Below are 144,179 nucleotides of genomic sequence, written 5' to 3' on the forward strand. Positions count from 1 at the left end.
GCTGTCATTCACATGCATTTCATTCATCATTTCCACCCCTACATGTCCCTTTAATCATTCAAACATGCAGCCACACCTTCACCCACATGCACCATTCAAACATACATCCAAACACCACCAGAAATCATCATTGTCGTGGGTACCTATCCCATTTCAGATTGTCATTCCACTTCATTGCACATGCATCTTCATAATTCAACACATGCATTCATTATTTATTTATTTTGCATCCTTTAATTTAATCACATGCACATTCAAACAAACACAATCATTCCAGCCATACCTTGCATTTTCAGATTGTTCCTCCATCATTGCACCACAATGCAGCCACATGCACTTGTTCCTCTAACATTTCAGCCACTTGCACTCCCATTCTCTCCCAAAACCGTGCACATGCATTCTCCTTGCATTTCCAGCCATTCCACATGCTATTTCAGCCACATGCACTCATAATCATTCAACCAACTTTGCACATGCATTCATCATCATAACCTAGCTGTCATGTTCCCCCCATTTCACCTATAAATAAGCATCCATTGCATTCATTCTCATTCATACATTCATTCACAACAGAAATTGGTCCCTTGGGGCCGTGCCCTTCACAAAGTCCATCCATTCCATTCATACACTCATCCATTGCAGAAATGTAGACCATCAAACCATCCTTGTGCCGTGCTCTCCCTTACAATCCAAACACCATCCTTCCATTTCCACCACTCCCCAAACCATTCACACCATCAAACTATCCCTAGACCTTGTGCTACAACGAAGAGGAAGAAAAGAGTGCCTAAACGTTCATACAATTCAAGTTTGAGTTGTTGGAATGTTTAGGTGTTTCTTTGATTTCAAGGTTTAATGTCAATACTCTTTGTTTGTACGTATGAGGAATGGAAGATAAGAGGGCCTAAACGTTCATACAATTCAAGTTTGAGTTGTTGGAATGTTTAGGTGTTTCTTTGATTCTCTTTGTTTTGTACCATGAGGAACTAAACCCCCCTTGGTTAGGGGGTGATTCGAATATATGTTTATGCTTGCATTTTGATTTGAATACTTCTAATTGCGTTTCATAAGTTGTGGATTCAATTCGTTTAACTGTTTGATTGATAACTTATTTATGTATGTTCATTGAGAGTGCACACTTAATTTTCATGCATGAATATGACGCTAGAATATAAGTGAGTTTCACCTAATCGTTATGAACTTATATTCACAAGTAGTGGAGGTTGCTTATAAACAATCGCGTTAAACGAATTCTTGGCATAAGTTTCATGCAATCCATAGTAACGAATGCCTCGTCAACACTTATAATTTTCATAAAGCGTAATGATTCTTGCTTGTATCTCTTCTATGCATTCATGTTGAGGACTTGTGGGGAATGTTTTGAATTGTTGTATGCGCTAACCCATCCAATTCAATAACGTTAGGAAGATTTGAAGGTTAATTAGTGCATCACGGTTAACCCGGGGTGTTGAGTTTCATGGTTTATTGAAATGCAATTGGAAATCATTTTATTATGCAAGTATAACATGTATGGAGATGAACCCCTTAGCCATTCTATCATCCATTCATTCCATTCCATCAAATTCGTTTTACAATCTGTTTAGTTTATTAACTTGTTTTGTTATTTCAATTTTCGTATAAATCTAAATCCCCCTTTACTTTAATGTCCAATTGAGTTAGAAATCAATTTAGTTTGTGTTTATGAGTGTTTTGATTCATTTTATTTCCCAATTTCGTCCAAATTCACCAAAGTGCTCAAAACTGCCCAGAAAGTGATTTTAAGGCAGTTTTGAGTGTTTTGGGTGATGTTTGAGTCTTTTGGTTTGTTTTAATGTTTTAAAGTTTAGTTTTGCATTCTTTGAGTCTAGTATAGTGTTTCATATTGTTATTTTACGTTTTTGAGTCAAATCCAAGTGATTAACAATCCCTCCTAATCCCCGGTCCAGAACGATCCCTACTTATATCTATACTACAATTGTCAAAAAGAGGGTTTAATTTATGCGTGTATAATTCTCGCATCATCCCGCAAATCCGGCTTTTTGAAATAGCAGGCGCCTCTTCGATTTCTGAGCAGGCGCCCCTTTTGCTTTCTGAACGACACGTAGTAGTGCGGATGCGGCTCCTTTTGACAAAGCTGCACGCGTTTTCTGAAAAGCAGAGAAAGCGTCGCCGGACTTTGCGCCTGTCGGCTAAAGATGTGTAGTTGCGATGATGGCCTCCACGTGTTTTCTGAAAAGAAAAAATCTTTTGACAAAGTTGAACACGTCTTCTGAAAAGCCGAGAAAACGTCGCCAAAATTACGCCGGAAATTCCGGTTTTTTGAATCGGTGGACGCGTCGCCTTGGCTTTTTATGGAGGTATCGATCACCGCCAACAAACACACACTGAAGATTTCTCATTCTTGAAAATCGACTCCGGCCCTTTGAAATTTAACTCCATCCCTTCTCTTTGAACATTTTTGAAAAATGGCAAACCCATCGAACCTTAGCTTGGAATTGAGCCTTAGCAGTGATACGGGCGCGCCGCATCAAAGTAACGTATGGCGCCCTTCTTTCTTATCTTCTAACGGTCTTCTTACAGGTGAAGACTCTGTGATGCAGGACGCCACAACAACTACAATAGTAGCTAGGAACCTCCTCACTCCAAAAGATAGGAGGCTGCTGTCAGGACGGTCCGATGAGTTGGCCGTTCAAGAGTCCCTCGCACTTAGTGTTCAGTGTGCGAGTTCTGTGTCCAACATGGGCCAACGCCTGCTTGCCCGCTCCCGTCAGGTGGAATCATTGATGGCAGAGGTGGAAAGTCTTAAGCAAGAGATCCAGCAGCTTAAGTACGAAAATAGAAGTTTGCATGTGCTTGCAAATAACTATTCGTCGGGCATGAAGAGGAAGCTTGATGAACTGCAAGAATCTGAGGGTCGAATTCACAATGACCGTCAAAGGCTTGCGGCTTATCTCCAGAGGCACCTTTTTCCTGGGTCATCCAGCGCTTGGCCAAGTATTGAGGCCTGGAATGCTCTAGCTCCGATAGCTTCCGCTCCGATGCCTCCCGCTTCTATGCCTCCCGCTCCGATGGCTTCCGCTCCGATGCCTCCCGCTTCTATGCCTCCCGCTCCGACGCCTCGTAGTGGGGCTTCACGTAAACAACCTTTGTGAAGCTCCATCTTTCTCCATGTTTAGTATCTTTTCTTTTTTTTTTTTTTTTTCTTTTTTTTTTTTTTTTTTTTTTTTTTTTTTTTTTTAAATCAAATCAAACGGCATGGAATTGATCTTTGACTGGAGGGTGATACTTGAAATGATCCGGTAATGGTTTAAATTCTAGAGTGGATGCCTGAATCATTAACAACATATTAGTATAAAAGAAAATTGAAATTCGGGGAGGCGGCTTACCTTTGTGCTCCGACATGAACTTACAAATAAACACCCCGTGTCATAAAACCCTTTTTCATAGCAACCTAATAGTTTGTCTACAAACATAGCCCTCATATACATTCGTATTAGTAAGCAAAAACACACTTAACCACAACTAACACAAGGCAAGTAGGCAAAAAATATGGAATGGTGACAACATAAACACAAAATGAGGAAAGAACACAAACCACACTAGGTTGCCTCCTAGTAAGCGCTTTATTTAATGTCTAGGCAAGACATGGTAGCTTGTTCACGGTGTTGTAAACTCAAGAAAATCTACAACTTGATAAACTTGCTCTTCCTCCACTTTCTCCAAATATGGTTTCAATCGCTGCCCATTGACTTTAAAAGAGGTACCATTCTTCATGTTCTCTATCTCCACAGCTCCGTGGGGAAATGTTTGCAGCACCTTAAATGGTCCCACCCACCTAGACTTCAATTTACCTGGAAAAAGTCTCAAACATGAGTCATACAACAGTACTTTCATACCTTGGTGAAACTCCTTCCGTAGGATGGCCTTGTCATGATAGAGCTTAGTCCGTTCCTTGTAGATTTTGGCATTCTCATATGCTTCATTTCTGAGTTCTTCCAACTCATTAAGTTGGAGCTTCCTTGCAATTCCCGCATCCTTGTAATCAAAGTTGAACTTCTTGATGGCCCAATATGCACGGTGTTCAAGCTCCATTGGCAAATGACAAGCTTTCCCAAACACAAGGCGATAAGGACTCATGCCAATGGGGGTCTTATATGCTGTTCTATATGCCCATAGTGCATCATTCAACCTCAGTGACCAATCCTTCCTTGTAGGGTTTACGGTCTTCATCAAAATGTTCTTGATCTCCCTATTGCTAATCTCCACTTGTCCTGAGGTTTGAGGATGGTACGGGGTTGCCACTTTGTGGTTGATGTTGTACTTCTTCATCAAGGATTCAAAGGGTTTGTTGCAGAAATGGCTGCCACCATCACTAATAATAGCTCTTGGGGTTCCAAACCTACAAAAAATCACATCTTTAAGAAAATTCAAAACAACCTTATGATCATTAGTTATTGTAGCAATGGCTTCAACCCATTTGGATACATAATCTACTGCCACTAATATGTATAAGTAACCAAAAGAGGATGGAAATGGTCCCATGAAATCGATTCCCCAAACATCAAAGAGCTCCACCACCAAAATGTTGGTCAATGGCATCTCATTTCTTCGGCTAATGTTCCCCATTTTCTGGCACCTATCACACTTAGAACAAAAATCAAAAGCATCTTTGAATAAAGTAGGCCAAAAGAAACCGGATTGTAAAACCTTTAGAGATGTCTTTTTGGCACCAAAATGTCCTCCACATGCCAATGTATGGCTGAACGTTAGAATGCTTTGTTGCTCACTCTCTGGGACACACCTCCTAATGATTTGGTCAGGGTAATATTTAAACAAATATGGTTCGTCCCAAACGTAGTGCTTGCCGTGGGCATGCTTGCAGCCTCCTCTTCATGTTGCAACGTCTTTTCTTCATTAGGACTTGTTTCGGGTGGTGTGGATGTAGTGCCAACTTCTTTTCCACTCCTCAAAGTGATTGCTTTGGCAGATTCAAATCCTCCCTTTGGATTGACAACGGTTGAGCTTGGGAGCTTGCCTTGGTCTCGGAATTGCCCTACAACCTCCACAATCTGCCCCATTTGCTTCTCTAATTGGTCCACCCTTTTGTTTTGATGTTCTTGCCCCTGAGATAAATTGGTAAGTAACTTAAGAATTGCAGCATTTTCTAAAGACGTACCTTGATGGTTTTGGGCATAAATATGCTCCTATAACAAAGCACTTGTAACTATGACATCATGATACTCATGCTAGGAATTTACTTAACATGATTGTGATAACAACCTTAACTACTTGTGAATATAAGTTTGTAACGATTATGTGAAACTCCCTTATATTCTAGCACCAAATTCAAGCATGCAAATTAAATGTGCACCCTTAATCAACAAACAAGAATAAGTTATCCATCAAACGGTTCAGTAAATTGCATTCACAATTTACGAAATCACAACTGAAATTAATCAATTCATATTGCAGATATAATCATGGTTTCAAAGTCTCCTCTAGCCAAAACAAAATTAGTTCTTCATGTTTACAACAAAACAAAGAGAATATAAATTAAACATTGAAAACAAAGATTGAATACACCTAGAAACGCTCAAACAATCCAAGTTTGAATGGCCAAAACGTCCAAGGCTTCTCCTCTCTTGTTTCTCCTTCTTTGTTGCGGCACAAGGGTGTTTAGGTATGAATTATGGTGATGGATGGATAGGTTGGATGGTGGTAGGGGGTGGATGATGGCTGAATGAATGTAGAGAATGAGAGAGAATTCGTATGGATGTGTATGGCTGTCTCGAATCTCCCATAAGTGCGGCAGATTATTGATAGGAGCATATTCATGCATCTTAATTAGCTTGTTCTCGTGCATTTATGTTGTGTTTATTTAGTCATTTTAGTGTTTAAGGCCACTTTTGTGTATTTTCAGATTATAAGGCCAAAGTGCGCAAGAAGATGCAAATTGGAGTCTTTTGGAGCGAAAGAGGAATGAATGACTTGAAGACTTGAAGAAACGACGAATTCCTACTCCAACGATGAATTCTTACCAAAACGAGGAATCCTACTCAAACAAGGTTTCCTATTTGAAGTAGGAAAGTTAACCCTAGGTTTCCCGTTTTGGTAACCTTTCCTAAACTTAAATGTCCGTATTTTCTAGCCACTTTGAAGGCCTTGTAGGCACTTTAGGACACAAAACGAAGGCCCTAGGCCCCTTAAACACCCTTGCCGTGCCCTTGTATCTTCTCCCCTTCCCTTGCCGTGCAAGGGAGGGCAATTTTGTCCTAGGTTAGCATTTAAACACATGCTTCTAAACCCTAGCCGCACCATGCCCTTTTATTTCTGAATTAAACCTATTTCTCTCCCAAATTCAATCCTAGCCGCACCTTTAAATTTCTGATTTTAATTCCCTAATTTTGAGAGCCTTTGATTTAATAAGCTAGGGTTTTATTTTCTATAACCCTATATAAACTAACTTCCAGCCGCACCCTAGCTCTATTATTCATTCCATCTCAGATTTTCACCCTTTATTTCACCCTAGCCGACCTAATTCATGCCATCCATTCATTCATCAAACCATCTCAGCCATTCACTCATAAACCCTAAGCTTAAGCCGTCACTCATCAACCATTCACCCGATTCTTCTCAACATTCACATATCACCCCTTAGGCCAAGCACCCTAATTCCCTATCAGCCGCACCTCTTCCCCTTCCATTCCAGCCATCTTCCACACACTTCCCACCATTGCCGCAGCCTTTCCACCATTCTCCCCTCCATTCCACACCTCCACAAACCTTGCCGCACCACCATATCACCATACATCCATCCCTAAACCAGAAAATCATCCAAAAACACCATTTAACCTCACTGCCGCAACAAGGAGAAGAGGAAAGAGGAGCTTAGACGCGCAGAAATTCAAGTGGATTCGTTGTGCATTCTAGGTGTAATCAATCCTTGGTGCTTTATGTTTAAATTCAATTGTATTTCTCTTTTTGTGAACATGAGAGGCTTAACCCCTATTTAGCTAGGGGGTGATTCGAAACCATGTTTATGCTTGCAATATGATTTGATTACCTTTGGTTGGAATTTCATGTATTGTGGATTCAATTTGTTTAACTGCTTGATTGATAACTTATTTGTGTATGTTTATTGAGAGTGCACGCTTAATTTTCATGCATGAATATGACGCTAGAATATAAGTGAATTTCACCTAATAGTTATGAACTTATATTCACAAGTAGTGGAGGTTGCTTATAAACAATCGCGTTAAATGAATTCTTGGCACTAGTTTCATGCTTATCATAGTAACGAATGCCTCGTCAACACTTATGATTTCCAAAGAACGTAATGATTCTAACTTGTATCTTTATCATGCTGTTCATATAGAGAACTTGTTAGGAATAATTTGTTTGCTATGCATATTCATCCAATTCAATGATTCTAGGGAAATCTGAAGGTTAATTTAAGCGGACCTAATTAACCCGGAGTGTTGAGTTTCATAATTCATCGAAAGACCAACCGAAAATCATCTTGTATGCAAGTGTGACATGTGTGGAGAAGAACCTTCTAGCTAGCATTCCATCCATATTTTCATCCAATTCATCTTTACAATCTGCCCTTAATTACAATCTGTGCATTTTATTTAATTTCGTCAAAAACTCAATCCCCCTTTACTTTAGTGTCTAATTTAGTTAGAAAGTATCTTTGTTTGTGTTTCTAAGTGTTTTGAATCAATTTATTTCCCAAATTCGTCCAAAGTAGTCAAAGTGCTCAAAACTGCCCAGAAAGTGTTTTTAAGGCAGTTTTGAGTGTTTTGGTGCTGTTTTGAGTCTTTTGATTTGTTTTAGTGTTTTAAGTGTTTAGTTTTGCATTCTTTGAGTCTAGTTTAGTGTTTTAACCTTTGTTTTAAGTTTTTGAGTCAGTTTCCAAGTGATTTAGTAATCCCTCCTAATCCCCGGTTTAGAACGATCCCTACTTATACATATACTACAATTGTCACAAGAGGGTTTTAATTTGTGTGCTTAATTAGTTCGCATCAATTATGTATATATAGAGGGAGAAAGGTTAAGGCAATAAGTAATTAATTTGGGAAGGTTTTTAGCTCCAAATCCTCAAGGAAAAAGGGTAACAAATCAGAATTCTAAGAGGAAAAGGAAAGGAAAGTTGCGGCATTGACTACAATAAAAGGGGAAAGAAGATATGTGGCAGATTTTGGAAGAAAAGGGTAAGAAAGGTGCGGCTCCATATTGGACTGGGATTAGAGCTTTTAGGACATATATTTAAGTGTCCCAAATTGATTAGGAACCCCTTTTGATAGCTGGAAATTAAGTAGGAAAGATTAGGATTAGGAAAGGTTAAACAAAAATAGGAAACCTTGGCTTAACTTTCCTACTTCAAGTAGGAAACCTTCTTTGACTAGGAATACTTCTTTGATTAGGAATCCTTCTTTGATTAGGAATCCTAACACCTTTAGGTCTTCAATTTCGTCCATTCCTTTTGCTCCAAGCATATGCTATCCATTCCAAGCCCAATATTGCTCCAAAATGCACTTTCTTGCCACTTTAACCATTTGGACCTACAACCATACGAAAATAGCTTAAAATACTTAAATAACTATGAACTAACAACATAAATATGAGGAATTAAACTAACAAAGTCGCATAAATATGCTCCTATCAAGGTTATTGGCTTCCATGGGAGTTTTATCCACCAACGCACCTCCCGCCGAGGCATCAAGCATTTGCCTTTCAATGGGAAGAAGACCTTCATAGAAGTATTGAAGTAGAAGCTCCTCCTTCATTTGATGTTGAGGACATGATGCAACAAGGGATTTAAAACGCTCATAGTACGTAGGAAAAGACCCCCCTTGACTTTGTTGGATTCCGCTAATCTTCTTTCTCAAGAGAATGACTCTTGAAGTAGGAAATAACTTCTCAAGAAACGCCCTCTTCATGCTCTCCCAAGAAGTGACCGTTCCGGGTGCTAACTCGTATAACCAATCCTTGGCCTTCTCCAATAGTGAGAACGGGAAAGCCTTCATCTTCAAAATACTACTATCAACGTTGATTGGAGTCATACTTGAACACACCACCTCGAATTCCTTCAAATGCTTGTTGGGATCCTCCATGGACAGTCCATGGAACTTCGGAATGTGGTGCAACAAACTTGACTTCAATTCAAATTCGTCGGTTTTGTCTTGAGCCGCCCTTGGGTATTGGATGCATAAGGATGCTGCATTGTCCATTCCCGAAGCGGAAAGCTCCTTGATTGTACGGTTGTCCGCTGCCATGGTTTGGACCTCTTCTTCCTCCCTTGCCGTGGGCTCCTCTTCCTCCTCAAGATTAGAAGCCGAACTAGAACTTGATGGGTGAAGTTCTGGGTTCTTCTTCTTCTTTCTCAAAGTGCGCTCAAAATCGTCGTCAAAATCCAAGATGTTTGCACTAATAGGTTGAGAACTACGAGTCATAAACTAGTACCTACAAACATGAAAAGAAATAAGGTCAGTAACTAAAACAAAAAGATATGGAAAAGAAACAAAAAGAAACAACGGGGGATTAGCAAAGTTGCTAATCCCCGGCAACGGTGCCAAAAATTTGATGTGATATATAATAGCACACAAATTAAACCCTCTTTTTGACAATTGTAGTATAGATATAAGTAGGGATCGTTCTAGGCCGGGGATTAGGAGGGATTGCTAATCTAATGAAAATCGACTCAAAGATGTGAAAATATGCTTTAAAACACTTAAATAAACTCAAAAGACTCTTAACTAACTCTTATGACTCAAAACAACTCAAAACAACCAAAAAGACACAATTTGGACGAAATAATTAGTTTTGACTCAAAAGACTCTAAAACACATTTTTGGACAGATTTGGAACAAGTAAGAAAAGGCGGTTTGATTTTGGACGAATTTAAGAGAAAAACAAGTAACTTAAAACTTTAAAACAGATTTTGGACGAATTTAAGAAAAACCAATGGATGATAGGATAGCGAAGGGATACTTCTCCACACATGATACATTCAAACATAAATTGATTTCCAGTTGCTTTTCCGATAAACCATGAACCTCAACACCCCAGATTAACCGTGACATCACTAATTAACCCTTAGATTTCCCTTAAGTTATTGGATTGGATGACATCATACGACAACCCAAAGCATTCTTCAAAAGTCCCCTACATGACATCATAATAGAGATACAATCAAAGATCATTACGTTCAATGGAAATCATAAGTATTGACAAAGCACTTGTAACTATGGCATCATGATACTCATGCTAGGAATTTACTTAACATGATTGTGAAAACAACCGTAACTACTTGTGAATATAAGTTTGTAACGATTATGTGAAACACCCTTATATTCTAGCACCAAATTCAAGCATGCAAATTAAGTAGGCCTCCCTAATCAACATACAAGAATAAGTTATCCATCAAACGGTTAAGTAAATTGCATTCACAATTTATGAAATCACAACTGGAATTTATCAACTCATATTATAAACGTAATCATGGTTTCAAAGCATCCCTAGGCTAAAACGAGTTTAGCCTCTCATGTTCATAACAAAACAAAGAAGAATAGAATTAAACATTGAAAATAAAAGATAAATTACACCTAAAAACGTTCCAACACTCCAACTTGAATGCATAAACGTCAAAGGCTTCGTCTTCCTTCTCCTCTTCCTTGCTAAGTCACGGCACAAGAGTCTAGGGTGGTTTTGTGGATGATTTTCTGGGTTTTGAATGGATTTAGGAAGGTAAGGTGGTGCGGCAAGGGTTATGGGTGATGTATGGAGGATTGGATGAAGGTTTGGAAGTAGGGGAATGGTGGGAAGTTGAGTGGAAGGCTGCGGCAAAGGTTAGATTTCTGAATGAATGAAGACAGGTTGTATGGAAGGGTGATTAGGCTCAATAAGGGTGCGGCAAAGGGGTTTTTATAAGGAAGAAAGAATCCTAAGGCTTTATTACTTAGTTTAGGAAAGGAATTAACTCCAAATCCTTAAAGAAAAGGAAACACAAAGTCAGAAATTGAAGGAAAAGGGAAGGGAACCTGCGGCATTCAATTGTGAGAAGGGGAATGTCATTTATTTATGAAATTAGACAAGGACTTTGGAATAGAAAAGGGTATGTGAGTTATGGCTAAGTTTGGAATGAAAAAGGAATGTGTTTGAATGCTTTAGAATAGGAAAGAAGGCCCTCCCTTGCACGGCAAGGAAGGGAAATACTAAGGGGATACACGGCAAGGATTTTGGGTTGCAAGGGAACATTGCTTTGTGTCCTAGAATAGGTAGAAGTCCTTGATATTGCTGAAACATGGAGTCTTTAAGGATTAGGAAAGATTAAACCAAAATAGGAAACCTTGGCTTAACTTTCCTACTTCAAGTAGGAAACCTTCTTTGACTAGGATTCCTCATTTGATTAGGAATCCTCTTGTGATTAGGAATCCTAACTCTTTTAGGTCTTCAATTTCGTCCATTCCTTTTGCTGCAAGCATAAGCTATCCATTCCAAGTCCAATTTTGCTCCAAGATGCTCCAAAATGCACCTTTTTGCTTCCTTAGCCATATGAACCTAAAAGCACTCGAAAATGGCTTAAACTACTAAAACAACTATGAATTAACAACATAAATGCACGAAAACAAGCTAAGTAAGTCGCCTAAATATGCTCCTAGCAGTTTTCTAAAGTCGTTGCATGATCTCATTATTCTTTGCTTGGTTGCTACTTAGAATGCGTTTCATCACTATAGTTCCAAATACTAGAACTCATACCCGTTTTATTCAAAGCATGAAATTGATTAGCATAACAAATAACAAGATGAAGTTGTGTAGTAGTCACCACCATAGACAAAAAGCCGAATCCACCCTTGTCATTTGTATTGTAGGATTAGCCCCTTTGAGCCTTATTTAGCCTATTTTCTTTGTTAACCACATCCCCCTTACCTAGCCTAGAATAGGACTTTCCATACCCTTGTTCTTGAAGTATAGTGGAGCATGACTTAGAAGGAATTCTTTTTGAGTGACATTATTGCAAAAAACAAGTGTGGGGGAAGGGATGTTTGTGTGTATGTGTGTGCCAAAGTCTTAAAGGACGCACGGGAAAAAGAAAAAAAAAAGGAAAGAAAAAAAAATGTGAAAAAGAAGAAAAAGAAGAAGAAAAGAAAGAAAAGGGAGTTGAAAATAAGTGAGAATGAACTCACAAGTGTTGGTTGTGTAGAAAGGGTCCAAAATGTTGAATATGGCCCTAAGTTTTGTGGGACTTCCCCTTGGGTGTTCAAAGTTGATTTTTGCATTCTAAAGGTAATTCTAAGTGCCTAATTCAGTACTTTGCTCACTATTGCTTTAAGAACGTTTGTTTCCTCTACCTTTCGTTGTTAGCCAACACCTTAGCCCCGTTACAACCCTTTGACTTCTATCTTGATTTTTATGTGTTTCAATATGTGGAGTTCAAAATTGGTTGGAGCATATGGTATCCCTGGTTCTCGTGTCTACGTAGTGGCATTCCATTCTTGAGATCATATATATACATGTTAATCATTCCAGAAAGTGCCTTCCTTGATTGTACATATGTGAGTGCTAGTCTATATGTTTACATCAATCTTCTCACATATACCTAGTGTAGGGAGTGTAGACAGAAAATCTGTGTGAAAATAGAGAGTATATCCAGTAAGGAAGTGAGGGAATTCCCTAAGGCATGTTACTACATTCAAAATCATGTTTTAAATTGATTAAATGCGAGCTAGTGAGTGGTAACTATGATTAAGTATGTGCTTAAAGGGTAGGGATAACTAAAATCTATGTGAGTAGTGATCTTTAATATGTCATGTTGCATTGGAAATCCCTGAGGCAATTGTTGGAAGGTCTAGATTGTGTTTTGTTTAGTTTGTTTATTTCGTTTTGCTCGAGGACTAGCAAAAGCTAAGTGTGGGGGAATTTGATAGGAGCATATTTATGCTACTTAGTTATGTTGTTTTCTTGCATTTACTACTTATTATAGTATTTTAAGCTATTTTCGTATGTTTGTAGGTCCTCATGGCAAAAGGAGCAAGAAAGTGCATTTTGAAGCTATTTGGAGCAGTTTTGGGCATGGATTGGATAGTTTAACCGTTGAGCAAAGTGGATGGACGAAATTGAAGTCAAGAGAGGCTAGGAAAGGCTACAAATCTTGAGAAAGAAGTTCAAATGCAAAGAAGATAAGGAAAGAGCAAGTGATGCGAAATATATAAGCACACAAATTAAAACCCTCTTTTGACAATTGTAGTATATGTATAAGTAGGGATCGTTCTAAACCGGGGATTAGGAGGGTTTGCTAAATCACTTGAAAATTGACTCAAAAACGTAAAACAAAGGTTAAAACACTAAACTAGACTCAAAGAATGCAAAACTAAACACTAAAACACTAAAACAAACCAAAAGACTCAAAACAGCAACAAAACACTCAAAACTGCCTTAAAAACACAATCTGGGCAGTTTTGAACACCTAACCTAATTTGGACGAATTTGGGTTATAACTTGAATCAAAACACTTAGAAACACAAACTAAGACACTTTCTAACTAAATTGGAACACTAAAGTAAAGGGGGATTTAGTTTTGACGAAATTAAAACAAAGAACACAGATTGTAATAAAAACAGATTGTAAAAACGAATTTGATGAAAATGTGGATGGAATGCTAGCTAGAAGGTTCTTCTCCACACATGTCACACTTGCACACAAGATGATTTTCAGTTGGTCTTTCGATGAATCATGAAACTCAACACCCCGGGTTAATTAGGTTCGCTTAAATTAACCTTCAAGTTCTCCTTAAGTTAATGAATTGGATGGGAAAGCACATACAACAATTCAAAACATTCTCCAAAAGTCCTTTACGTGAAAAGCACAATAAAGAAAACAATGAAAGATCATTAAGCAACATGAAAACTATAAGTGTTGACGAGGCATTCGTTACTATGATGAGCATGAAACTAGTGCCAAGAATTCATTTAACGCGATCGTTTATAAGCGACCTCCACTACTTGTGAATATAAGTTTGTAACTATTAGGTGAAACTCCCTTATATTCTAGCATCATATTCATGCATGAAAACTAAGCGTGCACTCTCAATAAACATACACGAATAAGTTATCAATCAAGCAGTTAAACAAATTGAATCCACAACTCATGAAATTCCAATCGAAGGTAATCAATTTATATTGCAAGCATAAACATGGTTTCGAATCACCCCCAGCTAACTAGGGGTTTAGCCTCTCATGTTCACAGAAAGAGAAACAAAATTGAAATTAAACATAGAGAACAAAAGATTGATTACACCTAAAACGCCCAACGATTCCACTTTGAATTTCTACACGTTCAAGCTCTTCTTTCTTCTTCTCCTTGCTGCGGCAGAGAGTTCTTAGGATGATTTTGGATGTTATTTTGGTTTAGGAAGGGATTTAGGGTGGTAAAGGGTTGCGGCAAGGCTTAGTGGTGGTGTAGGGAGGTGTAGAATGGTGGCTGGAATGGATGGAAGGCTGCGGCAGAGATGGAGAAGGTTGCTGGAATGGATGGGAGTTGCGGATTGAAGGTATTAGGGTGATGGTGGCTGCGGCAGAGAATGGAAAGTGGCTGAATGATTCAAGAATAAAGCTATGGTGCGGCTAGGCTGAGAATATATAGGGTTTCAGAAATTAAAACCCTAGCTTATTTTGGTTAACTAAAATTAAGTCAAAGGCTTCTAGAATTAGGAAATCAAATCAGAAATTAAAAGGAAATAGGCTAAAACATGCGGCTAGGGCTTTATTAAGAAAGGGGAATGTGTTTAAGTGCATAAAATAGGACCTAAATACCCCCCCTTGCAGGGCAAGGGTTGGAAGGGGGTCTAGGGCCTTTGTTTTGTGTCCTAAAGTGCATACAAGGCCTTCAAAGTGGCAGGAAAATAAGGACTTTTAAGATTAGGAAAGGTTAACAAAATGGGAAACCTAGGCTTAACTTTCCTACTTCAAGTAGGAATCCTTGTTGGAGTAGGAATCCATCTTCGATTAGGAATTCATATTTCTTCAAGTCTTCAACTCATTCATTCCTCTTTTGCTCCAAAAGACTCCAATTTGCATCTTCTTGCACACTTTGGCTTTATAATCTGAAAACACACAAAAGTGACTTTAAACACTAAAACAACTAAAGAAACACAACATAAATGCACGAGAACAAGCCAAAAGCTAAGTGTGGGGGAATTTGATAGGAGCATATTTATGCTACTTAGTTATGTTGTTTTCTTGCATTTAGTTAGTTAATTACTACTTATTATAGTCTTTTAAGCTATTTTCGTATGTTTGTAGGTCCTCATGGCAAAAGGAGCAAGAAAGTGCATTTTGAAGCTATTTGGAGCAGTTTTGGGCATGGATTGGATAGCTTAACCGTTGAGCAAAGTGGATGGACGAAATTGAAATCAAGAGAGGCTAGGAAAGGCTACAAATCTTGAGAAAGAAGTTCAAATGCAAAGAAGATAAGGAAAGAGCAAGAAATAAGGAACCTTATGCAACCTTATCTTATCCTATCCTAACCAACCCTATCCTTTCCTAAATCTAACATTATCCTATCTTATCCTATCCAAATCAGGTTAGGACTTAAATCTAGCTAATGAGAGTGATAGGAACATATTTAGGCGACTTAGCTAGCTTATTCTTGTGCATTTGTGCTATTATTTCTTAGTTAATGTCGTATTTCAACTCATTTTCGTGTGTTTGTAGGTCCAAAGGGTTAAAGTACCAAGAAAGTGCATTTTGGTGCATTTTGGAGCAGTTTTGGGCACTATGTGGATAGCTTGTATATGGGCTAACATGGATGGACGAATTTGGAGTTCAAGAGGCTAGAAATATGCTGAGAAGAGGAAGGAACTAAGCTGAAGACAACGTGGATAAGGAAGTAGCTCAAAAGAGGAAACCTTATCCAAAACCTTATCCAACATTATTGATGCGAAAATTAACTTAACGCAAAAATTAACCCTCTTTTGACAATTGTAGCATATAAGTGATAGGAGCATATTTAGGCGACTTACTTAGCTTGGTTTCGTGCATTTATAATGTTAATTCATAGTTGTTTTAGTAGTTTAAGCCATTTTCGTGTGTTTTTAGGTTCATATGGCTAAGGAAGCAAAAAGGTGTATTTTGGAGCATTTTGGAGCAAAATTGGACTTGGAATGGATAGCTTATGTTTGGAGCAAAAGGAATGGACGAAATTGAAGACCTAATTGAGTTAGGATTCCTAATCACAAGAGGATTCCTAATCACAAGAGGATTCCCAATCACATGAGGAATCCTAGTCAAAGAAGGTTTCCTACTTGAAGTAGGAAAGTTAAGCCAAGGTTTCCTATTTTGGTTTAATCTTTCCTAATCCTTAAGGACTCCATATTTCAGCAATATCAAAGGCTCCTACCTATTCTAGGTCACAAAACAATGTCCCTTGCAACCTAAAGTCATTGCCGTCATTGCCGTGTGTCCCCTTTGTGTTTCCCTTCCTTGCCGTGCAAGGAAGGGCCTTGTTTCCTGTTTTAAACCATTTAAACACATTCCTTTTTCATACCAAGCTCAGCCATAACTCACATACCCTTTTCTATTCCAAAATTCTTACCTAATTTCAGAAATAAAGAGCATTCCTTTTCTTACAAACCCTTGCCGCAAATCACTTCCCCTTTCCTTCAATTTCTGAGTTTGTGTTCCCTATTCTTGAAGGATTTAGAGTTAATTTCTTTCCTAAACTAAGTAATAAAGACTTAGGATTTTTTCTCCCTTATATAAACCCCTATGCCGCACCTTTAGAAAGGCTAATCCCTCTTCCATACAACCTGCCTTCATTCAAAAACACATTCATCCTTTGCCGCAGCTTCCCATCCAAATTTCCACCATTCCCCTACTTCCAAACCTTCATCCCAACCTCCATACAACCCCATCAACCCTTGCCGCACCACCATACCTTCCTAAATCTATCCAAACCCAGAAAATCATCCATAAAATCACCCTAGACCTTGTGCCGTGACTTAGCAAGGAGAAGGAGAAGGAAGACAAAGCCTTGGACGTTTATGCATTCAAGTTGGAGTGTTGGAATGTTTTAGGTGTAATCTATCTTTTGTTTTCAATGTTTAATTCTAATTTCCTTTGTTTTGTTATGAACATGAGAGGCTAAACTCGTTTTAGCCTAGGGATGCTTTAAAGCCATGATTACGTTTATAATATGAGTTGATAAATTCCAGTTGTGATTTCATAAATTGTGAATGCAATTTACTTAACCGTTTGATGGATAACTTATTCTTGTATGTTGATTAGGGAGGCCTACTTAATTTGCATGCTTGAATTTGGTGCTAGAATATAAGGGTGTTTCACATAATCGTTACAAACTTATATTCACAAGTAGTTACGGTTGTTTTCACAATCATGTTAAGTAAATTCCTAGCATGAGTATCATGATGTCATAGTTACAAGTGCTTTGTCAATACTTATGATTTCCATTGAACGTAATGATCTTTGATTGTATCTCTATTATGATGTCATGTAGGGGACTTTTGAAGAATGCTTTGGGTTGTCGTATGATGTCATCCAATCCAATAACTTAAGGGAAATCTGAGGGTTAATTAGTGATGTCACGGTTAATCTGGGGTATTGAGGTTCATGGTTTATCGGAAAAGCAACTGGAAATCAACTTATGTTTGAATGTATCATGTGTGGAGAAGTATCCCTTGGCTAGTTCATCATCCATTGGTTTTTCTTAAATTCGTCCAAAATCTGTTTTCAAATTTTAAGTTACTTGTTTTCTTTTAAATTCGTCCAAACTCAAACCCCCCTTTCTTAGTTGTTCTAAATCTGTCCAAAAGTGTCTTTGTAAGTCTTTTGAGTCAAAACTAAGTGTATTTTCGTCCAAATTGAGTCTTAGAGTCTAAATTGAGTCTTTTTTATTGTTTTGAGTCTTTAAAGATTGTTTTGAGTCATACAAGTTTAGTTAGAGTCTTTTGAGTGTGTTTAAGTGTTCTAAAGCATATTTTTACATCTGTGAGTCGATTTTCATTAGATTAGCAATCCCTCCTAATCCCTGGCCTAGAACGATCCCTACTTATATCTATACTACAATTGTTTAAAAAGAGGGTTTAATTTGAGTGCTATCTTTTATCACATCAATAAGTTTGTAGGGATCGTTCTTAAACCGGGGATTAGGAGGGATTGCTAAACACTTTAAACTGACTCAAACAAATAAAACAAAGCTTTTAAACGCTTAACTCAACTCAAAAGACTCAAAACAAGTTCACAAGACTCACAATGGGTTGAAAACACTCAAAACTGCCTAAAAAACACAAACTGGGCAGATTTGACTCTAAACACAAAATTGGACGAAATTTGGTTCTAACTTGACTCAAAACTCTTGAAAACACAATCTAAAACATATTCTAACTAGTTAGACACTCTAGAATAAATGGGGATTTGGTTTTGGACGAAAATAAAACAAACAAAGCAAGAAATTTAACTAGGCAGATTTGCACGAAATTGGTAGAATTAAGTGGATGGTAGGCTAGCTAGGAGGTCTTTCTCCACACATGGCATACTTGCATACAAAACAATCTCCAGTTGTTTATTCAAAGAATCATGAACCTCAACACCCCAAGTTAATTAGGTACGCTTAAATTAACTCTCAGATTTTCCTTAGGTCATTGAATTGAATGGAATTAGCGCATTGCAATCAAATTATTCCTCAAAAGTTCTCTACATGAAAGCGCATAATAGAGAAACAATCAAAGATCATTAAATTCTATGAAAATCATAAGTGTTGACGAGGCATTCGTAACTATGAAAGCGCATGATACTTATGCCAAGAATTTACTTAACATGATTGTTGATAGGGGCATATTTATGCACCTTAGTTTAGCTTGTTCTTGTGCATTTATAGTGTTTTTCCTTAGTAAAGTAGTCTTTTAAGCTAGTTTTATGTATTTTCAGGATTTAAGGGCAAAGTATGCAAAAGGATGCATTTTGGAGCCTTTTGGAGCAAATTAGAGCTTGGAATGGATATCATATGCCTGGAGCCAAGAGGATGGACGGAATTGAAGACTTGAAGATGATGATTCCTACTTGAGCAAGGTTTCCTAGTTGAATTAGGATTCCTAGGAGAACAAAGTTTCCTACTCAAACAAGGTTTCCAACTTGAAGTAGGAAAGTTAAATCCCAATGGCCTCAAGTTGCAGCAACAAAGAAGTTTTCCAAGTCCAAGAAGGAGAAGAATTCCAAGATGAAGAAGGATTAGCTTTCCTAATCCTAATGCACAAGGTTTGCAGCCACAAAGAGGAGTCCTAAACACTTTAGGACACCTTATCCTAATCCTATAGGGATGCCATGCACTTTACCTTATCTTGGAGGGTTTCTAGAAGCCTTAGATGCCCTATCCTATCTTTGCCGTGGGTTTTATCCAACTCCCCTTAGTTTTTAGGCTTTCTAGAAGCCCTAACATTATCCCTAAGAAGGTGCCGTGATAGGAGCATATTCATGCGACTTAAATGGCTTGTTCTCGTGCATTTACGTTATGTTTCTTTAGTTATTTTAGTACTTTAAGCTATTTTCGTGTGTTTGTAGGTCCAAAGGGCTAAAGGAGCAAAAAGATGCATTTTGGAGCACTTTTGGGCTAAGGATGGATAGCTTATGCTTGGAGCCAAAGTGTTGGACGAAATTGAAGACCTAATTGACAAAGTGTTGGAACCTTGTTCCCTTTAGTTTTAGGACATTTAAACCTTTCCTAATCCCATTCATCAACACATGCATCCACATGCATTCACCCTTTAAACCATTAAATCCACATGCTTTCCTATTCAATTAAATCAGCCACATGCATTCATCATCATAACCTAGCTGTCATTCCACTTCATTGCACATGCATCTTCAAATAAATCAGCCATTCCACATGCATATTCAACCTAGCTGTCATTGCACATGCATTCACTCTTTAATTCACATGCATTTACTCTTTAATTCACATGCAAAACATCCCATTCCATCTCCCATTTCAGATTGCATTCCATAATCATTCACTCACCTTTAATCACATGCATAAATCAGCACATGCATCTCCCATTCCCATCAGATTTCCATCATATTCACATGCATTCCATCCTTTAAAACATTGCACATGCACTCCCTTTAATTAATTAAGCCACATGCACTCCCATCCATTTCATCATTGCAGCCAACACATGCTTTCACATGCATTTTCAGATTGTCCCCTTGCACATGCAGCCACATATTCATTGCACATGCAATTCCAACCCACATGCATCCTTTAATCATTCAAACATGCAGCCACATTCCCTCCTAGCTGTCATGTTGCCCCCCATTTCACCTATAAATAAGCATCTATTGCATTCATTCTCATTCATTCTCATACACACTTCCATTTCAGAAATTCATCCATTGCAGAAATGTAGACATCAAACTCCCTTGTGCCGTGCTCTCCCTTACAATCCAAACACCATCCTTCCATTTCCACCACTCCCCAAACCATTCACACCATCAAACTATCCCTAGACCTTGTGCTACAACGAAGAGGAAGAGAAGAGTGCCTAAACGTTCATACAATTCAAGTTTGAGTTGTTGGAATGTTTAGGTGTTTCTTTGATTTCAAGGTTTAATGTCAATACTCTTTGTTTTGTACGAATGAGGAATGGAAGATAAGAGGGCCTAAACGTTCATACAATTCAAGTTTGAGTTGTTGGAATGTTTAGGTGTTTCTTTGATTCTCTTTGTTTTGTACCATGAGGAACTAAACCCCCCTTGGTTAGGGGGTGATTCGAATATATGTTTATGCTTGCATTTTGATTTGATTACTTCTAATTGCGTTTCATAAGTTGTGATTCAATTTGTTTAACCGTTTGATTGATAACTTATTTATGTATGTTTATTGAGAGTGCACGCTTAATTTTCATGCATGAATATGACGCTAGAATATAAGTGAGTTTCACCTAATAGTTACGAACCTATATTCACAAGTAGTGGAGGTTGCTTATAAACAATCGCGTTAAACGAATTCTTGGCATAAGTTTCATGCGTATTCCATAGTAACGAATGCCTCGTCAACACTTATAATTTTCATAGAGCGTAATGATTCTTGCTTGTATCTCTATTATGCAATCATGTAGGGGACTTGTGGGGAATGTTTTGAATTGTTGTATGCGCTAACCCATCCAATTCAATAACGTAGGAAGATTTGAAGGTTAACACATGCTTTCACATGCATTTTCAGATTGTCCCCTTGCACATGCAGCCACATATTCATTCCACATGCAATTCCAACCCACATGCATCCTTTAATCATTCAAACATGCAGCCACATTCCCTCCTAGCTGTCATGTTCCCCCCATTTCACCTATAAATAAGCATCCATTGCATTCATTCTCATTCACTCTTCCATATTCCAGAAATTCGTCAAAACCTCTCCACACCCTTGCAGCAGCCACCAAAACACTTTTCTCCTCCATTGCAGCCACTCCAACCACTCCCCAAACCATTCACACCATCAAATTATCCTTAGACCTTGTGCTACAACGAAGAGGAAGATAAGAGGGCCTAAACGTTCATACAATTCAAGTTTGAGTTGTTGGAATGTTTAGGTGTTTCTTTGATTTCAAATGTTTAATTTCAATACTCTTTGTTTTGTACGAATGAGGAATGGAAGAGAAGAGGGCCTAAACGTTCATACAATTCAAGTTTGAGTTGTTGGAATGTTTAGGTGTTTCTTTGATTCCAATGTTTAAATTCAACTAAACCCCCCTTGGCTAGGGGGGAATTCGAAATATATATTTATGCTTGCATTTTGATTTGATTACTTCTAATTGCGTTTCATAAGTTGTGGATTCAATTCGTTTAACTGTTTGATTGATAACTTATTTATGTATGTTTATTGAGAGTGCACACTTAATTTTCATGCATGAATATGACGCTAGAATATAAGTGAGTTTCACCTAATAGTTACGAACTTATATTCACAAGTAGTGGAGGTTGCTTATAAACAATCGCGTTAAACGAATTCTTGGCATAAGTTTCATGCGTATTCCATAGTAACGAATGCCTCGTCAACACTTATAATTTTCATAGAGCGTAATGATTCTTGCTTGTATCTCTATTATGCAATCATGTAGGGGACTTGTGGGGAATGTTTTGAATTGTTGTATGCGCTAACCCATCCAATGCAATAACGTTAGGAAAATTTGAAGGTTAATTAGTGCATCACGGTTAACTTGGGGTGTTGAGAATTCATGGTTTATTGAAATGCAATTGGAAATCATTTTATTATGCAAGTATAACATGTATGGAAATGAACCCCTTAGCTAGGTTCCCATCCATTCAATTTCATCACATTCATCTTTACATTCTGTTTTAGAATCTGTGCATTTAGTTTAATTTCATCAAAAACCAAATCCCCCTTTACTTTATTGTCCAATTTAGTTAGAAAGTATCTTAGTTTGTGTTTCTAAGTGTTTTGATTCAATTTGTTACACAAATTCGTCCAAATTCACCAAAGTGCTCAAAACTGCCCAGAAAGTGATTTTAAGGCAGTTTTGAGTGTTTTGGGTGATGTTTGAGTCTTTTGGTTTGTTTTAGTGTTTTAAGTGTTTAGTTTTACATTCTTTGAGTCTAGTTTAGTGTTTTAAACTTTATTTTACGTTTTTGAGTCAAAATCCAAGTGATTAACAATCGCTCCTAATCCCCGGTCCAGAACGATCCCTACTTATATCTATACTACAATTGTCAAAAAGAGGGTTTAATTTGTGTGCGTATAATTCTCGCACCAAATTTTGGCGCCGTTGCCGGGGATTAGCAACTTTGCTAATCCTTTGGATTGTTATTTTCGTTTTCTTATTAGTTTTAGTTTTAGTTTCTGTTATGTATTTCAGTTTTAGTTTTTTATTTGTATTTTGTTTGTCGATTTTAAGTACTAGAGAAGCACAACATGGCACTAGATAATGCTTCTCTTTTGTCACAGCTCATGGAAAGGTCCCAAATGCAAAGCGTTGGTACATTTTCAAGGAATGAGGGGTTTTCCAATACTTACAATTCGGATTGGAGTGATCATTCAAACTCTATGTGGTGGGAACCTCAACATGTTCAATAAGAAGGATATTGGCAGCCATATGAGGAGTTCTATTCAAGACCTATGCAGCCACCACAACCTCATATTCAATATGCCCAACCAAACTCAAGTTCGTCAATAGATTATAATCAAAAGCTTAATGAATTAATTTGTTTGGTGCAGGGCTCACAAAATCAAGACAATGAGGCTCAACAAGGAGGATATTGGCTGCCATATGAGGAGTTCTATTCAACGCCTATGCAGCCACCACAACCTGCCCAAAGCGATGTAGGTAATTCAAGTGATAATGATAAGATTTTTCAATTACTTACTACTTTGACGCAGGGAGTCCAACTTCAAAACAAAGAGAGGGAAAATCAAGACAAAAGGTTGGACTACTTGGAAAAGCAAATTGGGCAGATAGCGGAGTTTGTAGAACAAATTTGCGACCAAGGCGAACTCCCTAGTTCAACCATTGCAAATCCGAAGGGAGAATTTGAAACCACCAAGGCTATCATGTTGAAAAGTGACAAGGAGGTTGGAACGGACCCTCAACCATCAAAATCAAATCACAAGGAAGAGGAATACACCCAACCCACGGCAAGAGTGGAAACACCTTTGCCGGAGGCACCTATTGCTCCTACGTCATCTAATTCAAGTAAGGTTGTTCCAAATTTAATTAGTTCTAACCCCATTCCACCTAATATCCCTATTCCTTGCAGGTTCATGAATTCCAAGGAAGAAGAAAGTGAGAAAGACATCTTGGAAGCACTTCCAAAGGTGCAAAGTAGGGAATATCATGAATTCATCAAAGAGGACGTTCTTGAGGCAAACAACCCCAAAGAAGTTGAATTTTATGACACAAGACAAGGACCAATCCTCACATCAAATCTGTCCAAGGGCAACGTTCCTGAAATGTTCAAAGAAGATGTGTTTATCCTTGAGTTCATGTCGGAGCACATAAGTAAGCCACCTCCTCCAATTTCAATTTTCTTTTATACTAACATGTTGTTAATGATTCAGGCATCCAATCTTGAATTTAAACCATTACCGGATCATTTCAAGTATCACCGCCCATTCAAAGATAAATTCCATGCCGATTGATTCAGAAAAAAAAAAAAAAAAAAAAGGAAAAAAAAAAAATAAATAAATAAATAAAATAAAGCAGATGTAGCCTTCACAGAGGTTGTTTGCTTGAGGCCCCACTACGTGGCTTTACTCTTGAAGCGGAAGGCGTAGGAACAGAAGGCATCGGAGCGGAAGGCATCGGAGCTAGAGCATTCCAGGCCTCAATACTTGGCCAAACGCTGGATGACCCAGGAAAAAGGTGCCTCTGGAGATAAGCCGAAAACCTCTGACGGTCGCTTTGAATCCGACCTTCAGACTCTTGCAGCTCATCAAGCTTCCTCTTCATGCCCGTCGAATAGTTGTTTGCAAGCACGTGCAAACTTCTATTCTCATACTTCAGCTGCTGGACCTCCTGCTTGAGACTTTCCACCTCTGCCATCAATGATTCCACCTGACGGGAGCGGGCAAGCAGGCGTTGGCCCATGTTGGACACAGAACTCGCACACTGAACACTAAGTGCGAGGGACTCTTGAACGGCCAACTCATCGGACCGTCCTGACAGCAGCCTACTATCTTTTGGAGTGAGGAGGTTCCTAGCTACTATTGTAGATGTTGTGGCGTCCTGCATCACGGAGTCTTCACCTGTGAGAGGACCGTTAGAAGATAAGAAAGAAGGGCGCCATACGTTACCTTGACGCGGCGCAACCGGATCGCTGCTGAGACTCAAATCTAAGCTAAGGTTCGATGAGTTAGTCATTTTTCAAGGGTGTTCAGAGAAAAGGGGTGGATGGAGTTAATTCTCAAAGGGCCGGAGTCGATTTTCAAGAATGGGAAATCTTCAGAGTGTGTTTGTTGTGGTGATCGATAGCTCTATAAAAAGCCAAGGCGACGCGTCCACCGATTCAAAAAGCCGGAATTTCCGGCGTAATTTAGGCGACGTTTTCTCGGCTTTTCAGAAGACGCGTTCAACTTTGTCAAAAGATTTCTTCTTTTCAGACAACACGTGGAGGCCATCATCGCAACTACACATCTTTAGCCGACAAGCGCGTGCAGCTTTCTCTGCTTTTCAAAAAACGCGTGCAGCTTTGTCAAAAGAGCCGCATCCGCACTACTACGTGTCGTTCAGAAAGCGAAGGGGCGTCGTTCAGAGATCGAAGAGGCGTCTGCTCAGAAATCGAAGAGGCGTTTTCAAAGATCGAAGAGGCGCCACTATTTCAAAAAGCCGGATTTGCGGGATCAAAACGTTTGTCGACAAGGGTAAAAGAACAATACCACCACTTGATATTATCTCTATATATGTCGACCTTCGTCTTTTATGGCAAGGCAAACCTGAAGAAAAATGCCCAACTCTCCCTCACCTCTGAGGGCGCACTCCCAACAAAGCCTTTCGAAATACTCAATTCTTTCTTCTTCCCCAAAGATGATACCAGATGCCTGGAGTACATATGACCCAGGAGGAAACGGTGGATTGAAGCATGTGCTCATTCACCGCTTCTTCAAAGCAAAGGTATCTCATATCATCAAGGTCAAAAGCAAAAGTATCTCATATCATGCTCTTTCCCTGTCCTTTTCTTTGTCCTTGTTCTTACTCGCATGGCAAAGTGAAAGAAGCAATCAGCCGGCACTTGGAGTCAGTCTTCCGATCTGGTTCCGACTGCCTGGAATTTATTCCTGGTTGCTTACCTAGCGTTGCTCTCGAGTAGTCATCTTCAACGGTTGATACACTTCCAGAGAAGGGACCACTCCTGCAAAGATTGAACAAAGAAACAGATAACAGGAGGAAGCTCAGACCTTCGGGGGAGACCCTAAAGGGAATCCTGCTGCCCAGTTCAAGAGTAGCACAAAGGAAAATCAACGATGGGCGGAAACCAGTTCAAGAGTAAGCCTGTGGAATCACAAAGATCAAAGCCTCAATGCAATCACCAAGGAGAAGAGGGAATTTACACTCCATAACCAGATTTGCGTCCCTAAACTCTTCTCTTTGTTAATTACATTCTGCCATGTTTAGTATGTTTAGTTGCTTTTTGTTTGTTTACTTATGTTTTGTGTGAATCTATGCTTAAAACATTGAGGACAATGTTTGATTTAAGTGTGGGGGGGTAACTAAGTATATTTGATGCAAATTCGTGGGATTTTATCACCCATAACTTCAAATGTTGTTCCTTGCTGTTTTAAGGTGTTTTTAAGTTGTTTTAGAGTGTTTTAGTATGTTTTTTTTTATATAACTCCGAAAATCACATAAAAATTTGAAAAACATGTTTTGAAAAGCCTAAAAAGAGTGTTTTGAGTCATTTTTGTGTGTTTGTATCTTAGGGTACCTTCCAACACAATGATAAGGATTTGGTTTGTAATTGCATGACTGTTAAAGAGAATTATAAACATGGATGAAAGTTTGATTTACTCTTGGTATATGCTTGGTTATGGTTATAATGTATGACTTCACATGCAATCATAAAAGAAAAATTCGTTTTTGTAACATGCTTGAAGGAAGGAACTCAAACAAACGCTACAACCCTGTGAGACTCGAGCCATTACCTTCGTTGGAGAGTTATTTTCTGTGATTCTTTGTTTTCTAAAGTTGTTGCATGATCTCATTATTCCTTGCTTGGTTGCTACTTAGAATGCAATTGTATCATGATAGAACTAAATGCTAGAACTTATATCCGTTTCATTCAAAGCATGACATTGAATTGCATAACATATATCAAGATGAAGTTGTGTAGTTGCCACCATAACCAAATAGCCTTACTTCCCATATTTCGTATTTGTTATTAGTTTTAACCCCGTTGAGCCTCGTTTAGCCTATTTTCTTTGCTAACCACATCACCCCTTACCTAGCCTAGATTAGGACCATCCGTACCCTTGTTCTTGAAGCATAGTAAGCAGGACGGATAATGAATTCCTTTTGATTAATATGTTGCAGAAAATAAGTGTGGGGGAAGGGATTTTTGTGTGTATGTATGTGCCTAAGTCTTAAAGGAGGCACGGGAAAAAAGAAAAAAAAAATGTGAGAAAAAGAAGAAGAAAAGAAAGAGAAAAAAAAAAAAAAAAAGAGTGAAAATAAGTGAGAATGGACTCACAAGTGTGATTGTTGAAGAAAGGGCCCAAAAAGTTTGAATATGGCCCTAAGTTTTGTGACTTCCCCTTGGGTGTTCAAAGTTGACTTCTGCGTTCTAAAGGGAATTCTAAGTGCCTAATTCAATACTTTGCTCACTATTGCTTTAAGAATGTTTCTTTATCCTTCACCTTTCATTGTTAGCCAATACCCTAGCCCTATTACAACCCTTTGACTTCTATCTTGATTGTTATGTGTTTCAATTTGTGGAGTTTGAACTTGGTATGAGCTTATGGTGTCACTGGTTCTCGATTCTAAGTAGTAGCATTCCATTCATGAGATCATACCTAAAGATGCTTATTAACTCCAGAAATTGCTCTCTTTATGATACATATATGTGAGTGTTCGTTTTCATGTTTACATCAATCTTCTCACATATAACTAGTTTAGGGTGTGGAGTTAGAAAATCTGTGTGAAAATTGAGTGCATATCTTGTAAGGATTTGAGGGAATTCTCTAAGGCATGTTACTACATTCAAATCATGGTTTTAAATGCTTAATTGTGAACTAGTATGTGGTGACTATGAGTAAGAATGTACTTAAGTGTAAAGATGGCTAAAATCTGTGGGAATAATGATTTTTAACTTGTCATGTGCATTGGAAATCCCTGAGACGATTGTTGGAAGGTATAGGTTGTGTTTTGTTCGTTTTGTCTAGTTTCGTGTTCTTTTGTTGTTTTGTTTTGCTCGAGGACTAGCAAAAGATAAGTGTGGGGGTATTTGATAGGAGCATATTCATGCGACTTAAATGGCTTGTTCTCGTGCATTTACGTTATGTTTCTTTAGTTATTTTAGTACTTTAAGCTATTTTCGTGTGTTTGTAGGTCCAAAGGGCTAAAGGAGCAAAAAGATGCATTTTGGAGCACTTTTGGGCTAAGGATGGATAGCTTATGCTTGGAGCCAAAGTGTTGGACGAAATTGAAGACCTAATTGAAGACCAAAGTGTTGGAACCTTGTTCCCTTTAGTTTTAGGACATTTAAACCTTTCCTAATCCCATTCATCAACACATGCATCCACATGCATTCACCCTTTAAACCATTAAATCCACATGCTTTCCTATTCAATTAAATCAGCCACATGCATTCATCATCATAACCTAGCTGTCATTCCACTTCATTGCACATGCATCTTCAAATAAATCAGCCATTCCACATGCATATTCAACCTAGCTGTCATTGCACATGCATTCACTCTTTAATTCACATGCATTTACTCTTTAATTCACATGCAAAACATCTCATTCCATCTCCCATTTCAGATTGCATTCCATAATCATTCACTCACCTTTAATCACATGCATAAATCAGCACATGCATCTCCCATTCCCATCAGATTTCCATCATATTCACATGCATTCCATCCTTTAAAACATTGCACATGCACTCCCTTTAATTAATTAAGCCACATGCACTCCCATCCATTTCATCATTGCAGCCAACACATGCTTTCACATGCATTTTCAGATTGTCCCCTTGCACATGCAGCCACATATTCATTGCACATGCAATTCCAACCCACATGCATCCTTTAATCATTCAAACATGCAGCCACATTCCCTCCTAGCTGTCATGTTCCCCCCATTTCACCTATAAATAAGCATCCATTGCATTCATTCTCATTCACTCTTCCATATTCCAGAAATTCGTCAAAACCTCTCCACACCCTTGCAGCAGCCACCAAAACATTTTTCTCCTCCATTGCAGCCACTCCAACCACTCCCCAAACCATTCACACCATCAAATTATCCTTAGACCTTGCGCTACAACGAAGAGGAAGATAAGAGGGCCTAAACGTTCATACAATTCAAGTTTGAGTTGTTGGAATGTTTAGGTGTTTCTTTGATTTCAAATGTTTAATTTCAATACTCTTTGTTTTGTACGAATGAGGAATGGAAGAGAAGAGGGCCTAAACGTTCATACAATTCAAGTTTGAGTTGTTGGAATGTTTAGGTGTTTCTTTGATTTCAAAGTTATGAGGAAATTCGAAATATATGTTTATGCTTACATTTTGATTTGATTACTTCTAATTGCGTTTCATAAGTTGTGATTCAATTTGTTTAACCGTTTGATTGATAACTTATTTATGTATGTTTATTGAGAGTGCACGCTTAATTTTCATGCATGAATATGACGCTAGAATATAAGTGAGTTTCACCTAATAGTTACGAACTTATATTCACAAGTAGTGGAGGTTGCTTATAAACAATCGCGTTAAACGAATTCTTGGCATAAGTTTCATGCGTATTCCATAGTAACGAATGCCTCGTCAACACTTATAATTTTCATAGAGCGTAATGATTCTTGCTTGTATCTCTATTATGCAATCATGTAGGGGACTTGTGGGGAATGTTTTGAATTGTTGTATGCGCTAACCCATCCAATGCAATAACGTTAGGAAAATTTGAAGGTTAATTAGTGCATCACGGTTAACTTGGGGTGTTGAGAATTCATGGTTTATTGAAATGCAATTGGAAATCATTTTATTATGCAAGTATAACATGTATGGAAATGAACCCCTTAGCTAGGTTCCCATCCATTCAATTTCATCACATTCATCTTTACATTCTGTTTTAGAATCTGTGCATTTAGTTTAATTTCATCAAAAACCAAATCCCCCTTTACTTTATTGTCCAATTTAGTTAGAAAGTATCTTAGTTTGTGTTTCTAAGTGTTTTGATTCAATTTGTTACACAAATTCGTCCAAATTCACCAAAGTGCTCAAAACTGCCCAGAAAGTGATTTTAAGGCAGTCTTGAGTGTTTTGGGTGATGTTTGAGTCTTTTGGTTTGTTTTAGTGTTTTAAGTGTTTAGTTTTACATTCTTTGAGTCTAGTTTAGTGTTTTAAACTTTATTTTACGTTTTTGAGTCAAAATCCAAGTGATTAACAATCGCTCCTAATCCCCGGTCCAGAACGATCCCTACTTATATCTATACTACAATTGTCAAAAAGAGGGTTTAATTTGTGTGCGTATAATTCTCGCACCATGCCGCACCCTTATCTCTTTTTCCCTACAAATTTGGCACTTAAATCATGATTCTAGGAACCTTATCTTATCTCCTACAAAGGTGGCGCCCCAAATCCTTCTAGAAGTGCCAATTTCTGCCACAAAACACTTTGTTTCTAGAACCCTAAAAATCTGGCGCCTCTATTCCTTTTCCTTTGGGGTTTCCTACCTTCTAGATGGCCTATTCCTGATGGGTTTTGTTTTCCTTGTCATCTTCAAATAGTTAGTCCTTTTCCTTGCTAATTGAGAGGGATTTTGCACTATAAATAGACCCCCTTGCCGCACCAATTCATTCATTCACTCCTCCACATTCAGAAATTCTCCATATATTCACAACCCTTTGCCGCAGCCATCCTTCACCATTCTCCATATTTCCCCACCTTGCCACACTCCCCATCCCTCCTAAACACTACCCTACCATCACACATCCATTCTTCCTCCATACAAATACCACCCAAAACCTGTCCTTAGACCTTGTGCCGCAACAAAGAGGAGGAGAAGAGGGCTTGGACGTTCATGCAATTCAAGTTCAAGTTGCTGGAATTTTTAGGTGTTTCCTCTCCTTTAATTTCAACGTTTAAATTTACTTTTCTTTGTCTTGTACATATGAGGAACTAAACCCCCCTTGGCTAGGGGGGGATTCGAGACCATGATCATGCTTGCTATATGATTTCCTCTAATTGCGTTTCATAAGTTGTGAATTCAATTTACTTATCTATTTGAATTAAACTGATTTGTGTGTGTTGGTTGAGAGTGCACGCTTAATTATCATGCGTAAATCTAATGCTAGGATATAAGGAAGTTTCACCTAATCGTTACAAACTTATAGTCACAAGTAGTAAAAGTTGATGATCTCAATTGCGTTAAGTAAATTCTTGGCATAAGTTTCATGCAATTCATAGTAACGAGTGCTTCGTCAATGCTTATGGTTTTCAAAGAACTTAATGATTCTTGCTTGTATCTCTATTATGCAATTCATGTAGGGAACTTGTGGGGAATGCTTTGGGTTGTCGTATGCAATCATCCAATTCAGTAACGTTAGGAAAATCTGAGGGTTAATTAGTGCAATTCACAGTTAATCTGGGGCGTTGAGAATTAATGGTTTATTGAAAAGCAATTAAAAATCGTTTTGTGTGCAAGTATGGCATGTGTGGAGATGAACCCCTTAGCTAGCCTTCATTCCATTCATTAAATCCAAATTTGTTTTAAAATCTGTTCGTTTTACAAAGTTTTAAGTTTTGTTTTCAAATTCGTCAAAATCAAAATCCCCCTTTACTTGGAGTGTCAAATTAGTTAGAAATCAATTTAGTTTGTGTTTTTAAAGTATCTTGAGTCAAGTTATAACTATTTTCGTCCAAATTCTTCTCTAGTGCTCAAAACTGCTCAGAAAGTAGTTTTAAGGCAGTTTTGAGTGTTTTCTTGCTGTTTTGAGTCTTTTGGTTTGTCTTAGTGTTTTAAACTTCAGTTTTGCATTCTTTGGGTCTAGTTTGGTGTTTTATATTGTGTTTTTACGTTTTTGAGTCAAATCCAAGTGATTAACAATCCCTCCTAATCCCCGGTCCAGAACAATCCCTACTTACATTCTTCACTACAATTGATAAAAAGAGGGTTTAATTTGTGTGCGTATAATTCTCACGTTAAAATCATTCTTCACTACACGCTAGAATCATCCATGAAAACTTCAATAATCTTCTCTACAAAATCTGAAAAGATACTTACCATGCATCTTTGAAAGGTGGCTGGTGCATGATGCGAAAATAGTTAAGCACACAAATTAACCCTCTTATTGTCAAATTGTAGTAAGGATGCAAGTAGGGATCGTTATGGACCGGGGATTAGGAGGGCTTGCTAAAACCTCTAAACTGACTCAAAAACATAAAAACAAAGTTGAAAACGTTCACAAAGACTCAAAGGACTCGAAACAAGTTCAAAAGACTCAAAACTGCCTAAAAACACGAACTAGGCAGTTTCTGACTCTAAACACAATTTTGGACGAATTTAAGATTATGGTTTGATTCAAAACACTTTAAAACACAAACTAAACAGATTCTAAACACTATAGAACAAGAAAGTAAAGGGGGGGGGGTGTTTTGATTTGATGAAAATTGAAATAACAAAACAAGTTATAAAACTAGGCAGATTGTAAAACGAATTTTTGGAAACAAGATGATGGATGGATTAGTTAGAGGTCCATTCTCCGCACATGACACATTTGTATATGAATCGATTTTCCAGTTGCTTTTCACTAACTATGATGCTCAACACCCCAAGTTAACCGTGATGCACTAATTAACCCTCAGATTTCCTTATGTCATTGAATTGGATGATGCATGCAACATTTCAAATTGTTCTCCAACGGTCCTCAACATGAATGCATAGAAGAGATACAGTGAGAGATCATTATGCTCTATGAAAATCATAAGTGTTGACGAGGCAATTGTAACTATGAATGCATGATACTCTTGCCAAGAATTCAATGAACGCGGTTGTGACTAGCAACCTTCACTACTCATGTTTATAAACTTGTGACGATTAGGTGAAACTCATTTATACACTAGCATCGAGTTCATGCTTGAAAACTAAGTATGCATCCTTAATCAACATATAAGAACAAGTTTTGAATAAAACAGATAATTGAATTGCAATCACAACTTAACAAATCACAATTGGAAGAAATCAATTCATATCTCAAACATGTTCATGACTTCAAACTTTCCCCTAACTAATTAGGGGTTTAGCCACTCATGATTACAGCAAACTCAGAAAGTAATAACAAAGTAAACATTGAAAACAAGAACGAAGTACACCTAAGAACGCCCCAATCTGCAAGCATGAAACATTCAAGGCCTCATTCCTCTCCTAATTGCTGCGGCACAAGGGTCTAAGGATGTGTATAGATGAGTGGTGGTGCGGCAAGGGGTTGTGAAAGGTCAGAAATTGTCAAGGGTTTAGAAGGAAGCTGCGGCAAGGTATAGAATTGTGTCCAAGGGATGTCGAATGGTGCCTCCCCCCTAATCTCACCCTCAAAAACTTTATTCAGGCACGGCAAGGCTTGCATAGGAAATAAGTAAGTGTTTAATTCTCCCAATCAAATCTAAGAATCAGGAATTAAGTTAAATCCCTTTATAATAGGTAATTGAAATCAGGAATTAAGGAAAAGGCTAAGTCTTGCGGCAAAGGGAGGAAAAGAAGGGGAAAGTGCAATGAAACTTGCAGATTTTTGAGTGAAAGGGAATTAAACTCACGGCAAGAAAAAGGGAAAAAGAAATCAGGAATGTGCCTTTGACCAAGAATTAAAGGAAACAAGATTTGTGACTGATTTTGGGAAGAATGGGAAAGAATCTCACGGCAAGGAAAAGGGAAAGGATTTTAAAGCCAGAAATTAGGAGAGAAAAGGAAGGTAAGGTGCGGCACAATTTAGGACATGTCTAGGACTTCTAGAACATGTGATTTAGGCAACCAACATTATTTGGAAACTTCAAAAATGGACACCTACACAAATGGAAACTTGCACAATTGGAAACCTTCAAAAATAGAAACTCCCAATAATGGAACTGGTTTCCAATTCTTGATTCCTCCTTCTTCCTTCGATTCTAGGCTCACTTGGTCTTCAATTTCGTCCAACACTTTGGCTCCAAGCATAAGCTATCCATCTTTAGCCCAAAAGTGCTCCAAAAGACTCCAAAATGCACTTCTTTGCTCCTTTAGCCCTTATAACCTAAAAACATACGAAAATGGCTTAAAAGACTTAAAGAACTAAGAAATAACCACGTAAATGCACAAGAACAAGCCAACTAAGTCGCCTAAATATGCTCCTATCAAATTCCCCCACACTTAGCTTTTGCTAGTCCTCGAGCAAAACAAAACAAACAAAGGAACACGAAACGAGACAAAACGAACAAAACACAACCTAAACCTTCCAACATTTGCCTCAGGGATTTCCAATGCACATGACATGTTAAAAAATCATCATTCCCACAGATTTTGGCCATCTTTACACTTGAGCACATACTTAATCACAGTCACCACTTACTAGTTCACAATTGATCGATTAAAACAACATTTTGAATGTAGTAACATGCCTTAGAGAATTCCCTCAAGTCCTTACTAGATATGCACTCACTTTTTCACTCAGATTTTCTAGCTACACTCCCTATACTAGTTATATGTGAGAAGATTAATGTAGATATGAAAACTAATACTCACATATGTTTTAACAAAGAAAGCATGATAGGGGCATATTTATGCACCTTAGTTTAGCTTGTTCTTGCGCATTTATAGTGTTTTTCCTTAGTAAAGTAGTCTTTTAAGCTAGTTTTATGTATTTTCAGGATTTAAGGGCAAAGTATGCAAAAGGATGCATTTTGGAGCCTTTTGGAGCAAATTAGAGCTTGGAATGGATATCATATGCTTGGAGCCAAGAGGATGGACGAAATTGAAGACTTGAAGATGATGATTCCTACTTGAGCAAGGTTTCCTAGTTGAATTAGGATTCCTAGTTAAAATGGGTTTCCTAGTTGAAGTAGGAAAGTTAAATCCCAATGGCCTCAAGTTGCAGCAACAAAGAAGTTTTCCAAGTCCAAGAAGGAGAAGAATTCCAAGATGAAGAAGGATTAGCTTTCCTAATCCTAATGCACAAGGTTTGCAGCCACAAAGAGGAGTCCTAAACACTTTAGGACACCTTATCCTAATCCTATAGGGATGCCATGCACTTTACCTTATCTTGGAGGGTTTCTAGAAGCCTTAGATGCCCTATCTTATCTTTGTCGTGGGTTTTATCCAATTCCCCTTAGTTTTTAGGCTTTCTAGAAGCCCTAACATTATCCCTAAGAATGTGCCGCACCCTTATCTCTTTTTCCCTACAAATCTGGCACTTAAATCATGATTCTAGGAACCTTATCTTATCTCCTACAAAGGTGGCGCCCCAAATCCTTCTAGAAGTGCCAATTTCTACCACAAACACTTTGTTTCTAGAACCCTAAAAATCTGGCGCCTCTATTCCTTTTCCTTTGGGGTTTCCTACCTTCTAGATGGCCTATTCCTGATGGGTTTTGTTTTCCTTGTCATCTTCAAATACTTAGTCCTTTTCCTTGCTAATTGAGAGGGATTTTGCACTATAAATAGACCCCCTTGCCGCACCAATTCATCGTTCACTCCTCCACATTCAGAAATTCGCCAGAAATACATCCCAACCCTTTGCCGCAACCATCCTTCACCATTCTCCATATTTTCCCACCTTGCCACACTCCCCATCCCTCCTAAACACTACCCTACCATCACACATCCATTCCTCCATACAAATACCACCCAAAACCTGTCCTTAGACCTTGTGCCGCAACAAAGAGGAGGAGAAGAGGGCTTGGACGTTCATGCAATTCAAGTTCAAGTTGCTGGAATTTTTAGGTGTTTCCTCTCCTTTAATTTCAATGTTTAAATTTACTTTTCTTTGTCTTGTACGTATGAGGAACTAAACCCCCCTTGGCTAGGGGGGGATTCGAGACCATGATCATGCTCGCTATATGATTTGATTACCTCTAATTGCGTTTCATAAGTTGTGAATTCAATTTACTTATCTATTTGAATTAAACTGATTTGTGTGTGTTGGTTGAGAGTGCACGCTTAATTATCATGCGTAAATCTAATGCTAGGATATAAGGAAGTTTCATCTAATCGTTACAAACTTATATTCACAAGTAGTAAAAGTTGATGATCTCAATTGCGTTAAGTAAATTCTTGGCATAAGTTTCATGCAATTCATAGTAACGAGTGCTTCGTCAATGCTTATGGTTTTCAAAGAACTTAATGATTCTTGCTTGTATCTCTATTATGCAATTCATGTAGGGAACTTGTGGGGAATGCTTTGGGTTGTCATATGCAATCATCCAATTCAATAACATTAGGAAAATCTGAGGGCTAATTAGTGCAATTCACGGTTAATCTGGGGCGTTGAGAATTCATGGTTTATTGAAAAGCAATTAGAAATCGTTTTGTGTGCAAGTAGGGCATGTGTGGAGATGAACCCCTTAGCTAGCCTTCATTCCATTCATTAAATCCAAATTCGTTTTAGAATCTGTTCGTTTTACAAAGTTTTAAGTTTTGTTTTCAAATTCGTCAAAATCAAAATCCCCCTTTACTTGGAGTGTCAAATTAGTTAGAAATCCATTTAGTTTGTGTTTTTAAAGTATCTTGAGTCAAGTTATAACTATTTTCGTCCAAATTCTTCTCTAGTGCTCAAAACTGCTCAGAAAGTAGTTTTAAGGCAGTTTTGAGTGTTTTCTTGCTGTTTTGAGTCTTTTGGTTTGTCTTAGTGTTTTAAACTTTAGTTTTGCATTCTTTGGGTTTAGTTTGGTGTTTTATATTGTGTTTTTACGTTTTTGAGTCAAATCGAAGTGATTAACAATCCCTCCTAATCCCCCGTCCAGAACGATCCCTACTTACATTCTTCACTACAATTGATAAAAAGAGGGTTTAATTTGTGTGCGTATAATTCTCACATCAAAGCACTTTTCTGGAGTTATAAGTGAATGTATGAATATGATCTCATAAAGGAATGCTACTACTTAGATGCAAGAACCATTGACACCATATGTTCATATCAATTCCAAACTCCACATTATTGAACACATAACGATCAAGATTGAAGCATAAGGGTTGAAACGGGGCTAAATGTGTTTGGCTAACAAAGAAGGGATATGGAAAACAAAAGTTCTTAAAGAAATAGTGAGCAAAGCATTTGAATCAACTTAGAATTCACTTTTGAATGAAAACTCAACTTTTGAACAAAAAGGGAAAATTTAGACAATTTAGGGCCAGATTTGGTGTTTTGGACCCTTTCTTCAACATCCAACACTTAATCACTCATTCTTACATCTTTTCAAGCTCTTTTTCTTTTCTTTCTTTCTTTTCTTTTCTGTTTTTCTTTTTCATACGTTTTTCACAACTTTTTCTTTTCTTTTGAATCTCAAAACATACATATAAACTTAAGAACAAACATTCCCTCCCCCGCACTCATTTTCTTGCATAATGTAACTCAAAAGGAATTCATTTAAGTCATGCTCACTCTCTTTTAAGAACAAGGGTGTGGACTGTCCTAAACTAGGCTAGGTGAGGATAATGTGGGTTAACAAAGAATAAAGGCTAAACAAGGCTCAACGGGGTTAAAACTTACAAAATATACGAAATATGGGAAGTAAGGCTATTTGGCTATGGTGGCAACTACACAACTTCATCTTGATATGTGTTATGCAATTCAATGTCATGCTTTGAATGAAACGGGTATAAGTTCTAGCATTTAGTTCTATCATGATACAATTGCATTCTAAGTAGCAACCAAGCAAGGAATAATGAGATCATGCAACAACTTTAGAAAACAAAGAATCACAGATTATAACTCTCCAAAGAAGGTAATGGCTCGAGTCTCACAGGGATGTAGCGTTATTATGAGTTCCTTCCTTCAAGCATGTTACAAAAACTGATTTTTCCTTTATGATTGCATGTGAATTCATAAATTATAACCACAACCAAGCATAACCCAAAGAGTAAATCAAACTTTCATCCATGTTTATAACTCTCTTTAACAACCATGTAATTACAAACCGAATCCTCATCATTGTGTTGGAAGGTGACCTACGACACAAACAAACACACAAAAACAACTCTTTTTGGGTTTTTCAAAACAATTTTTCAAATTTTTATGGGATTTTCGGATTTTTAAGTCAACACACACTAAAACACTCTAAAATAGCTTAAAAACACTTAAAAACAGCAAGGAACAACATTGGAAGTTATGGGTGATAAAATCCCACGAATTTGCATCAACAACATTAGTTAGCCCCCCCCCCCCCCCCCCCAACACTTAAATCAAACATTGTCCTCAATGTTTCAAGCCTAAAATCACACCAAACAAAGGTAAACACACAAACAGCAACTAAACACACTAAGCATGGCAGAATGTAAATAACAAAGAGAAGAGGCTAGGGACGCAAATCTGGTTATGGTGTGTAAATGCCATCCTCTCCTTGGTGATTGCATGGGTTGCCTCCCACGAAGCACTTACTTTAACGTCTTGCAGCCGGACGATGGTATGCTTATGCCCCATTGGAGCCCACGGCATGCAATGGGATCTCCTCCACAACATGCACTTCAACACTTTCATAATATGGCTCAATGAATGGGAGGGGATAATGATCCTCCCTGATGGTGGTGTTTTGTTTCCGAAAGTCCATGTAAATGCTCCCACCACCTTTAAATCGGTTGGTCACCTGCACCACAGAAGGTAACAACCTATTATTTGAAATGGGAATTGAAATTGGGCTTGACGACTTACAAACATATTGTAGTGAAGGCTCAAAATCGGCAGCCCTATCAACAATGTCACCATGGCTACTTTCGGCCATATTGGGTGGTTGTAGGGCAATCACTCCAAGTTCTTCTCCAATGGTGGTTCTTGATACATCCTTCGTGATAAGTGTGGATCCTGTCGGCCCTATGTCCTTATGCACATCTATGACAAAACAAGAATGACTATCGTTAGGATTCTTAATAGAGTCATAAACATTGAATTTAATTATATCACCACCAAACTCCATTGTTAGTGCTCCCTTGGCCACATCAATCTTTGTTTGGGCTGTTTTCATGAACGGACGGCCTAGCAAGATTGGCAATGATGGAGCATGACTCGAATCCTCCATTTCTAAGACATAAAAATCTGCAGGAAAGATGAGATGATTGACCTGCACTAAAACATCCTCAAGGACTCCCTTGGGATAAACATTAGAACGATCGGCCAATTGAATTATAACGCCATCTTGTTTTAACTCACCAAGGTTCATAGATGCATAAATGGAATATGGCATGACATTAATAGAAGCACCTAAATCTAACATGCTTTGTTCAAATCTAGTGTTTCCAATTATGCATGGGATAGTAAAGCTCCCTGGATCCTTACATTTGGGGGGCAGTTTCCTTTGCAAGATGGCTGAGACGTTTTCACCCACTTTTACAACCTCCTTGGCCGAAATCTTCCTCTTATTAGCGCAAAGTTCCTTCAAGAACTTGGCGTACCTCGGGACTTGCTTGATTGCATCCAAAAGAGGGATATTGACTTGAACTTTCCGAAACGTCTTGAGAATGTCCTTTTCTGCTTCCTCTTTCTTTGTTTGCATGAACCTGCTAGGAAAAGGCACATTCGGAGGAAAAACATTAGTGGGAACTGAACTTGACACGTTTTTACCTTTAATGGACCGATTTGAGGTCTTAGAATCATTCAAGGCCTGCGGCAAAGGTGTTTCCACCTTTGCCGTGGGCAGGCTTTGTTCCTCTTCTTCGATTCTCAACTCTTCCTCCTCATTGGAACGTGGTTTGGATGGTCCGTGGTCAGATCCAACTTGCTTCCCACTTCGCAAACTTATGGCTTTTGCAGATTCGAATCCACCTTTCGGATTCACTTGCGTTGAACTTGGTAACTTACCTTGTTCTCTACTAAATTGCCCCATGAATTCAGCCATTTGTCCCACTTGTCTCTTCAACTCAGTCACCTCTCGAGCTTGATTTTGCACCTCATTGGCGTAATTGTGCATGTCCTTTGTTTGTTTTTCTTGCCCCTGCGCCAATGTAGTTAGCAATTGAATAACTTGAGAATTATCAAAAGACGAACCTGAGTTGTTTTGGGACGATGGTGGCTGGTTGGATTGGTATGGCCGTGGAAACCCAGGGGGATTTTGTTGAAATCCCCTTTGTTGTGCAGATTGTTGGGGCTCTTTCCACTTGAAATTAGGGTGATCTCTCCACCCGGGGTTGTAGGTGTTGGAGTACGGATCATATTTGGGTTGGTTTTGGCCTTGGAAACCAATGGCATTGGCAGATTCCCATCCTCCATTCTCTATCAACTGAGGGCATGTCTCGGATAGATGCCCCTGCATTGAGCACACGCCACACATTTGGTTTTCTTGTGGTTTTGACCCCTTGACAACCTGAGACACAAGAGAAGTAAGATTAGCCAATTGTGATTGAATGTCAGAAATTGCACTTACCTCATTTACACTTTGTTGCCGTGGCCCCTCTCTTTGTCCAACACCTTCATATTGTTGAGCATTGTGTGCTCAGTTTGCAATTAGAGTTCGGCAGCCACCGGAGTCTTGTCCACTAATGCACCACCCGCCGAGGCATCTAGCATTTGACGTTCCATGGGAAGGAGTCCCTCGTAGAAATATTGAATGAGCAGCTCCTCCTTCATTTGATGCTGTGGACATGAAGCAACAAGTGATTTAAAACATTCATAATAAGATGGAAACGACTCACCTTGATTTTGTTGGATGCCACTAATTCGTTTCCTTAAGAGAATGATCTTTGCAGTGGGAAAGAATTTCTCTAAGAATGCACGTTTCATACTTTCCCAAGAATTGATAGTTCCGGGGGCCAATTTGATGCGAGAATTATACGCACACAAATTAAACCCTCTTTTCGTCAAATTGTAGTATATGTATAAGTAGGGATCGTTCTGGACCGGGGATTAGGAGGGATTGTTAATCACTTGAATTTGACTTAAAAACGTAAAATAACAATATGAATGTATTTCTAACTAATCTAACACTTTAAAATAAATGGGGGATTGGTTTTGGATGAATTTAAACTAAAACAGAAACTTGGAATTAAAACAGATTCTAAAAACGAAATTAATGAAATAGAATGATGAACAACTAGTTAGAGGGTTCCTTATCCACACATGAACATAAGCATATAAATTGACTCCCAGTTATGACTTCAACAAACGATGAATGACAATGCTCCAAGTTAATTAGGTTCGCTTAAACTAACTTTCAGATTTCCCTAGATTCATTGGATTGAATGGGATACGCATTACAACCAAATTATTCCTAATCAAAGTCCCTAACCATGGAATACGCATGATAAAGACATTCAACAAAGATCATTAAGTTCAACGGAAATCATAAACATCGACTAGGCATTCATAACTATGGAATACGCATGTTAATCCAGCCTAGGGTTTACTAAACACAATCGTGACTAGCGATCTTTACTACTCATGAATATAAGTTCATAACGTTTAGGTGAAATTCCCTTATATCCTAGCATCAAGTTTAGACATGCAAATTAAGTGTCGACTCTCAACCCACATACATAAACAAGTTCTTAATCAAAACAGAAAAGTAACCCACATCTAAAGTTCATGAATTCATAACTGGAGTAAATCAAATCATAACCAAAATATGTCCATGGCTTCAAATTCGCCTCTAACTAAAAAGAAATTAGTTTCACATGTTTAACATAATTGAATAACAAGTTAAATTAAACATGAAAACAGAAACAAGAAAAGAAAGAACAAATGGATGGAAAGTTAGCTACGGGGTTCATCTCCACATATGTTATACTTGCATAATAAAATGATTTCCAATTGCATTTCAATAAACCATGAATTCTCAACGCCTCGGGTCAATTAGGTCCGCTTAAATTAACCGTCAAGTTTTCCTTAAGTTAATGAATTGGATGGGTTAGCGCAACACAATTCACAACATTCTCCAAAAGTCCTTTACGTGAAAGGCACAATAAAGATACAATCAAAGATCATTAAGCATCATGAAAACTATAAGTGTTGACGAGGCATTCGTTACTATGGAATACGCATGAAACTTATGCCAAGAATTCATTTAACGCGATTGTTTATAAGCAACCTCCACTACTTGTGAATATAAGTTCATAAGTATTAGGTGAAACTCACTTATATTCTAGCGTCATATTCATGCATGAAAATTAAGTGTACACTCTCAATAAACATACATAAATAAGTTATCAATCAAACGGTTAAACAAATTGAACCACAACTTATTAAACGCAATTAGAAGTAATCAAATCAAAATGCAAGCATAAACATATATTTCGAATCACCCCCTAGCTAAAGGGGGTTTAGTTTATTATAACTTTGAAATCAAAGAAACACCTAAACATTCCACCAACTCAAACTTGAATTGTATGAACGTTTAGGCACTCTTCTCTTCCATTCCTCATACGTACAAACAAAGAGAATTGAATTTAAACATTGAAATCAAAGAAACACCTAAACATTCCAACAACTCAAACTTGAATTGTATGAACGTTTAGGCCCTCTTCTCTTCCTCTTTATTGTAGCATAAGGTCTAGGGATAATTGGTTTGGGGGATGGAAGTGTGGAATGGAAAAGGAGTGGTGGAGAAGTGGAAGGGGAATGGAGAAATGGTTCTTGGATTACAAGGGAACTCACGGCTAGGGGAGGGAATGGAAGTGTTTGAGGGGTGTTGTGTTGTGAATGAGATGTGCATGAATGAATGAATGCTAGGGTATTTATAGGGGTAGTGGAGGGAACATATGGCTGTTTGTTTAAGCATTTGTGTGGAGGAATGATGGAAAAACAGCTAGGACACATGTGAAAACTGGAATTGCACAAGGGGAGCAAAGGGAACCCACGGCATGGATGGATTTTTGCATGTGTTGGCTGATTAAGATTGTGGAAATGCAAGGGAATGCACGGGTTATGTTTGAAGAAAAGGTGTGTGAATGGGGTAATTGAATGATTAAAGTGCATGTGGATTTAAAGAATGAGTGGTGGTGTAATGATGAAGTGAATGCATGTGACTTGTGAATACAAAGAGAAGGGGAAAAACTGGAAATGCTCAAGGAGTGCACGGCATTGGGGGGGGGGAAATGATGGCATGAAAGTGAAGGGATTAGTGGTGCATGTGCATGTGTTTTAGGTTGTGAAAGCATGTGGATTAGGTGGAAAGAGGTGGATGTGCATGTGAGTTGAAATGCATATGTTTAAATGGTTGAAAGGTGTAGATGATTATGAGTATGATAAGTGATAAGTGAATGATATGTTAAGTGATAAATGAATGATATGTGGTGAGTGATAAGTGAATGAAAGTGATAAGTGATAATAGGGCTAGTTTAAAGGGCTAGGGTTTAAGTACATAGAATGGGCCTAAAATAGGTTGGTTTGCATGGCATAATATGTTTGATTGGGCTAGAGGTTTTCCATGGCTCAAAGGATTTGTTTGATTGGGCTAGGCCTTTTGTTTGATGTCCCCAAAGAGCATACAAGGCTTCAATTTCGTCCATCCTCTTTGCTCCATGATTAAGCTATCCAATCCTTGCCCAAAAATGCTCCAAATAGCCTCAAAATGCACTTTCTTGCTCCCTAAGCCCTTAGAACCTGAAAACACACAAAAGAAGCATAAAGGACTAAAATAACTAAAGAAACATAACGTAAATGCACGAGAACAAGCCATTTCAGTTGCATGAATATGCTCCTATCACAATTCATACAACCAATCTTTGGCCTTGTCCACGAGGGAGAATGGAAAGGCCTTCATCTTCAAAATACTCCCATCCACGTTGATGGGTGTCATACTTGAGCAAACTACTTCAAATTCCTTAAGATGTTTGTTAGGATCTTCCATGGACAGCCCATGGAATTTAGGAATATGATGTAATAAACTAGACTTAAGTTCAAATTCTTCCGTCTTACCTTGAGCTGCCGCGGGGTACTGTATGCATAAAGGAACGGCATTGTCCATACCTGAGGCAGAGAGCTCTTTGATGGTTCGATTGTCCACGGCCATGGTTTGTACTTCCTCCACAAACTGTGCCGTGGCCTCTCCTTCCTCACCTCCTTCGTCAAACTCGGATGTAGAGCTAGAAGACGGTGGGTTAGGGTTTTGTTGATTCTTTTGCTTCCTCAAGGTCCGCTCAAAATCGTCGTCAAAGTCAAGGATGTGCTCACGAACAGGTTTTGAACTCCTAGTCATAAACTAGGAACTAGAAACAAGAACAAAAATAAGGTCAGTAACTAAAACGAAAATATATGAAAAAGAAATAAAAGAATTAACGAGGGATTAGCAAAGTTGCTAATCCCCGGCAACGGTGCCAAAATTTGATGTGAAAATAGTTAAGCACACAAATTAACCCTCTTGTTGTCAAATTGTAGTAAGGATGCAAGTAGGGATCGTTCTGGACCGGGGATTAGGAGGGCTTGCTAAAACCTCTAAACTGACTCAAAAACATAAAAACAAAGTTGAAAACGTTGACAAAGACTCAAAGGACTCGAAACAAGTTCAAAAGACTCAAAACTGCCTAAAAACACGAACTAGGCAGTTTCTGACTCTAAACACAATTTTGGACGAATTTAAGATTATGGTTTGATTCAAAACACTTTAAAACACAAACTAAACAGATTCTAAACACTATAGAACAAGAAATTAAAGGGGGGGTTTTGATTTGACGAAAATTGAAATAACAAAACAAGTTATAAAACTAGGCAGATTGTAAAACGAATTTTTGGAAACAAGATGATGGATGGATTAGTTAGAGGTCCATTCTCCGCACATGACACATTTGTATATGAATCTATTTTCCAGTTGCTTTTCACTAACTATGATGCTCAACACCCCAAGTTAACCGTGATGCACTAATTAACCCTCAGATTTCCTTATGTCATTGAATTGGATGATGCATGCAACAATTCAAATTATTCTCCAACGGTCCTCAACATGAATGCATAGAAGAGATACAGTGAGAGATCATTATGCTCTATGAAAATCATAAGTGTTGACGAGGCAATTGTAACTATGAATGCATGATACTCTTGCCAAGAATTCAATGAACGTGGTTGTGACTAGCAACCTTCACTACTCATGTTTATAAACTTGTGACGATTAGGTGAAACTCATTTATAAACTAGCATCGAGTTCATGCATGAAAACTAAGTATGCATCCTTAATCAACATACAAGAACAAGTTTTGAATAAAACAGATAATTGAATTGCAATCACAACTTAACAAATCACAATTGGAAGAAATCAATTCATATCTCAAACATGTTCATGACTTCAAACTTTCCCCTAACTAATTAGGGGTTTAGCCACTCATGATTACAGCAAACTCAGAAAGTAATAACAAAGTAAACATTGAAAACAAGAACGAAGTACACCTAAGAACGCCCCAATCTGCAAGCATGAAACATTCAAGGCCTTCTTCCTCTCCTAATTGCTGCGGCACAAGGGTCTAAGGATGTGTATAGATGAGTGGTGGTGCGGCAAGGGGTTGTGAAAGGTTAGAAATTGTCAAGGGTTTAGAAGGAAGCTGTGGCAAGGTATAGAATTGTGTCCAAGGGATATCGAATGGTGTCTCCCCCCTAATCTCACACTCAAAAACTTTATTCAGGCACGGCAAGGCTTGCATAGGAAATAAGTAAGTGTTTAATTCCCCCAATCAATTATAAGAATCAGGAATTAAGTTAAATCCCTTTAGAATAGGTAATTGAAATCAGGAATTAAGGAAAAGGCTAAGTCTTGCGGCAAAGGGAGGAAAAGAAGGGGAAAGTGCAATTAAACTTGCAGATTTTTGAGTGAAGGGGAATTAAACTCACGGCAAGAAAAAGGGAAAAAGAAATCAGGAATGTGCCTTTGATGCGAAATAATTAAGCACACAAATTAAAACCCTCTTTTGACAATTGTAGTATATGAATAAGTAGGGATCGTTCTAGACCGGGGATTAGGAGGGATTGCTAAATCACTTGGAAACTGACTCAAAAACGTAAAACAAAGGTTAAAACACTAAACTAGACTCAAAGAATGCAAAACTAAATAATAAAAACACTCAAACAAACCAAAAGACTCAAAACAGCCCCAAAACACTCAGAACTACCTTAAAAACACTTTCTGGGCAGTTTTGAGCACTTTCACTAATTTGGACGAATTTGGGTAATAACTTGAATCAAAACACTTAGAAACACAAACTAAGACACTTTCTAACTAAATTGGACAATAAAGTAAAGGGGGATTGAGTTTTTGACGAAATTAAACTAAATGCACAGATTGTAATTAAGGGCAGATTGTAAAGATGAATTGAATGAAAATATGGATGGAATGCTAGCTAGAAGGTTCTTCTCCACACATGTCACACTTGCATACAAGATGATTTTCAGTTGGTCTTTCGATAAATTATGAAACTCAACACCCCGGGTTAATTAGGTCCGCTTAAATTAACCTTCAAGTTCTCCTTAAGTTAATAAATTGGATGGGACAGCGCATACGCAATTCAAAACATTCTCCAAAAGTCCTTTACGTGAAAAGCACAATAAAGATACAATCAAAGATCATTAAGCATCATGAAAACTATAAGTGTTGACGAGGCATTCGTTACTATGATGAGCATGAAACTAGTGCTAAGAATTCATTTAACGCGATTGTTTATAAGCAACCTCCACTACTTGTGAATATAAGTTCATAACTATTAGGTGAAATTCACTTATATTCTAGCGTCATATTCATGCATGAAAATTAAGCGTGCACTCTCAATAAACATACACAAATAAGTTATCAATCAAGCAGTTAAACAAATTGAATCCACAATTCATGAAATTCCAACCAAAAGTAATCAATTCATATTGCAAGCATAAACATGGTTTCGAATCACCCCCTAGCTAACTAGGGATTTAGCCTCTCATGTTCACGGAAAGAGAACTAAAATTGAATTTAAACATAAAGATTAAAAGATTGATTACACCTAGAACGCCCAACAAATCCACTTGAATTTCTGCGCGTCTAAACTCCTCTTTCTTCTTCTCCTTGCTACGGCAGAGATGGTGTGGGTGGTTTTTGGATGATTTTCTGGTTTGGGAATGGGTTTAGGGAAGTGTTGTGGTGCGGCAAGGTGGTAGGAAGGTGTATGGAGGTGTGGAAGGTGGCTGGAAGGGTTGGTAGTGCTGCGGCAATGGTGGGGAGTGGCTGGAATGGAGGGGGAAGGCACGGCAGAGAAGAATTTGGGTGATGGTGGCTGCGGATTGAAGGGAGAGAATCGGAGAGAATGTGGCGGAATGTATTCAAAAGAGAGAGAGTAGGGTGCGGCTGAAAGCTTAGTTTATATAGGGTTTCAGAAATTAAAACCCTAGCTTATTAAAATTAAATCAAAGGCTTACAAAATTAGGAAATTAAATCAGAAATATAAAGGTGTGGCTAGGATTGAATTTGGAAGAGAAATAGGTTTAATTCAGAAATAAAAGGGGCAAGGTGCGGCTAGGGTTTAGAAGCATGTGTTTTAAGTGCAAACCTAGGACAAAATTGCCCTTCCTTGCACGGCAAGGGAAGGGGAGAAGATAAAAGGGCACGGCAAGGGTGTTTAAGGGGCCTAGGGCCTTCGTTTTGTGTCCTAAAGTGCCTACAAGGCCTTCAAAGTGGCTAGAAAATACGGACGTTTAAGATTAGGAAAGGTTACCAAAACGGGAAACCTAGGGTTAACTTTCCTACTTCAAGTAGGAATCCTTGTTTGAGTAGGAATCCTCGTTTTGGTAGGAATTCATCGTTGGAGTAGGAATTCATCGTTTCTTCAAGTCTTCAACTCATTCATTCCTCTTTTGCTCCAAAAGGCTCCAATTTGCATCTTCTTGCACACTTTGGCCTTATAATCTGAAAATACACAAAAGTGACTTTAAACACTAAAATCACTAAGGAAACACAACATAAATGCACGAGAACAAGCTAATTAAGTCGCATGAATATGCTCCTATCAGCCTTTGACCAAGAATTAAAGGAAACAAGATTTGTGACTGATTTTGGGAAGAATGGGAAAGAATCTCACGGCAAGGAAAAGGGAAAGGATTTTAAAGCCAGAAATTAGGAGAGAAAAGGAAGGTAAGGTGCGGCACAATTTAGGACATGTCTAGGACTTCTAGAACATGTGATTTAGGCAACCAACATTATTTGGAAACTTCAAAAATGGGCACCTTCACAAATGGAAACTTGCACAATTGGAAACCTTCAAAAATAGAAACTCCCAATAATGGAACTGGTTTCCAATTCTTGATTCCTCCTTCTTCCTTTGATTCTAGGCTCACTTGGTCTTCAATTTCGTCCAACACTTTGGCTCCAAGCATAAGCTATCCATCTTTAGCCCAAAAGTGCTCCAAAAGACTCCAAAATGCACTTCTTTGCTCCTTTAGCCCTTATAACCTGAAAACATACGAAAATGGCTTAAAAGACTTAAAGAACTAAGAAATAACCACGTAAATGCACAAGAACAAGCCAACTAAGTCGCCTAAATATGCTCCTATCAGTGCATTACATAAACCAAATGGCATTCGATTATATTCCGAATAACCATTTGATTATATTCCGAATCACCATCAAGAAAACAATAAAAAGAATGACCGGCTAACCTTTCAAGCATTTGATCAATGAACGGCAAAGGGAAGTGATCTTTCCTTCTGGTGGTGTTGAGCTTCCTATAGTCAATACACACTCTCCAACCTGTTTGAATACGGGTTGGCAAAAGCTCATTCTCAGCGTTCTTCACCACAATCACTTTGGATTTCTTTGGCACAACTTGAACCGGTGAAACCCAACGGCTATCCGAGATAGGATAAATCACTCCACAATCAAGTAACTTGATAATCTCTTTCTTCACAACTTCCATCATTGGAGGGTTGAGCCGGCGTTGAGCCTCTCGAGTTGGTTTAGTGATAGGAGCATATTCATGCGACTTAAATGGCTTGTTCTCATGCATTTACGTTATGTTTCTTTAGTTATTTTAGTCCTTTAAGCTATTTTCGTGTGTTTGTAGGTCCAAAGGGCTAAAGGAGCAAAAAGATGCATTTTGGAGACTTTTGGAGCACTTTTGGGCTAAGGATGGATAGCTTATGCTTGGCGCCAAAGTGTTGGACGAAATTGAAGACCTAATTGAAGACCAAAGTGTTGGAACCTTGTTTCCTTTAGTTTTAGGACATTTAAACCTTTCCAATTTCCTTAGCCGTGCATAACATTCCAACATTCCACTCCTTCATTTCAGCCACACTCCCACATATCATTACTTATCATCACCACTCATTACTTATCATATCACTTATCACTTATCACTCATTACTTATCATCACCACTTATCACTTATCATAACCACATATCATATCACTTATCACTTATCACTTATCACTTATCATCATCACTTCTCATATCACTTATCATAATCACTTATCACTTAACATGCACCCATCACCTAACACAAAACCTTGCAGCCACATGCATTCCCCTTTTGCACATGCTTTCCCATTTCATTATTCATTCACCTTAATCATTCCCTCACATGTTTTCCCAACCCATTGCAGCACATGCACATTCACCCTTCATTATTTCCATCCACATGCATTTATCATCATTCACCCTAGCTTTAATTCACATGCAAACACATTCATATCAGCCACATGCATCTCCCATCTCATTTCCAGATTGTCCCCTTGCACATGCAGCCACTTATTCAAAGCACATGCATTTCCACCCTTTAATCACATGCATAAATCAGCCACATGCATCTCCCATCACCATTCCAGATTTCCACCACCCTCCTAGCTGTCATGTTCCCCCCATTTCACCTATAAATAACACTTCATTGCAGCCACAAGGAGGGGGAGCCATTCACCACAGAAATAAGGCCTTTGTGCCAGAAATTCACCCATTCCACAAACACTTCCATTCCATTGTACATACCACCAACACTTCCCCCTTTGTGCCGTGAGTTTCCCTTACAATCCAAACACCATCCTTCCATTTTCACCACTCCCCAAACCATTCACACCATCAAACTATCCTTAGACCTTGTGCTACAACGAAGAGGAAGAGAAGAGTGCCTAAACGTTCATACAATTCAAGTTTGAGTTGTTGGAATGTTTAGGTGTTTCTTTGATTTCAATGTTTAATTTCAATACTCTTTGTTTTGTACGTATGAGGAATGGAAGAGAAGAGTGCCTAAACGTTCATACAATTCAAGTTTGAGTTGTTGGAATGTTTAGGTGTTTCTTTGATTTCAAAGTTATGAGGAAATTCGAAATATATGTTTATGCTTACATTTTGATTTGATTACTTCTAATTGCGTTTCATAAGTTGTGATTCAATTTGTTTAACCGTTTGATTGATAACTTATTTATGTATGTTTATTGAGAGTGCACGCTTAATTTTCATGCATGAATATGACGCTAGAATATAAGTGAGTTTCACCTAATAGTTACGAACTTATATTCACAAGTAGTGGAGGTTGCTTATAAACAATCGCGTTAAACGAATTCTTGGCATAAGTTTCATGCGTATTCCATAGTAACGAATGCCTCGTCAACACTTATAATTTTCATATAGCGTAATGATTCTTGCTTGTATCTCTATTATGCAATCATGTAGGGGACTTGTGGGGAATGTTTTGAATTGTTGTATGCGCTAACCCATCCAATTCAATAACGTTAGGAAGATTTGAAGGTTAATTAGTGCATCACGGTTAACTTGGGGTGTTGAGAATTAATGGTTTATTGAAATGCAATTGGAAATCATTTTATTATGCAAGTATAACATGTGTGGAGATGAACCCCTTAGCTAGGTTCCCATCCATTCTATTCTATCACAAATCCATATTTACATTCTGTCTAGTTTATTAATTTGTTTCATTATTTCAATTTTCGTCAAATCTAATTCCCCCTTTACTTTAATGTCCAATTTAGTTAGAAAGTGTTTTAGTTTGTGTTTATAAGTGTTGTGATTCAATTTATTACATAAATTCGTCCAAATTCACCAAAGTGCTCAAAACTGCCCAGAAAGTGTTTTTAAGGCAGTTTTGAGTGTTTTGGGTGATGTTTGAGTCTTTTGGTTTGTTTTAATGTTTTAAAGTTTATTTTTGAATTCTTTGAGTCTAGTATAGTGTTTCATATTGTTATTTTACGTTTTTGAGTCAAATCCAAGTGGTTAACAATCCCTCCTAATCCCCGGTTGATGCGGTTATTTATACGCACACAAATTAAACCCTCTTTTTATCAATTGTAGTATAAGTATAAGTAGGGATCGTTCTGGACCGGGGATTAGGAGGGATTGTTAATCACTTGGAAACTGACTCAAAAACGTAAAAACAATATAAAACACTAAACTAGACTCAAAGAATGCGAAACTAAACGTTAAAACACTAAGACAGAATGTAAATATGAAATTGATGAAATGGTGTTGAAGTTTTCCTTCTTCGTGCTAGAATATTTTTAGTATAATGGCACAAATAAAGGTGTCGAATCCACAGGGACTAATTGGACCTAAACAACTACTTGTTTTGCAAAAACTCTATAAGAGAAATAAAACTAATCAATTTAGGCAGATTTGTTGTTGTAACTTGAAAGCACAAGAAAATGAAGTAGACACAAATAAATGAATCAACAACTAATGAAATGAGATAGCACAAATAGAGATGTAGCTAGAGATTCGATTTCACCATTGCTAAGCCAAGTCCATGCTTGTTAAGTCAGATTATACTCATCCCTCTACTTATTTCTTGGGTTTGTTTCACTTAGATATGATCAGCCATATGATGTGTGGACTTGATCAAATGTCCCTAATCATGAACCTAATTGTGATGTGCAACTTTGGTTCCTAATCAAGAATATGTAGTGCATAAGAAACTTTCACAAAACCAAAGGGAACACTCGGCAGGATGTTTGCAAAACATTCCCTTCATTCATTCACATATCCACCAAGATTATGCATGATGTGTGCTTTAATCTTGGCTAAACAACCTGTGGTTAATTCAAATGATGATCAAGCACTAAAATCAACACACTAAGTCACAATTAAATTGGAGAATGAAACAAGAAATAGATAGATTAAATGAGAATTCTGAATTAACTACATGGCACTCTTGCAAGGCTACATCGAATCCCTAGAGAGAGATTAGTTACACTTCATGTTTACAAAAGGTTTGACATAAAAATATATAACATGAGTGAACATAGGATTAAGAAGAAAGAACCCTTGAAGCAAAACTGATGTCGAAAGAGGAAGTTCCTCATGGTACAAAACAAAGAGAATCAAAGAAACACCTAAACATTCCAACAACTCAAACTTGAATTGTATGAACGTTTAGGCCCTCTTATCTTCCTCTTCGTCGTAGCACAAGGTCTAAGGGATGTTGTTGGTGTGTTGAATGGATTGGGGAATTATGGAAATGGATGAGGAGTGGTGTTTGGATTATAAGGGAAGATTGGATGTGTTTGTGGTGTGTTGTGTATGAAAATGAGATGTGATTTTTGTGTATGAATGCATGGGTTTTTATAGGGGGAATGGGAGAATATGTGGGTGATTGTTTAAGAGTGAATGTGGTTGTTATGATTGAGAGTGCATGTGGATGAAATAATGATGGAAAAAGAGCTAGGTTGTTGGTGTGTGAATGCATGTGTTGAATTGGTGGTGCAATGATGAAAGAGTAAGTGCATGTGTGTGTGAATGGTGGTGCAATGATGAAAGAATAAGTGCATGTGTGTGTGAATGGTGGTAGCTAGGGTGAATTATGATGAATGCATGTGGAATAAAGATGGAGAAGGTGGTGTAATGACGAAGGAGTAAGTGCATGTGTGTGTGAATGGTGGTGCAATGATGAAAGAGTAAGTGCATGTGTGTGTGAATGGTGTTTCTTGATGGTTTTGGGGTTGTGATGCATGTGAATGCATGTGGCTAAGGGTTGTTGATTGGGCTAGAGATTTTGCATGGCTCAAAGGATTGTTTGATTGGGCTAGGCCCTTTGTTTTATGTCCAAAGTGCATACAAGGCTTTCAAATTCGTCCAACACTTTGGCTCCAAGCATATGCTATCCATTCCAAGCCCAATTTTGCTCCAAAATGCTCCAAAATGCATCTTTTTGCTTCCTTAGCCATATGAACCTAAAAACACACGAAAATGGCTTAAACTACTAAAACAATTATGAATTAACAACATAGATGCACGAAAACAAGCAAAGTAAGTCGCCTAAATATGCTCCTATCACCGGTCTAGAACGATCCCTACTTACATACTTACTACAATTGACAAAAAGAGGGTTTAATTTGTGTGCGTATAAATATCGCATCATTTAGCCCCCTCCTCTAGAATTATGCGATGCATGCAAGTTGTAGGACTAATACCCTTAATGTCGGCCAAGGTCCATCCTATGGCTGTTTTGTGCTCTTTCAACACCCGAATCAATTTCTCCTCCTCCATTGCCGTGAGGGATGAGGAAACTATGACGGGCAACGTCTCATTTTCTCCCAAATAGACATACTTCAAATGATCCGGCAATGGTTTAAGCTCAAGAATGGGTGCCTGAATCACTGAAGGTAACAACTTGTTAATAGAAACAGGAATTGGAATTGGGTTTGGAGGCTTACCAAAGTGTTGTGGTAACCACTCAAGGGCAGCAACCATCTCGGCCTCATCTTCACATGTAGGCATGGCAAGGACATCTTCATGCATGTCGTGGGTTTGGTCATTTCCTGCCCCTTGGTTTTTGAGTCCCATTCCTTTAGTAATGGTCGTTTCAAGTGGATCCCTCTCCAAGGAGTCAAGATAGTCCTGCGCCAATGAATCAAATATATCAATAGAAAAACAAGAATGATCATCTTTAGGATATTTTATAGTTTCAGAAAGATTGAAATCAATAACTTCCCCATCAAATTCCATTCTTAATGTCCCCTTGAACACATCTATCTTGGTGCGGGCTGTTTTCATGAAAGGTCTCCCAAGGAGGATTGGCAATGGGGTAGAATGGGCTGAATCTTCCATGTCAAGCACATAAAAGTCCGCTGGAAAGATCAAAGATCAAATTGTTAACCTGCACCAAAACATCTTCCAAAACTCCTTTTGGATATGCATTAGAATGATCGGCCAATTGAATAATCACACCATCGTTTTTAAGCTCTCCTAAGTTCATAGATGCATAAATTAAGTAAGGCATGACATTAATTGAAGCTCCTAAGTCTAACATAGCATGTTCAAACTTAGTATTGCCAATAACACAAGGAATTGTAAAACTACCCAGATCTTTGCATTTAGGTGGTAGTTTCTTTTGTAACACTGCAGAAACATTCTCACTTACCTGGACCACCTCCTTGTTTGAAATCCTCTTCCTTGTTGTGCAAAGCTCTTTTAAGAATTTGGCATACTTAGGAACTTGCTTGATTGCATCAAGGTGCGGGATATTGACTTGAACTTTCCTAAAGGTTTCCAAAATGTCCTTTTCATTCTCTTCTTTCTTTGATTGCCTAAACCTGCCAGGAAATGGTACATTTAGTGGAATAGAACTAGATAAATTCAAATTTGAACTTACCTTGTGATGTGGGACGATTTTGGTGCACTAGGGGGCTGCGGCAAGGTTTGTTCCACCTTTGCCATGGCTTTGTCTAATTCATCCTCTTCAAGCAGCAGCCTTTCGTTCTCTTTTTGACTTGATTTGGTTGGTTTGGGGTTGGTTCCAACTTCCTTGCCACTTTTCAAGGTGATAGCCTTAGCGGTTTCAAAACCTCCTTTTGGATTAACAATGGTCGAGCTAGGTAGTTTGCCTTCTTCTCTAAACTGCCCCATGAACTCCGCCATATGCCCAATTTGTTTCTTCACTTCCCCCCATCTCTTTGGCTTGATTTTGTAATCCCTGAGTCAAAGAAGTTAGTATTTGAAGCATTTTATCATTGTCTAAAGATGAACCTGAATTTGGTTGGGCAGATTGTGGTGGTACGTATGGCCTTTGATAGAGCCCAGGAGGTGGTTGTCTATATCCTCTTTGTTGTTGAGGTTGTTGAGGCTCCCTTCACTTGAAGTTTGGATGATCTCTCCAACCCGGATTGTATGTATTTGAGTATGGATCATTCCTTTGCTGATTTTGGCCTTGATAACCTATGGCATTGGTGCTTTCCCATCCTCCATTCTCTATCAATTGAGGACATTGATCATTGAGATGCCCTTGCATGGAGCACACTCCATATATGGCCGCACCTTGCACTTTGGATCCATCGACCACCTGTGACACAAGAACAATGAGGTTAGCCGATTGATCTTGAATTTTAGAAATTGCACTTACCACATTCACTTGTTGTTGCTGCCGTGGGGGTTCTCTTTGTCCAACACCTTCATATTATTGTGCATTCAAGGCTCGGTTTGCAATTAAGACCTTGGCAGCCACCGGTGTTTTGTCAACTAAAGCACCTCCCGCTGAAGCATTTAGCATTTGTCTCTCAATTGGAAGGAGTCCCTCGTAGAAATATTGAATTAAGAGCTCTTCCTTCATTTGATGTTGAGGGCATGATGCAACTAGAGTCTTGAAATGCTCATAATACGCTGGAAAAGACTCCCCTTGATTTTGTTGAATTCCGCTAATCTTCATCCTCAAAAGAATCACTCTTGAAGTTGGGAAGAATTTCTCCAAGAATGCTCTCTTCATGCTTTCCCAAGAAGTGACGGTCCTGGAAGCCAATTCATAGAGCCAATCCTTAGCCTTTTCCACAATAGAGAATGGAAAAGCTTTCATCTTCAAAATATTCCCATCCACGTTAATGGGTGTCATGCTTGAGCATACAACTTTAAACTCATTCATGGATAGCCCATGGTATTTGGGAATATGATGCAGCAAGCTTGACTTCAATTCGAACTCATCGGTCTTGCCTTGAGCTGCCATAGGGTATTGAATGCAAATAGGCACGGCATTGTCCAACCCTGAGGCAGAAAGCTCCTTGATTGTTCGATTATCCGCAGCCATGGCTTGTTCTTTTTCTCCCACTTCTTCTTCTTCTTCAGATTCGGCCTCAAAGCTAGGTGGACTAGGTTCCAGATGCCTCCTCTTTCTTCTCAATGTTCGTTCAAAATCGTCGTCAAACTTTAATATATTCTCACGAACAGGTTGAGAACTACGAGTGATACACTCGTACCTAAAACAATGAAACAAAACAAATCAGCAACCCTCTTAGAGGGCACGGCAAACACAAACAAGAACAAAGAATAGGGCACATAAAACACAAAAGGAAAGAAACAAATAAACACACGACACTCTTGACCTTAAGACACACTTTGACATGACACAAACAAAAGGGATTAGCAAGTTTGCTAATCCCCGGCAACGGCGCCAAAATTTGATGTGAAAATTAACTTGACACACAAATTAAACCCTATTTGTGACAATTGTAGTATATATGCAAGTAGGGATCGTTCTAAACCAGGGATTAACTAGGGATGCTAATTGATAGGAGCATATTTATACGACTTAGTTAGCTTGTTTTCTTGCATTTAATTAGCTAAACTATGTTAATTATAGTATTTAAAGTTATTTTCGTGCAATTTCAGGTTTTATTGTCAAAGTATGCATAAAGAAGCAATTTGGAGCATTCTAGAGCATTTTTGGGCCAAGATTGGATAGTACAAGCATGGAGGCATGAGGATGGACGAATTTGAAAGGCTTGAATTCAGTTAGGGAGCTGCAAAGGGGGCCTAAAAACCTGATTTCTAGAAGGCTACATTGCAGCCACATGCACTCCCATCCTTTAATCCATTGCAGCGACATGCACTCCCATTCTTTAATCCATTGCAGCCACATGCACTCCCACCCTTTAATCATTCACCCTAGCTGTCACTCCCATGCTCTCCCATTAATTAATTCAAGTCCATATCTGAGTACCCTAGGGTTTTAAGTGCCTATATATACTCATATTAACCCCTAGATCAGATCACCATCTCTCATACACATTCATTCACGCCAGAAATTCATTCCCTCTCTCTAACACTGCCATACTTCACCATTCTTCATATTTTCTGCCCAAAAACACTCCTTGCCTTCCCCTACATCCATCCCTACCCTAAACACATCATTCTACATCATCCATAACCCCCAAAACTCACCAAAACCCCTTGTGCTGCAGCAACTAGAGGAGAAGAGGCCTAAACGTTCATACAATTCAAGATTGAGTTGTTGGAATTTTTAGGTGTTCTTCGTTCTTGTTTTCAATGTTTACTTTGTTATTACTCTCTAAGTTTGTTGTAATCATGAGTGGCTAAACCCCTAATTAGTTAGGGGAAAGTTTGAAGCCATGAACATGTTTGAAATATGAATTGATTTCTTCCAATTGTGATTTGTTAAGTTGTGATTGCAATTCAATTATCATGTTTATTAAAAACTTGTTTTTGTATGTTGATTAGGGATGCATACTTAGTCTTCATGCATAAACTCGATGCTAGTTTATAAACAAGTTTCACCTAATCGTCACAAGTTTATAAACATGAGTAGTGAAGGTTGTTAGTCACAACCGCGTTAATTGAATTCTTGGCAAGAGTATCATGCATTCATAGTTACAATTGCCTCGTCAACACTTATAATTTTCATAGAGCATAATGATCTCTCATTGTATCTCTTCTATGCATTCATGTTGAGAACCATTGGAGAATGATTTGAATTGTAGCATGCATCATCCAATTCAATAACATAAGGAAAATTTGAGAGTTAATTAGTGCATCACGGTTAACTTGGGGTGTTGAGCATCATAGTTAATGAAAAGCAATTGGAGAATCGATTCATATATAAATGTGTCATGTGTGGAGAATGGACCTCTAACTAATCCATCCATTATCTTGTTTTCAAGGAATTCGTTTTACAATCTGCCTAGTTTATTAACTTGTTTTGTTATTTCAATTTTCGTCAAAATCTCAATCCCCCTTTACTTTAGTTTCCAATTTAGTTAGAAAGTGTCTTAGTTTGTGTTTATAAGTGTTTTGATTCAATTTGTTACACAAATTCGTCCAAATTCACCAAAGTGCTCAAAACTGCCCAGAAAGTGTTTTTAAGGCAGTTTTGAGTGTTTTGGGTGCTGTTTGAGTCTTTTGGTTTGTTTTAGTGTTTTAAGTGTTTAGTTTTGCATTCTTTGAGTCTAGTTTAGTGTTTTAAACTTTATTTTACGTTTTTGAGTCAGTTTCCAAGTGATTTTGCAATCCCTCCTAATCCCCGGTTAAGAACGATCCCTACTTATATCTATACTACAATTGTCAAAAAGAGGGTTTAATTTGTGTGCGTATAATTCTCGCATCAAATTTTGGCGCCGTTGCCGGGGATTAGCAACTTTGCTAATCCTTTGGATTGTTATTTTCGTTTTCTTATTAGATCAGATTCTTATGTTGTTTTGTTTCTTGTTTTAGGTACTAGTTTATGACTCGGAATTCTCATCCGATTCGTGAACATATCTTGGACTTTGACGACGATTTCGAGCGAGAGTTGAGACGAAAGAGAAAGAACCCAGAACCTAGCGAATCAAGTGAAAGTTCCGAGTCCGTTTCTGAATTTGAAGAAGAAGAACCCACGGCAAGAGTGGGTGAAGAAGACATGGCAGAGGACAACCGAACAATCAAGGAGCTTTCCGCTTCGGGATTGGCCAATGCCGCACCCTTGTGCATCCAATACCCAAGGGCGGCCCTTGGCAAGACCGATGAGTTCGAATTGAAGTCAAGCTTGCTGCATCATATTCCCAAGTACCATGGGCTGTCCATGGAAGATCCAAACAAGCATTTGAAGGAGTTTGAAGTTGTATGCTCAAGCATGACACCCATTAACGTTGATGGGAATATTATGAAGATGAAAGCTTTTCCATTCTCTCTTGTGGAAAAGGCTAAGGATTGGCTTTATGAATTGGCACCCGGGACCGTTACTTCTTGGGAGAGCATGAAGAGAGCATTCTTGGAGAAGTTCTTCCCTACTTCAAGAGTCATTCTCTTGAGGAAGAAAATTAGCGGAATCCAACAAAGTCAAGGAGAATCTTTTCCGGCATACTACGAGCGTTTTAAAGCCCTTGTTGCATCATGTCCTCAACATCAAATGAAGGAGGAGCTTCTCCTTCAATATTTCTATGAGGGCCTTCTTCCCATTGAAAGGCAAATGCTCGATGCTTCGGCGGGAGGTGCATTGGTGGACAAAACTCCTATGGCAGCCAAGACCCTAATTGCAAACCGTGCTCTAAATGCACAACAATATGAAGGACTTGGGCAAAGGGACCCCCCACGGCAACAAGTGAATGAGGTAAGTTCTCAATCCGACCTTCAAACTCAATTAGCTAATCTTACTTCTCTTGTGTCTCAGATGGCCGAAGGAATGAAGATCCATAGTCCAATTGTATGTGGTGTATGTTCTATTCAAGGTCATGCTTCGGAAAAGTGCCCTCAATTGATTGAGAATGGTGGGTGGGAGAGTGCAAACGCCATTGGATTTCCAAGCCAAAATCAACCAAGGAATGATCCATATTCCAATACATACAATCCAGGTTGGAGAGACCATCCAAACTTCAAGTGGAGGGAGCCTCAACGACCTTACCAACAAGGAGGCTTTAGGCAGCAACCCCCGGGGTTTTACACCAAAACCCACGGCCAAGACCAAACCCAACCCCAATCCGCCCAAAACCATCAAGGTACGTCTTTAGATAATGCTACTATTCTTAAGTTGCTTACTAGTTTGTCTCAGGGGCAAGAAAATCAAAACAAAGCATTGCAAAACCAAGACAAAAGGGTGGACCACTTAGAGAAGCAAATAGGGCAGATTGCGGAGTTTGTGGGACAATTCCGAGACAAAGGCAAGCTCCCAAGTTCAACCATTGTCAATCCAAAGGGAGGGTTCGAATCTGCCAAAGCAATTACTTTGAGGAGTGGAAAAGAAGTTGGCACTACATCCACACCGTCCAAAACAAGTCCTAACGAAGAAGAAACATTGCAACATGAAGAAAAGGCTGAAGAGAAGCCCACGGCAAGGACACAACTTCCATTGCCGCAAGCCCAAAAGGACCAAAACTCATCCATGCCATACCATTCGGCCACCAAAGGTAAGTTGGGTTCAAATTTGATTAATTCTAACCCCGTTCCACCCAATGTTCCTTTTCCTCACAGATTTTTGCAAACAAAGAAGGAGGAGCATGAGAAGGACATTCTTGAGACGTTTAGGAAAGTTCAAGTCAATATCCCGCTCCTAGATGCCATAAAGCAAGTGCCCAAATACGCTAAGTTCTTGAAGGAATTGTGCACTACAAGGAAGAGGGCGTCACATAAAGAGGTAGTAAGGGTAAGTGAGAACGTTTCCGCTGTTTTACAAAGAAAGTTACCACCAAAGTGCAAAGATCCAGGTAGCTTTACAATCCCTTGTATTATTGGTCAAACTAAGTTCGAACATGCTATGTTAGACTTAGGAGCTTCAATTAACGTCATGCCATACTCTATTTATGCTTCAATGAACCTTGGTGAATTGAAAAATGATGGTGTGATTATTCAGTTGGCCGATAGATCTAATGCCTATCCAAAGGGCGTATTGGAAGATGTCTTAGTGCAGGTGAATGATTTGATCTTCCTGGCGGATTTCTATGTCCTTGAAATGGAGGAAACCACCCATGCTTCATCCTTGCCGATTCTTCTTGGGAGGCCATTCATGAAGACGGCCCGAACTAAGATAGACGTGTTTAAAGGCACTTTAACAATGGAATTCGATGGGGAAGTGATTGATTTTAATATTTCTGAAACTATGAGATTTCCTAATGATGATCACTCATGTTTCTCTATTGATATTCTTGATTCTTTGGCGCAGGCACACTTTGATCAATTACATGGCGATGCACTTGAAACGGTCATTACAAATGGCATAGAAATGAAGGATCACATGGATGTCAGCATAACAAACCATGGCACACAATTGAACACCCATGCCGTGGCCTTTGATGAAGATGTAATTGAGACCGTGGCAGCCCTAGAGTCATTGCCACGACTCCAAGGTAAGTTCCCTAGTCCAATTTCAATTCCAATTTCGACTAATAAGTTGCTTCCTTCTATAGAACAACCACCTACACTTGAGCTCAAACCGTTGCCAAATCACTTGAAGTATGTGTTTTTGGGCGAGCAAGACACATTGCCCGTCATTATAGCTTCATCACTCACGGCACAAGAGGAGGAGAAGTTGGTGAGGGTTCTCAAAGAGCACAAGACGGCCATAGGGTGGACTTTGGCCGACATCAAGGGTATAAGTCCTACCACATGCATGCATCGAATTCTCATGGAAGAAGGCGCCAAACCATCAAGGGAAGCCCAACGTCGACTCAATGATAGGAGCATATTCATGCGACCTAAATGGCTTGTTCTCGTGCATTTACGTTATGTTTCTTTAGTTATTTTAGTACTTTAAGCTATTTTCGTGTGTTTGTAGGTTCTAAGGGCAAAGTATGCAAAAGGATGCCTTTTGGAGCCTTTTGGAGCAAATTAGAGATTGGAATGGATATCATATGCTTGGAGCCAAGAGGATGGACGAAATTGAAGGATTCCTAATCCATTGCAGCCACATGCACATTCAATCATTCACACCAAAACCTTGCACATGCTTTCCCATTTCATTATTCATTCACTTTGCAGCCACACCTTCACCCACATGCACCATTCAAACATACACCCAAACACCACCAGAAATCATCATTGCCATGGGTACCTATCCCATTTCAGATTGTCATTCCACTTCATTGCACATGCATCTTCATAATTCAACACATGCATTCATTATTTATTTACTTTGCATCCTTTAATTTAATCACATGCACATTCAAACAAACACAATCATTCCAGCCATACCTTGCATTTTCAGATTGTTCCTCCATCATTACACCACAATGCAGCCACATGCACTTGTTCCTCTAACATTTCAGCCACTTGCACTCCCATTCTCTCCCAAAACCGTGCACATGCATTCTCCTTGCATTTCCAGCCATTCCACATGCTATTTCAGCCACATGCACTCATAATCATTCAACCAACTTTGCACATGCATTCATCATCATAACCTAGCTGTCATGTTCCCCCCATTTCACCTATAAATAAGCATCCAATACACTCTTCCATACACATCCATTCACCACAGAAATAAGGCCTTTGTGCCAGAAATTCACTCATTCATACACTCTTCCATATTCACTCATCCATTGCAGAAATGTAGACCATCAAACTCCCTTGTGCCGTGCTCTCCCTTACAATCCAAACACCATCCTTCCATTTCCACCACTCCCCAAACCATTCACACCATCAAACTATCCCTAGACCTTGTGCTACAACGAAGAGGAAGAGAAGAGTGCCTAAACGTTCATACAATTCAATTTTGAGTTGTTGGAATGTTTAGGTGTTTCTTTGATTTCAACGTTTAATTTCAATACTCTTTGTTTTGTACGAATGAGGAATGGAAGATAAGAGGGCCTAAACGTTCATACAATTCAAGTTTGAGTTGTTGGAATGTTTAGGTGTTTCTTTGATTCTCTTTGTTTTGTACCATGAGGAACTAAACCCCCCTTGGTTAGGGGGTGATTCGAATATATGTTTATGCTTGCATTTTGATTTGAATACTTCTAATTGCGTTTCATAAGTTGTGGATTCAATTCGTTTAACTGTTTGATTGATAACTTATTTATGTATGTTTATTGAGAGTGCACACTTAATTTTCATGCATGAATATGACGCTAGAATATAAGTGAGTTTCACCTAATCGTTATGAACTTATATTCACAAGTAGTGGAGGTTGCTTATAAACAATCGCGTTAAATGAATTCTTGGCATAAGTTTCATGCAATCCATAGTAACGAATGCCTCGTCAACACTTATAATTTTCATAGAGCGTAATGATTCTTGCTTGTATCTCTTCTATGCATTCATGTTGAGGACTTGTGGGGAATGTTTTGAATTGTTGTATGCGCTAACCCATCCAATTCAATAACGTTAGGAAGATTTGAAGGTTAATTAGTGCATCACGGTTAACCCGGGGTGTTGAGTTTCATGGTTTATTGAAATGCAATTGGAAATCATTTTATTATGCAAGTATAACATGTATGGAGATGAACCCTTTAGCCATTCTATCATCCATTCATTCCATTCCATCAAATTCGTTTTACAATCTGTTTAGTTTATTAACTTGTTTTGTTATTTCAATTTTCGTATAAATCTAAATCCCCCTTTACTTTAATGTCCAATTTAGTTAGAAATCAATTTAGTTTGTGTTTATGAGTGTTTTGATTCATTTTATTTCCCAATTTCGTCCAAATTCACCAAAGTGCTCAAAACTGCCCAGAAAGTGATTTTAAGGCAGTTTTGAGTGTTTTGGGTGATGTTTGAGTCTTTTGGTTTGTTTTAATGTTTTAAGTGTTTAGTTTTGCATTCTTTGAGTCTAGTATAGTGTTTCATATTGTTATTTTACGTTTTTGAGTCAAATCCAAGTGGTTAACAATCCCTCCTAATCCCCGGTCTAGAACGATCCCTACTTATACATATACTACAATTTGACGAAAAGAGGGTTTAATTTGTGCGCGTATAATTCTCGCATGACTCAACCCACCAATGATGGAAGTAGTGAAGAAGGAAATCATCAAATTGCTTGATTGTGGCGTCATCTATCCCATCTCGGATAGTTGTTGGGTTTCACCGGTCCAAGTGGTTCCCAAGAAGTCCGGAGTCACGGTGGTGAAAAATGAAGAAGATGAACTTGTGCCTACACGCATTCAAACCGGTTGGAGGGTGTGCATTGACTATAGGAAGCTAAATGCGGCAACAAGGAAAGATCACTTCCCTTTGCCATTCATCGATCAAATGCTTGAAAGGTTAGCCGGTCATTCTTTTTATTGCTTTCTTGATGGTTATTCGGGATATAATCAAATTGTCATAGCGCCGGATGATCAAGAAAAGACCACCTTTACTTGTCCATTTGGTACTTTTGCATATCGTCGTATGCCGTTTGGTTTATGCAACGCACCGGCCACTTTCCAACGATGCATGGTAAGTATATTCTCCGATTATGTTGAAAAGATAATTGAAGTATTTATGGACGATTTTAGTGTTTTTGGGGACTCATTTGATGATTGCTTGCATAATCTTACTTTAATCTTGAAAAGATGCATGGAAACTAGCCTTGTTTTGAATTGGGAAAAATGTCATTTTATGGTTAAACAAGGCATAGTTTTAGGTCATATAGTCTCTGAAAACGGTATTGAGGTTGATAAGTCCAAAATAGATCTTGTACGTCACTTACCCTCTCCAACTTCGGTTAGAGAGGTTCGTTCTTTTCTTGGCCATGCAGGATTCTATCGTAGGTTTATCAAGGATTTCTCGAAGGTTGCACAACCTCTTTGCCGTCTCCTACAAAAAGATGTGAAGTTTGAATTCACCAAGGAGTGCACGGCATCATTCAACCTACTTAAGGAGTTGTTGACCACGGCACCCATCATTGTTCCGCCGGATTGGAGCCTACCTTTCGAGCTCATGTGTGATGCGTCCGACTATGCTTTAGGAGCAGTTGTAGGACAAAGAAAGGACAAGAGGCCGCATGTCATCTACTACGCCTCACGGACGTTGAATGATGCTCAACTTAATTATTCCACAACCGAAAAAGAACTCTTGGCTATTGTATTTGCATTAGATAAGTTTAGATCATATCTTCTTGGTACTAAAGTAATTGTTTTCACTGACCATGCAGCCTTGAAGTATCTTCTCACCAAAAAGGAGGCTAAGCCAAGACTCATTCGTTGGATGCTCTTACTTCAAGAGTTCGATCTTGAAATCCGAGACAAGAAAGGGTGTGAAAACGTGGTGGCTGACCACCTAAGTAGAATGGTGCGTGAGGAAGAGTCCACCCCCATTTTAGAAACGTTTCCGGATGAGCAACTTCTGTCCATTGAGGTAAGAACCCCTTGGTATGCCGATTTGGTCAATTTCTTGGTGTCTAAGCAAGTTCCTAGTACCCTAAACAAGTTCCAACGTGATAAACTTGTTCATGATGCACGTTTTTATGTTTGGGATGATCCATATTTATGGAAATTCTGCCCAGATCAGATTGTGCGTAGATGTGTGCCCGAATCTGAATTTAATTCCATTCTTACATTCTGCCATACTTATTGATAGGAGCATATTCATGCGACTTAAATGGCTTGTTCTCGTGCATTTACGTTATGTTTCTTTAGTTATTTTAGTACTTTAAGCTATTTTCGTGTGTTTGTAGGTCCAAAGGGCTAAAGGAGCAAAAAGATGCATTTTGGAGACTTTTGGAGCACTTTTGGGCTAAGGATGGATAGCTTATGCTTGGAGCCAAAGTGTTGGACGAAATTGAAGACCTAATTAAAGACCAAAGTGTTGGAAGCTTGTTCCCTTTAGTTTTAGGACATTTAAACCTTTCCTAATCCCAATCATGCCATGCATAATACACATCCATTCTAACACATTGTCATTGCACATGCATTTCCTTCATTAATTAACCCACATACTCCCATTACTTATCATCACCACTTATCACATATCATACCACTTATCACATATCATATCACTTATCATCACCACTTATCACTTATCTCTCCCATTTCAGATTGCATTCCCTTGCATTCCAACCAAAACATTGCACATGCACTTGTTCCTCCATTAAATCAGCCACATGCATTCATCATCACAACCTAGCTGTCATTCCACTTTAACCCACATGCATTTCCACCCACATGCTCTCCCATTTCAGATTGCATTCTCATTCCACATGCCATTGTCATTCCACTTCATTTCACCTTGCATTTTCAGATTGTTCCTCCATCATTGCACCACAATGCAGCCACATGCACTTGTTCCTCCAACATTTCAGCCACATGCACTCCCATTCTCTCCCAAAACCGTGCATGATAGGAGCATATTCATGCGACTTAAATGGCTTGTTCTCGTGCATTTACGTTATGTTTCTTTAGTTATTTTAGTACTTTAAGCTATTTTCGTGTGTTTTTAGGTTCATATGGCTAAGGAAGCAAAAAGATGCATTTTGGAGCATTTTGGAGCAAAATTGGACTTGGAATGGATAGCTTATGTTTGGTGCAAAAGGAATGGACGAAATTGAAGGATTCCTAATCCATTGCAGCCACATGCACCCATAATCATTCACACCTTGCAGCCACATGCATTCACTCTTCATAAATCAGCCACATGCACTCATCATCATAACCTAGCTGTCATGTTTCCCCTTTCATCATTCCCTCACATTCTTTAAATCAGCCAACACATGCATCCACCTTTCTCCCATCAGATTTCCAACATTACACATGCATTCCCCTTACAATTTCAGCCATCCTAGCTGTTTTGCACATGCATTCACTTAACCTAGCTGTCATGTTCCCTCTCCCATCCATTCATCTCCCTATAAAAACCATACACACTTCACACAACAGATATTCATTCTCATTCACTCTTCCATATTCCAGAAATTCGTCAAAACCTCTCCACACCCTTGCAGCAGCCACCAAAACACTTTTCTCTTCCCTATTAATCCAAACACCACTCCCCAAACCATTCACACCACCAAACCTCACCTTAGACCTTGTGCTACAACAACGAGGAAGAGAAGAGTGCCTAAACGTTCATACAATTCAAGTTTGAGTTGTTGGAATGTTTAGGTGTTTCTTTGATTTCAAAGTTATGAGGAAATAAACCCCCCTTGGTTAGGGGGTGATTCGAAATATATGTTTATGCTTGCATTTTGATTTGATTACTTCTAATTGCGTTTCATAAGTTGTGATTTCAATTTGTTTAACCGTTTGATTGATAACTTATTTATGTATGTTTATTGAGAGTGCACGCTTAATTTTCATGCATGAATATGACGCTAGAATATAAGTGAGTTTCACCTAATAGTTACGAACTTATATTCACAAGTAGTGGAGGTTGCTTATAAACAATCGCGTTAAACGAATTCTTGGCATAAGTTTCATGCAATCCATAGTAACGAATGCCTCGTCAACACTTATAATTTTCATAGAGCGTAATGATTCTTGCTTGTACCTCTTCTATGCATTCATGTTGAGGACTTGTGGGGAATGTTTTGAATTGTCGCATGCATCATCCAATTCAATAATGTTAGGAAGATTTGAAGGTTAATTAGTGCATCACGGTTAACTTGGGGTGTTGAGAATTCATGGTTTATTGAAATACAATTGGAAATCATTTTATTATGCAAGTATAACATGTATGGAGATGAACCCCTTAACTAGGTTCCCATCCATTCAATTCCATCAATTTCATATTTACATTCTGTTTTAGTTGCAATTTGTTCATTTAATTTAATTTTCGTATAAACCTAAATCCCCCTTTACTTTATTGTCCAATTTAGTTAGAAAGTGTCTTAGTTTATGTTTCTAAGTGTTTTGATTCATTTTATTTCCCAAATTCGTCCAAAGTAGTCAAAATGCTCAAAACTGCCCAGATTGTGTTTTTAAGGCAGTTTTGAGTGTTTTGGTGCTGTTTTGAGTCTTTTGGTTTGTTTTAGTGTTTTAAGTGTTTAGTTTTACATTCTTTGAGTCTAGTTTAGTGTTTTATATTGTGTTTTTACATTTGAATCAAGCCATAATCTTAAATTCGTCCAACATTGGATTTAAGGTCAGAAACTGCCTAGTTAGTGTTTTTAGGCAGTTTTGAGTCTTTTGAACTTGTTTGAGTCCTTTGAGTCTTTGTGAACGTTTTTAACTTTGTTTTTACGTTTTTGAGTCAAATCCAAGTGATTAACAATCCCTCCTAATCCCCGGTCCAGAACGATCCCTACTTATACATATACTACAATCGATAAAAAGAGGGTTTAATTTATGCGCGTATAATTCTCGCATCAAATTTTGGCGCCGTTGCCGGGGATTAGCAACTTTGCTAATCCTTTGGATTGTTATTTTCGTTTTCTTATTAGTTTTAGTTTTAGTTTCTGTTATGTATTTCAGTTTTAGTTTTTGATTTGTATTTTGTTTGTCGATTTTAAGTACTAGAGAAGCACAACATGGCACTAGATAATGCTTCTCTTTTGTCACAGCTCATGGAAAAGTCCCAAATGCAAAGCGTTGGTACATTTTCAAGGAATGATGGGTTTTCCAATACTTACAATTCGGATTGGAGTGATCATTCAAACTCTATGTGGTGGGAACCTCAACATGTTCAACAAGAAGGATATTGGCAGCCATATGAGGAGTTCTATTCAACGCCTATGCAGCCACCACAACCTGCCCAAAGCGATGTAGGTAATTCAAGTGATAATGATAAGATTTTTCAATTACTTACTACTTTGACGCAGGGAGTCCAACTTCAAAACAAAGAGAGGGAAAATCAAGACAAAAGGTTGGACTACTTGGAAAAGCAAATTGGGCAGATAGCGGAGTTTGTAGAACAAATTTGCGACCAAGGCGAACTTCCTAGTTCAACCATTGCAAATCCGAAGGGAGAATTTGAAACCGCCAATGCTTTCATGTTGAGAAGTGAAAATGAGGTTGGAACGGACCCTCAACCATCAAAATCAAATCACAAGGAAGAGGAATACACCCCCACGGAAAGGGTGGAAACACCTTTGTCGGAGGCACCTATTGCTCCTACGCCATCTAATTCAAGTAAGGTTGTTCCAAATTTAATTAGTTCTAACCCCATTCCACCTAATATCCCTATTCCTTGCAGGTTCATGAATTCCAAGGAAGAAGAAAGTGAAAAAGACATCTTGGAAGCACTTCCAAAGGTGCAAAGTAGGGAATATCATGAATTCATCAAAGAGGACGGTCTTGAGGCAAACAACCCCAAAGAAGTTGAATTTTATGACACAAGACAAGGACCAATCCTCACATCAAATCTGTCCAAGGGCAAAGTTCCTGAAATGTTCAAAGAAGATGTGTTTATCCTTGAGTTCATGTCGGAGCACATAAGTAAGCCACCTCCTCCAATTTCAATTTTCTTTTATACTAACATGTTGTTAATGATTCAGGCATCCAATCTTGAATTTAAACCATTACCGGATCATTTCAAGTATCACCGCCCATTCAAAGATAAATTCCATGCCGATTGAAAAAAAAAAAAAAAAAAAAAAAAAAAAAAAAAGAAAAAAAAAAAAAAAGCAGATGTAGCCTTCACAGAGGTTGTTTGTTTGAAGCCCCACTACGTGGCAATACTCTTGAAGCGGAAGGCATAGAAGCGGAAGGCATAGAAGCAGAAGGCATCGAAGCGGGAGGCATCGGAGCGGAAGCCATTGGAGCGGAAGGCATCGGAGCTAGAGCATTCCAGGCTTCAATACTTGGCCAAGCGCTGGATGACCCAGGAAAAATATGCCTCTGGAAGTAAGCCGCAAGCCTTTGACGGTCACTTTGACGGTCACTTTGCATACGACCATTGGATTCTTGCAGCTCATCAAGCTTCCTCTTCATGCCCGTCGAATAGTTGTTTGCCAGCACATGCAAACTTCTATTCTCGTACTTAAGCAGTTTGATTTCTTGCTTAAGACTTTCCACCTCCGCCATCAATGATTCCACCTGACGGGAGCGGGCAAGCAGGCGTTGGCCCATGTTGGACACAGAACTCGCACACTGAACACTAAGTGCGAGGGACTCTTGAACGGCCAACTCATCGGACCGTCCTGACAGCAGCCTACTATCTTTTGGAGTAAGGAGGTTTCTAGCTACTATTGTAGCTGTTGTGGCGTCCTGCATCACGGAGTCTTCACCTGTGAGAGGACCGTTAGAAGATAAAAAAGAAGGACGCCATACATTACCTTGACGGGGCGCGCCCGTATCACTGCTGAGACTCAATTCTAAGCTAAGGTTCGATGGGTTTGCCATTTTTCAAAAGTGTTCAAAGAGAAGGGGTGGATGGAGTTAATTTCAAAGGGCCGGAGACGATGTTCAAAAATGGAAAATCTTCAGAGTGTGTATGTTGTGGTGATCGATAGCTCAATAAAAAAGCCAAGGCGACGCGTCCACCGATTCAAAAAGCCGGAATTTCCGGCGTAATTTTGGCGACGCTTTCTCGGCTTTTCAGAAGACGTGTGCAACTTTGTCAAAAGTTCACGTGGAGGTCATCATCGCAGCTACACTTTTGCCGACAAGCGTAAATTTCGGCGACGCTTTCTCTGCTTTTCAGAAAACGCGTGCGACTTTGTCAAAAGAGCTCAGACAGAGCCGCGTACGCACTACTACGTGTCGTTCAGAAATCGAAGGGGCGTCGTGCAGAAATCGAAGAGGCGTCCGTTCAGAAATCGAAGAGACGTTTGTCGACACGGGTAAAAGAACAATACCACCACTTGATATTATCTCTATATATGTCGACCTTCGTCTTTTATGGCAAGGCAAACCTGAAGAAAATGCCCAACTCTCCCTCACCTCTGAGGGTGCACTCCCAGCAAAGCCTTTCGAAATACTCAATTCTTTCTTCTTCCCCAAAGATGATACCAGATGCCTGGAGTACAGATGACCCAGGAGGAAATGGCGGATTGAAGTGTGCTGATTCGTTCACCGCTTCTTCAAAAGCAAAGGTATCTCATATCATCAAGGTCAAAAGCAAAAGTATCTCATATCATGCTCTTTCCCTTTCTTTTTCTTTGTCCTTGTTCTTACTCGCATGGCAAAGTGAAAGAAGCAATCAGCCGGCACTTGGAGTCAGTCTTCCGATCTGGATCCGACTGCCTGGAATTTATTCCTGATTGCTTACCTAGCGTTGCTCTCGAGTAGTCATCTTCAACGGTTGATACACTTCCAGAGAAGGGACCACTCCTGCAAAGATTGAACAAAGAAACAGATAAAAGGGGAAAGCTCAGACCTCCGGGGGAGACCAAAAGAATCCTGCTGCCCAGTTCAAGAGTAGCACAAAGGAAAATCAACGATGGGAGGAAACCAGTTCAAGAATGAGCCTGTGGAATCACAAAGATCAAAGCCTCAATGCAATCACCAAGGAGAAGAGGGAATTTACACTCCATAACCAGATTTGCGTCCCTAAACTCTTCTCTTTGTTAATTACATTCTGCCATGTTTAATATGTTTAAGTGCTTTTTGTGTGTTTACTTATGCTTTGTGTGAATCTATGCTTAAAACATTGAGGACAATGTTTGATTTAAGTGTGGGGGGGGTAACTAATGTTGTTAATGCAAATTCGTGGGATTTTATCACCCATAACTTCAAATGTTGTTCCTTGCTGTTTTAAGGTGTTTTTAAGTTGTTTTAGAGTGTTTTATTATGTTTTGTTTTTATAACTCCGAAAATCACATAAAAATTTGAAAAACATGTTTTGAAAAGCCTAAAAAGAGTGTTTTGAGTCGTTTTTGTGTGTTTGTGTCTTAGGGTACCTTCCAACACAATGATAAGGATTTGGTTTGTAATTGCATGACTGTTAAAAAGAGTTATAAACATGGAGAAAAGTTTGATTTACTCTTGGTATATGCTTGGTTATGGTTATAATGTATGACTTCACATGCAATCATAAAAGAAAAATTCGTTTTTGTAACATGCTTGAAGGAAGGAACTCAAACAAACGTTACAACCCTGTGAGACTCGAGCTATTACCTTCTTTGGAGTGTTATTTTCTGTGATTCTTTGTTTTCTAAAGTTGTTGCATGATCTCATTATTCCTTGCTTGGTTGCTACTTAGAATGCAATTGTATCATAATAGAACTAAATGCTAGAACTTATATCCGTTTCATTCAAAGCATGATATTGTTTGCATAACATACAATAAGATGAAGTTGTTAGTCAAGCCAAAGCCAAAAAGCCTATCCCTTTTCATATTTCTTATTTGTTGTAAGTTTTAACCCTTTTGAGCCTTTTCAGCCTATTTTCTTTGTTAACCACATCACCCCTTACCTAGCCTAGAGTAGGACTTTCCTATACCCTTGTTCTTGAAGTATAGTGAGCATGACTTAAATGAATTCCTTTTGATTAATATGTTGCAGAAAATAAGTGTGGGGGAAGGGATTTTTGTGTGTATGTATGTGCCTAAGTCTTAAAGGAGGCACGGGAAAAAGAAAAAAAAATTGTGAGAAAAAGAAGAAGAAAAGAAAGAAAAAGAGTGAAAATAAGTGAGAATGGACTCACAAGTGTGATTGTTGAAGAAAGGGCCCAAAAAGTTTGAATATGGCCCTAAGTTTTGTGTGACTTCCCCTTGGGTGTTCAAAGTTGACTTCTGCGTTCTAAAGGGAATTCTAAGTGCCTAATTCAATACTTTGCTCACTATTGCTTTAAGAACCTTTGTTTTACTTTACCTTTCTTTGTTAAACCATTACCCTTAGCCCCGTTACAACCCTCAACTTCTATCTTGATGTTATGTGTTCAATTTGTGGAGTTTGAATTTGGTATGAGCTTATGGAATCACTGGTTCTCATTCTAAGTAGTAGCATTCCATTCATGAGATCATATTCATGTCATTATCGTAAATCCAGAAAATGCTTTCTTTGTTATAACATATGTGAGATACTAGTCTTTCATGTTCACATCAATCTCTCACATATAACTAGTGTAGGGTGTGTAGTCAGAAAATCTGTGTGAAAATAGAGTGCATTCTAGTAAGGAATTGAGGAAATTCTCTAAAGCATGTTACTACATTCAAATCATGGTTTTAAATGCTTAATTGTGAACTAGTATGTGGTGACTATGATTAAGAATGTATTTAAGTGTAAAGATGGCTAAAATCTGTGGGAATAATGATTTTTAACTTGTCATGTGCATTGGAAATCCGTAAGACGATTGTTGGAAGGTGTAGGTGGTGTTTTGTTCGTTTTGTCTAGTTTCGTGTTCTTTTGTTGTTTTGTTTTGCTCGAGGACTAGCAAAAGATAAGTGTGGGGGTATTTGATAGGAGCATATTCATGCGACTTAAATGGCTTGTTCTCGTGCATTTACGTTATGTTTCTTTAGTTATTTTAGTACTTTAAGCTATTTTCGTGTGTTTTTAGGTTCATATGGCTAAGGAAGCAAAAAGATGCATTTTGGAGCATTTTGGAGCAAAATTGGACTTGGAATGGATAGCTTATGTTTGGTGCAAAAGGAATGGACGAAATTGAAGGATTCCTAATCCATTGCAGCCACATGCACCCATAATCATTCACACCTTGCAGCCACATGCATTCACTCTTCATAAATCAGCCACATGCACTCATCATCATAACCTAGCTGTCATGTTTCCCCTTTCATCATTCCCTCACATTCTTTAAATCAGCCAACACATGCATCCACCTTTCTCCCATCAGATTTCCAACATTGCACATGCATTCCCCTTACAATTTCAGCCATCCTAGCTGTTTTGCACATGCATTCACTTAACCTAGCTGTCATGTTCCCTCTCCCATCCATTCATCTCCCTATAAAAACCATACACACTTCACACAACAGATATTCATTCTCATTCACTCTTCCATATTCCAGAAATTCGTCAAAACCTCTCCACACCCTTGCAGCAGCCACCAAAACACTTTTCTCTTCCCTATTAATCCAAACACCACTCCCCAAACCATTCACACCACCAAACCTCACCTTAGACCTTGTGCTACAACAACGAGGAAGAGAAGAGTGCCTAAACGTTCATACAATTCAAGTTTGAGTTGTTGGAATGTTTAGGTGTTTCTTTGATTTCAAAGTTATGAGGAAATAAACCCCCCTTGGTTAGGGGGTGATTCGAAATATATGTTTATGCTTGCATTTTGATTTGATTACTTCTAATTGCGTTTCATAAGTTGTGATTTCAATTTGTTTAACCGTTTGATTGATAACTTATTTATGTATGTTTATTGAGAGTGCACGCTTAATTTTCATGCATGAATATGACGCTAGAATATAAGTGAGTTTCACCTAATAGTTACGAACTTATATTCACAAGTAGTGGAGGTTGCTTATAAACAATCGCGTTAAACGAATTCTTGGCATAAGTTTCATGCAATCCATAGTAACGAATGCCTCGTCAACACTTATAATTTTCATAGAGCGTAATGATTCTTGCTTGTACCTCTTCTATGCATTCATGTTGAGGACTTGTGGGGAATGTTTTGAATTGTCGCATGCATCATCCAATTCAATAATGTTAGGAAGATTTGAAGGTTAATTAGTGCATCACGGTTAACTTGGGGTGTTGAGAATTCATGGTTTATTGAAATACAATTGGAAATCATTTTATTATGCAAGTATAACATGTATGGAGATGAACCCCTTAACTAGGTTCCCATCCATTCAATTCCATCAATTTCATATTTACATTCTGTTTTAGTTGCAATTTGTTCATTTAATTTAATTTTCGTATAAACCTAAATCCCCCTTTACTTTATTGTCCAATTTAGTTAGAAAGTGTCTTAGTTTATGTTTCTAAGTGTTTTGATTCATTTTATTTCCCAAATTCGTCCAAAGTAGTCAAAATGCTCAAAACTGCCCAGATTGTGTTTTTAAGGCAGTTTTGAGTGTTTTGGTGCTGTTTTGAGTCTTTTGGTTTGTTTTAGTGTTTTAAGTGTTTAGTTTTACATTCTTTGAGTCTAGTTTAGTGTTTTATATTGTGTTTTTACATTTGAATCAAGCCATAATCTTAAATTCGTCCAACATTGGATTTAAGGTCAGAAACTGCCTAGTTAGTGTTTTTAGGCAGTTTTGAGTCTTTTGAACTTGTTTGAGTCCTTTGAGTCTTTGTGAACGTTTTTAACTTTGTTTTTACGTTTTTGAGTCAAATCCAAGTGATTAACAATCCCTCCTAATCCCCGGTCCAGAACGATCCCTACTTATACATATACTACAATCGATAAAAAGAGGGTTTAATTTATGCGCGTATAATTCTCGCATCAGTGCACATGCATTCTCCTTGCATTTCCAGCCATTCCACATGCTATTTCAGCCACATGCACTCATAATCATTCAACCAACTTTGCACATGCATTCATCATCATAACCTAGCTGTCATGTTCCCCCCATTTCACCTATAAATAAGCATCCATTGCATTCATTCTCATTCACTCTTCCATATTCCAGAAATTCGTCAAAACCTCTCCACACCCTTGCAGCAGCCACCAAAAACACTTTTCTCTTCCCTATTAATCCAAACACCACTCCCCAAACCATTCACACCACCAAACCTCACCTTAGACCTTGTGCTACAACAACGAGGAAGAGAAGAGTGCCTAAACGTTCATACAATTCAAGTTTGAGTTGTTGGAATGTTTAGGTGTTTCTTTGATTTCAAAGTTTAAATTCAATTCTCTTTGTTTTGTACGTATGAGGAATGGAAGAGAAGAGTGCCTAAACGTTCATACAATTCAAGTTTGAGTTGTTGGAATGTTTAGGTGTTTCTTTGATTTCAAAGTTATGAGGAAATAAACCCCCCTTTGTTAGGGGGTGATTCGAAATATATGTTTATGCTTGCATTTTGATTTGATTACTTCTAATTGCGTTTCATAAGTTGTGATTTCAATTTGTTTAACCGTTTGATTGATAACTTATTTATGTATGTTTATTGAGAGTGCACGCTTAATTTTCATGCATGAATATGACGCTAGAATATAAGTGAGTTTCACCTAATAGTTACGAACTTATATTCACAAGTAGTGGAGGTTGCTTATAAACAATCGCGTTAAACGAATTCTTGGCATAAGTTTCATGCAATCCATAGTAACGAATGCCTCGTCAACACTTATAATTTTCATAGAGCGTAATGATTCTTGCTTGTACCTCTTCTATGCATTCATGTTGAGGACTTGTGGGGAATGTTTTGAATTGTCGCATGCATCATCCAATTCAATAACGTTAGGAAGATTTGAAGGTTAATTAGTGCATCACGGTTAACTTGGGGTGTTGAGCATTCATGGTTTATTGAAATGCAATTGGAAATCATTTTATTATGCAAGTATAACATGTGTGGAGATGAACCCTTTAGCTAGCCTTCATTCCATTCAATTCCATCCATTTCATCTTTACTATCTGTTTTAATTTAAATCTGTGCATTTTATTTAATTTCGTCCAAAACCAAATCCCCCTTTACTTTATTGTCCAATTTAGTTAGAAAGTATCTTAGTTTGTGTTTCTAAGTGTTTTGATTCAATTTGTTACATAAATTCGTCCAGATTCACCAAAGTGCTCAAAACTGCCCAGAAAGTGATTTTAAGGCAGTTTTGAGTGTTTTGGGTGATGTTTGAGTCTTTTGGTTTGTCTTAGTGTTTTAAAGTGTTAGATTAGTTAGAAATACATTTAGTTTGTGTTTTTAAGAGTCTTGAGTCAAGTTACAACTTAGTTTCGTCCAAATTTGTGTTTGTGCTCAAATCTGCCCAGAAAGTGGTTTTTAGGCAGATTTGAGTGTGTTTGTGTTGTTTTGAGTCTTTTGGTTTGTCTTAGTGTTTTAAAGTTTAGTTTTACATTCTTTGAGTCTAGTTTAGTGTTTTAAACTTTATTTTACGTTTTTGAGTCAGTTTCCAAGTGATTTGCAATCCCTCCTAATCCCCGGTCTAGAACGATCCCTACTTACATACTTACTACAATTGACAAAAAGAGGGTTTAATTTGTGTGCGTATAATTCTCGCATCACTTATGCATGTGGGGGACATTTTGGCACCCAAAGGACAGCCCTAAAGGTGTTACAATCTGGATTTTATTGGCCAAATCTCTTTAAAGATGCTAAAATGTTTTGTTTAACATGCGATAAGTGTCAAAGAACAGGTAACATAGGGCCTAAGGACCAAATGCCGCAACAATCTCTCTCCTTTGTGGAAATTTTTGATGTTTGGGGAATTGATTTCATGGGCCCCTTCCCTCCATCTTTTGGTTTCACTTATATCTTGCTAGCTGTCGATTATGTTTCCAAATGGGTGGAAGCCAAAGCCACCCGTACTAACGATTCTAAGGTTGTTGCAGATTTTGTGAAATCTAATATTTTTGCTAGGTTTGGGATGCCACGAGTTTTAATTAGTGATGGGGGTTCTCACTTTCGTAATCGCACCATTGAAGCTTTGCTCAAGAAGTACAACGTTACTCATAAGGTTTCCACACCTTATCACCCTCAAACTAATGGGCAAGCGGAGGTTTCAAATAGGGAGATCAAACAAGTCCTAGAGAAAACCGTGGGACCCTCAAGAAGAGATTGGAGTTTGCGCTTGGACGATGCATTGTGGGCTTATCGTACGGCTTACAAAACTCCCCTTGGCATGTCACCTTTTCGGCTTATATATGGTAAGCCATGTCATTTGCCCGTTGAGTTAGAGCACAAGGCACATTGGGCTGTGAAAACCTTCAATTTGGACATAGACGCTGCTGGAGTTCATAGGAAGCTCCAATTAGATGAACTTGAGGAGATTAGGAACGAGGCTTACGAGAATGCGCGCATCTACAAAGACAAGACGAAGGCTTATCATGATAAGATGCTTCGTACCAAAACGTTCTCCAAGGGGCAGAAAGTGTTGCTTTTTGATTCAAGACTTCGGTTATTCCCTGGTAAGTTACGTTCTAAATGGATTGGACCTCTTGTTGTTACTAATGTTTTTCCTCATGGTGCAGTCCAAGTCCAAAGCTTAAAAAGTGGCCACGAGTTCAAGGTGAACGGACATAGATTGAAGCCATACTATGAGAACTTTGTGGAGCATGTTGTGGAAGAGCTTCCCTTGGGTGCCGTGGGCTCCAATCTGGAGTGATTTGGTTCTTCGTCCGGCTGTACGACATTAAAGCAAGCGCTACTTGGGAGGCAACCCATGCATTCAACAAAGGAAGACCTAGAAAGCACTCCAATTCCAGATTTGCGTTCCTAAACTCTTCTCTTTGTTGCTATTTCGTTTCTGCCATGTTAGGTTGTTTAGTTGTTGTTTTGTTTGTTTGTTTGTTCATTGTGTGAGTCTATGCTTGAAACATTGAGGACAATGTTTGATTTAAGTGTGGGGGGGGTAACTAAAGTGTTTTGATGCAAATTCGTAGGGTTGTATCCACCATAACTTCTAATGTTGTTTCTTGCTGTTTTTAAAGTGTTTTTAAACTGTTTTAGTGTGTTTTGACTTAAAAATTCGAAAATCCCATAAAAATTTGAAATATTGTTTCAAAAAAAAACCCAAAAAGAGTTGTTTTTGTGTCTTAGGGTACCTTCCAACACAATGATGAGGATTTGGTTTTAATTGCATGACTATTATAGAATGTTGTAAACATGGCTGGAAGTTGATTTGTGCTTTGGTTTATGCTTGGTTATGGTTATAGCTTATGAATTCACATGTAATCACAAAAAGAGAAAATCAGTTTTTGTAACATGCTTGAAGGAAGAAACTCAAACTAAAGCTACATCCTTGTGAGACTTGAGCCTATAACGTTCTTTGGAGAGTATAAATCTGTGATTTCTTGTTTTCTAAAGTCGTTGCATGATCTCATCATTCTTTGCTTGGTTGCTACTTGGAATGCATTTCATTATAGTTCCAAATACTAGAACTCATGCCCATTTCATTCAAAGCATGATATTGATTGCATAACATACAATAAGATGAAGTTGTTAGTCAAGCCAAAGCCAAAAAGCCTATCCCTTTTCACATGTATTGTAGGATTACCCCTTTTTGAGCCTTTTCAAGCTTATTTTCTTTGTTAGCCACATTATCCTTACCTAGCCTAGATTAGGACTTCCCATACCCTTGTTCTTAAAGGATAGTGAAGCATGATTTAGAATGAACTCCTTTTGATCAATATATTGCAGAAAATGAGTGTGGGGGAAGATAATAGGGCACAGTGATAGGAGCATATTTATGCGACTTAAATGGCTTGTTCTCGTGCATTTACGTTATGTTTCCTTAGTTATTTTAGTACTTTAAGCTATTTTCGTGTGTTTGTAGGTTCTAAGGGCAAAGTATGCAAAAGGATGCCTTTTGGAGCCTTTTGGAGCAAATTAGAGATTGGAATGGATATCATATGCTTGGAGCCAAGAGGATGGACGAAATTGAAGGATTCCTAATCCATTGCAGCCACATGCACATTCAATCATTCACACCAAAACCTTGCACATGCTTTCCCATTTCATTATTCATTCACTTTGCAGCCACCATTCCCCCTTTAATCCACATGCTCTCCCATTTCAGATTGCATTTTCACTCACCACAAACAAGTCACATGCATTCATCAACATATCTAGCTGTCATTCACATGCATTTCATTCATCATTTCCACCCCCACATGTCCCTTTAATCATTCAAACATGCAGCCACACCTTCACCCACATGCACCATTCAAACATACACCCAAACACCACCAGAAATCATCATTGCCGTGGGTACCTATCCCATTTCAGATTGTCATTCCACTTCATTGCACATGCATCTTCGTAATTCAACACATGCATTCATTATTTATTTACTTTGCATCCTTTAATTTAATCACATGCACATTCAAACAAACACAATCATTCCAGCCATACCTTGCATTTTCAGATTGTTCCTCCATCATTGCACCACAATGCAGCCACATGCACTTGTTCCTCTAACATTTCAGCCACTTGCACTCCCATTCTCTCCCAAAACCGTGCACATGCATTCTCCTTGCATTTCCAGCCATTCCACATGTTATTTCAGCCACATGCACTCATAATCATTCAACCAACTTTGCACATGCATTCATCATCATAACCTAGCTGTCATGTTTCCCCCATTTCACCTATAAATAAGCATCCATTGCATTCATTTCCATTAACACATCCATTCACCACAGAAATTCATCCATTCACTCCACCATTCCATCCATTAACACACCTCAACTCATTCACTCTTCCATTTTCAGAATGTAGACATCAAACACCCTTGCCGTGCTCTCCCTTACAATCCAAACACCATCCTTCCATTTCCACCACTCCCCAAACCATTCACACCATCAAACTATCCCTAGACCTTGTGCTACAACGAAGAGGAAGAGAAGAGTGCCCAAACGTTCATACAATTCAAGTTTGAGTTGTTGGAATGTTTAGGTGTTTCTTTGATTTCAAGGTTTAATGTCAATACTCTTTGTTTGTACGAATGAGGAATGGAAGATAAGAGGGCCTAAACGTTCATACAATTCAAGTTTGAGTTGTTGGAATGTTTAGGTGTTTCTTTGATTCTCTTTGTTTTGTACCATGAGGAACTAAACCCCCCTTGGTTAGGGGGTGATTTGAATATATGTTTATGCTTGCATTTTGATTTGAATACTTCTAATTGCGTTTCATAAGTTGTGGATTCAATTCGTTTAACTGTTTGATTGATAACTTATTTATGTATGTTCATTGAGAGTGCACACTTAATTTTCATGCATGAATATGACGCTAGAATATAAGTGAGTTTCACCTAATCGTTATGAACTTATATTCACAAGTAGTGGAGGTTGCTTATAAACAATCGCGTTAAACGAATTCTTGGCATAAGTTTCATGCAATCCATAGTAACGAATGCCTCGTCAACACTTATAATTTTCATAGAGCGTAATGATTCTTGCTTGTATCTCTTCTATGCATTCATGTTGAGGACTTGTGGGGAATGTTTTGAATTGTTGTATGCGCTAACCCATCCAATTCAATAACGTTAGGAAGATTTGAAGGTTAATTAGTGCATCACGGTTAACCCGGGGTGTTGAGTTTCATGGTTTATTGAAATGCAATTGGAAATCATTTTATTATGCAAGTATAACATGTATGGAGATGAACCCCTTAGCCATTCTATCATCCATTCATTCCATTCCATCAAATTCGTTTCACAATCTGTTTAGTTTATTAACTTGTTTTGTTATTTCAATTTTCGTATAAATCTAAATCCCCCTTTACTTTAATGTCCAATTGAGTTAGAAATCAATTTAGTTTGTGTTTATGAGTGTTTTGATTCATTTTATTTCCCAATTTCGTCCAAATTCACCAAAGTGCTCAAAACTGCCCAGAAAGTGATTTTAAGGCAGTTTTGAGTGTTTTGGGTGATGTTTGAGTCTTTTGGTTTGTTTTAATGTTTCAAAGTTTAGTTTTGCATTCTTTGAGTCTAGTATAGTGTTTCATATTGTTATTTAACGTTTTTGAGTCAAATCCAAGTGATTAACAATCCCTCCTAATCCCCGGTCCAGAACGATCCCTACTTACATACTTACTACAATCAACAAAAAGAGGGTTTAATTTGTGCGCGTATAATTCTCGCATCAAATTTTGGCGCCGTTGCCGGGGATTAGAAAATTTGCTAATTCCTTGGATTGTTTTATTTTCGTTTGATTTTATTCCAGATTCTTAATCTTGTTTTGTTTCTTGTTTTAGGTACTAGTTCATGACTCGAAGTTCTCATCCGATTCGTGAACATATCCTGGAGCGATTGGGTTCTTCGTCCGGCTGCAAGACGTAAAAGAAAGCGCTACTTGGGAGGCAACCCAATGCACTGAATAAAACAAAGCTTGTTCATAAAAAAAAAAAAAAAAAAAGAGATACTAAACATGGAGAAAGATGAGCCTTCACAGAGGTTGTTTGCTTGAAGCCCCACTACTGGGCAAAACTCTAGAAGCGGAAGGCATAGATGCGGGAGGCATCGGAACGGAAGGCATCGGAGCAGGAGGCATCGGAGCTAGAGCATTCCAGGCCTCAATACTTGGCCAAACGCTAGACGAGCCAGGAAAAATGTGCCTCTGGAAGTAAGCCGCAAGCCTTTGACGGTCACTTTGACGGTCACTTTGCATGCGACCATTGGATTCTTGCAGCTCATCAAGCTTCCTCTTCATACCCGTCGAATAGTTGTTGGCAAGCACGTGCAAACTTCTATTCTCGTGCTTAAGCAGTTTGATCTCCTGCTTGAGACTTTCCACCTCTGCCATCAATGATTCCACCTGACGGGAGCGGGCAAGCAGGCGTTGGCCCATGTTGGACACAGAGCTCGCACACTGAACACTAAGTGCGAGGGACTCTTGAACGGCCAACTCATCGGACCGTCCTGACAGCATCCTACTATCTTTTGGAGTGAGGAGGTTCCTAGCTACTATTGTAGCTGTTGTGGCGTCCTGCATCACGGAGTCTTCACCTGAAAGAGGACCGTTAGAAGATAAGAAAGAAGGGCGCCATACGTTAGCTTGACGCGGCGCGCCCGTATCACTGCTAAGGCTCAATTCCAAGCTAAGGTTCGATGGGTTTGCCATTTTTCAAAAGTGTTCAAAGAGAAGGGGTGGATGGAGTTAAAATTTCAAAGGGCCGGAGACGATTTTCAAGAATGGGAAATCTTTAGAGTGTGTTTGTTGGCGATGATCGATACCTCTATAAGAAGCCAAGGCGACGCGTCCACCGATTCAAAACGCCGGAATTTCCGGCGGAAGTTCGGCGACGCTTTCTCTGCTTTTCAGAAAACGGGTTCAACTTTGTCAAAAGTTCACGTGGAGGTCATCATCGCAGCTACACTTTTGCCGACAAGCGTAAATTTCGGCGACGCTTTCTCTGCTTTTCAGAAAACGCGTGCGACTTTGTCAAAAGAGCTCTGACAGAGCCGCATCCGCACTACCACGTGTCGTTCAGAAAGCGAAGGGGCCCCTGTGCAGAAATCGAAGGGGCGTCCATTCAGTAATCGAAGAGCCGTTTGCTCAAAAATTGAAGAGACGTTTGTCGACAAGGGTAAAAGAACAGTACCACCACTTGATATTATCTCTATATATGTCGACCTTCGTCTTTTATGGCAAGGCAAACCTGAAGAAAATGTCCAACTCTTCCGCACCTCTGAGGGCGCTCTCCCAGCAACGCCTTTTGAAATACTCAATTTTTTCTCCCCCAAAGAAGATACCAGAAACCTGGAGTACAAATAAGGCAGAAGGAAACGGTCGATCGAATCATGTGGAGACAACCATAACAAATACATGTGCTGCTTCATTCGCCGTTTCTTCAAAAGCAAAGGTATCTCATATCATCAAGGTCTAAAGCAAAAGTATCTCATATCATGCTCTTTCCCTGTCATTTCCTTTGTCCTTGTTATTACTCGCATGGCAAAGTAAACGAAAGCAATCAGAGGCACTTGGAGTCAGTCTTCTGTTCTGGAACCAACTGCCTGGAATCCATTCCTGATTGCTTACCTAGCGTTGCTCTCGAGTAGTCATCTTCAACGGTTGACACACTTCCAGAGAAGGGACCACTTCTGCAAGGGGAGCAAGCAAGGCAAAGGAAAATGATACATTGAAGCATGTGGAGACAAACATAGGCTGAGTTATCCTCCAACCCTTTTCAATACGAATTGGAAAGATTGAACAAAGAAACAGACCAAAGGAGTAAGCTCAGACCTTCGGGGGAGACCAAAAGAATCCTGCTGCCCAGTTCAAGAGTCGCACAAAGGAAAATCAACGATGGGAGGAACCCCTGTGGAATCAACAACATCAAGCCTCAATGCATTCACCAAGGAGAAGATGGAATTTACATTCCACAACCAGATTTGCGTCTCTAAACTCTTCTCTTTGTTAATTACATTCTGCCATGTTTAGTATGTTTAAGTGCTTTTTGTGTGTTTACTTATGTTTTGTGTGAATCTATGCTTAAAACATTGAGGACAATGTTTGATTTAAGTGTGGGGGGGGGGGGGGTAACTAAGTATTTTTTATGCAAATTCGTGGGATTTTATCACCCATAACTTCAAATGTTGTTCCTTGCTGTTTTAAGGTGTTTTTAAGTTGTTTTAGAGTGTTTTAGTATGTTTTGTTTTTATAACTCCGAAAATCACATAAAAATTTGAAAAACATGTTTTGAAAAGCCTAAAAAGAGTGTTTTGAGTCGTTTTTGTGTGTTTGTGTCTTAGGGTACCTTCCAACATAATGATAAGGATTTGGTTTGTAATTGCATGACTGTTAAAAAGAGTTATAAATATAGAGAAAAGTTTGATTTACTCTTGGTATATGCTTGGTTATGGTTATAATGTATGACTTCACATGCAATCATAAAAGAAAAAATTCGTTTTTGTAACATGCTTGAAGGAAGGAACTCAAACAAACGCTACATCCCTGTGAGACTCGAGCCATTACTTTCTTTGGAGAGTTATTTTCTGTGATTCTTTGTTTTCTAAAGTTGTTGCATGATCTCATTATTCCTTGCTTGGTTGCTACTTAGAATGCAATTGTATCATGATAGAACTAAATGCTAGAACTTATATCCGTTTCATTCAAAGCATGACATTGAATTGCATAATATATATCAAGATGAAGTTGTTGCCACCATAGCCAAATAGCCTTACTTCCCATATTTCGTATATATTAGTTTTAACCCCGTTGAGCCTCGTTTAGCCTATTTTCTTTGCTAACCACATCACCCCTTACCTAACCTAGAGTAGGACTTTCCTATACCCTTGTTCTTGAAGTATAGTGAGCATGACTTAAATTAATTCCTTTTGATTAATATGTTGCAGAAAATAAGTGTGGGGGAAGGGATTTTTGTGTGTATGTATGTGCCTAAGTCTTAAAGGAGGCACGGGAAAAAGAAAAAAAAAATGTGAGAAAAAGAAGAAGAAAAGAAAGAAAAAGAGTGAAAATAAGTGAGAATGGACTCACAAGTGTGATTGTTGAAGAAAGGGCCCAAAAAGTTTGAATATGGCCCTAAGTTTTGTGTGACTTCCCCTTGGGTGTTCAAAGTTGACTTCTGCGTTCTAAAGGGAATTCTAAGTGCCTAATTCAATACTTTGCTCACTATTGCTTAAAGAACGTTTGTTTTCCCTATCCTTTCATTGTTAGCCAACTCCCCAAGCCCCGTTACAACCTTTGACTTCTATCTTGATCGTTATGTGTTCAATAATGTGGAGTTTGGAATTGATTTGAGCTATGGTGTCACTGGTTCTCGCATCTAAGTAGGAGCATTCCATTCTTGAGATCATATCTAAACATGCTTATTAACTCCAGAAAATGCTTTCTTTGTTATAACATATGTGAGATACTAGTCTTTTATGTTTACATCAATCTCTCACATATAACTAGTGTAGGGTGTGTAGTCAGAAAATCTGTGTGAAAATAGAGTGCATTCTAGTAAGGAATTGAGGAAATTCTCTAAGGCATGTTACTACATTCAAAACATGGTTTTAAATGCTTAATTGTGAAATAATATGTGGTGACTATGAGTAAGAATGTACTTAAGTGTGAAGATGGCAAAAATCTATGGGACTAATGATTTTTAACTTGTCATGTGCATTGGAAATCCCTGAAACGATTCTTGGAAGGTTTAGGTTGAGTTTTTCTTGTTTAGTGTCGTTTTGTTTTTGGTTTCTTTTGTTTTGTTTTGCTCGAGGACTAGCAAAAGATAAGTGTGGGGGTATTTGATAGGAGCATATTCATGCGACTTAAATGGCTTGTTCTCGTGCATTTACGTTATGTTTCTTTAGTTATTTTAGTACTTTAAGCTATTTTCGTGTGTTTGTAGGTTCTAAGGGCAAAGTATGCAAAAGGATGCCTTTTGGAGCCTTTTGGAGCAAATTAGAGATTGGAATGGATATCATATGCTTGGAGCCAAGAGGATGGACGAAATTGAAGGATTCCTAATCCATTGCAGCCACATGCACATTCAATCATTCACACCAAAACCTTGCACATGCTTTCCCATTTCATTATTCATTCACTTTGCAGCCACCATTCCCCCTTTAATCCACATGCTCTCCCATTTCAGATTGCATTTTCACTCACCACAAACAAGTCACATGCATTCATCAACATATCTAGCTGTCATTCACATGCATTTCATTCATCATTTCCACCCCCACATGTCCCTTTAATCATTCAAACATGCAGCCAAACCTTCACCCACATGCACCATTCAAACATACACCCAAACACCACCAGAAATCATCATTGCCGTGGGTACCTATCCCATTTCAGATTGTCATTCCACTTCATTGCACATGCATCTTCATAATTCAACACATGCATTCATTATTTATTTACTTTGCATCCTTTAATTTAATCACATGCACATTCAAACAAACACAATCATTCCAGCCATACCTTGCATTTTCAGATTGTTCCTCCATCATTGCACCACAATGCAGCCACATGCACTTGTTCCTCTAACATTTCAGCCACTTGCACTCCCATTCTCTCCCAAAACCGTGCACATGCATTCTCCTTGCATTTCCAGCCATTCCACATGCTATTTCAGCCACATGCACTCATAATCATTCAACCAACTTTGCACATGCATTCATCATCATAACCTAGCTGTCATGTTCCCCCCATTTCACCTATAAATAAGCATCCATTGCATTCATTTCCATTAACACATCCATTCACCACAGAAATTCATCCATTCACTCCACCATTCCATCCATTAACACACCTCAACTCATTCACTCTTCCATTTTCAGAATGTAGACATCAAACACCCTTGCCGTGCTCTCCCTTACAATCCAAACACCATCCTTCCATTTCCACCACTCCCCAAACCATTCACACCATCAAACTATCCCTAGACCTTGTGCTACAACGAAGAGGAAGAGAAGAGTGCCTAAACGTTCATACAATTCAAGTTTGAGTTGTTGGAATGTTTAGGTGTTTCTTTGATTTCAAGGTTTAATGTCAATACTCTTTGTTTGTACGAATGAGGAATGGAAGATAAGAGGGCCTAAACGTTCATACAATTCAAGTTTGAGTTGTTGGAATGTTTAGGTGTTTCTTTGATTCTCTTTGTTTTGTACCATGAGGAACTAAACCCCCCTTGGTTAGGGGGTGATTTGAATATATGTTTATGCTTGCATTTTGATTTGAATACTTCTAATTGCGTTTCATAAGTTGTGGATTCAATTCGTTTAACTGTTTGATTGATAACTTATTTATGTATGTTCATTGAGAGTGCACACTTAATTTTCATGCATGAATATGACGCTAGAATATAAGTGAGTTTCACCTAATCGTTATGAACTTATATTCACAAGTAGTGGAGGTTGCTTATAAACAATCGCGTTAAACGAATTCTTGGCATAAGTTTCATGCAATCCATAGTAACGAATGCCTCGTCAACACTTATAATTTTCATAGAGCGTAATGATTCTTGCTTGTATCTCTTCTATGCATTCATGTTGAGGACTTGTGGGGAATGTTTTGAATTGTTGTATGCGCTAACCCATCCAATTCAATAACGTTAGGAAGATTTGAAGGTTAATTAGTGCATCACGGTTAACCCGGGGTGTTGAGTTTCATGGTTTATTGAAATGCAATTGGAAATCATTTTATTATGCAAGTATAACATGTATGGAGATGAACCCCTTAGCCATTCTATCATCCATTCATTCCATTCCATCAAATTCGTTTTACAATCTGTTTAGTTTATTAACTTGTTTTGTTATTTCAATTTTCGTATAAATCTAAATCCCCCTTTACTTTAATGTCCAATTGAGTTAGAAATCAATTTAGTTTGTGTTTATGAGTGTTTTGATTCATTTTATTTCCCAATTTCGTCCAAATTCACCAAAGTGCTCAAAACTGCCCAGAAAGTGATTTTAAGGCAGTTTTGAGTGTTTTGGGTGATGTTTGAGTCTTTTGGTTTGTTTTAATGTTTCAAAGTTTAGTTTTGCATTCTTTGAGTCTAGTATAGTGTTTCATATTGTTATTTTACGTTTTTGAGTCAAATCCAAGTGATTAACAATCCCTCCTAATCCCCGGTCCAGAACGATCCCTACTTACATACTTACTACAATCGACAAAAAGAGGGTTTAATTTGTGCGCGTATAATTCTCGCATCACACAGCCAAAGAATGAAATAAAAAAAAAATTTCGTGGAAAAATAAAAAGAAAATAGAAAAGTGTTGAAAAGAAAGAAAAAGAGTTGAAAAATAAGTGAGAATGATCTCACAAGCATTGGTTATTGAAGGAAGGGTCCAAAAGAGTGAATTTGACCCTAATTGTGCATGAATCTTCCCTTGTGTTTAAAAGTTGATTTCTGCCATTAAAAGTGAGTTTAAGTGTCAATTTCATTACTTTGCTTCCTATTGCTTTAAGAACCTTTGTTTGTCCTTTGCTTTTCCTTGTTAGCCATTACCCTTAGCCCCGTTACAACCCTCAACTTCTATCTTGATGTTATGTATTCAATATGTGGAGTTTGAATTTGGTATGAGCATATGGAATCACTCGTTCTCGTTCTAAGTAGTAGCATTCCATTCATGAGATCATATTCATGAGATCATATTCATGTGAGTGTTAGAATTCATATTTACATCAATCTTCTCACATATACCTAGTGTAGGGTGTAAAGTTAGAAAATCTGTGTGAAAATAGAGTGCATTCTAGTGAGGAATTGAGGAAATTCTCTAAGGCATGTTACTACATTCCAAATGTGTTTTAATTGATTAAATGCGAACTAGTGAATGGTAACTATGATTAAGTGTTTGTTGAAGTATAAAGAAAGCTAAATGTTGTGGGAATGATGTTCTATATTATGTCATGTTCGTTTGAAATCCCTGAGATACATGTTGGAAGGTTTAGATTGTGTTTTGTTTTGTTTTTGGTTTCTTTTGTTTTGTTTTGCTCGAGGACTAGCAAAAGCTAAGTGTGGGGGAAATTGATAGGAGCATATTTATACGACTTAGTTAGCTTGTTTTCTTGCATTTAATTAGCTAAACTATGTTAATGATAGTATTTAAAGTTATTTTCGTGCAATTTCAGGTTTTATTGTCAAAGTACGCATAAAGAAGCAATTTGGAGCATTCTAGAGCATTTTTGGGCCAAGATTGGATAGTGCAAGCATGGAGGCATGAGGATGGACGAATTTGAAAGGCTTGAATTCAGTTAGGGAGCTGCAATGGGGGCCTAAAAACCTGATTTCTAGAAGGCTACATTGCAGCCACATGCACTCCCATCCTTTAATCCATTGCAGCGACATGCACTCCCATTCTTTAATCCATTGCAGCCACATGCACTCCCACCCTTTAATCATTCACCCTAGCTGTCACTCCCATGCTCTCCCATTAATTAATTCAAGTCCATATCTGAGTACCCTAGGGTTTTAAGTGCCTATATATACTCATATTAACCCCTAGATCAGATCACCATCTCTCATACACATTCATTCACGCCAGAAATTCATTCCCTCTCTCTAACACTGCCATACTTCACCATTCTTCATATTTTCTGCCCAAAAACACTCCTTGCCTTCCCCTACATCCATCCCTACCCTAAACACATCATTCTACATCATCCATAACCCCCAAAACTCACCAAAACCCCTTGTGCTGCAGCAACTAGAGGAGAAGAGGCCTAAACGTTCATACAATTCAAGATTGAGTTGTTGGAAATTTTAGGTGTTCTTCGTTCTTGTTTTCAATGTTTACTTTGTTATTACTCTCTAAGTTTGTTGTAATCATGAGTGGCTAAACCCCTAATTAGTTAGGGGAAAGTTTGAAGCCATGAACATGTTTGAAATATGAATTGATTTCTTCCAATTGTGATTTGTTAAGTTGTGATTGCAATTCAATTATCATGTTTATTAAAAACTTGTTTTTGTATGTTGATTAGGGATGCATACTTAGTCTTCATGCATAAACTCGATGCTAGTTTATAAACAAGTTTCACCTAATCGTCACAAGTTTATAAACATGAGTAGTGAAGGTTGTTAGTCACAACCGCGTTAATTGAATTCTTGGCAAGAGTATCATGCATTCATAGTTACAATTGCCTCGTCAACACTTATAATTTTCATAGAGCATAATGATCTCTCATTGTATCTCTTCTATGCATTCATGTTGAGAACCATTGGAGAATGATTTGAATTGTAGCATGCATCATCCAATTCAATAACATAAGGAAAATTTGAGAGTTAATTAGTGCATCACGGTTAACTTGGGGTGTTGAGCATCATAGTTAATGAAAAGCAATTGGAGAATCGATTCATATATAAATGTGTCATGTGTGGAGAATGGACCTCTAACTAATCCATCCATTATCTTGTTTTCAAGGAATTCGTTTTACAATCTGCCTAGTTTATTAACTTGTTTTGTTATTTCAATTTTCGTCAAAATCTCAATCCCCCTTTACTTTAGTTTCCAATTTAGTTAGAAAGTGTCTTAGTTTGTGTTTATAAGTGTTTTGATTCAATTTGTTACACAAATTCGTCCAAATTCACCAAAGTGCTCAAAACTGCCCAGAAAGTGTTTTTAAGGCAGTTTTGAGTGTTTTGGGTGCTGTTTGAGTCTTTTGGTTTGTTTTAGTGTTTTAAGTGTTGAGTTTTGCATTCTTTGAGTCTAGTTTAGTGTTTTAAACTTTATTTTACGTTTTTGAGTCAGTTTCCAAGTGATTTTGCAATCCCTCCTAATCCCCGGTTAAGAACGATCCCTACTTATATCTATACTACAATTGTCAAAAAGAGGGTTTAATTTGTGTGCGTATAATTCTCGCATCACTAATCAACTCAAATAAGACTCAAAAACACTAAACTACACTCTATAGACTCAAAACTAACTCAAAACAGCAACAAACAAGTAAAAAGACTCAAAACTGACTCTATGGGGTTGTTTGGACGAAATTTAACTAACTTAGACTCAAAACACTAATTTGGACAGATTCAAACACTTTTCTAACTAATCTAATACACTTAATAAAAGGGGGAATTGATTTGGACGAAATTAATTAAATTAGGCAGATTACAAAACTAAATAGATTAGATACTAAATTAGGTGAATTGAATGGGTAAGAGGCTAGTTAGAGGGTCCTTCTCCACACATGCACAAATGACACACAAATTGATTTCCAGTTATTATCCCTTTAAACCATGAATGACAATGCCCCAAATTAATTGTGAGACGCACAAATTAACTTTCAGATTTTCCTAGTTTCATTGAATTGGATGGAATACGCATCGACAACCAAATTATTCTTATCAAGTTCCCTACATGAACAGCATAATAGAGATACAATCAAAGATCATTAAGCTTTTTGAAAACCATAAGCATTGACTAGACATTCGTAACTATGAACTGCATGATACTCTTGCCTAGAATTTACTTAACACAATCATGACTAGTGATTTTTACTACTTGTGAATATAAGTTCATAACGATTAGGTGAAATTCCCTTATACTCTAACATCAAATTCATGCATGAAAACTAAGTATACATCCTTAATCAACACACAAGAACAAGTTCTCAATAAATCAATTAAGTAAATTGCATTCACAATTCAAGAAACAAAAACTAGAGGAAATCAATTCATATAAAACATAAGTCCATGGCTTTGAATTCACCTCTAACTAAGAAAAACTTAGTTACACATGTTCATAACAATTGAAAAGCAAATTAAAATAAACATGGAAACGAAACGAGGGAAGAAAGAACTCTGAAAGTCTCCAATTGATGCAGATTGCTTGCGGCACAAGGTCCTCTTTCTCCCAAGGTTGCGGCACAAGTTATGTTTCTGAATGTATGGGGTGTAGTGTGATAGGAGCATATTTATGCTACTTATCTATGTTGTTTCCTTGCATTTAGTTAGTTAATTACTATTTATTTTAGTCTTTTAAGCTATTTTCGTATGTTTTTCGGTCCTAATGGCAAAAGGAGCAAGAAAGTGCATTTTGAAGCTAATTGGAGCAGTTTTGGGCATGGATTTGATAGCTTAACCCTTTGTATGACGCATGTAGGCCATTCCTATTTAGAAGGGATTAGTTATATATTTAAACACCTAATTCAGATTCTAGAAGCCTAATCCCTTTGTATGACGCATGTAGGCCATTCCTTGCAGGTTTAGGAGTTGTAATCCTTCCTCCACACCTATATCATATGTCCTTATCCATTTAGGTCCACAAATCTGCCCTTTATCCCTTCTAGAAGTCTAATTTCTGCCACAAAATACCTAGTTTCTAGAAGCCCTTAATTTCTGGCGAAAATTCCCTATCCCTTTCCCTTTTGGTTTCTGCAAAGACTTAACCCTTTTCCCATTGGATTGTGCAATCCTTTTCCTTCAGAAATTGTGCATAAATTAGCCTATAAATACAACCCTATGCCGCACCATTCAAACCATCCACTCACTGATTCATTCATTCATTCATACATTGAGCCATCAAACACCATAATTCACACCACATCACCCTAGTGCCGCAAGCAAGGAAGGAAGGAGAAGAAGACTTGTGCAATCTGCCATCCAAGGTAGTACTGTGCATGCCATTGGAGTGTGGAGTGTTTCTCGGTGTATTCTATCCTTAATTTTAGTTCAATGTTTATGCTTATTTGGTTTTCAATTATGGTGAACATGTGGAACTAATTTCTTTTTAGTTGGAGGTGAATTCGAAGCCATGATTATATGTTTTATATGAATTGATTACGTCCAGTTATTGTTTCTTAAGGCATGAATGTGATTTGCTTATCTAAGTTATTAAAACTTGTTTATGTATATGGGTTAGGGGTCGACACTTAATTTGCATGCATGAATTTGATGCTAGAGTATAAGGGGGTTTCACGTAACAGTTATTCACTTATATTCACAAGTAGTGGAGGTTGCTAGTCACAATCGTGTTAAGTAAATTCTTGGTATGAGTCTCATGCGTTTCATGGGGATGAATGCCTTGTCAATGCTTATGATTTTTGTAGAACTTAATGACTTTTAAAATGTATCTCTGTCATGCGTTTCATATAGGGAACTTGAGAAAGATAATTTGGTTTAGATACGAATTCCATCTAATTCAATGAAATAAGGAAAATCTGATGGTTAGTTGTGCGATGCAACTAACTTGGGGCGTTGTCATTCATAGTCTAAAGGAATAATAACTGGAAATTGGTTCATATGCATATATCATGTGTGGAGAAGGACCCTCTAACTAGCCCTTTCACCCATTTAATTCACCTAAACTCGTTTTTGCAAAGTTTTTTCTACAAAGTTTTTGTTTTAAGTTTTAAATTCGTCAAAAACAATCCCCCTTTCTTTTAGTCTTGTTATTTGAGTCAAAATCTGTTTTCTTTTAGTCTTTTGAGTCAAGTTAAGTTTTATTTTCGTCCAAATCACTTGTTAGGTCTAGAATTGAGTCTTTTTGATTGTTAGTTGCTGTTTTAGGTATCTTAAGTTAGTTTTGAGTCTATAGAGTCTAGTTTAGTGTTTTTGAGTCTTATTTCTATTGATTAGCATCCCTAGTTAATCCCCGGTCTAGAACGATCCCTACTTGCTTATATACTACAATTGTCACAAATAGGGTTTAATTTATGTGTCAAGTTAATTTTCACATCATTGTGTGAATGAATGAATCAATGGAAGGATGAATGGCTGCATAGGGTGTGTAAAAGGGTGCGGCAAAATTGAGATACATATATGGTAGGAGCATATTTAGGCGACTTAGTTAGCTTGTTTTCGTACATTTATGTTGTTAGTTCATAGTTATTTTAGTAGTTTAAGCTATTTTCGTGTGTTTTTAGGTTCATATGGCTAAGGAAGCAAAAAGGTGCATTTTGGAGCAAAATTGGACTTGGAATGGATAGCATATGCTTGGAGCAAAAGGAATGGACGAAATTGAAGAACTAAAGGTGTTAGGATTCCTAATCACAAGAGGATTCCTAATCAAAAGAGGAATCCTAGTCAAAGAAGGTTTCCTACTTGAAGTAGGAAAGTTAAGCCAATGTTTCCTATTTTGGTTTAACCTTTCGTAATCCTAAAAGACCTTATGTTTTTTAGCAACATTGAAGACTCCTATGCATTTTAGGACACAAAATAAGCCTTCCTTGCAACCTAATTACCCTTGCCGTGCATTCCATAGAGTTTCCCTTCCTTGCCGTGGAAGGGAGGTCCTTATTTCCTATTCTATGTCACAAAATCACATTCCTTTTCACCCCATTCTCAGCCGCACCTTACATACCTTTTCTATCCCAAATCCTTGCCTAATTTCAGCATTAAATCACATTCCTTTTCATACAATTTATGCCGCAAGTTTCCTTCCTCTTTCCCTTTGATTTCGGATTTTATATCTCCTTTTCCTTATGGATATGGGGGTCCAATCCTTTCCTAAACTATGTAATAAACCTTAGGATTCTTTCTCTCAAATAAATACCAAAGCCGCACCCTTATTCAACCCTAATCATTCACCCACACAATCTGCCATCCTTCATCCTTAATCCAAACCCTTCCCGCAGCCTTCAACCCATCTTTCCACCATTTTCACACCTCCATACCTTCACCCAAACACCCATACACCATTCCCAACCTTTGCCGCACCACCCTACCAACCTAAATCCATTCACAACCCAGAAATCCATCCAAAATCACCCAAGAACTCTTGTGCCACAGCCTTGCAAGGAAGAAGAGGAGAAGAAGAAGCCTTGAATGTTTGTGCATTCAAGTTGGAGTGTTGGAACGTTTTTAGGTGTAATCTATCTTTTGTTTTCAATGTTTAATTCAATTTTCCTTTGTTTTGTTGTGAACATGAGAGGCTAAACTCGTTTTAGCTAGGGGAGGCTTTGAAACCATGATTATATTTATGATATGAATTGATTAAGTTCAGTTGTGATTTCATAAATTGTGAATGCAATTTACTTAACCGTTTGATGGATAACTTATTCTTGTATGTTGATTAGGGAGGCCTACTTAATTTGCATGCTTGAATTTGGTGCTAGAATATAAGGGAGTTTCACATAATCGTCACAAACTTATATTCACAAGTAGTTAAGGTTGTTTTCACAATCATGTTCATTAATGATGTGAAATATTCTAACACTCAAATTAAAACCTATGATTGTAGTATATGAAAGTAGGGATCGTTTTAGGCCGGGGATTAGAAAGGATATTAATCTACTCTAAACTGACTTGAAAAACACAAAACTACACTTAAAAACACTTAACTAGACTTATAAGACTCAAAACAAGCTAAAAAGACTCAAAACAGGACAAAACAATCAAAAAGACTCAAACTAGACTCTAACAAGTGTTTTGGACGAAAATAAACCTTAATTTGACTCAAAAGACTAAAGGAAAGCAAGTTTTGACTCAAATATGAAGACTAAGTGAAATGGGGATTGTTTTTGACGAATTTTAAACTTAAAACAAAAACTTTATAGAAAACACTTTTGAAAAACGAATTTAAGTAAAATAAATGGGTGAAAAGCTAGTTAGAGGGTCCTTCTCCACACATGATATATGCATACAAACCAATGTCAAGTTATTATTCCCTTAGACTATGAATGACAACGCCCCAAATTAGTTGCATCGCACAACTAACCCTCAAGTTTTCCTTATTTCATTGAATTAGATGTGATAGGAGCATATTTAGGCGACTTACTTAGCTTGTTGTCGTGCATTTATGTTGTTAATTCATAGTTGTTTTAGTATTTTAAGACATTTTCGTATGTTTTTAGGTTCTAATGGCAAAGGGAGCAAGAAAGTGCATTTTGAGGCTATTTGGAGCATTTTTTGGCATGGATTGGATAGCTTAACCATGGAGCAAAGAGGATGGACGAAATTGAAGACAAGAAGAGCTAGGAAAGGCTACAAATCTGGTGGAAGAAGTTCTATTCCAATGAAGATAAGGAAGAAGCAAGAAACAAGGAACCTTATCCAACCTTATCCAACCTTATCTTATCCTATCCTAGAAACCTTATCCTATCCTAACTCTAACATTATCCTATTCTATCCTATCCAAATCAGATTGGGACTTAAACCTAGCTAATTAGGGGGAATCAATTACACATCTAAACACCTATTTCAGTTTCTAGAAGACTATCCATACCAATGCCGCAAGACACCATTCCTTGTAGGTTTAGGAATCACAATCCTTTTCCTACTATTATATCACATGTCCTAGGCCCTTTAGGATTAGGAATCTGCCTTAAACACAGTTTCTAAAACACCTTATCCTATCCCTACATGTGTGCCGCACCTAGCCTTCTAGAACTCCCTAATTCCTAGCCGCACTACCTTTTCCAAATCCCACTTGATTTCTGCCTTGAGTTAACCCTTTTTCAATGGGATTAGGCAATCCTTTTCCTTTACTAAGTGTGCCAAACTAGCCTATATAAACAACCTCTGCCGCACCATTTAGAGCACCACCCCTTCACACAACATTCATACATTCATTCAGAAATCCACCCTTTGCCGTGACCTTGCAACCACCCATCCATCATTCCCCTACTTCCACACCTCCATCCCAACCTCCATACACACCATCATCCCTTACCGCACCACCATACATACCTAAATCCATCCAAAACCCAGAAAATCATCCAGAACACCACCCTAGACCTTGTGCCGTGACTTAGCAAGGAGGAGGAGAAGGAAGACCAAGCCTTGGGCGTTTTTTGGTGTAATCTATCTTTTATTTTCAATGTTTAAATCTATATTGCTTTGTTTTGTCATGAACATGAGAGGCTAAACTCGTTTTAGCCTAGGGATGCTTTGAAACCATGATTACATTTATAATATGAGTTGATTAAGTCCAGTTGTGATTTCATAAATTATGAATGCAATTTACTTAACCGTTTGATGGATAACTTATTCTTGTATGTTTATTAGGGAGGCCTACTTAATTTGCATGCTTGAATTTGGGGCTAGAATATAAGGGTGTTTCAAATAATCGTCACAAACTTATATTCACAAGTAGTTAAGGTTGTTTTCACAATCATGTTAAGTAAATTCCTAGCATGCGTATCATGATGTCATAGTTACAAGTGCTTTGTCAATACTTATGATTTCCATTGAACGTAATGATCTTTGGCCGTATCTCTATTATGATGTCATGTGGGGGACGTTTTGAAGAATGCTTTGGGTTGTCGTATGATGTCATCCAATCCACTAACTTAAGGGAAATCTGAGGGTTAATTAGTGATGTCACGGTTAATCTGGGGTGTTGAGGTTCATGGTTTATCGGAAAAGCAACTGGAAATCAATTTATGTTAGAAAGTATCATGTGTGGAGAAGTATCCCTTGGCTATCCCATCATCTATTAGTTTCTCTGAAATTCGTCTAAAATCTGTTTTAAAGTTTTAAGTTACTTGTTTTCTTTTAAATTCGTCCAAAATCAAACCCCCTTTCTTATTTGTTCCAAATCTGTCCAAAAGAGTCTTTTTGAGTCTTTAGAGTCAAAACCAAGTGTAATTTCGTCCAACTTAAGTCCTAGCGTCTAAATTGAGTCTTTTTGGTTGTTTCAAGTTGTTTTGAGTCTTTAAAGTTTGTTTTTGGTCAGATAAGTTAGTAAGAGCCTTCATCTTCAAAATACTCCCATCCACGTTGATGGGTGTCATACTTGAGCAAACTACTTCAAATTCCTTAAGATATTTGTTAGGATCTTCCATGGACAGCCCATGGAATTTAGGAATATGATGTAATAAACTAGACTTAAGTTCAAATTCTTCCGTGTTACCTTGAGCAGCCGCGGGGTATTGTATGCATAAAGGAACGGCATTGTCCATACCTGAGGCAGAGAGCTCTTTGATGGTTTGATTGTCCACGGCCATGGTTTGTACTTCCTCCACAAACTGTGCCGTGGCTTCTCCTTCCTCACCTCCTTCGTCAAACTCGGATGTAGAGCAAGAAGATGGTGGGTGATAGGAGCATATTCATGCGACTTAAATGGCTTGTTCTCGTGCATTTACGTTATGTTTCTTTAGTTATTTTAGTACTTTAAGCTATTTTCGTGTGTTTGTAGGTCCAAAGGGCTAAAGGAGCAAAAAGATGCATTTTGGAGATTTTTGGAGCACTTTTGGGCTAAGGATGGATAGCTTATGCTTGGAGCCAAAGTGTTGGACGAAATTGAAGACCTAATTGAAGACCAAAGTGTTGAAACCTTGTTCCCTTTAGTTTTAGGACATTTAAAACCATTCATATTCTCCCATAGCCGTGACTTCCCCTTCTTTCCAACATAATTCACATGCATTTCAGATTGCATTCCCATTCTTTAATTCAACCAACACAACCATGCACTCCACATGCATTTCCACCCTTACAAGACCCTAATCATTCATCCACACAATCTGCCATCATTCACACAAACACCATCATTGCCATGCATTCCATTCCATCTCCCATTTCAGATTGCATTTCATTCATTCCAACCAAGCCACATGCACTCCCTTTAAATATATTCAACCTAGCTGTCATTCCACTACATTGCACATGCATTCCCATCAGATTTCCATCATAAACACATGCATTTCCACCCACATGCACCCATAATCATTCACACCTATCAGCCACATGCATTCAATCATTCACTCCACCACTTTGCAGCCATCCCACATGCATTTCCACCTATAAATATGCATCCATTGCAGCCACAAAGAGGGGGATCCATTCACCACAGAAATAAGGCATTTGTGCCAGAAATTCACCCATTCCAAACACTCTTCCATAAACTCATCCATTGCAGAAATGTAGACCATCAAACCACCCCCTTTGTGCCGTGAGTCTTCCCTACAAATCCAAACACCATCCTTCTATTCCTCCACCACTACCCAAACCATTCACACCATCAAACTATCCTTAGACCTTGTGCTACAACGAAGAAGAAGATAAGAGTGCCTAAACGTTCATACAATTCAAGTTTGAGTTGTTGGAATGTTTAGGTGTTTCTTTGATTTCTATGTTTAATTTCAATACTCTTTGTTTTGTACGAATGAGGCATGGAAGAGAAGAGTGCCTAAACGTTCATACAATTCAAGTTTGAGTTGTTGGAATGTTTAGGTGTTTCTTTGATTCTCTTTGTTTTGTATCATAAGGAACTAAACCCCCCCTTGGTTGGGGGGTGATTCGAATATATGTTTATGCTTGCATTTTGATTTGATTACTTCTAATTGCGTTTCATAAGTTGTGATTCAATTTGTTTAACCGTTTTATTGATAACTTATTTATGTATGTTTATTGAGAGTGCACGCTTAATTTTCATGCATGAATATGACGCTAGAATATAAGTGAGTTTCACCTAATAGTTACGAACTTATATTCATAAGTAGTGGAGGTTGCTTATAAACAATCGCGTTAAACGAATTCTTGGCAAGAGTTTCATGCATTCATAGTAACGAATGCCTCGTCAACACTTATAATTTTCATAGAGCGTAATGATTCTTGCTTGTACCTCTTCTATGCATTCATGTTGAGGACTTGTGGGGAATGTTTTGAATTGTCGCATGCATCATCCAATTCAATAACGTTAGGAAGATTTGAAGGTTAATTAGTGCATCACGGTTAACTTGGGGTGTTGAGAATTCATGGTTTATTGAAATGCAATTGGAAATCATTTATTATGCAAGTATAACATGTATGGAGATGAACCCCTTGGCTAGCATCCATCCATTCATTCCATTTCATCACATTCATATATACTATCTGTCTTAATTCGAATCTGTACATTTTATTTAATTTCGTATAAAACTCAATCCCCCTTTACTTTATTGTCCAATTTAGTTAGAAAGTGTCTTAGTTTATGTTTCTAAGTGTTTTGATTCAATTTATTTCCCAATTTCGTCCAAATTCACCAAAGTGCTCAAAACTGCCCAGAAAGTGATTTTAAGGCAGTTTTGAGTGTTTTGGGTGATGTTTGAGTCTTTTGGTTTGTTTTAATGTTTTAAGTGTTTAGTTTTACATTCTTTGAGTTAGTTTAGTGTTTTATATTGTGTTTTTACGTTCTTGAGTCAAGTTATTACATAAATTCGTCCAAATTTGTGTTTGTGCTCAAAACTGCCCAGAAAGTGATTTTAAGGCAGTTTTGAGTGTTTTGGGTGATGTTTGAGTCTTTTGGTTTGTCTTAGTGTTTTAAAGCTTAGTTTTGCATTCTTTGAGTCTAAGTTAGTGTTTCATATTGTTATTTTACGTTTTTGAGTCAAATCCAAGTGGTTAACAATCCCTCCTAATCCCCGGTCTAGAACGATCCCTACTTATACTTATACTACAATTTGACGAAAAGAGGGTTTAATTTGTGCGCGTATAAATCTCGCGTCAGTGGGTTAGGGTTTTGTTGATTCTTTTGCTTCCTCAAGGTCCGCTCAAAATCGTCGTCAAAGTCCAAAATATTCTTATGAACAGGTTGGGAACTTCGAGTCATACACTAGTACCTGAAAACAATGAAACAAAAAAAATCAGTAACTAAGATAGAAAACAAACGAAAAAAAATAAATAAAAAGAAATAACGAGGGATTAGCAAAGTTGCTAATCCCCGGCAACGGCGCCAAAATTTGATGTGAAAATTACTTAACACACAAATTAAACCCTCTTGTTGACAATTGTAGTAGATATGTAAGTAGGGATCGTTCTTAAACCGGGGATTAGGAGGGATTGCTAAACACTCTAAACTGACTCAAAATCGTAAAAACAAAGTTTAAACACTCAACTAGACTCAAAGAATGCAAAACTAAACTATAAAACACCAAAACGAACCAAAAGACTCAAAACAGCAAACAAACACTCAAAACTGCCTTAAAAACACTTTCCGGGCAGTTTTGAACACTTTACTCAAATCTGGACGAAATTAAGTTATCACTTGACTCAAAACACTTAAAAACATCAACTAAATTGATTTCTAACTAATCTAACACTCTAAATTAATGGGGGAATTGGTGTTCCTGAAAATTAAGTAAATTAAGACAAGGACAAAGAAAACAGATTCTTAGACTAAATTAGATGAATTGATGAATGATGGGCTAACTAGAGGGTTCTTCTCCACACATGATACACTTGCATTCAAATTGATTTCCAATTGCTTCTTTCAATAAATCATGAAACTCAATACCCCAAGTTAACCGTGAACAACACTTTTTTAACTTTCAAGTCTTCCTTAAGTTATTGAATTGGATGGGAATGCGCATACAACAACTCAAAACATTCTCTAAAAGTCCCTTATGTGAAAAGCACAATAAAGGTACAATCAAAGATCATTAAGTTTCATGAAAACTATAAGTATTGACGAGGCAATTGTTACTATGAAAAGCATGAAACTCTTGCCAAGAATTCACTTAACGCGATCGTCGATAAACGACCTCCACTACTAGCAAATAAAAGGTTATAACTATTAGGTGAAATTCCCTTATATTTTAGCTTCAAATCCCTGCATGAAAAACTAAGTGGCCACCTTAATCAACACACAAGAATGAGTTTTCAATCAAACAGTTAAGCAAATTGAATTCACAACTTATGAAATAACAATTGGATGTAATCAATTCATCTTGCAAGCATAATCATGGTATTGAATAGCCCCCTAGCCAAAAGGCTTAGTTCCTCATGTTCACAAAACAAAGGAAAACAGATTTATACATTGTAAATATAAGAAAGAGAACACCTAAATACTCCAACGATCCAATGTTGAATAGCTAGAATCTTCAAGCAATCTTCTTCCTCTCCTTTGCCACGGCACAAGAGGTTTTGGTGAGTTTAGGGGGTTATGGATGATGTAGAATGATGGATTTAGGTTTGGGATGGATGTAGGGGACGGCAAGGGTTGGTTTTGGGCAGAAAATATGGAGAATGGTGAAGTATGGATGTGTTAGAGGGATCGGATGATTTTCTGGCGTGAATGGTGAATGAATGACCCCTTTGTGGCTGCAACAAGGAGGTTTATTAATATGATTTCAGGAATTAAAACCCTAGGTTATTTAGGTAATCAGAAATTAAGTCAAAAGCTTCTAGAAATAGGAAATCAAATCAGAAATTTAAGGGAAAGTGGTTAATAGGTGCGGCTGATAGGAGCATATTCATGCGACTTAATTAGCTTGTTCTCGTGCATTTATGTTGTGTTTACTTAGTTATTTTAGTGTTTAAGGCCACTTTTGTGTATTTTCAGATTATAAGGCCAAAGTGTGCATGAAGATGCAAATTGGAGTCTTTTGGAGCGAAAGAGGAATGAATGAGTTGAAGACTTGAATAAACGACGAATTCCTACTCCAACGATGAATTCCTACTCCAACGATGAATTTCTACCAAAACGAGGAATCCTACTCAAACAAGGTTTCCTATTTGAAGTAGGAAAGTTAACCCTAGGTTTCCCGTTTTGGTAACCTTTCCTAAACTTAAACGTCCATATTTTCTAGCCACTTTGAAGGTCTTGTAGGCACTTTAGGACACAAAACAAGGCCCTAGCCCAATTACACAACCTTGCCGTGGGCTTATCTCTTCTCCCCTTCCCTTGCCGTGCAAGGGAGGGCATTTTGGGCCCATTTTATGCACTTAAACCCTAGCCCTTTTTCCTTGCAGCCACTCTCCCTTTTATTTCAGAAACTTAAACTTATTTCCCTCTCAAATCAACCCTAGCCGCACCTTTTAGTGAACTTCCTTTTAAATTTCTGATTTAATTTCAGAATTTTGTGAGCCTTTGATTTAATAAGCTAGGGTTTTATTTTTTATAACCCTATATAAAAACTACAACCTTGCAGCCGCACCATATTCTGATTTATTCACTTATCACTCATCCCATCACCCAAAAACCTACAAGCCGCAAGAACTCTCCCATTCTCTCCATCAGCCGTACCTATTCCCCTTCCATTCCAGCCATTTTCCACACACTTCCCACCATTGCCGCAGCCTTTCCACCATTCTCCCCTCCATTCCACACCTCCACACACCTTCCACAAACCTTGCCGCACCACCATATCACCATACATCCATCCCTAAACCAGAAAATCATCCAAAAACACCATTTAACCTCACTACCGCAGCAAGGAGAAGAGGAAAGAGGAGCTTAGACGCGCAGAAATTCAAGTGGATTCGTTGTGCATTCTAGGTGTAATCAATCCTTGGTGCTTTATGTTTAAATTCAATTGTATTTCTCTTTTTGTGAACATGAGAGGCTAAACCCCTATTTAGCTAGGGGGTGATTCGAAACCATGTTTATGCTTGCAATATGATTTGATTACCTTTGGTTGGAATTTCATGTATTGTGGATTCAATTTGTTTAACTGCTTGATTGATAACTTATTTGTGTATGTTTATTGAGAGTGCACGCTTAATTTTCATGCATGAATATGACGCTAGAATATAAGTGAATTTCACCTAATAGTTATGAACTTATATTCACAAGTAGTGGAGGTTGCTGATAGGAGCATATTTAGGCGACTTACTTAGCTTGTTTTCGTGCATTTATATTGTTAATTCATAGTTGTTTTTGGCGTTTAAGCCATTTTCGTGTGTTTTTAGGTTCATGTGGCTAAGGAAGCAAAAAGATGCATTTTGGAGCATTTTGGAGCAAAATTGGACTTGGAAGGGATAACTTATACTTGGAGCAAAAGGAATGGACGAAATTGAAGAGTTGATGTCACAAGGATTCCTACTTGAAGTAGCCACACACCTTCCACATTTCAGCCACATGCACTTGTTCCTCCATCATTGCACCAACAACAACATTGGACATGCACTCCCTTTAATTAATTAACCCACATGCACCCTTTATTCTTTCATCATTCCAGCCACTCCACATCCCTCACCAAGAAATCATTCAACACATGCATCCATAATCATTTCTCCACACCAAAACCGTGCACATGCATTCCCCTTGTGCAATTCCATCATTCCACACCTCCATGGCAGCCACCAACCAACCTAGCTGTCATGTTTCCCCTTTAATCATTCAAACATTCACCCACATGCATTTCTAACCCACATGCACCCTAGATTCTAATCAGCCGTTCACATTTAATCATTCATTCCCATCAGATTTCTAGCATATTCACATGCATTCCATCCTTTAAAACATTGCACATGCACTCCACATGCATTCATCCTAGCTGTCATGTTTCCCCTTTCATCATTCCCTCACATTCTTTAAATCAGCCAACACATGCATCCACCTTTCTCCCATCAGATTTCCAACATTGCACATGCATTCCCCTTACAATTTCAGCCATCCTAGCTGTTTTGCACATGCATTCACTTAACCTAGCTGTCATGTTCCCTCTCCCATCCATTCATCTCCCTATAAAAACCATACACACTTCACACAACATTCATTCATTCTCATTCATACACATTTCAGTCACACACTCTTCCATATTCAGAAAATCATTCTCATACACACTTCCATTTCAGAAATTCATCCATTGCAGAAATGTAGACATCAAACTCCCTTGTGCCGTGCTCTCCCTTACAATCCAAACACCATCCTTCCATTTCCACCACTTCCCAAACCATTCACACCATCAAACTATCCCTAGACCTTGTGCTACAACGAAGAGGAAGAGAAGAGTGCCTAAACGTTCATACAATTCAAGTTTGAGTTGTTGGAATGTTTAGGTGTTTCTTTGATTTCAATGTTTAATTTCAATACTCTTTGTTTTGTACGAATGAGGAAAGGAAGAGAAGAGTGCCTAAACGTTCATACAATTCAAGTTTGAGTTGTTGGAATGTTTAGGTGTTTCTTTGATTTCTCTTTGTTTTGTACCATGAGGAACTAAAATCCCCTTTAGCTAGGGGGTGATTCAAAATATATGTTTATGCTTGCATTTTAATTTGATTACTTCTAATTGCGTTTCATAAGTTGTGGATTCAATTTGTTTAACCGTTTGATTGATAACTTATTTATGTATGTTTATTGAGAGTGCACGCTTAATTTTCATGCATGAATATGACGCTAGAATATAAGTGAGTTTCACCTAATAGTTACGAACTTATATTCACAAGTAGTGGAGGTTGCTTATAAACAATCGCGTTAAACGAATTCTTGGCATAAGTTTCATGCAATCCATAGTAACGAATGCCTCGTCAACACTTATAATTTTCATAGAGCGTAATGATTCTTGCTTGTATCTCTATTATGCATTCATGTAGGGGACTTGTGGGGAATGTTTTGAATTGTCGCAAGCGCTAACCCCTCCAATTCAGTAACGTTAGGAAGATTTGAAAGTTAATTAGTGCATCACGGTTAACTTGGGGTGTTGAGCATCATGGTTTATTGAAATGCAATTGGAAATCATTTTATTATGCAAGTATAACATGTGTGGAGATGAACCCTTTAGCTAGCCTTCATTCCATTCAATTCCATCCATTTCATCTTTACTATCTGTTTTAATTTAAATCTGTGCATTTTATTCAATTTTCGTCAAATCTAATTCCCCCTTTACTTTAATGTCCAATTTAGTTAGAAAGTGTTTTAGTTTGTGTTTATAAGTGTTGTGATTCAATTTATTACATAAATTTGTCCAGATTCACCAAAGTGCTCAAAACTGCCCAGAAAGTGATTTTAAGGCAGTTTTGAGTGTTTTGGGTGATGTTTGAGTCTTTTGGTTTGTCTTAGTGTTTTAAAGTGTTAGATTAGTTTGAAATACATTTAGTTTGTGTTTTTAAGAGTCTTGAGTCAAGTTACAACTTAGTTTCGTCCAAATTTGTGTTTGTGCTCAAATCTGCCCAGAAAGTGGTTTTTAGGCAGATTTGAGTGTGTTTGTGTTGTTTTGAGTCTTTTGGTTTGTCTTAGTGTTTTAAAAGTTTAGTTTTGCATTCTTTGAGTCTAGTATAGTGTTTTATTTTATGTTTTTACGTTTTTGAGTCAAATCCAAGTGATTAACAATCCCTCCTAATCCCCGGTCCAGAACGATCCCTACTTATACATATACTACAATTTGACGAAAAGAGGGTTTAATTTGTGTGCGTATAAATCTCGCATCAGTTGCTTATAAACAATCGCGTTAAATGAATTCTTGGCATTAGTTTCATGCTTATCATAGTAACGAATGCCTCGTCAACGCTTATGATTTCCAAAGAACGTAATGATTCTAACTTGTATCTTTATCATGCTGTTCATATAGAGAACTTGTTAGGAATAATTTGTTTGCGATGCATATTCATCCAATTCAATGATTCTAGGGAAATCTGAAGGTTAATTTAAGCGGACCTAATTAACCCGGAGTGTTGAGTTTCATAATTCATCGAAAGACCAACTGAAAATCATCTTGTATGCAAGTGTGACATGTGTGGAGAAGAACCTTCTAGCTAGTATTCGATCCATATTTTCATCCAATTCATCTTTACAATCTGCCCTTAATTACAATCTGTGCATTTTATTTAATTTCGTCAAAAACTCAATCCCCCTTTACTTTAGTGTCTAATTTAGTTAGAAAGTGTCTTAGTTTGTGTTTTAAGTGTTTTGAATCAATTTATTTCCCAAATTCGTCCAAAGTAGTCAAAGTGCTCAAAACTGCCCAGAAAGTGTTTTTAAGGCAGTTTTGAGTGTTTTGGTGCTGTTTTGAGTCTTTTGATTTGTTTTAGTGTTTTAAGTGTTTAGTTTTGCATTCTTTGAGTCTAGTTTAGTGTTTTAACCTTTGTTTTAAGTTTTTGAGTCAGTTTCCAAGTGATTTAGTAATCCCTCCTAATCCCCGGTTTAGAATGATCCCTACTTATACATATACTACAATTATCACAAGAGGGTTTTAATTTGTGTGCTTAATTAGTTCGCATCAGCGGCAAGGGAATAAAACACAAAAGGAATGTGTTTTAATGCAAGGAAATAGGAAAGAACTATCTCCCTTGCACGGCAAGGGTTTGTAAGAAAAGGAATGCTTTTTATTTATGAAATTAGGCAAGAATTTTGGAATAGAAAAGGGTATGTGAGTTATGGCTGAGCTAGGTATGAAAGAGGAATGTGTTTAAATGGTTTAAAACAGGAAACAAGGCCCCTCCTTGCACGGCAAGGAAGGTGAACACAAAGGGACACACGGCATGGCTTAAGGTTGCAAGATTTGTGACCTAGAATAGGTAGGATCCTTTGATATTGCTGAAATCTGGAGTCATTAAGGCTTTAGGAAAGATTAAACCAAAATAGGAAACCTTGGCTTAACTTTCCTACTTCAAGTAGGAAACCTTCTTTGACTAGGATTCCTCATTTGATTAGGAATCCTCTTGTGATTAGGAATCCTAACTCAATTTGATCTTCAATTTCGTCCATTTCTTTTGCTCCAACATAAGCTATCCATTCCAAGTCCAATTTTGCTTCAAAATGCTCCAAAATGCACCATTTTGCTTCCTTAGCCATATGAACCTAAAAACACACAAAAGAAGCATAAAGGACTAAAATAACTAAGGAAACACAACGTAAATGCACGAGAACAAGCCAATTAAGTCGCATAAATATGCTCCTATCATGTATCATGTGTGGAAAAGTATCCTCTAGCTATCTAATCATCCATTGTTTTCCTCAAATTCGTCCAAAGTTTACTCAAGTCTTTTAATTACTTGTTTTTCTCTTAAATTCGTCAAAAACCCAATCCCCTTTACTTACTTGTTTCAAATCTGTCCTAAAGAGTGTTTTTGAGTCTTTTGAGTCAAAACCAATTCTATTTTCGTCCAAATTAAGTCCTAGAGTCTAAATTGAGTCTTTTTTATTGTTTTGTGTTGTTTTGAATCTTTTAAGTTTGTTTTGAGTCATATAAGTTTAGTTAAGAGTTTTTGAGTTTGTTTATGTGTTTTAAGCATATTTTTGTATCTTTGAGTCAGTTTTCATTAAATTAGCAATCCCTCCTAATCCCCGGCCTAGAACGACCCCTACTTATATCTATACTACAATTGTCAAAAAGAGGGTTTAATTTGAGTGGTATTATTTATCACATCAATATATATTGTGCACGGCAAAACCCTAGGAAATTAGAATTAGGGTTAGACTTAGCAGAAACAAAGGATTAGGGCTCCTAGGGTGCGGCACAAGGCTTGGGAAATAATTCATAGCTGATGCGAAAATAGTTAAGCACACAAATTAACCCTCTTGTTGTCAAATTGTAGTAAGGATGCAAGTAGGGATCGTTCTAGACCGGGGATTAGGAGGGCTTGCTAAAACCTCTAAACTGACTCAAAAACATAAAAACAAAGTTAAAAACGTTCACAAAGACTCAAAGGAGTCAAAACAGGTTCAAAAGACTCAAAACTGCCTAAAAACACTAAATAGGCAGTTTCTGACCTTAAACACAATTTTGGACGAATTTAAGGTTTTGGTTTGATTCAAAACACCTTAAAACACAAATTAAACAGATTCTAAACAATATAGAACAAGAAAGTAAAGGGGGGTTTTGAATTGACGAAAATTGAAACAACAAAACAAAGTATAGAACTAGGCAGATTATAAAACGAATTTGTGAAACAAGATGATGGATGGATTAGTTAGAGGTCCATTCTCCACACATGACACATTTATATATGAATCGATTTTCCAATTGCTCTTCATTATCTATGATGCTCAACACCCCAAGTTAACCGTGATGCACTAATTAACCTTCAGATTTCCTTATGTCATTGAATTGGATGATGCATGCGACAATTCAAATTATTCTCCAACGGTCCTCAACATGAATGCATAGAAGAGATACAGTGAGAGATCATTATGCTCTATGAAAATCATAAGTGTTGACGAGGCAATTGTAACTATGAATGCATGATACTCTTGCCAAGAATTCAATTAACGCGGTTGTGACTAGCAACCTTCACTACTCATGTTTATAAACTTGTGACAATTAGGTGAAACTCGTTTATAAACTAGCATCGAGTTTATGCATGAAGACTAAGTATGCATCCCTAATCAACATACAAAAACAAGTTTTTAATAAACAGATAATTGAATTGCAATCACAACTTAACAAATCACAATTGGAAGAAATCAATTCATATTTCAAACATGTTCATGGCTTCAAACTTTCTCCTAACTAATTAGGGGTTTAGCCACTCATGATTACAGCAAACTCAGAAAGTAATAGCAAAGTAAACATTGAAAACAAGAACGAAGTACACCTAAAACACTCCAATCTGCAAGCATGAAACGTTTTAGGCCTCCTTCCTCTCCTAGTTGCTACGGCACAAGGGGTTATGGTGAGTGTTTTGGGGATTATGGTTGATGTAGAATGATGTGTTTAGGATAGGGATGGATGTAGGGGACGGCAAGGGTTGTTTTTTTGGGCAGAAAGTATGAAGAATGGTGAAGTATGGATGTGTTAGAGGGAAGGGATGAATTTCTGGCGTGAATGGTGAATGAATCCATTGTGGCTGCAACAAGGAGGTTTATTAATAGGATTTCAGGAATTAAAACCCTAGGTTATTTAGGTAATCAGAAATTAAGTCAAAGACTCTAGAAATAGGAAAGAATCCTCCCCCTTGCACGGCAAGGAAGAGGAAGGGTCAAAGGAAGTGCACGGCAAGGCTTGCATGAAATAAGTAAGTGTTTAATTCCCTAAATCAATTCTAAGAATCAGGAATTAAGTTAAATCCCTTTAGAATAGGTAATTGAAATCAGGAATTAGGGGAAAAAGGCTAAGTCTTGCGGCACAAGGGAGGAAAAGAAGGGGAAAGTGCCAAACTTGCAGATTTTGGGAGAAAAGGAATGTTGATGCGAAAATTATACGCACACAAATTAAACCCTCTTTTTGTCAATTCTAGTATAAGTATAAGTAGGGATCGTTATGGACCGGGGATTAGGAGGGATTGTTAATCACTTGGATTTGACTCAAAAACGTAAAAACATAAAATAAAACACTATACTAGACTCAAAGAATGCAAAACTAAACTTTAAAACACTAAGACAAACCAAAAGACTCAAAACAACACAAACACACTCAAATCTGCCTAAAAACCACTTTCTGGGCAGATTTGAGCACAAACACAAATTTGGACGAAACTAAGTTGTAACTTGACTCAAGACTCTTAAAAACACAAACTAAATGTATTTCAAACTAATCTAACACTTTAAAACACTAAGACAAACCAAAAGACTCAAACAGCACCCAAAACACTCAAAACTGCCTTAAAATCACTTTCTGGGCAGTTTTGAGCACTTTGGGGAATCTGGACAAATTTATGTAATAAATTGAATCACAACACTTATAAACACAAACTAAAACACTTTCTAACTAAATTGGACATTAAAGTAAAGGGGGAAATAGATTTGAGGAAAATTGAATAAAATGCACAGATTTAAATTAAAACAGATAGTAAAGATGAAATGGATGGAATTGAATGGAATGAAGGCTAGCTAAAGGGTTCATCTCCACACATGTTATACTTGCATAATAAAATGATTTCCAATTGCATTTCAATAAACCATGATGCTCAACACCCCAAGTTAACCGTGATGCACTAATTAACTTTCAAATCTTCCTAACGTTACTGAATTGGATGGGTTAGCGCATGCGACAATTCAAAACATTCCCCACAAGTCCCCTACATGAATGCATAATAGAGATACAAGCAAGAATCATTACGCTCTATGAAAATTATAAGTGTTGACGAGGCATTCGTTACTATGGATTGCATGAAACTTATGCCAAGAATTCGTTTAACGTGATTGTTTATAAGCAACCTCCACTACTTGTGAATATAAGTTCGTAACTATTAGGTGAAACTCACTTATATTCTAGCGTCATATTCATGCATGAAAATTAAGCGTGCACTCTCAATAAACATACATAAATAAGTTATCAATCAAACGGTTAAACAAATTGAATCCACAACTTATGAAACGCAATTAGAAGTAATCAAATCAAAATGCAAGCATAAACATATATTTTGAATCACCCCCTAGCTAAAGGGGATTTTAGTTCCTCATGGTACAAAACAAAGAGAAATCAAAGAAACACCTAAACATTCCAACAACTCAAACTTGAATTGTATGAACGTTTAGGCACTCTTCTCTTCCTTTCCTCATTCGTACAAAACAAAGAGTATTGAAATTAAACATTGAAATCAAAGAAACACCTAAACATTCCAACAACTCAAACTTGAATTGTATGAACGTTTAGGCACTCTTCTCTTCCTCTTCGTTGTAGCACAAGGTCTAGGGATAGTTTGATGGTGTGAATGGTTTGGGAAGTGGTGGAAATGGAAGGATGGTGTTTGGATTGTAAGGGAGAGCACGGCACAAGGGAGTTTGATGTCTACATTTCTGCAATGGATGAATTTCTGAAATGGAAGTGTGTATGAGAATGAATGAGAATGAATGCAATGGATGCTTATTTATAGGTGAAATGGGGGGGAACATGACAGCTAGGAGGGAATGTGGCTGCATGTTTGAATGATTAAAGGATGCATGTGGGTTGGAATTGCATGTGCAATGAATATGTGGCTGCATGTGCAAGGGGACAATCTGAAAATGCATGTGAAAGCATGTGTTGGCTGCAATGATGAAATGGATGGGAGTGCATGTGGCTTAATTAATTAAAGGGAGTGCATGTCCAATATTTTAAAGGATGGAATGCATGTGAATATGATGGAAATCTGATGGGAATGGGAGATGCATGTGCTGATTTATGCATGTGATTAAAGGGAGAGAATGTGGTGTAATGATGAAATGGAATAAGTGCATGTGGATGTGGCTGATTTGATTTATGGAAGATGCATGTGCATTAAAGATGAGTGAATGATTATGGGTGCATGTGGATGAATGTGCATGTGCAAGGTTGTTGTTGTGATAAGTGATAAGTGTATGATATGATAAGTGAATGATATGATAAGTGAATGATAAGATAAGTGGTGATAAGATAAGTGGTGAATGATAAGTGGATGATATGATAAGTGGATGATAAGATAAGTGGTGAATGATAAGTGGATGATATGATAAGTGGTGATAAGATAAGTGGATGATATGATAAGTAATGGGAGCATGTGAGGGAATGAATAATGAATGCATGTGTATGGTTTTGGGAGAAAGGTGGAGATGCACAGCATAAGGGATTTGGAAAGGTTTAAATGTCCTAAAACTAAAGGGAACAAGGTTCCAACACTTTGGTCTTCAATTAGGTCTTCAATTTCGTCCAACACTTTGGCGCCAAGCATAAGCTATCCATCCTTAGCCCAAAAGTGCTCCAAAAGTCTCCAAAATGCATCTTTTTGCTCCTTTAGCCCTTTGGACCTACAAACACACGAAAATAGCTTAAAGTACTAAAATAACTAAAGAAACATAACGTAAATGCACGAGAACAAGCCATTTAAGTCGCATGAATATGCTCCTATCAAATGTATAGGTTCGGCTAAGGCTTTTAGGAAAGGGATTGTGACATAATCTTGCAGATTTTGGGAGAGAAGAGGAAGGTAAGGTGCGGCACATGTCTAGGGCTTCTAGAACATGTGATTTAGGCAACCACATTATTTGGAAACTTGCATAATTGGAAACCTTTCAAGAATAGAAACTCCCCATAATGGAAACTAGTTTCCATTTCTTGATTCCTCCTTCTTCCTTCGATTCTAGGCTCACTTGGTCTTCAATTTCGTCCAATGCTTTGGCTCCAAGCATAAGCTATCCATCCTTAGCCCAAAAGTGCTCCAAAAGGCTCCAAAATGCACTTCTTTGCTCCTTTAGCCCTTAGAACCTGAAAACATACGAAAATGGCTTAAAAGACTTAAAGAACTAAGAAATAACAACGTAAATGCACAAGAACAAGCCAACTAAGTCGCCTAAATATGCTCCTATCAATAGCCCAATTTATTTCTGATATCGACTTATGATAGGAGCATATTTATGCTACTTGGTTATGTTGTTTTCTTGCATTTAGTTAGTTAATTACTACTTATTATAGTCTTTTAAGCGATTTTCGTATGTTTGTAGGTCCTAATGGCAAAAGGAGCAAGAAAGTGCATTTTGAAGCTATTTGGAGCAATTTTGGGCATGGATTGGATAGCTTAACCATGGGGCAAAGTGGATGGACGAAATTGAACTCAAAGACTTAACCCTTTAGACTATGAATGACAACGCCCCAAGTTAGTTGCATCGCACAACTAACCATCAGATTTTCCTTATTTCATTGAATTAGATGGAATTCGTATCTAAACCAAATTATCTTTCTCAAGTTCCCTATTGATGCGAGATTTATACACACACAAATTAAACCCTCTTTTTATCAATTGTAGTGAAGAATGTAAGTAGGGATCGTTCTGGACCGGGGATTAGGAGGGATTGTTAATCACTTGGATACTGACTCAAATACGTAAAAACAAGTTTAAAACACCATACTAGACTCAAAGAATGCAAAACTAAACTTTAAAACACCAAAACAAACCAAAAGATTCAAAACAGCACCCAAAACACTCAAAACTGCCTTAAAAACACAATCTGGGCAGTTTTGAACACTAGACACAACTTTGGACGAAAATTGGTTTTAACTTGACCTAAGACACTTAAAAACACAAACTAAAGTGATTTCTAATTACTATGACTCAACAAAGTAAAGGGGGATTGGTTTTGGACGAATTTAAAAACAAAACAAACTTTTTAAATTAGAACAGATTGTAAAAACGAATTTGATGGAATTGAATGGATGGGAAGCTAGCTAAGGGGTTCATCTCCACACATGTTATACTTGCATATAAAACGATTTCCAATTGCTTTTCAATAACCCATGAATTCTCAACGCCCCAGATTAACCGTGAATTGCACTAATTAACCCTCAGATTTTCCTAACGTTATTGAATTGGATGATTGCATACGACAACCCAAAGCATTCCCCACAAGTTCCCTACATGAATTGCATAATAGAGATACAAGCAAGAATCATTAAGTTCTTTGAAAACCATAAGCATTGACGAAGCACTCATTACCATGAATTGCATGAAACTTATGCCAAGAATTTACTTAACGCAATTGAGATCATCAACTTTTACTACTTGTGAATATAATTCCATAACGATTAGGTGAAATTTCCTTATATCCTAGCATCCAATTTATGCATGATAATTAAGCGTGCACTCTCAACCAACACACACAAATCAATGTAATTCACATAGATAAGTAAATTGAATTCACAACTTATGAAACGCAATTAGAAGTAATCAAATCATATCGCAAGCATAAACATGTATTTCGAATCCCCCCCTAGCCAAGGGGGGGTTTAGTTCCTCATACGCACAAAACAAAGAGAATTGAAATTAAACATTGAAATCAAAGGAAAAGAAACACCTAGAAATTCCAGCGACGCGAACTCGAATTGCATGAACTTCCGAGCTTCCTTCTCCTCCTCCTTGGTGCGGCAAAGGTCTAGGGACAGGTTTAGGGCCTTAGGTGTATGGATGCACGGTCATGGAGGGATGTAGTAGTGTTTACGGGAAGGGGATGGTGCGGCAAAGCTTAAAACTAAGGAGAAAGGTGTTTGGTGGCTGCGGCAAGGGTGTGGAGAGGGTTGGACGAATTTCTGGAATGAATGAATGTGTATGAGAGGTGGTAATCTGATCTAGGGGTTAATATGAGTATATATAGGCACTTAAAACCCTAGGGTAATCAGATATGGACTTGAATAACCCAAATCCACAAGAAAATAGGCTTAGAAATCAGAAATAAAAAGGGATAATGCTTCCTAGGTGCGGCAGGTAAGGAGATGAGGTGATAAGGCTTCTAGAATGCCTTGCAAGGCAAGGGAAAGCATCTTTCTAGAAGCGATAGGTGCGGCACTAAAGGATTAGGGCTTCTAGAAACCCTCTAATGCAAGGAAAACTCACGGCAAGGATGGATAAGGTTTCTAGAACAAGGATAAGGTATCCTAAATGGATAAAGTGCCCTAAATGGATAAGGACTCCTCATTGCACTTGGAAACTTTGCCTATTAGGATTAGGAACCCTTGTCTTCGTCATTCCTTCTTCATCTTGGACTTGGAAAACTTCTTTGTTGCTGCAACTTGAGGCCATTGGGATTTAACTTTCCTACTTCAAGTAGGAAACCTTGTTTGAGTAGGAAACTTTGTTCTTCTAGGAATCCTAATTCAACTAGGAAACCCATTTTAACTAGGAATCCTAATTCAACTAGGAAACCATCTTCCATTAGGGATTTTCCTACTACGACTAGGAAACCTTGCTCAAGTAGGAATCATCATCTTCAAGTCTTCAATTTCGTCCATCCTCTTGGCTCCAAGCATATGATATCCATTCCAAGCTCTAATTTGCTCCAAAAGGCTCCAAAAGGCTCCAAAATGCATCCTTTTGCATACTTTGCCCTTAAATCCTGAAAATACATAAAACTAGCTTAAAAGACTACTTTACTAAGGAAAAACACTATAAATGCACAAGAACAAGCTAAACTAAGGTGCATAAATATGCCCCTATCAAATTCCCCCACACTTAGCTTTTGCTAGTCCTCGAGCAAAACAAAATGAAACAAAGTAAATAAACGAAGTAAAACGAGTAAAACACAACCTACACCTTCCAAAAATCGTCTCAGGGATTTCTAATGCACATGACATGTTAAAAATCATTATTCCCACAGACTTTAGCCATCTTTATACTCGAGCACATGCTTAATCATAGTCACTATGATAGGAGCATATTCATGCGACTTAAATGGCTTGTTCTCGTGCATTTACGTTATGTTTCTTTAGTTATTTTAGTACTTTAAGCTATTTTCGTGTGTTTATAGGTCCAAAGGGCTAAAGGAGCAAAAAGATGCATTTTGGAGACTTTTGGAGCACTTTTGGGCTAAGGATGGATAGCTTATGCTTGGCGCCAAAGTGTTTGTTGATGTATATTTCCTTCCTAATGCTAGAATATATTTAGTATAATGGCATAAGCAAGGGTGTCGAATCCACAGGGACTAATTGGACCTATGTAATTACTTGTTTTGCAAGAACTCTAAGAAATGAATCAAACTAAACAAACTAGGCAGATTTGGAAATGAATCAAACTAGTCTAAATAAACAGATTTGTTGTAATAAGTTGAAAGCATGAGAAAATGAAGTAAACACAAATAAATGAATCAACAACTAATGTAATGGGATAGTATCAATGGAAATGAAGCTAGGGATTCGGTTTCACCATTGCTCAACTAAGTCCATGTTTGTCAAGTTAGCTTGTACTCATTCATCTACCTATTTCTTGAGTTTGTTTCACTTGGATATGATCAACCATATGATGTGTGGATTTGATCAAATGTCTCTAACCATGAACCTAGTTGTGATGTGCAACTTTGGTTCATAATCAAGATTATGTAATGTACAAGAAACTTTCATAAAACCAAAGGGAATAACTCGGCAGGATGTGTGCTAAACACTCCCTTCATTCATTCACATATCTACCAAGATTATACATGATGTGTGTTCTAATCTTGGCTACACAACTTTGTGATTAATTCAAATGATGATCAAACATTAAAATCAACACACAAAGTCACCATTAAAACAGAAAATGAAACAAGAAATAGATGGACAAAATGAGCATTCTAACTTAATTACATGGCAAACTTTGCAAGGTTACATCGAATCCCTAGAGGAAGATTAGTTACACTTCATGTTTACAAAGATTTAACATAAAAATAAATAACATGAGTGAACATAAGATTAAGAAGGAAAAACCCTTGAAGCAAAACTGATGTTGAAGTCCTTGAAGAGTTCCTTGGTGTTGCTTCTCCAAATGTGGTGCGGATGAAGGTAGAATGGCTTGGTTGAATGGTTTCTGCCCTTGGGACAGAAAATGGACAGAGAATGGAGTGAAATGGAGTGAAATGGATGTGTAATGAACTGGTTGAAGAAGCAAACTTGCGGATGGGAAAGGGAGAGAATGTCAAAATGCAATGGAATCCGAGAATGTGTAAGTAACAATGGACAGAAAAATGGAGCAAAATAGGCTGTGTGTGATCCCCCAACATTCAGATTGGATCTACCATTTGTTTAACTCAGATGGCAGTGCATAAGTGATGGAATGATGGGTTTCTGAGGTAGTGGACGCATGGCATGGACAAGATCTGCAAGTATGTGTTTTGTTTAATCAAAATGCATGTGTCCTTGCTGCAACAAGTGAGTGGAACCTGCAAAGGTGAATTGGAGCACCAGAAAATGTTTATACAAATCTGAAAATGGGAAGAACACACGGCATGGACAAAGGGATGGGTTGGATTTCTGAAATGATGGCTGCAAGGAGTTACTTGTTTAATCACAATGCATGTGAATTTCTGTAAAGATGAAGTGTAGAAATGTAATGGAGTGCACGGAATGGATGTTTGTGTTTGTTGGTGTCAAAATGGCTGAAATGAATTAAGTGATGGAAATGGGATTGTGAGGAATCTGATTTGGTGCTAGAATTGCATCAAATGATGGGATAATATGGGAACACACGGCCAAGGTTGTGACATGCATGTGAATGCATGTTTTGATGTTGGAACCACATAGGTGACTTCCATGCTTTTGCTTTGTTTAGAATCACCCAATATGGCCGAATTGCATCTCTTAACACTTCACATCTTTTCTGGAATGTTTTTACTTCATTTGCCTTCCCATTGATCCAAGTTCACCCTTGGCTGCACACTAACACCAAATAGTGTAAAATGCAACTAGTTTAATCCAAAACAATCACAAAGACACCAAATAAGGAAGATATAAATGCATGCAAAATGTGACTTATCAGTGTTGGACGAAATTGAAGACCTAATTGAAGACCAAAGTGTTGGAACCTTGTTCCCTTTAGTTTTAGGACATTTAAACCTTTCCAAATCCCTTATGCTGTGCATCTCCACCTTTCTCCCAAAACCATACACATGCATTCATTATTCATTGCCTCACATGCTCCCATTACTTATCATATCATCCACTTATCTTATCACCACTTATCATATCATCCACTTATCATTCACCACTTATCTTTTCATCCACTTATCATTCACCACTTATCTTATCACCACTTATCTTATCATTCACTTATCATATCATTCACTTATCATATCATTCACTTATCATATCATACACTTATCATAACCATACACTTATCACAACAACAACCTTGCACATGCACATTCATCCACATGCACCCATAATCATTCACTCATCTTTAATGCACATGCATCTTCCATAAATCAAATCAGCCACATCCACATGCACTTATTCCATTTCATCATTACACCACATTCTCTCCCTTTAATCACATGCATAAATCAGCACATGCATCTCCCATTCCCATCAGATTTCCATCATATTCACATGCATTCCATCCTTTAAAACATTGCACATGCACTCCCTTTAATTAATTAAGCCACATGCACTCCCATCCATTTCATCATTGCAGCCAACACATGCTTTCACATGCATTTTCAGATTGTCCCCTTGCACATGCAGCCACATATTCATTGCACATGCAATTCCAACCCACATGCATCCTTTAATCATTCAAACATGCAGCCACATTCCCTCCTAGCTGTCATGTTCCCCCCCATTTCACCTATAAATAAGCATCCATTGCATTCATTCTCATTCATTCTCATACACACTTCCATTTCAGAAATTCATCCATTGTACATACCACAAACACTTCCCCCATTGCCGTGAGTTTCTCCCTTATAATCCAAACACCACTCCTCTTCCATTTCCACCACTCCCCAAACCATTCACACCACCAAACCTCACCTTAGACCTTGTGCTACAACGAAGAGGAAGAGAAGAGTGCCTAAACGTTCATACAATTCAAGTTTGAGTTGTTGGAATGTTTAGGTGTTTCTTTGATTTCAATGTTTAATTTCAATACTCTTTGTTTTGTACGTATGAGGAATGGAAGAGAAGAGTGCCTAAACGTTCATACAATTCAAGTTTGAGTTGTTGGAATGTTTAGGTGTTTCTTTGATTTCAAAGTTATGAGGAACTAAATCCCCCTTTGTTAGGGGGTGATTCGAAATATATGTTTATGCTTGCATTTTGATTTGATTACTTCTAATTGCGTTTCATAAGTTGTGGATTCAATTTGTTTAACCGTTTGATTGATAACTTATTTATGTATGTTTATTGAGAGTGCACGCTTAATTTTCATGCATGAATATGACGCTAGAATATAAGTGAGTTTCACCTAATAGTTACGAACTTATATTCACAAGTAGTGGAGGTTGCTTATAAACAATCGCGTTAAACGAATTCTTGACATAAGTTTCATGCGTATTCCATAGTAACGAATGCCTCGTCAACACTTATAATTTTCATAGAGCGTAATGATTCTTGCTTGTATCTCTTCTATGCATTCATGTTGAGGACTTGTGGGGAATGTTTTGAATTGTCGCATGCGCTAACCCATCCAATTCAATAACGTTAGGAAGATTTGAAGGTTAATTAGTGCATCACGGTTAACTTGGGGTGTTGAGCATCATGGTTTATTGAAATGCAATTGGAAATCATTTTATTATGCAAGTATAACATGTATGGAGATGAACCCCTTAGCCATTATATCATCCATTCATTCCATTCCATCAAATTCGTTTTACAATCTGTTTAGTTTATTAACTTGTTTTGTTATTTCAATTTTCGTATAAATCTAAATCCCCCTTTACTTTAATGTCCAATTTAGTTAGAAATCAATTTAGTTTGTGCTTTTAAGTGTTTTGATTCATTTTATTTCCCAATTTCGTCCAAATTCACCAAAGCGCTCAAAACTGCCCAGAAAGTGATTTTAAGGCAGTTTTGAGTGTTTTGGGTGATGTTTGAGTCTTTTGGTTTGTTTTAATGTTTTAAGTGTTTAGTTTTACATTCTTTGAGTTAGTTTGGTGTTTTATATTGTGTTTTTACGTTCTTGAGTCAAGTTATTACTTAATTTCGTCCAAATTTGTGTTTGTGCTCAAATCTGCCCAGAAAGTGGTTTTTAGGCAGATTTGAGTGTGTTTGTGTTGTTTTGAGTCTTTTGGTTTGTCTTAGTGTTTTAAAGTTTAGTTTTGCATTCTTTGAGTCTTGTATAGTGTTTCATATTGTTATTTTACGTTTTTGAGTCAAATCCAAGTGGTTAACAATCCCTCCTAATCCCCGGTCTAGAACGATCCCTACTTATACATATACTACAATTTGAGGAAAAGAGGGTTTAATTTGTGCGCGTATAATTCTCGCATCAAATTTTGGCGCCGTTGCCGGGGATTAGAAAATTTGCTAATCCCTTGGATTGTTTTATTTTCGTTTGTTTTTATTTTATTCTAGATTCTTAATCTTGTTTTGTTTCTTGTTTTAGGTACTTGTTTATGACACGGAGTTCTCATCCGATTCGTGAACATATCCTGGAGTGACTGGGTTCTTCGTCCGGCTGCAAGACGTAAAAGAAAGCGCTACTTGGGAGGCAACCCAATACATTGAAAAAAAAAAACAAAAAAAAAAAAATAATAATAATAATAACATGGCAAAATAATGTAACTTTCACAAAGGTTGTTTGCTTGAAGCCCCACTCCTTGGCAAAACTCTAGAAGCGGGAGGCATCGGAGCAGAAGGCATCGAGGCGGAAGGCATCGGAGCGGAAGGCATCGGAGATAGAGCATTCGAGGCCTCAATACTTGGCCAAACGCTGGACGAGCCAGGAAAAATGTGCCTCTGGAAGTAAGCCGCAAGCCTTTGACGGTCACTTTGCATGCGACCATTGGATTCTTGCAGCTCATCAAGCTTCCTCTTCATGCCCGATGAATAGTTATTTGCAAGCACATGCAAACTTCTATTCTCGTACTTAAGCAGTTTGATCTCTTGCTTGAGACTTTCCACCTCTGCCATTGATGCGAGATTTATACGCACACAAATTAAACCCTCTTTTTGACAATTGTAGTATATGTATAAGTAGGGATCGTTCTGGACCGGGGATTAGGAGGGATTGTTAATCACTTGGATTTGACTCAAAAACGTAAAATAACAATATGAAACACTATACTAGACTCAAAGAATGCAAAACTAAACTTTAAAACATTAAAACAAACCAAAAGACTCAAACATCACCCAAAACACTCAAAACTGCCTTAAAATCACTTTCTGGGCAGTTTTGAGCACTTTGGTGAATTTGGACGAAATTGGGAAATAAAATGAATCAAAACACTCATAAACACAAACTAAATTGATTTCTAACTCAAAGAATGTAAAACTAAACACTTAAAACATTAAAACAAACCAAAAGACTCAAACATCACTCAAAACTGCCTTAAAATCACTTTCTGGGCAGTTTTGAGCACTTTGGTGAATTTGGACGAAATTGGGAAATAAATGAATCAAAACACTCATAAACACAAACTAAATTGATTCCTAACTCAATTGGACATTAAAGTAAAGGGGGATTTAGATTTATACGAAAATTGAAATAACAAAACAAGTTAATAAACTAAACAGATTGTAAAACGAATTTGATGGAATGGAATGAATGGATGATAGAATGGTTAAGGGGTTCATCTCCGTACATGTTATACTTGCATAATAAAATGATTTCCAATTGCATTTCAATAAACCATGAAACTCAACACCCCGGGTTAACCGTGATGCACTAATTAACCTTCAAATCTTCCTAACGTTATTGAATTGGATGGGTTAGCGCATACAACAATTCAAAACATTCCCCACAAGTCCTCAACATGAATGCATAGAAGAGATACAAGCAAGAATCATTACGCTCTATGAAAATTATAAGTGTTGACGAGGCATTCGTTACTATGGATTGCATGAAACTTATGCCAAGAATTCGTTTAACGCGATTGTTTATAAGCAACCTCCACTACTTGTGAATATAAGTTCATAACGATTAGGTGAAACTCACTTATATTCTAGCGTCATATTCATGCATGAAAATTAAGTGTGCACTCTCAATGAACATACATAAATAAGTTATCAATCAAACAGTTAAACGAATTGAATCCACAACTTATGAAACGCAATTAGAAGTATTCAAATCAAAATGCAAGCATAAACATATATTCGAATCACCCCCTAACCAAGGGGGGTTTAGTTCCTCATGGTACAAAACAAAGAGAATCAAAGAAACACCTAAACATTCCAACAACTCAAACTTGAATTGTATGAACGTTTAGGCCCTCTTATCTTCCATTCCTCATTCGTACAAACAAAGAGTATTGACATTAAACCTTGAAATCAAAGAAACACCTAAACATTCCAACAACTCAAACTTGAATTGTATGAACGTTTAGGCACTCTTCTCTTCCTCTTCGTTGTAGCACAAGGTCTAGGGATAGTTTGATGGTGTGAATGGTTTGGAGAGTGGTGGAAATGGAAGGATGGTGTTTGGATTGTAAGGGAGAGCACGGCACAAGGATGGTTTGATGGTCTACATTTCTGCAATGGATGAGTGTATGAATGGAATGGATGGACTTTGTGAAGGGCACGGCCCCAAGGGACCAATTTCTGTTGTGAATGAATGTATGAATGAGAATGAATGCAATGGATGCTTATTTATAGGTGAAATGGGGGGAACATGACAGCTAGGTTATGATGATGAATGCATGTGCAAAGTTGGTTGAATGATTATGAGTGCATGTGGCTGAAATAGCATGTGGAATGGCTGGAAATGCAAGGAGAATGCATGTGCACGGTTTTGGGAGAGAATGGGAGTGCAAGTGGCTGAAATGTTAGAGGAACAAGTGCATGTGGCTGCATTGTGGTGCAATGATGGAGGAACAATCTGAAAATGCAAGGTATGGCTGGAATGATTGTGTTTGTTTGAATGTGCATGTGATTAAATTAAAGGATGCAAAGTAAATAAATAATGAATGCATGTGTTGAATTATGAAGATGCATGTGCAATGAAGTGGAATGACAATCTGAAATGGGATAGGTACCCACGGCAATGATGATTTCTGGTGGTGTTTGGGTGTATGTTTGAATGGTGCATGTGGGTGAAGGTGTGGCTGCATGTTTGAATGATTAAAGGGACATGTGGGGGGTGGAAATGATGAATGAAATGCATGTGAATGACAGCTAGATATGTTGATGAATGCATGTGACTTGTTTGTGGTGAGTGAAAATGCAATCTGAAATGGGAGAGCATGTGGATTAAAGGGGGAATGGTGGCTGCAAAGTGAATGAATAATGAAATGGGAAAGCATGTGCAAGGTTTTGGTGTGAATGATTGAATGTGCATGTGGCTGCAATGGATTAGGAATCCTTCAATTTCGTCCATCCTCTTGGCTCCAAGCATATGATATCCATTCCAATCTCTAATTTGCTCCAAAAGGCTCCAAAAGGCATCCTTTTGCATACTTTGCCCTTAGAACCTACAAACACACGAAAATAGCTTAAAGTACTAAAATAACTAAAGAAATATAACGTAAATGCACGAGAACAAGCCATTTAAGTCGCATGAATATGCTCCTATCAAATACCCCCACACTTATCTTTTGCTAGTCCTCGAGCAAAACAAAACAAAAGAAACCAAAAACAAAACGACACTAAACAAGAAAAACTCAACCTAAACCTTCCAACAATCGTTTCAGGGATTTCCAATGCACATGACAAGTTAAAAATCATTAGTCCCATAGATTTTTGTCATCTTCACACTTAAGTACATTCTTACTCATAGTCACCACATATTATTTCACAATTAAGCATTTAAAACCATGTTTTGAATGTAGTAACATGCCTTAGAGAATTTCCTCAATTCCTTACTAGAATGCACTCTATTTTCACACAGATTTTCTGACTACACACCCTACACTAGTTATATGTGAGAGATTGATGTAAACATAAAAGACTAGTATCTCACATATGTTATAACAAAGAAAGCATTTTCTGGAGTTAATAAGCATGTTTAGATATGATCTCAAGAATGGAATGCTCCTACTTAGATGCGAGAACCAGTGACACCATAAGCTCATATCAATTCCAAACTCCACATTATTGAACACATAACGATCAAGATAGAAGCATAAGGGTTGAAACGGGGCTAAAGGTGTTTGGCTAACAAAGAAAGGATAGGGAAAACAAACGTTCTTTAAGCAATAGTGAGCAAAGTATTGAATTAGGCACTTAGAATTCCCTTTAGAACGCAGAAGTCAACTTTGAACACCCAAGGGGAAGTCACACAAAACTTAGGGCCATATTCAAACTTTTTGGGCCCTTTCTTCAACAATCACACTTGTGAGTCCATTCTCACTTATTTTCACTCTTTTTCTTTCTTTTCTTCTTCTTTTTCTCACATTTTTTTTTCTTTTTCCCGTGCCTCCTTTAAGACTTAGGCACATACATACACACAAAAATCCCTTCCCCCACACTTATTTTCTGCAACATATTAATCAAAAGGAATTCATTTAAGTCATGCTCACTATACTTCAAGAACAAGGGTATAGGAAAGTCCTACTCTAGGTTAGGTAAGGGGTGATGTGGTTAGCAAAGAAAATAGGCTAAACGAGGCTCAACGGGGTTAAAACTAATATATACGAAATATGGGAAGTAAGGCTATTTGGCTATGGTGGCAACAACTTCATCTTGATATATATTATGCAATTCAATGTCATGCTTTGAATGAAACGGATATAAGTTCTAGCATTTAGTTCTATCATGATACAATTGCATTCTAAGTAGCAACCAAGCAAGGAATAATGAGATCATGCAACAACTTTAGAAAACAAAGAATCACAGAAAATAGCTCTCCAAAGAAAGTAATGGCTCGAGTCTCACAGGGATGTAGCGTTTGTTTGAGTTCCTTCCATCAAGCATGTTACAAAAACGAATTTTTCCTTTATGATTGCATGTGAAGTCATACATTATAACCATAACCAAGCATATACCAAGAGTAAATCAAACTTTTCTCTATGTTCATAACTCTTTTTAACAGTCATGCAATTACAAACCAAATCCTTATCATTGTGTTGGAAGGTACCCTAAGACACAAACACACAAAAACGACTCAAAACACTCTTTTTAGGCTTTTCAAAACAATTTTTTTTTCAAATTTTTATGGTATTTTCGGAGTTATAAAAACAAAACATACTAAAACAACTTAAAAACACCTTAAAACAGCAAGGAACAACATTTGAAGTTATGGGTGATAAAATCCCACGAATTTGCATCAAATATACTTAGTTACCCCCCCCCCCCCCCCCCCACACTTAAATTAAACATTGTCCTCAATGTTTTAAGCATAGATTCACACAAAACATAAGTAAACACATAAAAAGCATTTAAACATACTAAACATGGCAGAATGTAATTAACAAAGAGAAGAGTTTAGAGACGCAAATCTGGTTGTGGAATGTAAATTCCATCTTCTCCTTGTTGATTGCACTGAGGCTTGATTTTGTTGATTCCACAGGGGTTCCTCCCATCGTTGATTTTCCTTTGTGCTACTCTTGAACTGGGCAGCAGGATTCTTTTGGTCTCCCCCGAAGGTCTGAGCTTACTCCTTTGGTCTGTTTCTTTGTTCAATCTTTCCAATTCGTATTGAAAAGGGTTGGAGTATAACTCAGCCTATGTTTGTCTCCACATGCTTCAATGTATCATTTTCCTTTGCCTTGCTTGCTCCCCTTGCAGAAGTGGTCCCTTCTCTGGAAGTGTGTCAACCGTTGAAGATGACTACTCGAGAGCAACGCTAGGTAAGCAATCAGGAATGGTTTCCAGGCAGTTGGTTTCAGAACAGAAGACTGACTCCAAGTGCCTCTGATTGCTTTTCGTTTACTTTGCCATGCGAGTAATAACAAGGACAAAGGAAAGGACAGGGAAAGAGCATGATATGAGATACTTTTGCTTTAGACCTTGATGATATGAGATACCTTTGCTTTTGAAGAAACGGCGAATGAAGCAGCACATGTATTTGTTGTGGTTGTCTCCACATGCTTCGATCGACCGTTTCCTTCTGCCTTATTTGTACTCCAGGTTTCTGGTATCTTCTTTGGGGGAGAAAAAATTGAGTATTTCAAAAGGCGTTGCTGGGAGAGCGCCCTCAGAGGTGCGGAAGAGTTGGACATTTTCTTCAGGTTTGCCTTGCCATAAAAGACGAAGGTCGACATATATAGAGATAATATCAAGTGGTGGTACTGTTCTTTTACCCTTGTCGACAAACGTCTCTTCAATTTCTGAGCAAACGGCTCTTCGATTTCTGAACGGACGCCCCTTCGATTTCTGCACAGGCGCCCCTTCGCTTTCCGAACGACACGTGGTAGTGCGGATGCGGCTCTGTCAGAGCTCTTTTGACAAAGTCGCATGCGTTTTCTGAAAAGCAGAGAAAGCGTCGCCGAAATTTACGCTTGTCGGCAAAAGTGTAGTTGCGATGATGACCTCCACGTGAACTTTTGACAAGGTTGAACGCGTTTTCTGAAAAGCAGAGAAAGCGTCGCCGAACTTCCGCCGGAAATTCCGGCGTTTTGAATCGGTGGACGCGTCGCCTTGGCTTCTTATAGAGGTATCGATCATCGCCAACAAACACACTCTGAAGATTTCCCATTCTTGAACATCGTCTCCGGCCCTTTGAAATTTTAACTCCATCCATCCCTTCTCTTTTGAACACTTTTGAAAAAAAATGGCAAACCCATCGAACCTTAGCTTAGAATTGAGTCTCAGCAGTGATACGGGCGCGCCGCGTCAAGGTAACGTATGGCGCCCTTCTTTCTTATCTTCTAACGGTCCTCTTACAGGTGAAGACTCTGTGATGCAGGACGCCACAACAGCTACAATAGTAGCTAGGAACCTCCTCACTCCAAAAGATAGTAGGCTGCTGTCAGGACGGTCCGATGAGTTGGCCGTTCAAGAGTCCCTCGCACTTAGTGTTCAGTGTGCGAGTTCTGTGTCCAACATGGGCCAACGCCTGCTTGCCCGCTCCCGTCAGGTGGAATCATTGATGGCAGAGGTGGAAAGTCTCAAGCAGGAGATCAAACTGCTTAAGCACGAGAATAGAAGTTTGCACGTGCTTGCCAACAACTATTCGACGGGTATGAAGAGGAAGCTTGATGAGCTGCAAGAATCCAATGGTCGGATGCAAAGTGACCGTCAAAGTGACCGTCAAAGGCTTGCGGCTTACTTCCAGAGGCACATTTTTCCTGGCTCGTCCAGCGTTTGGCCAAGTATTGAGGCCTGGAATGCTCTAGCTCCGATGCCTTCCGCTCCGATGCCTCCCGCTTCTATGCCTTCCGCATCTACGCCTTCCGCTTCTAGAGTTTTGCCCAGTAGTGGGGCTTCAAGCAAACAACCTTTGTGAAGGCTCCATCATTCTGCCATGTTTTTTTTTTTTTTTTTTTTTTTTTCAATGTATTGGGTTGCCTCCCAAGTAGCGCTTTCTTTTACGTCTTGCAGCCGGACGAAGAACCCAATCACTCCAGGATATGTTCACGAATCGGATGAGAACTCCGAGTCATAAACTAGTACCTAGAACAAAAAAAAACAAAACAAGATTAAGAATCTAGAATAAAATAAAAACAAACGAAAATAAAACAATCCAAGGAATTAGCAAATTTACTAATCCCCGGCAACGGCGCCAAAATTTGATGCGAGATTTATACGCACACAAATTAAACCCTCTTTTTGACAATTGTAGTATATGTATAAGTAGGGATCGTTCTGGACCGGGGATTAGGAGGGATTGTTAATCACTTGGATTTGACTCAAAAACGTAAAATAACAATATGAAACACTATACTAGACTCAAAGAATGCAAAACTAAACTTTAAAACATTAAAACAAACCAAAAGACTCAAACATCACCCAAAACACTCAAAACTGCCTTAAAATCACTTTCTGGGCAGTTTTGAGCACTTTGGTGAATTTGGACGAAATTGGGAAATAAAATGAATCAAAACACTCATAAACACAAACTAAATTGATTTCTAACTCAAAGAATGTAAAACTAAACACTTAAAACATTAAAACAAACCAAAAGACTCAAACATCACCCAAAACACTCAAAACTGCCTTAAAATCACTTTCTGGGCAGTTTTGAGCACTTTGGTGAATTTGGACGAAATTGGGAAATAAAATGAATCAAAACACTCATAAACACAAACTAAATTGATTCCTAACTCAATTGGACATTAAAGTAAAGGGGGATTTAGATTTATACGAAAATTGAAATAACAAAACAAGTTAATAAACTAAACAGATTGTAAAACGAATTTGATGGAATGGAATGAATGGATGATAGAATGGTTAAGGGGTTCATCTCCATACATGTTATACTTGCATAATAAAATGATTTCCAATTGCATTTCAATAAACCATGAAACTCAACACCCCGGGTTAACCGTGATGCACTAATTAACCTTCAAATCTTCCTAACGTTATTGAATTGGATGGGTTAGCGCATACAACAATTCAAAACATTCCCCACAAGTCCTCAACATGAATGCATAGAAGAGATACAAGCAAGAATCATTACGCTCTATGAAAATTATAAGTGTTGACGAGGCATTCGTTACTATGGATTGCATGAAACTTATGCCAAGAATTCGTTTAACGCGATTGTTTATAAGCAACCTCCACTACTTGTGAATATAAGTTCATAACGATTAGGTGAAACTCACTTATATTCTAGCGTCATATTCATGCATGAAAATTAAGTGTGCACTCTCAATGAACATACATAAATAAGTTATCAATCAAACAGTTAAACGAATTGAATCCACAACTTATGAAACGCAATTAGAAGTATTCAAATCAAAATGCAAGCATAAACATATATTCGAATCACCCCCTAACCAAGGGGGGTTTAGTTCCTCATGGTACAAAACAAAGAGAATCAAAGAAACACCTAAACATTCCAACAACTCAAACTTGAATTGTATGAACGTTTAGGCCCTCTTATCTTCCATTCCTCATTCGTACAAACAAAGAGTATTGACATTAAACCTTGAAATCAAAGAAACACCTAAACATTCCAACAACTCAAACTTGAATTGTATGAACGTTTAGGCACTCTTCTCTTCCTCTTCGTTGTAGCACAAGGTCTAGGGATAGTTTGATGGTGTGAATGGTTTGGGGAGTGGTGGAAATGGAAGGATGGTGTTTGGATTGTAAGGGAGAGCACGGCACAAGGATGGTTTGATGGTCTACATTTCTGCAATGGATGAGTGTATGAATGGAATGGATGGACTTTGTGAAGTGCACGGCCCCAAGGGACCAATTTCTGTTGTGAATGAATGTATGAATGAGAATGAATGCAATGGATGCTTATTTATAGGTGAAATGGGGGGAACATGACAGCTAGGTTATGATGATGAATGCATGTGCAAAGTTGGTTGAATGATTATGAGTGCATGTGGCTGAAATAGCATGTGGAATGGCTAGAAATGCAAGGAGAATGCATGTGCACGGTTTTGGGAGAGAATGGGAGTGCAAGTGGCTGAAATGTTAGAGGAACAAGTGCATGTGGCTGCATTGTGGTGCAATGATGGAGGAACAATCTGAAAATGCAAGGTATGGCTGGAATGATTGTGTTTGTTTGAATGTGCATATGATTAAATTAAAGGATGCAAAGTAAATAAATAATGAATGCATGTGTTGAATTATGAAGATGCATGTGCAATGAAGTGGAATGACAATCTGAAATGGGATAGGTACCCACGGCAATGATGATTTCTGGTGGTGTTTGGGTGTATGTTTGAATGGTGCATGTGGGTGAAGGTGTGGCTGCATGTTTGAATGATTAAAGGGACATGTGGGGGTGGAAATGATGAATGAAATGCATGTGAATGACAGCTAGATATGTTGATGAATGCATGTGACTTGTTTGTGGTGAGTGAAAATGCAATCTGAAATGGGAGAGCATGTGGATTAAAGGGGGAATGGTGGCTGCAAAGTGAATGAATAATGAAATGGGAAAGCATGTGCAAGGTTTTGGTGTGAATGATTGAATGTGCATGTGGCTGCAATGGATTAGGAATCCTTCAATTTCGTCCATCCTCTTGGCTCCAAGCATATGATATCCATTCCAATCTCTAATTTGCTCCAAAAGGCTCCAAAAGGCATCCTTTTGCATACTTTGCCCTTAGAACCTACAAACACACGAAAATAGCTTAAAGTACTAAAATAACTAAAGAAACATAACGTAAATGCACGAGAACAAGCCATTTAAGTCGCATGAATATGCTCCTATCAGCCATCAATGATTCCACCTGACGAGAGCGGGCAAGCAGGCGTTGGCCCATGTTGGACACAGAGCTCGCACACTGGACACTAAGAGCGAGGGACTCTTGAACGGCCAACTCATCGGACCGTCCTGACAGCAGCCTACTATCTTTTGGAGTGAGGAGGTTCCTAGCTACGATTGTAGCTGTTGTGGCGTCCTGCATCACGGAGTCTTCACCTGTAAGAGGACCGTTAGAAGATAAGAAAGAAGGGCGTCATACGTTACCTTGACGCGGCGCGCCCGTATCACTGCTGAGACTCAATTCTAAGCTAAGGTTCGATGGGTTTGCCATTTTTTTCAAAAGTGTTCAAAGAGATGGGGTGGATGGAGTTAATTATCAAAGGGCCGGAGTCGATTTTCAAGAATGGGAAATCTTCAGAGTGTGTTTGTTGTGGTGATCGATAGCTCTATAAAAAGCCAAGGCGACGCGTCCACCGATTCAAAAAGCCGGAATTTCCGGCGTAAGTTAGGCGACGCGTTCTCGGCTTTTCAGAAGACGCGTTCAACTTTGTCAAAAGATTTCTTCTTTTCTGACAACACGTGAAGGCCATCATCGCAACTACACATCTTTAGCCGACAAGCGCAAAGTCCGGCGACGATTTCTCTGCTTTTCAGAAAACGCGTGCAGCTTTGTCAAAAGGAGCCGCATCCGCACGACTACGTGTCGTTCAGAAAGCGAAGGGGCGTCGTTCAGAAATCGAAAGGGCGCCTGCTCAGAAATCGAAGGGGCGTCGTTCAGAAATCGAAGAGGCGCCACTATTTCAAAAAGCCGGATTTGCGGGATCAAAACATTTGTCGACAAGGGTAAAAGAACAATACCACCACTTGATATTATCTCTATATATGTCGACCTTCATCTTTTATGGCAAGGCAGACCTGAAGAAAATGCCCAACTCTTCCTCACCTCTGAGGGCGCACTCCCAGCAAAGCCTCTTGAAATACTCAATTTTTTCTCCCCCAAAGAAGATACCAGAAACCTGGAGTACAAATGAGGCAGAAGGAAACGGTCGATCGAAGCATGTGGAGACAACCACAACAAATACATGTGCTGCTTCATTCGCCGTTTTTTCAAAAGCAAAGGTATCTCATATCATCAAGGTCTAAAGCAAAAGTATCTCATATCATGCTCTTTCCCTATCTTTTCCTTTGCCCTTGTTATTACTCGCATGGCAAAGTAAACGAAAGCAATCAGAGGCACTTGGAGTCAGTCTTCTGTTCTGGAACCGACTGCCTGGAATCCATTCCTGATTGCTTACCTAGCGTTGCTCTCGAGTAGTCATCTTCAACGGTTTACACACTTCCAGAGAAAGGACCACTTCTGCAAGGGGAGCAAGCAAGGCAAGTGAAAATGATACATTGAAGCATGTGGAGACAAACATAGGCTGAGTTATCCTCCAACCCTTTTCAATACGAATTGGAAAGATTGAACAAAGAAACAGACCAAAGGAGTGAGCTCAGACCTTCGGGGGAGACCAAAAGAATCCTGCTGCCCAGTTCAAGAGTAGCACAAAGGAAAATCAACGATGGGAGGAAAACCTGTGGAATCACCAAGATCAACCCATGCATTCAACAAGGGAAGACCGAGAAAGCACTCCAATTCCAGATTTGCGTTTCTAAACTCTTCTCTTTGTTAGTTACATTTCTGCCATGTTTAGTATGTTTAAGTGCTTTTTGTGTGTTTACTTTTGCTTTGTGTGAATCTATGCTTAAAACATTGAGGACAATGTTTGATTTAAGTGTGGGGGGGTAACTAATGTTGTTAATGCAAATTCGTGGGATTTTATCACCCATAACTTCAAATGTTGTTCCTGGCTGTTTTAAGGTGTTTTTAAGATGTTTTAGAGTGTTTTAGTATGTTTTGTTTTTATAAATCCGAAAATCACATAAAAATTTGAAAAACATGTTTTGAAAAACCTAAAAAGAGTGTTTTGAGTCGTTTTTGTGTGTTTGTGTCTTAGGGTACCTTCCAACACAATGATGAGGATTTGATTTTTATGTGCATGGCTGTGAAAGAGTGTTATAAACATGGATGGAAGTTGATATATTCTTGGTTTATACTTGGTTATAGTTGTTGTTTATGAATTCATGTTTAATCCCAAAGAAAAAAATAATAAGTTTTTGTAATATGCTTGAAGGAAGGAACTTAGAATAACATTACAACCCTGAGAGACTTGAGCTTTAAACATTCTTTGGAGAGTATTAATCTGTGATTCTTGTTTTCAAACTCGTTGCATGATCTCATTATTCTTGCTTGGTTGCTAATTAGAAGGCGTTTCATCACTTAGTTCCAAATGCTAGAACTTGCATCCATTCCATTCAAAGCATGATATTGAGTGCATAATATATATCAAGATGAAGTGTGTAGTGAAGCCATCAACCAAACAGCCAACCCATGCACTATATATTGTAGGTCATAACCCCCATCGAGCCATTGTTAGCCTTTGTTCCTTGTTTACCCATATCATCCCTACCTAGCCTAGATTAGGACCACCCATACCCTTGTTCTTGAAGCATAGTAAGCATGACTTAGAGGAATCCTTTCGAGTATGCAAAACAACAAGTGTGGGGGAATTTGTGTGTGTGTGTTGATATGCCACGAAAAGAAATAAGGCATGGAAAAAAAAAAAAAAAAAAAAAAAAAAAAATCGTGGAAAAAGAAAAAGAAAAGAAAAAGTTGTGAAAAGAAAGAAAAAGAGTATGAAATAAGTGAAAATATGCTCACATGTTTGTGGTAGTTGAAGAAAGGGCCCAAAACGTGGAATATGGCCCGAAGAGTTGTGTGAATTTTTCCCCTTGTGTGTCTAAGTGAGTTTATGTAATCATAAGTGATTCTAAGTGTCAAATTTCAATACTTTGCTTGCTATTGCTTAAAGAACGTTTGTTATCCTTACCTTTCATTGTTAGCCAATCGCCCTTAACCCATTACAACCCTTATGCTTTAATCTTGATCATTATGTTTTCAATAATGTGGAGTTTGGAATTGATGTAAGCATATGGTGTCCCTGGTTCTCGCATCTAATTAGTAGCATTCCTTTCATGAGATCATATTCATATACATCCCAGAAAAGTGCTTTCCTTGTTATAAACATATGTGGGTGTTTAGTTTCATATTTACATCAATCTTCTCACATATACTTAGTGTAGGGTGTGTAACCAGAAATTCTGTGTGAAAATAAGAGAGTATCTTGTAAGGAATTAAGTGAATTCTCTAAGGCATATTACTACATTCAAATGTTGTTTTAAATTGATTAAATGAGAACTAGTAAGTAGTGATTATGATTACGTATGTGCCTAAGCGTAAGGATGACTAAAATCTATGTGAGTAATGATCTTGAACATGTCATGTGCATTAAGAATCCCTGAGACCATTGTTGGAAGGTTTAGGTTTTGTTTTGTTTTTCCGTTTTGCTCGAGGACTAGCAAAAGATAAGTGTGGGGGTATTTGATAGGAGCATATTCATGCGACTTAAATGGCTTGTTCTCGTGCATTTACGTTATGTTTCTTTAGTTATTTTAGTACTTTAAGCTATTTTCGTGTGTTTATAGGTCCAAAGGGCTAAAGGAGCAAAAAGATGCATTTTGGAGACTTTTGGAGCACTTTTGGGCTAAGGATGGATAGCTTATGCTTGGCGCCAAAGTGTTGGACGAAATTGAAGACCTAATTGAAGACCAAAGTATTGGAACCTTGTTCCCTTTAGTTTTAGGACATTTAAACCTTTCCAAATCCCTTATGCTGTGCATCTCCACCTTTCTCCCAAGACCATACACATGCATTCATTATTCATTCCCTCACATGCTCCCATTACTTATCATATCATCCACTTATCTTATCACCACTTATCATATCATCCACTTATCATTCACCACTTATCTTATCATCCACTTATCATTCACCACTTATCTTATCACCACTTATCTTATCATTCACTTATCATATCATTCACTTATCATATCATTCACTTATCATATCATACACTTATCATAACCATACACTTATCACTTATCACAACAACAACCTTGCACATGCACATTCATCCACATGCACCCATAATCATTCACTCATCTTTAATGCACATGCATCTTCCATAAATCAAATCAGCCACATCCACATGCACTTATTCCATTTCATCATTACACCACATTCTCTCCCTTTAATCACATGCATAAATCAGCACATGCATCTCCCATTCCCATCAGATTTCCATCATATTCACATGCATTCCATCCTTTAAAACATTGCACATGCACTCCCTTTAATTAATTAAGCCACATGCACTCCCATCCATTTCATCATTGCAGCCAACACATGCTTTCACATGCATTTTCAGATTGTCCCCTTGCACATGCAGCCACATATTCATTGCACATGCAATTCCAACCCACATGCATCCTTTAATCATTCAAACATGCAGCCACATTCCCTCCTAGCTGTCATGTTCCCCCCCATTTCACCTATAAATAAGCATCCATTGCATTCATTCTCATTCATTCTCATACACACTTCCATTTCAGAAATTCATCCATTGTACATACCACAAACACTTCCCCCATTGCCGTGAGTTTCTCCCTTATAATCCAAACACCACTCCTCTTCCATTTCCACCACTCCCCAAACCATTCACACCACCAAACCTCACCTTAGACCTTGTGCTACAACGAAGAGGAAGAGAAGAGTGCCTAAACGTTCATACAATTCAAGTTTGAGTTGTTGGAATGTTTAGGTGTTTCTTTGATTTCAATGTTTAATTTCAATACTCTTTGTTTTGTACGTATGAGGAATGGAAGAGAAGAGTGCCTAAACGTTCATACAATTCAAGTTTGAGTTGTTGGAATGTTTAGGTGTTTCTTTGATTTCAAAGTTATGAGGAACTAAATCCCCCTTTGTTAGGGGGTGATTCGAAATATATGTTTATGCTTGCATTTTGATTTGATTACTTCTAATTGCGTTTCATAAGTTGTGGATTCAATTTGTTTAACCGTTTGATTGATAACTTATTTATGTATGTTTATTGAGAGTGCACGCTTAATTTTCATGCATGAATATGACGCTAGAATATAAGTGAGTTTCACCTAATAGTTACGAACTTATATTCACAAGTAGTGGAGGTTGCTTATAAACAATCGCGTTAAACGAATTCTTGGCATAAGTTTCATGCGTATTCCATAGTAACGAATGCCTCGTCAACACTTATAATTTTCATAGAGCGTAATGATTCTTGCTTGTATCTCTTCTATGCATTCATGTTGAGGACTTGTGGGGAATGTTTTGAATTGTCGCATGCGCTAACCCATCCAATTCAATAACGTTAGGAAGATTTGAAGGTTAATTAGTGCATCACGGTTAACTTGGGGTGTTGAGCATCATGGTTTATTGAAATGCAATTGGAAATCATTTTATTATGCAAGTATAACATGTATGGAGATGAACCCTTTAGCCATTATATCATCCATTCATTCCATTCCATCAAATTCGTTTTACAATCTGTTTAGTTTATTAACTTGTTTTGTTATTTCAATTTTCGTATAAATCTAAATCCCCCTTTACTTTAATGTCCAATTTAGTTAGAAATCAATTTAGTTTGTGCTTTTAAGTGTTTTGATTCATTTTATTTCCCAATTTCGTCCAAATTCACCAAAGCGCTCAAAACTGCCCAGAAAGTGATTTTAAGGCAGTTTTGAGTGTTTTGGGTGATGTTTGAGTCTTTTGGTTTGTTTTAATGTTTTAAGTGTTTAGTTTTACATTCTTTGAGTTAGTTTGGTGTTTTATATTGTGTTTTTACGTTCTTGAGTCAAGTTATTACTTAATTTCGTCCAAATTTGTGTTTGTGCTCAAATCTGCCCAGAAAGTGGTTTTTAGGCAGATTTGAGTGTGTTTGTGTTGTTTTGAGTCTTTTGGTTTGTCTTAGTGTTTTAAAGTTTAGTTTTGCATTCTTTGAGTCTTGTATAGTGTTTCATATTGTTATTTTACGTTTTTGAGTCAAATCCAAGTGGTTAACAATCCCTCCTAATCCCCGGTCTAGAACGATCCCTACTTATACATATACTACAATTTGACGAAAAGAGGGTTTAATTTGTGCGCGTATAATTCTCGCATCACACTACTTACTAGTTCACAATTAACCACTTAAAACATGATTTTGAATGTAGTAACATGCCTTAGAGAATTTCCTCAATTCCTTACTAGATATGCACTCAATTTTCACACAGATTTTCTGACTACACACCCTATACTAGTTATATGTGAGAAGATAGGTGTAAATATGAAAACGAATGCTCACATATATGTATGACAAAGAAAGCACTTTTCGGAGTTAAAAAGCATGTTTATCAATATGATCTCATGAAAGGAATGCTACTACTTAGATGCGAGAACCAGTGACACCATATACTCGTACCAATTTTAAACTCCACAAATTGAAACACATAACACTCAAGATTAAAGTCAAGGGTTGTAACGGGGCTTGGGGAGTTGGCTAACAACGAAAGGATAGGGAAAACAAACGTTCTTTAAAGCAATAGTAAGCAACATAATGAAATTGAACTTAGAATTCCCCTTAGAATGCCGAAATCAACTTTTAAACTCAAAGGGAAGGTTCAAGCAATCAATTAGGGCCGAATTCAATGTTTTGGACCCTTCCTTCAACAAACAACACTTGATGACACTTTTTCACATCTTTTCAACTCCTTTTTCATTCTTTTCACAACTTTTCTTTTTTTTTCTTCTTATTTTCCACGAATTTTTTTTTTTTTTTTTTTTCTTTTCTTTTCCGTGCCTCATTCAAGACTTTGGCACACCCATATATCAAGAATCCTTCCCCCACACTTGTTTTCTGCAATGCAATGATCAAAAGGAATTCATCTTGAGTTATGCTTTTACTATGCTTCAAGAACAAAGGTATGGGTGGTCCTACTCTAGGCTAGGTAAGGATAATTGTGGGTTAACAAAGAAAGTAGGCTACACAAGGCTCAACGGGGTTAAATCCTACAAAACAAATGAAATAGGGAAATATGGCAATTTGGCTATGGTGGTCACTACTAACTTCATCTTGAATATGTGTTATGCAATTCAATAACATGTTTTGAATGAAATTGGCATGAGTTCTAGTATTTGGAACTAAATGATGAAACGCCTTCTAAGTAGTAACCAAGCAAAGAATAATGAGATCATGCAACGACTTTAGAAAACAAGAATGCACAGATTTTAACTCTCCAAATAAACGTTTAGGCTCAAGTCTCACAAGGTTGTAGCGTTAGTTTGAGTTCCTTCCTTCAAGCATGTTACAAAAACTGATTTTTAATTTTTTATGATTGCATGTGAATTCATAAATTATAACCACAACCAAGCATCAACCAAAGAGTAAATCAAACTTTCATCCATGTTTACAACTCTCTTTAATAGTCATGCCATTACAAACCGAATCCTCATCATTGTGTTGGAAGGTAACCTAAGACACAAAAACAACTCTTTTTGGGCTTTTTGAAACAATTTTTCAAATTTTTATGGGATTTTCGAATTTTTAGGTCAACAAATACTAAAACACACCAAAACAGCCTAAAAACACCTAAAAACAGCAAGAAACAACATTTGAAATTATGGGTGATAAAACCCTACGAATTTGCATCAAAACACTTTGGTTACCCCCCCCACACTTAAATCAAACATTGTCCTCAATGTTTCATGCATAGACTCACACAAATAACAAACAAACAAACAAAACAACATCTAACAACCTAACATGGCAGAAACAAAATCAACAACAAAGAGAAGAGTTTAGGAATGCAAATCTGGAATTGGAGTGCTTTCTCGGTCTTCCTTTGTTGAATGCATGGGTTGCCTCCCAAGTAGCGCTTGCTTTAACGTCATACAGCCGGACGAAGAACCCAATCACTCCAGATTGGAGCCCACGGCATCCAAGGGTATGTCATCCACGGCATGCTCCACAAAGGTGTCATAATAGGGCTTCAAACGATGCCCGTTCACCTTGAATTCGTGTCCCGTTTTCAAGCTTTAGATTTGGACTGCACCATGAACAAAAACATTAGTAATAACAAATGGTCCAATCCACTTAGAACGTAACTTACCGGGAAACAAACGTAAACGGGAATTGAACAATAGCACTTTCTGCCCAATTGAGAATGATTTCCCACGGATCATGTTGTCATGGAAAGCTTTGGTCTTTTGCTTGTAAATGCTTGCATTATCGTACGCCTCGTGCCGTATTTCATCAAGCTCATTCAATTGGAATTTCCTAAGACTTCCCGCTTCATCTAAGTGCCTGTTGAACTTCTTGACGGCCCAAAGAGCTTTATGCTCCAACTCCACGGGAAGATGGCACACCTTGCCATAGACAAGTCGAAAAGGGGACATCCCAATGGGGGTTTTGTATGCCGTACAATACGCCCAAAGTGCATCATCTAACCGTAAACTCCAATCCTTTCTTGTTGGCCCAACGGTCTTCTCAAGTATTTGCTTGATCTCTCGGTTGGAAACCTCGGCTTGGCCATTCGTTTGAGGATGGTAAGGTGTAGAAACCTTATGGGTGACATGGTATTTCCTCAATAATGCTTCAATGGTCCGATTGCAAAAGTGTGACCCTCCATCACTAATGATCACTCGTGGCATTCCAAACCTTGCAAAAATGTTAGTTCTAATAAAATCTGCAACCACTTTAGAATCATTAGTCCGGGTGGCCTTGGCTTCCACCCATTTTGACACATAATCAACCGCAAGCAAAATATACATGAAACCATACGATGAAGGGAAGGGACCCATAAAATCAATACCCCAAACATCAAAAATTTCAACATTTAGGATAGAAACCTGCGGCATTTGGTCCTTTGCACTAATACCACCCATTCTTTGGCATTTATCACATGTTAAGCAAAACGTTCTAGCATCCTTAAAAATACTAGGCCAATAAAATCCACATTGTAACACTTTGAGGGCCGTGCGTTGTGTGCCAAAGTGCCCTCCACATGCATATGTGTGACAAAAACTCAAAATTGAATGACATTCAGAATCGTGCACACAACGACGTATAATCTGATCGGGGCAAAATTTCCATAAGTACAGATCATCCCACACATAAAACCGTGCATCATGCCTAAGTTTATCACGTTGGTGCCTAGTGAACTCACTTGGAATACGTTTTGACACCAAAAAATTAACAATATCGGCATACCAAGGTGCACTAACCTTAATGGACAGCAATTGTTCATCGGGGAATGTCTCGGCAATGGGTAGGGCCTCTTCATTGTGCACCATTCGGCTTAGGTGGTCAGCCACCACGTTTTCACTTCCCTTCTTGTCCCGAATCTCTACGTCGAACTCTTGAAGTAGCAACATCCATCGAATTAGTCGTGGCTTAGCCTCCTTTTTAGTGAGCAAGTACTTTAGAGCTGCATGATCAGTGAAAACAATTACTTTAGTACCAATTAGATATGATCGAAATTTATCTAAAGCAAAGACAACGGCAAGGAGTTCTTTTTCCGTAGTGGAGTAGTTCAATTGTGCATCGTTCAATGTCCGTGAGGCGTAGTAGATGACATGCGGCCTCTTGTCCTTTCTTTGTCCTAAAACGGCTCCTAAAGCATAGTCGGACGCATCACACATGAGCTCGAAAGGTAGACTCCAATCCGGTGGAACAATGATGGGTGCCGTGGTCAACAACTCCTTAAGTTGGTTGAATGATGCCGTGCACTCCTTGGTGAATTCAAACGTCACGTCTTTTTGTAGGAGACGGCAAAGAGGTTGTGCAACCTTCGAGAAATCCTTGATAAACCTACGATAGAATCCTGCATGGCCAAGAAAAGAACGAACCTCTCTAACCGAAGTTGGAGAGGGTAAGTGACGTACAAGATCTATTTTCGACTTATCAACCTCAATACCGTTTTCAGAGACTATATGACCTAAAACTATGCCTTGTTTAACCATGAAATGGCATTTCTCCCAATTAAGAACAAGGTTAGTTTCAACGCAATGTTTTAAGATTAAACTAAGATTATGCAAGCAACCATCAAAAGAATCACCAAACACGCTAAAATCATCCATAAACACTTCAATGATTTTCTCAACATAATCAGAAAATATGCTCATCATGCATCGTTGAAATGTAGCAGGTGCATTACATAAACCAAAAGGCATGCGACGATATGCAAAAGTACCGAAGGGGCATGTAAAAGTGGTTTTTTCTTGATCTTCGGGTGTTATGACAATTTGATTATAACCAGAATAACCATCAAGAAAACAATAGAAAGCATAACCGGCTAACCTCCCAAGCATTTGGTCGATGAACGGCAATGGGAAGTGATCCTTCCTTGTTGCGGCGTTTAGCTTCCTATAATCGATGCACACCCTCCAACCGGTTTGAATGCGTTGAGGAACAAGTTCATTCTCGGCATTTGCAACCACAGTCACTCCAGATTTCTTCGGAACGCATTGAACGGGTGAGACCCACTTACTATCCGAGATTGGATAGATTACTCCACAATCCAAAAGCTTGATTACCTCCTTCTTCACAACTTCCATCATCGGAGGGTTGAGACGGCGTTGAGCCTCTCGGGATGTTTTGGACCCCTCCTCTAGAAGTATGCGATGCATGCATGTAGTAGGGCTAATTCCCTTGATGTCGGCCAAGGTCCATCCAATTGCCGTTTTGTACTCCTTAAGCACTCGCACCAATTTGCTCTCTTCTTGTGCCGTGAGTGAGGATGAAATAATGACGGGCAACGTGTCATCCTCGCCCAAGAAAACGTACTTCAAATGACTAGGCAACGGCTTAAGTTCAAGTGTGGGTGGCTGCACAACTGAGGGAAGCATTTTATTAGCCGAAACTGAACTTAAAATAGGGTCCGAATACTTACCCGATTGTGATGGCAATGACTCGAGGGCAGCCACCATCTCAATGACCTCATCATTAGGGGGCACGGCAAAAGAATGATCATGCATGTCGTAGGTTCCCATGGTTGTGGCTTCAATGTTTTTCTTGTCCATGCCTTGTGCAATGACCAATTCAAGTGCATCGTTGTTTAATTTGTCAAAATAGTCCTGCGACAAAGAGTCAATTACATCAATAGCAAAACATGAATGATTCTCACTAGGGTACTTCATAGAATCAGAAAGATTAAATTTAATAACTTCCCCATCAAATTCCATTGTCAACGTGCCATTATAGACGTCAATCTTTGTCCGAGCAGTTTTCATGAATGGCCTTCCGAGGAGGATGGGCAATGAAGGGGCATGGTCCGATTCATCCATCTCAAGTACGTAGAAGTCTGCCGGGAAGATCAAATGATTAACCTGCACTAACACATCTTCCAAGACTCCCTTTGGATAGGCATTAGATCTATCGGCTAATTGTATGATCACACCATCGTTTTTCAACGCTCCTAGGTTCATAGATGCATAAATTGAATATGGCATGACATTTATAGATGCACCTAGGTCTAACATGGCAAATTCAAACCTAGAATTACCAATAACACACGGAATTGTAAAACTACCCGGATCTTTGCATTTTGGGGGCAGCTTGCGTTGTAAGATGGCTGAGACGTTTTCACCTACTTTGACCACCTCCTTGGTCGAAATCCTCCTCCTATTGGTGCAAAGTTCCTTCAAGAACTTGGCGTACCTCGGGACTTGCTTGATTGCATCCAAAAGGGGGATATTGACTTGAACTTTCCGAAACGTCTCCAAAATGTCCTTTTCCGCTTCTTCTTTCTTTGTTTGCTTAAACCTACTAGGAAAAGGAACATTCGCAGGAAAATCATTAGTAGGAACCGAACTTGACACGTTTTTACCTTTATTGGATGAATTGGACGACTTGGGATCACTTGGAACTTGTGGCACATTTGGTTCCACCTTGGCCGTGAGTGGCCTTTGCTCCTCCTCTTCAATTCTCAACTCGTCCTCCTCGTTGGAACGTGATTTGGATGGTTTGAGGTCAGATCCGACTTGCTTTCCACTTCGCAAATGCATAGCTTTTGCAGATTCGAATCCACCTTTCGGATTGACCACCGTTGAGCTAGGCAACCTTCCTTGCTCACGAAATTGCCCCATGAACTCGGCAATTTGTCCCACTTGCTTCTCCAAATTGTCCACCCTCTTGTCTTGGATTTGCCTCTCTTTGTTTTGAGTTTGGACTTCCTGTGTCAAAGTAGTAAGTAATTGAAAAATCTTATCATTATCACTTGAATTACCTACATTGCTTTGGGCAGGTTGTGCTTGGGCTTGTGGTGGTGCCAACGGCTTTTGATAGAAACCCGGGGGTTGTTGCCTAAATCCGCTTTGTTGTTGACCTTGTTGGGGGTCTCGCCATTTGAAATTCGGATGATCACGCCAACCGGGATTGTAAGTATTAGAAAACGGATCACCACGTGTTTGGTATTGGTTGCCATATCCCACGGCATTGAGTGTCTCCCACCCTCCATTCTCGATCAATTGTGGGCACTTGTCCGTAGGGTGTCCTTGCATGGAGCATACGCCACAAGAAGCTACGGTTTTGACTTTTGGACCTTCCACCACCTGAGAAAGCAACGTAGTAAGGTTAGCCATTTGATTTTGAAGTTCGGTTATGGCACTTACCTCATTGACTTGGTGTTGCCGTGGGGTACTCCTCTGTCCAATGCCTTCGTATTGTTGAGCGTTCAATGCTCGATTAGCAATCAAGGTCTTTGCAGCCGTGGGGGTCTTGTCCACCAAGGCTCCTCCCGCTGAGGCATCTAGCATTTGACGTTCGATTGGTAGAAGTCCCTCGTAGAAGTATTGTAAGAGAAGTTCCTCCTTCATCTGATGCTGTGGACATGAAGCAACAAGAGATTTAAAACGTTCATAATAAGTAGGAAAGGATTCACCTTCATCTTGTTGAATTCCACTTATCCTTTTTCGTAGGAGGATGACTCGAGAAGTTGGGAAAAACTTCTCCAAGTAAGCTCATTTCATGCTCTCCCATGATGTGACAGTTCCGGGAGCCAATTCGTTGATGCGAGATTTATACGCACACAAATTAAACCCTCTTTTCGTCAAATTGTAGTATATTGATAGTCACATTTTGCATGCATGTATAGCTTTCTTATTTGGCGTTTTTGTATTGTTTTTGGATTAAACTAGTTGCATTTTACTTTGTTTGGTGTTAGTGTGCAGCCAAGTGTGTAATAAGATCAATTGGAAGGCAAATGAAGGAATGTGGTGAAATTCGGCCAAATTGAGTGATTCTAAATAAAACAAGCATTGAAGTCAGATTAGGTGGTTTCAACACCAAAACATGCATTCACATGCATGTTCAAACACTTTGCACATGTTTCTTGGATTAAATATCCACATACCTGCAGATTATGTCCATTCCTTGCATCCTTTATTCCAGAAATTCCATTTCATGCCATCATTTCAGAAATCAAACCCATCCCTTTGTCCATGCCGTGTGTTCTTCTCATTTTCAGATGTGTATAAACATTTTCTGGTGGTCCAAGTCACCTTTGCAGGTTCCACTCCCTTGTGGCAGACTTTACACATGCATTTTGATTAAACAAAACACATTCTTGCAGGGTTGTCCAAGCCATGCGTCCACTACACTCAGAAACCCATCATTCCATCTGATTGATGCTCTGCCCTCTGAATTAAACAACTCCTAGATCCAATCTGAATGTTGGGGGATCACACACACTCTATTTGGCTCCATTTTCTGTCCATCATTCACTCTAATTCGCCCTCTCCATTGCATTGCATTCTACATTCTTTTCCTTTGACAGAAACTGCTCATTTTCTCTCCCTTTCCCATCCGCAAGGTTCCTTCTTCATTTCAGTCCATTACACACTCTAAAACCCCCCCTACTTCACTCCATTCTCTGTCCATTTCTGTCCAAAGGGCAGAAACCATCCAAACCAAACCAATCTACTTCATCCGCACCACATTTGGAGAAGCAACACCAAGGAACTCTTCAAGGACTTCAACATCAGTTTTGCTTCAAGGGTTCATTCTTATCAATTCTATGTTCATTCATGTTTTATACTTTTATGTCAAATCTTTTGTAAACATGAATTGTAACTAAGCTTCCTCTAGGGATTCGATGTAACCTTGCAAAGTTTGCTATGTAATTAAGTTAGAATGCTCAGTTTGTCTACCTAGTTCTTGCTTCATTCTCTGTTATAATTGTGAATTTGTGAGTTGATTTGTATGCTTGATCTCCATTTGAGTTAACCACAAGTTATTTAGCCAAGATTAAAACATACATCATGTCTAATATTGGTGGATTTGTGAATGAATGAAGGGAAAGCTTGGCAAACATCCTGCCAAGTGCTCCCTTTGGTTTATTGAATGTTTCTTGTGCATTACATACTCTAGATTATGAACCAAAGTTGCACATCACAATTAGGTTCAAGATTATAGACATTTGATCAAATCCACACATCATATGGTTGATCATATCCAAGTGAAACAAACCCAAGAAATTTGTAGATGAATGAGTATAAACCAACTTAACAAACATGGATTTAATTGAGCAATGGTGAAATCGAATCCCTAGTTTCATTTCCATTGATACTATCTCATTATATTGGTTGTTGATTCATTGATTTGTGTTTACTTCATTCTCTTATGCTTTCAAGTTAAAACAACAAATCTGCATAGTTTGATTAGTTTGATTCAAATCTGCCTATTTAGACTAGTTTGATTTATTTCTTAGATTTCAAGCAAAACAAGTAGTTACAAAGGTCCAATTAGTCCCTGTGGATTCGACACCCTTACTTATGCCATTATACTAAATATATTCTAGCATTAGGAAGGAAATATTACATCAACAAAAATGGCGCCGTTGCCGG

The 144,179-nt window shown here is 38.1% G+C and overlaps 1 protein-coding gene across 1 annotated transcript; it reads right to left on the minus strand.

The window, feature by feature from the left end:
- Window positions 1–3,771: 3,771 nt before the first annotated feature.
- LOC137719939 (uncharacterized) lies at window positions 3,772–54,651 on the minus strand (the record flags this gene model as incomplete). The annotated part of the gene is made up of 8 exons (XM_068458918.1): window positions 54,386–54,651; window positions 43,767–44,038; window positions 40,279–40,322; window positions 39,541–40,218; window positions 39,049–39,375; window positions 27,254–27,292; window positions 4,788–4,860; window positions 3,772–4,667 (listed from the first exon to the last, which is right to left on the minus strand). Coding segments are annotated over exons 1-8 (2,595 nt in total), but the record flags the coding sequence as incomplete, so codon positions are not given.
- Between the last annotated feature and the right edge of the window lie 89,528 nt (window positions 54,652–144,179).

Source organism: Pyrus communis, chromosome 16 (assembly GCF_963583255.1).
Source record: "Pyrus communis chromosome 16, drPyrComm1.1, whole genome shotgun sequence".
Lineage (NCBI taxonomy): Eukaryota > Viridiplantae > Streptophyta > Magnoliopsida > Rosales > Rosaceae > Pyrus > Pyrus communis.